Source organism: Lytechinus pictus, chromosome 18 (genome assembly GCF_037042905.1).
Source record: "Lytechinus pictus isolate F3 Inbred chromosome 18, Lp3.0, whole genome shotgun sequence".
NCBI lineage: Eukaryota > Metazoa > Echinodermata > Echinoidea > Temnopleuroida > Toxopneustidae > Lytechinus > Lytechinus pictus.
The window spans coordinates 21,589,606-21,695,155 of NC_087262.1; the positions used below are offsets into that span (position 1 = coordinate 21,589,606).

General features: G+C 34.0%; 2 protein-coding genes across 8 annotated transcripts; one reads left to right on the forward strand and one right to left on the reverse strand.

The window, feature by feature from the left end:
* Positions 1-45,448: 45,448 nt before the first annotated feature.
* LOC129282120 (protocadherin-15-like) lies at positions 45,449-92,271 on the forward strand. 7 transcript variants are annotated; one of them, XR_010296457.1, is made up of 34 exons: positions 45,449-45,526; positions 46,430-46,540; positions 47,610-47,720; positions 48,800-48,943; positions 50,109-50,211; positions 52,386-52,498; positions 52,695-52,892; positions 53,551-53,697; positions 54,446-54,485; positions 55,181-55,338; positions 55,910-56,112; positions 56,581-56,710; positions 57,310-57,395; positions 57,703-57,913; positions 58,078-58,389; positions 59,875-60,093; positions 61,555-61,674; positions 62,958-63,083; positions 63,817-63,923; positions 64,500-64,612; positions 65,376-65,549; positions 66,090-66,247; positions 66,733-66,945; positions 67,359-67,597; positions 68,429-68,653; positions 69,378-69,470; positions 71,549-71,584; positions 75,774-75,812; positions 76,336-76,395; positions 77,983-78,043; positions 82,149-82,249; positions 82,753-82,987; positions 84,654-84,712; positions 85,836-85,925. XR_010296457.1 is itself a non-coding variant. In XM_064113044.1 (33 exons), the coding sequence occupies exons 2-33, from the start codon at positions 46,433-46,435 to the stop codon at positions 86,409-86,411; spliced, it is 4,959 nt and encodes a 1,652-aa protein (XP_063969114.1). In that variant the 5' UTR covers positions 45,449-45,526; positions 46,430-46,432; the 3' UTR covers positions 86,412-92,271. The 7 variants fall into 7 exon arrangements, 6 of the variants coding, with proteins under 6 accessions (XP_063969114.1, XP_063969116.1, XP_063969117.1 ...); XM_064113044.1 differs by lacking the exon at positions 84,654-84,712 and having other exon boundaries at positions 85,836-92,271; XM_064113046.1 differs by lacking the exons at positions 76,336-76,395; positions 84,654-84,712 and adding an exon at positions 77,182-77,202 and having other exon boundaries at positions 85,836-92,271.
* Positions 92,272-92,600: 329 nt separating this feature from the next.
* On the reverse strand, positions 92,601-103,162 carry LOC129282119 (glyoxylate reductase/hydroxypyruvate reductase-like). The gene is made up of 7 exons (XM_064113050.1): positions 102,919-103,162; positions 100,154-100,357; positions 99,398-99,514; positions 97,296-97,486; positions 95,609-95,744; positions 95,059-95,189; positions 92,601-94,552 (listed from the first exon to the last, which is right to left on the reverse strand). Exons 1-7 carry the CDS (start codon positions 103,131-103,133, stop codon positions 94,431-94,433), a joined length of 1,116 nt encoding a protein of 371 aa, XP_063969120.1. The 5' UTR covers positions 103,134-103,162; the 3' UTR covers positions 92,601-94,430.
* Positions 103,163-105,550: the final 2,388 nt, after the last annotated feature.

Sequence of the window (105,550 nt, forward strand, 5' to 3'; positions counted from 1 at the left end):
TTGCTTTCTTTCCTCTTTTCTATCTCCATTTTCCCTTATCTGTGTGTTCTCTCTCTTTTGTACCATCCCCTCTCTTTCACATTTCTTTTTTCACCTTCTCATATTTGCATCATAACTCTTCTTTTTTATCCTCTCTTCTTCATAGATCTTTACCTCTCAACTCCCTCTCTCACCTTTGTCTCACTTTCATAGTATGATGATTCATTTATGGCATTAAAAAAATCATCAACAGATGTGTTTATTATTTTACCCTTTTTAAATGTTATCTCTTTCTCATCATCATATCCCATGCATAATCATGTCAATGAGTCACACTCAATGAATCTGAAACTATACCAACCACATTGTATATCCATGCTCTCTCACTCTACTGCTCTACCTGTTAACCGGTTTAGAATTGCAAAAAAAAAGGATTTCCATGGCAACAGTGTTTGTCCAGTAGTGTCCTGTATACCATGCTGTCGACCTAGGCGCCTGCCCTGTGTATATGCAAACATATAATTAATGTATGTAGGTTTAAGGCGTGCCACATCAAAATTAGGTATTCTTTATTTCATTGAAAAGCATTCTGATTTTAATCACAAGGAGTATCTGTTTACATAAACAGCAAGGCATATTTGAGTGCGTAAGAGTTGACCTTCTAAAAAGATAATGTTGTTATGATTTTGATATACTTTAGACTGGTGTACTTTATTTCAAGCATGGAAACATGATACTTTTTGTATTTGTGTTAAAAGAATTATATACCTATTATGCACCACTATATTGTAAGTAATTACAGTTTTATTAAATGTTTCTGAAGATTTGTGTATTCATGATTATTTTTTAACCTGTAATAATATAATATACTGTATACTTTCAGTAAAGTGAAAACAGAACTAGAAAATTTCAGCATTATATGTTCTTTGTTGTTAAAAAGTTGAAATATTATATGATAATGTAGAAATTAAAATTTTTAAAGTCTTATTAAATGTTTCTGAAGATTTGTGTATTCATGATTATTTTTTTAACCTGTAATAATATAATATACTGTATACTTTCAGTAAAGTGAAAACAGAACTAGAAAATTTCAGCATTATATTTTCTTTGTTGTTAAAAAGTTGAAATACATGATAACCATGAAATTAAAAATTTAGATTACCCAAACCCTTTACATGATGCTATCTAAAGTGTATTTCTTTTATTTAGGGAAAGGGGTGAAACTAAAAATGATGTCAAATTTTGTATTCAATCAATATCATATTATGTTCAGCATCAAGGATATTGTTGCGTTGTTTTTAATGAAATATTGTATCATTTCACTATGTCTGGTAAATTAGTCCTTCCAAATGGATGGAGGACTGCAATAATTTCAATACATCAGTCCACCCTGATTACCAAGAATCCATTGCAACTGCGATGTTAGAATTAGCAATTAATTTAAAAGCTGCAAAATAGTATGGGCACATCAGGTGAAATTTACAGATCATTAACGGATTGACATTTTAAAAATGCATGAGTAAATGGTATCCCCCTTCCATAGGTATACCCCTCCTCAGTTCATCCACCGTTATCTATAACTATATTGATCAATTTTAGAGGGTAAAGCACTTTCATCTAGCTGACTTTCGGTGAGTGACTTCATCTTGAAAATGATCTGGATCCGGTCTGATTCTACTCTAATCAGATATGTGTCTGCCTGTAATAAAGCCAATGTTCCCAGATAAAACATTTTTAATCACTTTATATCAGTTTAATCATGGGTTGTGGGATGAACAATTCAGAATTTGCAATATGTATCCATGGCGATATTTATTTCCAGTTCAACTAGAAAGTTTTGGTGATGAGGGTCCTACAAATAGGCATATATGTGAAATCAATATTGAAATATATGTGTCTGCCTGTGAAAAAGCCAATGTTTCTGTGTCAAGATGAAAATGATAATAAATTCATGATTATTCAGTTTGAGTTGTGGGATAATCCATTTAGATTTTGCAGTGTGTGTCCATGGCCATATTCATTTCCAATTGAAGTGGTCATTTTTGGTAATAAGGTTTTGGCAAAAAAAATTTGAAATCAAATTACCTTGAAAATATCAATATCTGCATGTGAATAAGCCAATAATCTTATGTTGGATAAAAAAAGATTTTATGATAAAAATTTTCAGTGAAAATATGAGTTGTGATTCTGCAAATTGTTAGCCATGGCCATATGCAAATTCATTCATTTTTGTGCATATAACTAAGTGGAAATCTTGGTGATTAGGGTCTTCCAAAACATGTGAAAATAACACCACCCCCAAAATGCAGATCTTATTCAACAGGTTTTACTAAGGATCTAATATACGGTTTTATATCATTACAAGAGCAGAGCAAGCTAATTCGTTAGATATATCAGAATCATTATTGAGTTCCTTGAGGTGTACATAAGTTGATTGTAATACTTCAGTTGCATAATTTTCCAGGTAGAAGCACTAATTGCAGAATTTGATTCTTACTTTGTGCATTGCAGCTACCATGGCTTCCTCTAATCACCCTTCATGTTGTCCAGGCACACGCCAAAGCATCTTGACATTTTCAAAGTGTCGTCAGGATGTGAGAATATTCAATACATTTATTAGAAGTCACATGAATACAGGTTGCACCATAAACCATAACAGTTTGCCAGAGAATCTTGATTTGACAGACCTTGAGTTGAAATCATATTGTGAGTTTGTGATCATGCAATTCTTAATTAAATCAGTGTTCAGAAGAAATGTCACAATGCTGGTTTTTCAACCGAGATATTTTCAGACCAAATGTTGAGAAACGGGAAAGCAATTTTATCTGATTTGTTACAAGATGTGACTTAATACAAACAAACCAGTTATTTGAATGAATTCAGTTGTGCGCAATCAACAGCATTTCGCTTTGGAATCATGTTTCGACAGACTTTTAGTTGAAATCATGGTCTTTTTCCATACAATGTTTTATTAAATCAGTATTTAAAATATCTGTTTCAAAATGTAACATTGTTGGATTTTCAACCTAGATATTATCAGAATCAGAAGAAATGTATTGATACTGGAAGTCAATTTATTTTATTTATGACAAATTAATATAGGCCTATATATATATATATATATATATATATATATACCTAGATGTTAATTTTACTTTCACTGTTCAAATGCAGCAAAAGTAATTTTGATGCAATATCTATTGGCATGTACTCTTCATTGATTGTAATTTAAGAATGAACATATATGTTGATTTCTTTTATTTGCAGTCATGAAGGTTGTAATTTTAATATCCCAGTGAAATGTATTGTTTTATACAAAAAGTTGTATCTAAACCTTACCTACTGCATGGCTACAATAACCTATTACAAATCATTATATCCAATGATCTGATGTTTTTAGGACAATCAAATGCTGAGTACAGTTCATATACTGATAAGACTGAGAGATCTTTGACTCTAAATGCATTATTTTAGAGTTCCTGCATTTAGAAGCTGTTTCACACACAATCATTAGAAATAAATAATGTACGTGTACCGGTACGGAATTCAAGAAGTGTTATCAGTCATTGTAATTGAAACCCCTCTCCAAATGGGTGTGAATTAAATATCAATCCATCTTCTTGTTTTTGGACGGTCATAAGTCATTATCAACAGGGCTATAGTAAAGCCTATCTCCCAGCTGACCGTATGCTATACATCACACCATAGTTAACCATTTAATTTCCCGAACCTCTTTGTGTCGCATTTTGCCATCGCCCTTTTGAGATTCATTAAAGGCAGGCAAATGGCAGTTCGTGGGGAGGAATTATTCGTGTGTCGGTATAAAACAAATATAGTATGCTTCAATAGCTAGTCTTGGATGATATAGGGAGCTGAAGGGGAAGATGAACATGTAGAGAGATAACTGTAAGTATTGTAAATTGAGTTGAATTATGATATTATTGTTATCTGAATGTGTTGTTTGTAATTGAAGAGTGATTCAGTGGTATTTCATGTGTAGGGATTATTTTCTATGTTTGGATACTTCAAAGATAAAAAAATAATAAATATGGCAGCTTATAAATATTAATTTCATTATAACAAATGAGTTTTTTCAATTTTTTCATGTCTTGGATATATTCACATTCAGGGGACTTCCTTTTAGATATTCTCCTCGTTTTTCAAATTTTCATCAAAATTTACAATTGAAAAAACCAGTGACTTGAGATATAGGCCTACTTAATATTTTATTGCAATAACTGTTACATAGAAATATTATGATCAGGAAACCACAAATATATAATAGTAGTGAAAATGAACAAAGTAGTGTCTGATACTGTAGACTAGTCGATGCAATCCATGCCATGGCTTCTCCCATTGTCAATGGGAGGAGTTCCCATGGCAACGCAAGCTTAGGGCAGATGCCCATCATCTCTTACGGTCAGGGAATATTTAGTTTTCTTTAAAAGACCTTCTTTTGTGGTCATAGCAGTATGGTGGATATATAATTTGTTTGGTCAGTAATTCATAGCTTGAAACAACGATTCGGTAGTCAAGCAATAATTTATGTCAGGAATCTTTAAAAGGACTTCTAACATGTTGCTTTGTGTATGTGATTGGGAATAGCCACCCTTTCTATTCATTTCATTATATATTTAAGTAAATGCTAATATACTTCTTTTGTTAAAATATTTATTTCTTCACAAATTCTAATCATACTTAGGCTCTACTTTGATTAAAAATGTCTAGATATATATTTTAATCTAATTCAGATGCCCTACTGATCCATTGAAAAATAATTGAGCAGGATTTATAAAGTAATTTTTTTTTTATTTATGTTACTTGGTAATCCTAAATTAAATTTCCTTTACAGATTATGAGAACCTTGAAATCTGACCCCAATTTATATTTCAAAGATATATGATCTGTGTAACCATATAGATTATTTTGTCTTTATTCTTGTTAAATTTTGTTATAAAGTAAGACCATAATGCACTTTATGTGACTTATATATTTAATGTTTATTTTTGTATTACCAAGAGACTTGACAAGATTTTCTTTTAAATGCACAGGATGACATTAAATGAAATCTCTGGGTGAATGATTAAACTCAAACACTTTTCACATACCCAACTTTTAAGATGAACTAACACTTTTTTACAACACTGAAAAAACCCGGTTTGAATAAATATGTACCGAAAAACTATCAAAAAATCGTTCAGTAGTTTGGTAAGGCTTCATTGAGTAAAGGGGAAAAAATCCATGTGGCATATAGTGGAAATAAGAGTAATATCTATACAAGCTGGGCTCAGCTTAGCAAATATTTGTTGTTGGAAATCGAAAACCGAAAGTGCTGCTGTTGACGGAAAATGTCACAGGGGATCTAGCAGGCGATGTATAATGCTTTGTGCGATTCAACCGTTCATTGCATGCGAAGCCCTTTGATGTTGTACAGTATTTATTTTTATGAAGATTGTATGGTTCATATGGACACATCTTAGGGACTGTTCTTTATTTTTTGCTGTTGATACTCTTATGCTTTTATTATTCCAGTAGGAGTGATGCAGAGCATTTATATAATTCAGTATTTCGTCACTTTTAAGACTAACAAAAGTATGATCTTACAGTGTAAAAGATTTAGGGAAATCATTTGAAAATCTGTTATTACCTATGTGCTAGCTATACATAAATGTACAAACAATAATCCAATGGGAATCAGAAGTTTGAATTTTTAAACATCAGTTCCTCACGATGATGAAAATTCAACTTTGGGAGAGGAGGAATTCATGTAGGTGGAGGGGGCAGGGTTATCCCATATCTCCCTTATCTTATTCACCCTTGCCATATTTTAAACAAGGTTGACATCATTTACAATTCATATTCATTCCTCAGGAATAGAATGTGTCATTGATTGATTTAACCCAATGTCTGTAGATCAAGAGCATATATGCATTTTCTTACCATAATTGACTACTAAAGGCACCAATTTTTCCTTGGCTGCCATTTTTAATTAAAAGCACAAAAATAAGTGCCTGTATGTCTGGAAGATATGTTACTCATCAAATCACCCTTAGATATTGATTTAAGCTGAGATCACCATCCTTTCTTTACATTTTCATCTCTCCTATCGTCTTTCAGCTTAGACGGAATATATGACCCCGTTCTCATTACCACCCTTAGTGGAAACTAGTTGAACGTGTAATGAGAATTGTCAAAGCAGTCTTGGAAGCGATCTTTTAAACCAGTTCAGAAAACCACCTCGCGATGTAGTGTTCAAGATAGCTTTGCCTCGTCAAACTAATTTTAGCGTGAGGAACAACCAGTCTTGTGGGGGGGGGGGCAGAATCCAACCAAAAATTATTTTGAAAAAGGCCACAAATTATTTACAATATTACCTTATTCTCAAGCATAATTATTTTAATATGGTAGTCTATTTATTTTGCAGTAACTTTTCCCTCTGAAGAGTTTTAAAATGTAAATTCTTTGATAGTCAGACAATTGATAAATTACCTTTTAACATTTTAGGTGTGATGCAACCTCTCAAATAAAGCTTTAGCTTTTTATAAGTTATGTAGATTTTGGCTAATTCTAGATGATTTATTTTGTCTGAAAGGGGTCAGTATAAATGACCCCCAGGGTTCTGAGCCCTTTCAACAACAATAAGTGGTCTTTTTACGCCTCACAAAGACTACAACTAATTCTATGAATGTGTCATTAATTTTCAATGAAAAGGAAAATCAACATGATCCCACTCTATAGAATTGTTAGGATTTGTAAGGTGAGGTTCAGTCTGGTCACTCATTTTCACCCCTTCATTTCATTATTATTTCTTGGGGCAGGGGATTTATTATATCTTGCTATACAGTATAGAAATAAAAGGAAATTATCTAGTCTTATCATTAGATTTATCCACTGAAGTTATGTTGTTTTCATCACGGCCTGGAATATCTCAAACTGGATGAGTCATTTGGTAGTTGAATATATCCTGAAAGGAATTGTTTATGTATCATTTACAATTAATTATATTATCTGCCCCCACCCTAATTAGAACCTTTATCCTTCATTGCTTATATTTTACTGAGGAATAATGAGAAACTGTTTATGATGATTTCGACGATTTATTGCTATTGTGTAATGAGTATCATAATTGAATAGATAACATCCAATTTAAATGCAATGCATTTAAGTACATCATTATTTTAAAAGCTTATAAATTGGTTATTTTCCTTACAAGGCTGTACACCACTGAAAACCACAACATCAATGAAGTTTGATGTAAGAATGTTTTACAAATTTTTGAAGGGAAAATCCTTGTATTACTTTTTTACTTGCACAGTGCACACTCACTTTTAAATTTCAAATTACTTCACCATGGCACCTCGCACTGATACACAGAATGTTTCCATCCCTGGATAGCTTTGAAGCTGCTGAAAGGGATTACTCTTCAAGGTTCAAGGTTGTGAATTTATATGTTATTATTTATATGTTATCTGCAGTAATATCCAATTTCACAATTAAATGTTCAATCCATTTAATAGGTCTTTCAATAGAGTATTCTGATCCTTACCATGAGATAAAAGCCAGACAAAAGGCGGATGACTTTTCTTTTGACACCAATTGCTCTAGGCTCTGAACAAAATGCATCTCCCAAACTCAAAGCTCTATTGATGCTGAGAACCATTTATAATTGTTTTCCAACAAAAGGATGTTTTTATGTACACACCGAGCCGAGTGAGTTACTGCCTTTTCAATGGAGTTTGTATTTACACGCTAACGCTTTCTTTGCTCAATTAAACGCCAACCACTAATGAGAGCCTCTTTTCGGGCCAGACTTTATGTAGGGGATCGTAAGTGAGACAATTCACTGCTTTATGGTTAGGCAGGATGTCTCTGTATTTTCCTGGCTGGAAAACACACAGTGTGATCACAGTGTGTTCACAGTGTGGACTGTGTGAAAATATTATTCACACTGTTAAAATGCTCTAATTCAATAGCGTGAAGTTGTTTTCACACTGTGTACACCTCGACAATGTGACTGTTCACATGGTCGACTATTTGAATATGTGATTCACACTGTTGAAATGCTCACATTGAACAGTGTGTAGGTGATTTGACATTGTGTTCCACACTGTGGCATGCACTGTGGGATATAGTGTTCTTTCCAGTAGGGTTAAATCATCATGGTTCCTTGATTTTTTTTTTGGCTAACATACTGGACAATTAATGCACATATCTGGGAAATTTGCAAAATAATGTTTCATAAAGTAGTGAATTTTAAAAACCTTTCTGCCTTGATTTTACTGGATTCTGGTGGTATTTAATTGATTAATTAATAAACCCTTTGCATTTTGTACAAAATGGACAATTTGGCCCCTGATAGTTAAATACATTACAAAGTGCAGATTTCAGTAATCAGAATCTGACTAAAACCATACAGAAAAACATCAAGTGTTCCCTTTTTTCAATTTCAAAGATTTGAGAGGACAGAAAGTAAAAATCCAGTGCATGTTCAAACTCATTTCCATATGTGCTCAAACTCACAGAAGCTTCTCTGGTAGCATGTCATTTGTATCTGCAATCTGTAATATAATTATTCATTGGTAACTGAATTACAGAAGTATCCTAATAGAGATAACCCAATTCCTGTATCACCTTGTCTAGATTTAGGTGCGAAAGTCAACCGTGGAGATATTTATCTGGTTGTTCATACTTCCAACTGAACTCTAACTGAATTCATAAATGCGTCATTGAAAACTGTGCCGATGCAATCTCTCCATAATTCATAATACATGCAAATACACTGTAAATTTATATTCAAAAGTGTATTTAAAGATAATATGTTTCTCCCTCTCTAGAAGTTGAGTAATCTTTTAATTTCCATACAGAAAAAAAGAAGTATTATGCAGTATGTTCTGGCAAAAAGATGGAATGAGCCTTCTCAAACAAATTAAAGGGGAATGAAACCTTTGGAACAATTAGGCTTGTGTCGGAACAGAAAAATCAAAGAATAAGAACAAAGAAAGTTTGAGAAAAATCTGACAAATAATGAGAAAGTTATGAGCATTTGAATATTGCAATCATTAATGCTATGGAGATCCTCACATTGGCAATGTGACAAGGATGTGTGATGTCACATGTGAACAACTTTCCCTTTGATGGACTATAAAATACCCTCAAAATGTCTCTTTTTGCTTTTTCTTATGGTGATACGAACTCTTTATCCATGATGTATTCCTTAGAAATCTGTATTACATGCCCTCCTACATAAAGAACACATAATCTACTAATAGATGTGATAAAAGAGGCAATTTAAGTGAAATATATACTAAAGTAATGGGGAGAGTTGTTCACAGGTGACATCACACATCTTTGTCACATTGCCAATTTGAGGATCTCCATAGCATTAGTGATCGCAATATTCAAATGCTCATAACTTTCTCATTATTTGTACGATTTTTTTCAAACTTTTGTTGATCTGTTTCTTTGATTTTTCTGTTTTCACACAAGCTATCTTGTTCCAAAGGTTTCATTCTCCTTTAAGCCCATATTCAGAGGTGAATTCAGTTGAAACTTTAAAGGAGAATGAAACTCTTGGAGCAAGTTAACTTTTGTGAAAGCAGAAAAATCAAAGAATAAGATCAACAAAACTTTGAGTAAAATAGGACTAGCAATAAAAGAGTTATGAGCATTTGAATGTCGAGATCACTAATGCTATGGAGATCCTCCCATTGGCAATGCGACCAAGATCTGTGATGTCACGCACGTACAACTCTCCCATTCGGACACTGAAAATATACCCCAAAACATATCTTTTTGCTCATTCTAATCATATGACAAACGATTCATCAATGATATAATGTTGTGAAACCTCTGTACTTGTCATCTCATAAAGAAAACACCTAACCTTGTGATAGACTCTATAAAAGTGAGAATATAAGTGAAATAAGTACTAAAGTAATGAGGGAGTTGTACGTGTGTGATATCACAGATCTTGGTCGCATTGCCGATGGGAGGATCTACATGGCACTAGTGATCTCAATATTCAAATGCTCATAACTTTCTTATTATTCATTCAATCTTCCTCAAACTTTCAACAATATGTTTCTTTGATTTTTCTCTTTGATATGGATTCAGCTAGTTTCAAGGGTTTCATTCTCCTTTAAGATGCAGAAACTAGAACCGTTTTGTATTTTTTTCAACTGTTCTGTACAATGATTGAATATCGTCCAATTATTGCATATAAATTTGTAACTTGTAGGCCTAGCCTATATATTTCCTCTTCGCAAATGAGGAGGAAAGAGTACTGCACCATTACACATTATATTATAGTCATACAATATTGAACACCAATTGAATATTTATGAAAATGAGGTAACTTATTATGAAAATGAATTAATTTAGAAATTTTGTGCAATCATGAAATTTCATGAATTATTGCTTATTGCAGGAGCTATGGGCATTGGTATGTTATGCAGAAGGATTTTATGTAACTATTTGTCGTTAAAAATAAATTGCATTTTTTTCTCTTAAAGTAATTGCTATCATATTGTCAGCACTGTTCAAAATTATTGATTTCACAAAAGCAGAGTAATGCAGATATTTTCGATTGCAAAAGGATGTGATTTTTTTTCTTCTCTTGGAAGGTTGTAGTTATAGTTTTATACATCTTTTTCGATTAATAATAGTTAATGTTTACAAAGTATCCAGTTAAATGCCAAACTCGCACTGTGTTCCTGGCTGAGTTGTTTTCAGAAATGTTAAATTTACTATTTCCATATTACATATTAGCTGTCTCGAGAGTGATGCAAGTGTTTCTATGGAAACAAGTTTAGCTCATATGATATCATGTAGGATATTTTTCGCCTTTTTGATCAAAGAAATCTACAAGGTTTCCTCTTTGTTTGACATTTTTCAAAGCTCAATTGTTTCCATAATCTGCAAACATTTTCTTGGTGTAAATGGGATTTGCAATTATGGAATAGTTGCAGTTCATTTCTAAAAAACAAAATTTAGCTCATGGTTACTCATTTCAGCATTTATTTTTCTTATCTCATACCACGCATCGAAATTTGTTTTAAAGTTAAATTTCTAGTATACGTCACAATCGAATTTGATACCCCTTTTCATATACAAATTACAATATAAAAAATGGGGAGAACTATTTCAAAGGACTTGCCATATATATGATTTAGGAAACCCTTAACTATTTTTATTTGAATCCATTTGATAAGTTTGAATCCTTTCATGTTGTATTGTCAAATTTGGTTTGTTTCATCCCAAAACAAGACATCATATTGATTAGATAACAAATGCTATGAGATCTCGGTGCTTTAAAAAAAAATATTTAAAAATTAATAAATTGCATACATTATAAATATGCATCATCACAGGTATTTACTCAAATACAAAAGTATATATGATCTCACAATATATTTTGCTTTTATAAAATGGACTACTGACATTAAAGAAAATTATAGTCTTCCCCATAGCCCATATCATTTATAACTGCATAAAAACACATCTTTAGCAAGCCACATTGCAATGATATTAATTTCCTATCTCCAGTGCCCCATCATTTAAACAAGTTATTTATTGGTCTTCCATTATGGTATCCCCATTTAGACAGGGCTTAGCAACCAATTGAGTGGAAGGTTTCTATGGCAGTTAAAATAAAGACAAAGTCTTGATGATGATGAGTTATTTATTTGAGAAATGGGAGCTGTATGCTCCATCATTATAGAAGTGAAATGAAGATAAATATACTTGTTACTCAAGTGGAATATAAAGTATGTAGGCCCTATATTATTTTCCACAATATAAAATTATATTTGCTCTAAAGATTGTCATTATTATCCCATTTGTGGATATTAAGAATATATTTAATTTTGATAATACCAAAGAATCACATAATGAAAGGTTATGATCAATATTTTGTTGCGGAATCAACGTATCAAATACCCATAATTATATATAGAGCAGTGTGAATAATAGAGATTATTCTTTGTTCTCTGTTGAAATTGATTAGATTTTTAAAGTGTGAATTTCCCATAGTGTACACTGCATATGTTCTCCGAAGCCCCACCCATTAATTAGCATGAGCCACTGTATATTGATTTTTAACTAAAGCAGTCACCTTTAATTCTATGTTGTCAGCAACAAATGCAGATAAAGCAAAGCCAAAATATGATTAAACATTTAAGTGATAATTAGAAATCTGTTAATACCTGACAGGAAAAGGAAACTATTTTCAATATTTTTCTCCTTCTGCTCATGCAAACCTATTTTGATTTTACCCAATAGTTAATGTGAATGCTCTTGCTAAAGTTCTAGCAAATGCAATCTCATTTTTTTATCAAAGGGGGGGGGGGGCAAATTACCTTTATCCCCAATATAGTTTGTAAGGTGGTATCTGGTTACCCAAATATATTCCATGTCTACAAGTTTTACATATATATTATTGTATGGTTGAAATTTATGAGGAATATGTACCAGCTTCCATTACCTTCTAAAATTGTACCATTATTAGAAAAGAGCAAAATAAGTTGTCGTAAAATATTCCAGCACGTAACAGTGAGTGCAGGTATTGGAAACAGAGCTCTCTCACATCGTACTCATGAACACATAAAGTTTATATCACACAACTTAGCTGTTTTACCTTAATTTCCTGAAGGCACAGTAAGATTTAAGATATTAGTCATTCACAGAATTAGTTAATTGGGTGTGTACATAGTGTCAATCTACGCCTCACAAACAAGGAAACCATTGCAGCAAAGCATATTTCGATTCCATTGTTGATCCCCACCTTCTTTTATTTATCAAGACCTCCCACACAGGTATTGATTAGTTTCAGCTTCATACTTTGAAAACAGATGTTTGAATATGATCGTTATAATTTATGATATCATTTTGCTACTGCTTGTCTATGTTAATTCACATTCTCAGAATATATACATGTACATGTATTGGCCGCCAGGCTAGCTGTACCCTAAAGTGAGGTATATATTCTTCTTCTTTAGCTACACGTACAAAAATATTGGTTTGCTGTGTTATTGTAGATGGGAATGAAACATTTTAGAGGTGTACGCCATTGACTGCTGAATTTGATTTTCTCAAATTAAGATGGTAAATGATATATGTGTACGATTTGCTGCTGATTTGTGGTATTGGCTGTTTCAGAGTTATTATTTTCAGGTCCCTCAGAAAGGATGTATAACTGTTGGTTCTTGGGTTGCTCACATCAGACTAAGCATTCATGTTTATAGTTGGCATAGTCAGGTTTGAAAATCATCTTTTTATGGCTAGCGAAAAAAATCAAATTATGCGAGAGGAGCAGCGAAATTATGCTAAATCGCGAAAAATTATGCCAAACCGTTTTTTTTGACAAGCAAAAAAAAAAAAAAAGGTTAATAACATAAATTTTAGGAGTGGCTAACCAAATTTTTTTTGACAAGCAAAGAAAAAAAAAAAAAAAAAAAAAGGTTATCAACCTAAATTTTAGGAGTGGATGCATGCATGTGAACGATTTCCCCCACTTCTGTCGGTGCTGGGCGCCGTTCATTGGTTAGTAGAAATGTGAAAAATGAAAAACAACATGTGGGGATAAAAAAATGGTTTAAAATTATGCTAAATATGCTATTATTATGCCAGATTCTTTGCTTAAAAAAGTCTAATTATGCCAAAATTATGCCAGCATAATGAATTATGCTGAAAGGGTCGAAATTATGCCAGAAAGCATAATTATGCCAGTTCTGGCAACGTTGTTATGAATCCATAGCATCTGATGAACTTTCAGTATTGTGAACTCTTGTTGTCAGTGAACTCCCTATATAGTTGTGTTTAAAAAAAAATAGGAACAAAACATTTTGGCAAGCCCTAGGGGGTGACCTTCAATTGACACTCGTGAATGTCCTTTAATTTAAAGCTTTATTGTTGTGAAAATAATGACAGAGACAACACAATGTAGTACATAAAACCATTGATATCTTTATGACATAATAGTCCACATATGAAAGTGTATCGAGTGTTGCTGCCCATTTGATGGTTAATGAGAAGTGAACCATGTGACAAATTATAGGCTTAAAACATAAATTTAGTTGTAAATTTCATACCATCTCCTCTCTTGATCTTCAGTTTATATGGAATAATGACTTAATCATATTAAAGTGACTTCATGTGAGATCTGAATATTTATTCATTTATTCGTGTCTGAGAATGAGTCAAACATTTCTTATTTATTTATTTTACTTTTATTTCCATACCGTTCCATCTATTCCTATTTTATTCATTCTTTCAATCAATAAGTCATTGGTTGAATCACAAATAAACTTCAACTGTCCCACCCAAAATAATGTATTTAATTCATTCATTTATTTTAGTATTTCCATTATTGAAAGTCTTTTAGACTTGTCCATCCCGCTCAGACTACTGACAAGCCTGCAAATAATAAGGAAGTTTTAGCTCAAAAGATCCATGTGTGTAGTAGTATAGTTACATCATGAAAGGAATCATTCTAATCCTTTCATCTTTTCTTTGGCAACGTTTGGCAATATCATGCAAACTATTATTACTTAGATTTGTTTGATAAGCTCATCCTGTCATGGTATGTGACAGAATGCTTGAATTGCTTTGTAAAAAATTATCATAGATCAAGGAAACATGTCAAAATGCATCAAAAATGAATATACTTGGGACAAAGGGCATTGAAACTGAAATAAAGTGCTTGAATGGTTAACATGAGCATCTCAAAACCTTTTAAATGTCTTTTTATTACATTTTCCCCATCTGTCCAAATATATATATGCTTGTCTCAACTATGGACGAAACAAATTGAATTCAACTGTCATAACAATTTCTTTTGTTCTTTTGTTCTCTCTATTCATCTCCAGATGATACCATGGTAGTTTAAAGAGAATTTTGGGGAAAAACAACCGACTCGATTGTGAGAAACGTGTGACACGTAACAATGATTGGGCGTGAAAATCTCCCGTGCAGCTGTGTCTGTTCCAGATGCCATGGAGAACGTTTCTCTGTACCTCCCAACCAGAGACCAGATCGGTTCAGGAAGAGGACCGGGGATGGTCTAAGCACAGCGAAGTGTCGCTTTACGAGAACTCTTTTTAGCAAAATGACTACCCAAAGGAGATTACAGGGACTAAATATGCATATATTAGTACTGCTGGCAGTACTATCTTTTATAGGACCCACACCAACACAAGGTAAGAAATCAATTATCAGTTTTAAATGTCTGATAAATAATAATCAATAGAAAGTTTGTGAAAATAATGATATTTCTGTCAGAGATGATTTGTTCCCCAATATGTGTTTTTAAAAAAGATCCATGGAAAAAAATCTGGTAGTATTCTAAGAGTTTTATTTTAGAAATAACAAGAAATTATTGTAATTAAAGTGACAGACAGAGAGAAAGTGATTGAGAGCATGGACCCATGTCAGTATAGGTCCATGGTGAGAGAAAGAGACACACAGGCACAGAAACAGAACAATTCAGGCATGTAATTTAAATTGATTATTGGATACATTGTAAAGAAAGATGAGATCTTGCTAAGATTTTTTTATCATTAGACAGTTTCAAAGAAAGTAAGCAAGAGGTCCAGTGTTAGTGATGTAGATAGGTTTGTTTATCAATACTGATTCTGAGAATAGTTGTGATGATTTTGGGGAGGAGGGAGTGATGTTCCTTGAAAGGAGAAAAAAGAGAAAGAAAAGTGAATAATTTTTTTGAAGTATTATAATAATGAATGACTGTGTAGAAAACAGTATTCCACTTGACCCATGTTCATATACAGCTCAGTCAATATAATAAAAAATATTGCAATATTCTGAGGGGTATATACAATTTATATCAACGATAGTACTGTAAAATAGTTGTATTTGGGTATATGAGCAGGGTAGATCATCATAAGAGAGAATTTCAGGAAGAATAAAAAGAAAATAATGAGAATATGAGAAAAGTATGAATTATGGTATTTTTATGACATTGTTTTGAAAAGTATTGCATTGAATTTGATATCTTTATTAAAAAATAATTCATAACTTGTAATGATAAAGAATGCGACATTGTCAAATTTGGGAATGTCAGAATGAGAGGGGTTTCAGAGGGTGTATGCATCAATCTAGTATCTATATAGGCCTAATATCTGAGGATGAGATTTTTTTCCCTATCACATACTAGTCTGCTGGGCAAACCCTTCACTCGAGTTAAGGGTCTGAATGTGCAGCCTACTCATGCCTTGTGTACTGAAGGCTCTCTCGATTGGAACAGCAAGTTTTGTATGTGCTAGTCTTTGCGTGGAGGCACACTTGTTGATCAAAGTTCCAATCAGGGTCTGTGCCTGCAGACTAATCACATACATGTATGTTTGTGCATGAATCATAATTCATAACGGCTCCATGTGCCATACCCATAGATACGGAATTAGTGTGTAATGATTTTATACTCACCTCGAATCATATCACACCCGTGCACTCAAATAAATCAATACATTCTTTCCATCGCCCAACTGCAGAGAAAGATGTGCATGGGGAGGGGTAACTCAGATTTGGTACCATTGGGAGTGTGCCATTATGGCCACCAACTCATCCATAAAAAAAGGAAAGTGACACTTTGTTTACTGAGTGTAAAGATGAAATTAGTGAAACTTGACAGTTCCCTTCCTTGAAACCATACTCCATTATTACGGGATTTTTTCAACATCAGTTGTTCTTGAGATCTCCCTCCTGACCCATCTTCTCTCTCTCTCCTTTCCTCTTCACTGTTTTTCTCTCTCCCACACACACTCACTCATTCACTTTCAAAGGTTTTATATCATCCATTTTATTCCTCTTGTCTGTTTAGTTTCTCAAATTGAAGATCATGGCTACTCTAAATATAATCATGTCATGAAAACTATTTCTTTTTATATCCTTCTTTGCATCTATTTCCTATCCATTTCTCTTTCTGTTCCTCTCTGACTTTTACCTATCTCCGCCTCGCTTGATCTCTATTTCTGTCTCTCTCTCGTTCTATAACTCTCTGTCCCCTCTCTCACCTTCTTTCTGTCTCTCATTTTATATAACTTTCTAATTTTATATCTTTTTCTTTCTTTCTCCCTTTGTCTCTCTCTCTGCCCCTCTTTCTCTTCTCCTAACTGCCAAAGATTGTTCTCTTTCAATCTTCCCCTTTTTGTCTTACTTTATCGAAGTGTATCTCATCCTGTATCCCTAAATCTTCATCTTCATTTTGTACTTCCTTCATATATACTCATTTTCCTCTAGAATGAGGAATTCATTTTGATCATATTATAGTCCCTATGAATATCAACAGGTCCATTAATTTAGACAAGTCTTAAAAATAGATTTTCGCGAGGAGCTTTTGAAAATAACATGTTTGTTGAAAAAAGCTCACACTGCACACCAGCTTGTGGCATGGTAATGCAGCTTGCTGATAATTATGATGTTGGAAGAACCTCACACGAGACCTGAGCATTATTTATATTACTAATGCAGCAGTTGCCATGGAAATTGGTGTTGTTAAGGTCAGAGCGAAGGTAGAAAACCATGACGAGATATCTCTATCAGATAGCAATCTCACTAAAACCAAAAATATGTTTTCTTCACATGTGATGTTATATCATTTACATATAAGGTGAATTAAAGTAAAATGATAGTTCATGCATTTTTAATATTATGGTCAACAGGTTTGATAAAGGGGAAGTTTCTTTTTTTCAACCTCAGCTTAAATGTTCATCTACGTGCTATGCAAAATATAGGCCTAATTCTGTAGAAAAGCAGGGAATTTCCCTTTAGCTGGGCGTTTTGTATAAATGAAATTGCATTTTACCCGATGTGAATATCAATTACTATGTCAAATATACATCATTCATGCAGCCTGCAGAAATGAATAGGCTATGAATTAAATGAAATTGTTATTTAAATCATTTAATTGTTATTAAATATTGATTATTATAATTATAATACTAAGACAACATTCATATGATGCTTCATGGACACACAAGATGTGGCATCCAAAATGATATTGATTGATGTATCTTTAATATGTGCAACAGGTTTGATAAACAAGTTGTCTCTTTACTCAAGTTCTAAGTCTGCTGAATGCCAATCAGGAATATAATTCTGCGTGAAAACATGACATTTCTCAGAAGCTCTGCAGTTGAATGAAAACAATCACAATTTACCAAATTTGAAATGAGATCACCGCATCCAATATTTTTTTCTCTCATTGACAATGACAAAGAGAGGTTACTGAATACTAAATTTGAAAATGACAATTATGATTGCGCCTCGGAATAGTTTACTAGATAGATCGATGGCGCATAATAAATGCTGTGTTTATAATGAAAGATGATAACAATAATGATGATATTTATGATAGTTATAGTGATATTGATATTGATAGTGATAGTGATAATGTTGATGATATTGAAAGTGATCTTGATGATAGTGATGATGATGATGGTGATAGTGATGATGAGGAGAAGGAGGAAGAGGAGGAGGAAGAGGAGAGTGATACTGATAGTGATAGCAATAATTATGATGGTAATGATTCTAGAGTGATAGTGTTGATGATGATGATGATGATAATGATAGTGGTGATGATGATGATGATGATGATGATGAGGATGATGATGATGATGATAATGATGATGATGATGCTAATGATGATGATAATGAGGATAGTGATATTGGCAGTGATAGTGAATAATGATAATGATAAGAGTCAATGATTCAAATTAAATCCAGAGTACAAATGGTCACTAGCCAGAGCCAAACTGGACATACATGTACATGTATCTTTAGTCCTTGTGTCTTAATAATTGTGTACTGAGCTATAGCATATTTGGAAATGATATGAACATTCATAGTTTATACGAGCAGGGTATTAAAGAATAGACAGGCTGATAATTCATTTGCATAAATGGTACTTAATTCAAATCAAAGCTATTGATTTCTTCTCTTTCACATCTACTGGAAACCACACTCTTATTTTAATACAGACAAGAATGATGTGCATGGGTTCCTCATAATTGCATTCATTTAGATTTTTTTAGATTTATTGATTTATTTCATTTCTTTTCTTTCCATTTTTCACATACAAGTCAAAAATACATAAATACAAATACATAAATACAATTACAAAAATGAACATAAGTAACGACCTTATACATTTGCAAAGATTTGGTAATTATACGAACAAAATACGATACTTATATATCCTCATTTTATAAAACTTAACATTCTTAAAAGCTTGAGTATTCTTGTGTATGTTAAAAAAAAAAAAAGGGGTGAAATGAAAAGAGAGACCAGCTGAGAAGCTAGGCTTGTTGGACGCTGATCTCTCGAATTCGTAAATAATGTAAATAACGTAATATAATGTAAACTTGGTAAATGATCATTCGAAATAAGGGAACATAAATAGTAGGAAAATCGCTGAACATATGGAAGATAAATGCATGGTCATGGTCATGGATGATATAACAAAAAACAAACAAACAAAACAAAACAAAACAAACAGAACAATGGACGGGGGACAAGAAAAACGATAAGGAAAAGACAAATAAGAAAGAGCGAGTAGGGGAAAGGGGTCGGGGGGAGGTGGGATCTGTATGATTATCAAGTAATTGAGGTTTGTTGTGAGTAGGGGGCAAGTAGTGATTTTTTAACCTTAAATTTAAATGTACCTATACTTAAGCTCTCTCTCGTATTTAGGGGAAGGGAATTCCAAAATTTGGGGGCAGTAAATATAAAAGTGTTTTGTGTAAATGCTGTACGAGTCCTTGGCAGATGATACAAATTGATTTGTCTAGTTGGGTAACGGTGAATTTCATTATTTACTCGAAATATGTTGTTAAAAATGGAGGGTAACCCTTGGTTGTTATACTGATACATAAGAATCGCAAGATTCAATCGATAAATATCGTAAATTTTTAGAGTATTGTTTGATTGGAAAAGACCGTCTGTATGATGTCTAAAATCAACCTGATTTATGATCCGCATAGCTTTTTTTTGTAAGAGTAATACTTTATTTAACATATATGTTGCACTATTTCCCCAGGCGAGTATTCCGTAATTCAAGTGGGGTAAAACTAATGTTGAATATAAAGATTTCAGAATGTTAGGGGGGAATACCCATTTGAGCTTATTTATTACACCAACATTTCTAGATATTACCTTACATATATTATTAATGTGATATTTCCATGAAAGTTTGTCATCAATGAATGTTCCTAAAAATTTTGTTGTAGTTGCCTGTTTTATTTGTATGTTATCTATTAGAATTGGATAAGGTAGTTCATTAAATGTGTTGCTAAATAGCATGAAATTAGTTTTCTCTAGATTTAGGGATAATTTGTTGGCCTTAACCCATGTTGACACAAAGTTTAATTCGGAGTTGACTATCTGATAAAGAGTTTCTATGTTTGAGTGTGAAAGAAAAAGATTGGTATCATCTGCATACATAATAAATGAAAATAAGTCCGAGGATCTGTTAAAGTCGTTGATATAAAGTATGAAAAGCAGCGGGCCAAGTATGGAACCCTGAGGGACACCACAATTAATATTTCTCAATTGTGACGCATGATTTTCAATGCTAACATATTGTTGGCGTTCGTGTAAATAATTACGGAACCAGTCTAACACAATACCTCTAATACCATAATGTGACAGTTTATATAAAAGAATTTGGTGATCTATTGTGTCGAACGCTTTAGAAAAATCTAAAAACATTCCTATCGTATGGGAGCCTTTGTCAAAAGAGTTAGCTACTTTGTTGATTAGGGACAAGATAGCATGAGATGTATTATGATGTTTTCTAAAACCAAACTGACAACAAGTTAGAATTTCGTTATTATTCAAAAAGTCAATTGTACGTGAAAAAACTATCTTTTCTAATATTTTTGAAAAAGTTGATAATAATGATATGGGTCTGTAGTTTGATATTAAAAGAGGATCACCTTTTTTAAAAATCGGTATTATCTTGGCTAATTTCATTCTATTTGGAAAAACACCAGTTCTCAAAGACAAATTACAAATATAAGTAAAAGGTTCAATAATACAAGAAATAATATTTTTCGTTATGGCATTATCAAAACCGTCATGTCCACAACTCCGTTTGCTATGTAAATTATTAACTATATCAAGAATTTCACTTTCATCCACCGGGGCAAAAAACATAGAATTTGGGTTAGGATTAGGTAAATATTCATGAAAACTTTTGTTACTGTCTGGTATCTTACTGGCTAAATTTGGGCCAATCTCTACAAAAAAGTTATTAAAATGATCGGAAATTTCTTGTACATTATCAATAATTCTATTATCGATTTTTATCTTAGATACAGCATTTTTCTTTTCATGTTTATTCAATACTTCATTTATAATTTTCCATGTATTTCTTGCATCTCTTTTACATTTCGTGAACTGGCAAGAAAAATAATTCTTTTTTTCTCTTCGTAATAGCCCTGTCAGTGTGTTTTTGTAATTTAAATATCTTGATTTATTATTCACTGTTGGCTTTGCTTTATATTTCAGATAAAGATTATTCTTCCTATTTATACATCTGAGTAAGCTAGTTGTGATCCATGGGGATCTGGGGCTTCTTTTCCTACTACGCTGATTAGATTGTCTTACCGGGAGACATTCATTAAATAAATTAGTCAATTTATCCATAAAATCGTTAAAACAATTATTTACGTCAGTCATATTATAAATATTACCCCAGTCTAGTTCATCAAGTCTTTCTTTGAATGTGTTAATATTGCCCTCAGAAAAAAATCGTGTGTATATTTTAGAAGGTTGTTGAGTCTGCTGTAAAATTTGGAAATTTGCAAATATTGGGAAGTGATCAGTGATATCAGAGATGACCACTCCAGCGTGTGGAAAAGGATGCATATTGGTAAATATGTTGTCTATTAGAGTGGAGGAGTGTTCCGAAATACGAGTTGGTTTAGATATAAGTGGAATAAATGATGACGTAAGGAATGTTCCATAGAACTCCTGAACAAAGGAATCAGAATCATATTTCAGTAGATTAGCATTAAAATCACCCATTAAAAAGCAATCCTTACTCCGTAAAATTGGATTAGAAAGAATGTTTTCGAGATTTAACAAAAAATCATTATGACTGGAATTAGGAGGTCGATATATTATTCCAATTACAATATTTTTTCTACCGACGAATTCAATTTCTACGAAAATTGTTTCTATGGAGTCATTGACATGGTTTAAGACATTTTTTTTAGTATAATTAAAGTCAGTTTTAATGTATAACGCAACGCCACCTCCCTGTCTGTTAGGTCTATTGTTCACTATTAAGTCATAACCTTGTAGGGAATATAATGAGTGTGGTGTATCTGAAAGCCAAGTTTCGGTTAAGCCGATCACAGAACAATTTAGATTAAGCCTATGGTCAAGAAGGTTACGTAGGCACTCGAAATTGCTATTCATACTCCTAATGTTAGTGTGGAACATTGAAAATACAGTCTTATCTAGATTTGAAAAGTGAGAAACAAGTTGATTTTCAGTGTAGTAAGAGGAAGGGTTAACCTGTTCTTGCTCATTTTCATCAAAAGGGGCTACAAAATCCAAATTATTTGAGTTGAGAGTAGAGATCATATTATTAACAAAATCACTGTCGCGATCGTTAGAGTGGGAATGCATTAATGATTGAAAGACATTCAAGAAATCGTCATTAGTTAGGTCAGTACCAGGGGTGACATTATTTGCCATAAAGGGTAATCATTGGCCACCTAAGGGGAAAAGGATATAATAGCTGTGGGGGCTGGGAGAAAGCTTGTCAGTACGACTAAACGTATAAACAAATTAGATAAAGCAAATACAAGCATACAACGAGTAATGACTTGAAAGGGGGAAAAACAAACAAACAAACAAAAGATCAACAAACAAACAGAAGATAATTCAAATAAACTCAAACGAGTCTCAGAAAATAAAGAATATAAGACAAAGCCGTGACCATGCATCAATCAGCGAGCAGTTGAGAAAGGATTAAATTAGAGAATGATAGAATACACCAGTTTTGTTTTTCAAGGGGAAACTATACGGTGTGTCAAAGTATATATACTCACTACGTGCGGGTGAAGGGACACCAGACAATCAAATCAAATTTAGAGACCAAAGTAAGAATAAACGGGGGGGGGGGGGGGGGACAAAAACAGAGAGAAAAAGCGAAGATATGCATGGGGGGGGGGGGCAAACTAACAAAGCATTGATATCAACTGTTTTACTTTTCAGCTCCTAGAATATATATTAACAGAAGAGATCAAATAGAACAAAAGAGATTTAAAAGGAAAAATACCGTTTAGCTCTTTTGGGTAATGTGCAATTAAATTCTTTTCGAGTAAAGATCGTTCAACCATGTCAACTCTATAGCTGGAACGATTTCATTCACAACACTTTGGCGGGAAAAAAACACATTACCAGACATGATTGTCAAGATAAATGTGTAACCCTTTTTCTTTACGAAGCATTAACATTTGAGTCTTATTGTAAGAAAACACTATAATCATTGACCTTATTTATATTGTTACAACACAGAAATCATTTTGGCGGGGAAAAACAATCATTAACGAGTTAGATCTTTGAATTGCCGTGTTAATTATCAATGCAACACTGGCTTGAAATTTGTATGGAAAAATAACGATGGGCTTTTTAGGGTAATGAGCAGTTTAACTCTTTTCGAGTAAAGATCGTTCAACTCTATAGCTGGAACGATTTCATTCACAACATTTTGGCGGGAAAAAAAAAAGCAATACCAGACATATCATTGATATCATTCAATATCATTGAAGGCTTCATCATATCACTGTGGTCAGTTATTGATTATTCATGATGGTCAGCGGCCAGAGTGAATGTAGTTGGTCACCTATGATATAATGCCTAGGGCTATTTTTCTGTGAAGAAAAAATAGTGATTGAAAGAGTTATTGATGATAATGAGGTGCTTTATGATTTGATATTTGTTGTGATCGCTTTAACTGTCTGGACTCTGTAGTCCTTGGGTGGGGTTCCAAGAAACCTGAAATCAAGCCCAAGTCAGTTTCATAGATATGTCAAACTAAATCATTAGTTTGCCATTGACTTTGATTTTGCAAGTGATTAAAGGTCTATTACTTATTAAATTAAGTATAAACTGATTGGCTAATGATCTATCAATTGCAAATATCAATTTGAAATTTTCAGATGGAATTTAAACTTTAAATTTGTAATTGATTGCAAAAATCTAACTCTTACTGCATCCTCTGATTATAACCCCAGTCCCTGAAATATATTTCCTGACCAGTGAATGCAGTCTGATTGCATTTTGACTATTATAGGAGACTTGGGATTAATTTTTGGGAGCAATAACAAATTTCAGGTCCCAAATTAATCATAAGTCTTGTAAGTACTTGCCACTCTATTGTAAAAAAAGTATTAATTTATTGGTTATAGTTGAAATTGAGCAATCAATAGCAAATTCATAAAATCACTGTGTATGTGTAACTCAAAGCCCAGAAAAATATTTTCTTACCACTAGATCGAGTCTGACTATGTAGGAGACATGGGAATTGATTATTGGGACCTCGTTAATGTAGGAGCCAAGCACATTAAGGTTACATTAAAATTTGAAGTGGTTCTAATGGAATGTGAAGCATCTAATCAATACCACCATTAAAGGGGTATTTTGACCAGTGAAAGGTCAATAGATTGTATGCAAGGTCAGTTAAGTGGTCACTGCGAGTGGTCACTCCACAGGTAAGATCAGTGAAGTGGTTACAAGGTTCAATCACCTGATATTTGTTTCAACGTTGGATGCGGATCCCAGCCTAGCACTATATTCTTACTTGAATATCAAGTACATGATACTGAATTATTACTTATCTTTAATATACTTACCAGTTCTTAAAAATAACTTCTGATTCATACTTAAACATTTGATAGTAATATATTTATGTATTTTTAAACTTTACCTACCTATAAACAAAATTCATATTCATTTAGATACTAAATCACTTGCATACTTAATCATTTATTGAATCTATTAGTCTCCTTTGTTTATATCAGTTTATCAGCTTTCTGTAGCTTGCTCCCAAGTCGGTCAGTTCACTGACCTTGATGATTCACAACATTTATATTGCGCCATATTTCTGTTGATAGAAAGATAGATAGATCTATAGATGAAAGAGACAACGGATGGATCAATAGATAGGTACATGTATTAATGTAAAATTAAAAGAGATTTGCATAATGACTAATTTGATCTATTGTCTGTCTAGTGTAAATATAATTAGAATTAATTAAGAACTGCATCTCTCAGACCATCATGGGATGCAAAGGGAAATTTTATGAATGTTGAGGGGGTGTGCTGATCTCTAGTAAGACACCATTCTCACTACCGTCTTAAAAATTGTTTACTGGAAACTAGTTTAACGTGTAATGAGTCGAAACGGTCTTGGAAGCAATCTTCCAAACCGCTTCAGAAAACCACCTTGCAATGTAGTTTTAAAGATTGCTTTGCGTCTTTAAACTGGTTTTAGCTTAAGTGAGGACACAATCGTTCTTCGGGAAGCGGTTTTTGCACATTTCGAGCGCACTACTCCACACACTGTATGTGGAATGTCTTCGCTGCGGTTCTAATTTGGCGCGAAACATTTCACCCCACTGAGAGTGTTCCCATAGCAACAAAACCGCTTTACGTGAAGTGGTTTTGAAAACCACTTTCTGGTGGTCAAATGGGAACGCTATTAAAGCGATCTTCCAAACTGGTTTCCTGAACCGGTTTCCAGTAAACCAGTTTTAGAAAGTATAATTAAAATGGTGTCTTATTGTCAGTCAGAACTAAGGCCCTATTATACGAAATGACATTTCAAATTATTGGTATATAATGTTGACATTTTGCAGTATCAACTTCCTTGTTGATAAGACTAAGGTAAAAAGGTCATTAATTATTTTTTATTATATGGCGCCCATAGATGAGTCTGCTCCCATGCATGATACACACTTTACCATCCCCAATAGCACAAAAACACTGCTATAAAACCTAAACTATAAACTGCAGGCGTTCATGGTTAAGGAAATTGCTGACATGCATAACATGGAAAGCCACCTCAACTCATATAGTTAATTAATTGTCTGTATCAGGAAGAGCTATTCATTTGAAAGGGGTTGAACTGAATTTTGTATTTTCAGAGAAAATGCATTTTTAAAGATCAATGTTATATAGTTGTATGTGATAAAGTGAAGAAAAGTGGGGGAGGGAGTGATGTCTCGAAATGGGATTGACATCTTTTAATTGATTATCTGGATATATATGAGTACAAGAAAGTAATTTTGTTACTCTAATAAGGTACATGAGTCATGTGGTTTGGGTTACTACTTCTACATCTTATGTAGATAGTGTGATCAAGTGTGGTCCCTTGTCTTAAGATTTTAGAGATTCAATTATATTATAAATTATTAATGGATTTGGTCAATGGTTTTCTTTTTTTACAATCATAATAGTATAGCTTTTCATATTATGGCTTCCTGGTTCACGCAACACTAATGTTTCAGCTTTCTAATGGATATATTTATGAGTTTGGTCGATGGTTTCCTTTTAAAACCCGATCAAGGCAATGTTGCTTTCCATGTTATGTCTTTCTAGTTAGGGTAACATTAATGTAAAATCCATTGTATTGATATGTTACAGCTTTCTAATTGGTTACATTAATGAGTTTAGGCAAGGTATTGTTTTACCCTAAGAGATAAGCTTCACATGTTGCGGCTTTCTGGCGAGGGCGGCATTAATGTTATATCCATTTTTTGATATGTTTTGGCTGGATGATGGCTACATTAATGAGTTTAGTCTATGTTTACTCTAACAAATCAATATGATGACACCAGATGGATATGATACTTTGGCTGAGAAAAGAGAACATGTATATGTTCAGATCAATCTTTTGGGGTTTAATTGATTTAGTCACACAGAAATAATTTGGAACCGGTCTAAAATATCACTAATGTTTCATCTCTGGGGAGTGAAAAGTTTGGAGGCAGACTAGGCTGTAGGCAGAATATAATTTGGGAGCAGCAACACATACGCATGTATACAGTGAGAGAGAAATAGAAAGATGAAGAGGGAGAGATGAAGGGAAGGAGGGGAAATAAGGGAAAGAGAAGAGAGAGTGAGGGACAGAGTAGAGATGGACAGAGGAAAAGAGATCAAGATAAAAAGATAGATGGAATATAGATAAGGAGAGATGCATTTATAACAGGGATTAATATACCAATCTTGTCATGCAAACCACTATTAATTGAAATATACAAGCTTATCAACAGAATATCTGATATGGAAAATTATGATGCAAATATTTAGTAAAGGCAAGAGAGATCTGCATGTAATAATGATTAATTATTTTGGTGTGCTTCAAATTTTATATGTGTTTTTTTTAATAGATTATTCCTTTATGAAAATTAGATTCATTTTTAAACAGTTTTATCATTTTCAATTTCATCGAATAAGAAAAATATATCATAATAGTTAAGGAATTGGACACTCTGAATTGGCTTGGAAGACCCGGTATCCTTTTCTGCTCCCATTTCTTGTTTTGTCCAACTCTGTTAACTGACCCCCAATCTGTCTGTCATTTTCACTCAATTCCCAGTCTTCATTTTGTTCTTGTCATCTGATTCAATTTACTTGCTCTAAAACCATTATATGACAGAGTCAAAAGTCAATGATATAAAACCCTCACTGTGGTGTTATTAAGTAAACAGTAATTGAATTCATTGTGTTCTAACAATAGAGGGAGATAAACAAATATTACACAAAAATATAATGGCAAATAAAACTGACAGTCTCTGGGTCAATAACACTTGGAGGAAGACTGATCTGTATTGTGGCATTAAGCTAATCATCCTACTTTGTAAAGGTGTGTTTTATAGTTTCGATAACAAGTGAGACTTGCTTTTAATCACAAATTATCAAACCATCTCAAGATTTCCTTTCAAGTATAGATTTATCTTATTGTAAACATACAGAAGACTCCATCAACTGATATTTCTGTAAGAATATCACTATCATCATCATTATCTCCATGATAATTAACATTAATTGTTATTGAAAAAATGTATTAATTCCATGTTCAAAATGTAATTATATCAATTATTATCAATTATAAATCATACTTAACTGATCTTAACCCCCCCCCCATAAAAGAAGATAATGCAGGTTTATTTACATCAGAAATGAAGTATCGATTGACTATCTATATTAAGGAAATACAGACTTGCATAATTATGGACATTTCTAATTAAACACTTCATTTCGACATCTCATTACAGTGTATCTTTGCACTCATGCATAAAACAGTGTATGAACCTTCCATCCACCTATGTATGTATCATCATGTTTACATGTAGTACCAACCAATATTATCGTGACGACACTTGTAGTATTTAATAATTAAAAAACATACATGTACATGATGTATACCAATAGTATTAATAACATTGTTTGTGCTGTATCTGTAAGCAGAAAGTGTAGTTTGAATGATGGTTGTGAGCAGATCACAACTTGAATTTTAATGATTTTCATATGATAAGTTACTAGGATTTTTTAATACATAATTTACAATATTTCTATGATATTAAATGCACATGACAACTCATTAACACTGAAGCATTGCATTATATAGGTGATTAACTATTAGCGTGTTAGCAAGAAAGGTGTTTGTAAAAACACCATTCTTCCTAATTACAAACACAAAATAAATACTAACCTGATGGTTTTCCTTTGCCATCATTATTAATTCTTTCATTGAATGTCATAACAATTCAGTACTTTGTTTGGTATTCCAAAATAATTTGTGAATGATTTTGATGGGTATTATCCATGAATTCTATTTAAAGCATAAAGAATGGTTGAGTGTTTAGTGTATTTGTCATCAGTCTATGAAATCATTCAATCTTGTAATGAAGCGTGTAATTAGACTGAATTATGCTGAAAAGAAACCACATATGGAGGAAATACTATGTTATTTACAGCGGGTGAATGACCAAGTATGTTGTGTAATGTTGGAGATATGAGGTATTTCTGGATGTGCAATTAATGGTATGCAGGGTTATTTATTTTTTAAAGAAATAAGTTCAGCATTTCAATGTGTCAGTAACATATTTTGATTTTGATCTTTAAAAAAAATTTAATTTCCACATTTCAATAACTAAAGTATGATATAATAATTTTTGTTCAAAATAACATTTGAATGAGCAGGCATTTTTCATCATGATAAAAATGCATAGTATTATTCTAATTCAAATAGAACTTATATATTATACTTTGGAAAAAAAATCATTTTTTAAATCATTGAAACATGTATATGAACTGGAAAAATATCCATGTAGGCCTATATCTAATCAATAGAAATGTGGGAGACAGCCATAAAGAGCTTGAATTTGATGGAGGTCTCGAAATGTAAGGGGAGATAAAACCTGATTACAGTGCAATAATACACATACTCATTAACATGTAATAAAAGAGTCACAAGTTACTAATTATAGTTAAAACAAAAATGAAAACTGGGTTGCATTTTGTGAATAAATTACTCAGTGAAAATCACTGACTAGATCTATGTTTCCTGAAATACTCCACCGATCTATAGAGTTTCATCCTGAAATTATGAAGTTATATTAAGAAATGTAAAAGATATAAATATGAAAGTGATTTTGAAATAATAAGAATTAGGTGCCTTTTGGTGGTGAGATAGCTAATTTCATTTGGTTTGAAGCAAATTGAGATTTAAAAAAATACCTTGGAGACTCTGTACAGAGCTTTTGTGTACAAAGTCAGTCTTCAGCTTTGGTTGATTAGTATCACACCAATGGCTCCAAACAGACCATTGATATGTCATTGGAGGTAACATAATAATTGCTCTTGTTGGTTGGGAAGTGGTTTCGGCGGTGTGACTGTGGCGTTTCTGTTTGTTTCTGTTTCTGTTTATGGTAATTCCCGTAGGATCTCGGTAGGACAGCATTTTGCTGGTAAACGCCAAGCTGGTATATAACCAATTACCTCGGAAACATTTTACATCTAGGTTAATCAGTCATAGAGGCTGACCTTATAGACAGATATTTCTCTTATTAAAGTGGAGACAATGGCAGAGTGGGGATACAAACTCACAACCTTGCAATTATAAGTCCATACTCTAACCACTGGACCACACGACCCGCGTTACATTTTTAATTCGACTTTTCATTATAGGATTCAATTTCATAAAGACTTGTGATAATAACAAATGAACAGTTTCTTTAACAAATTTACTGTTAGCCAATCAGATTTAAGAATTTCAGTAGCTTTTAACTGCTACTGCAAATTCGTAATTATAACACGTGTTAATGAACAGGCTCCTGTACATGTTCAATATCCCTCTGACTGAGCATTATGGCCTCGTAATGTAAAATGACATTCAGACTCTGCAATGCCTGCAGCTATAATGATGTGGTACTCATTAAATATTGATTTATCCTCTTACTTTTATAGCGATCAGGTGGTTTTCATCAATGCAGCATACCAATCTTTAATTTATTGATCCTAGTCTATTGTCATAGCCGTCCAGCCTTCCTCGGTGGATGAAATATTGATCCAATGATCTTAAAGAACGAGACTTTAATATAAATACCCTACATGAATTTATGGCTATTGGACCACATGGAGGCATTGGATCATGGGATCGAAAAAAGGATTTTTAGAGAAGGCATAAATGGTAGATTTTTTTTCTGAAACAACTAGAAAAGGAATGAGAGTGAAATAGCACCCCTCCCACTCTTAGAAGAAAATGGTTCTTAGATGCTTGTCCTGTATTTTTTAAACCTTCAAAGGTTCTCTAAAAGATTCTGACTTTAGAATTACCATAAATAGCCATTTTTAGAATCTTTTTTGTTTCTTTATAAAAACCAAAGGTTCTTGAGCATATAAAGAGCCTTTTTGGGAGCCCTTTTTCTTGAGGGTTCCAAATACAGGACAAAAGGGTTCCAGTCACACTTTTTAAGAGTGCAAAATGTCTAAAATAGTCTAAGGAATTTGCTAAATAGCCATTATTACCACTAGATGCTAAACATATAAGGCAATTTGGAATGAATGGAAGCATGCAGGAAAAGTAGCCCATGCATACAAATATATTGATTTTCTGCTAGGATTCTTTATTATTTAGGTTTCAGGAAAAGTATGTCAATTTTAAGGGTAATAAGGGTTTTGGGGGAAAGGGAGTGATATGAATAAAAAGTAAGTTAGGGGAGGGATAAAATGAGAAAGAAATAATTAGATATATTTCATTCATATATTGATAAAGAAAAGATTACAATATTTGCAATCATGAAAATGATAAAGGGCATATACATTTCCATTTGGTTTGACACAATAAAGCTTATTCCTGTTTATTATATCTCTCTTCTTTTAATGATAGTTCTATTGTACATTGATTAGGCAGAAATATTAAATCATTTTAATTTTTGTACTATTGATTCATTCAATGGTGAAAATATAGATACTGTATTAATGGTTTAAGCTTGTATATTGCCTGTAGTTTACTTTAGCCCACCAATGACCAATGAGCAAATAAACAAACAATACATGTATGTTTCTACTTATAAACATTGACTAATTTTCAATGTTCAACAAACTGAAAATGGCAGCATGTTTTCCATTGATATTGCAAGAACATTCTAACAAGATGGTTACAATACAAGTGAATTTCAATACCCTGAACATGCAATAAAAATAATATCAAAACAAACTTAAGATATTGTAAAATATATATACATATATATATATACATTATATTAAAGATTTTTTATCTAAAATAAAATGTGTACCAAATCCTGTATCAACGTCTGCTTAAATATTCATATTCCTTAAATCATTAAACTTGTTCCAGTCAGAGTTATTTTAAGATATCACTGGTACATGCATGTTCATCTGTCTATGGGGCCATTGTGATGTGGATAGACCCAGTGGATGACTTAAGTGCCACTTAAGTATGAAGTACTGTGATTCATCAAAGTAGACCTTGAAGTGCAGAGACATGTCAGAAACTGATTGATTTTACATTTGACTTCAGGATTTAAAGCTGGTCTGGAGGAGAGATTCTGTGGACACAAAAAAGTGGAAATGAGGAAGAGAAAAAATATTCGAGAGAAATATATTTTGAAGACAATGTGATAGACAAAAGTAAAAAAATTGGCAAGAAGAAGGAGATATATTGAAAACGAGATAAAGGGGGGACTGAGAGAAGAGGAAGAGAGGGGGACATTTAAAATAAAATTCTTTGAGAATTAAAGGTAAATCTTTTGGATTCGAATAGAATCATGAACATGATTGGTCCCTAACGGCTATCTGGATTTATTTTGAATTCATTAGAGTAGTTCTTTGGTCTTCAAAATATGGTTGAACGAAACAACACTTTTTTTTATATGACAGACCTTCCAATTGTAAATATCTCAACAAATTTGGTTATTATGCTCTTTGCAGTTCTTGCTTTGATAGTTCTTTAATTAATTTCTCTGGACAGTATATAATCTATGGTGGGAAAGAACTCTCTCGAGGAACTTATCCCTGTCATCACAAAGTTTATTAATCTCTCTTTGTCATCCGGCATTGTTCCTGAAGCTCTGAAAACATCACTTCTACTTCCTCTCCTCAAAAAGTCGAGTCTTGATCCAAATAATCTCGGCAACTACAGGCCCATCGCGAATCTGCCCTACATTGGTAAGGTCTTGGAGAGGGTTGTGACTTCGCAGTTAAAGGATCACCTTGAAGGATTTGGCATGCTTCCAGTCAATCAGTCAGCTTATCGGAATCACCATTCTACAGAGACTGCCCTGGTGAAAGTTTTCAATGATCTTCTCCTGGCTGTTGATAGGGGCGAGGAGGCAGTGCTCGTTCTGCTTGATTACACCGCTGCATTCGACACCATCGACCACGAACTGTTACTGTATCGCCTGCAAAATGACTTTGGTATAACTGGGACTGTCCTTGATTGGCTCCGTTCTTACCTCCACAATCGAAGTCAACAAGTTACCATCAACGGCACACTATCGGCGAGATTCCCCTTGGTCTGCGGCGTTCCGCAGGGTTCAGTGATTGGCCCGCTCCTCTTCATCTTGTACACAAGTCCTCTGTCAAGATTCATTGACTCTCACCGGGACATTCGACATGCCATGTATGCTGATGATACACAAATTTACATCACTTTGAAACCCACTGGTAAACATGAAGCTGCACAGAAGCTCAATAGTTGCTTAGAGGACATCAAAGCCTGGTCACATGATAACAAACTCTGTCTTAACGAAAGCAAGTCTGAAATGATCCACATCTCCTCCAAATTTAGAAACACAGAGTCCTTCCCAATGCTCTCAACCACAAGTAGCACTAGCGATAGTATTTTGATGTGTAATGAGTTGGTAAGGGATCTTGGGGTGACAATTGACAAGAATCTCACATTTCAACAGCATGTTAAAAATATTTGTAAGTCTGCCTCCTTTGGTATTTTTAAGATTGGAAAAATGAGGAGGCTACTCGACCAACCCACAACTGCTAAACTTACCCATGCTTTTGTATCTTCCCACATTGATTACTGCAATTCTGCTCTTTCTGGTATCCCACTGTCACATTTACGCCCACTTCAAAGAATTCAAAATAGTGCTGCAAGGCTTGTTACTCTTTCAAGAAAATCTGAACATGTTACACCTATTCTGAAATCACTTCATTGGCTTCCAATACGCCAACGCATCATTTTCAAAGTTCTTCTCATGACGTATAAAATAATCAATGGCCTAGCTCCTGAATACCTCTCTAATCTCATTTCTCTCCGCTCTTCTAGCTCACTCAGACCACTTCGTTCTTCAACAACCTTGCAGCTTACTTTAGGACCACGTACAAATACCAGTTATGGGGATCGAGCCTTTTCCGTTTTCGCTCCAATCCAGTGGAATAAATTACCATCTTACATCCATAATGCCAACTCCCTTGATCAATTTAAGACCTTGCTAAATACCCACCTTTTTAATGTATAGGTATCAGTTGTGGGTTGGTCTATATTGAGGTGCACATCTTAGTTGCATTTGTTTGTTTAAAATTTTGCTTTGAATATATCAAGGTTTTTTTTTTTTTTTTTTTTTTCTTTTTTTTTTTCCTGGTAATTTAGTTGACAGGCAGAAAACTGAGCGCTTAGAAACACCTGTATTAAGCGCCCTACAAATGTTATAATTATTATTATTATTATTACCCATCTTCATTGATACCACCAAGCACCATCTCTGTACCAGTGTGCAATGCCTGATAACATTGCATTGCTTGAACCCCTTTGGTTTTACCATCAGTTTCATGATACTCTTTGTGTGTATTCCAACACCAATGCAATATTTACCTAGTGTATTTTGTTAACTGCTCATTTGAATATTGATCACGCATTGCATTATGGGTGGATCAATATTATCCAATCACAGCTGCTTCTATGAGCCTGTGTTGTTGTGAATGATATTACGTTGTGTGTTATCTCATGGGCATTAGGAGAGATGAGTTTTTATCAATACATGAACAGATATTAACCCATTGCTGACTGGAATCAGGTGATCCATACACCAAGTAGATTGGTTTTAATTATAGACACAAAACTGAGAGAAACAAATTATATCAGTAAAAGTTTGGCAAGAACCTTTCAAAGAATAACTTAGTTATTATTTTTTAAAGTAACACCACTATGCTAGCAGCTTTCCAACATGTCAAGTGATGAAAATTCCATAAAATGCCCTTTTCTAATGAAAAATAAAGAATGATTTTTACCTGTTATCATTTACATGTATGCTTCTATTATGAGGGATATAATGATGAGAAAAATATTTTCAAAACTCCTGAACCATTCATAATACTTGCCAAAAGGGAATATACAGATTTCATATTATTTGCCATATGGGGGAGTTGCCCTCCTGTAATAGACTGTTAGAAATTCACGAAATTACTCTTTTATTTTTTGATGGATCTAAAGTCGAACCATCAGTAATAAGGTAATATCTCAATCATCTGCTTTTATTGAGAACTTGATGTCAAAATGAAATAATTATTTAGTTGGAGGCCTGCAGGCATTATAATTTAATTTTCACTCTTTTGAATATTACCTACAGTGTGATTGTTTTTCCTATTTATTCTAGATTTATGTAGGTATAGAAATATAATTGATTGCATAAACTCCTTATATAAATGTTGGCATATGTGTTTTGTGTTAATGAGAAATAGCATATAATCAAAATATTTGATTTATCTTTATTCAATTTTATTCCCTTTTCTTTCCTTTCCTCCTTTTTGCCATGGACTCCAATAGCTATAGGTGAGTATAGGTTTTCATTTGGCTTTTTATTATGTGGATTTTTTATTTATTTTATATGTTTGATATTCTAACATATTTCGTAGAAGTACGTCAACAATTTATTTTTATAGAAATTTCTAGATCTTCATTGTAAATTATCATATTTTTTTAACACCATTGTCTAAATTGAGAATAAAGTTATGTTTACACTTTGCCAAACTTCACACATATAAATGTAAAAAATTGATTTCTAAATGACCATCAACTTTTGTTATAATTTGTGGACTCCCTGAAACAACCTAATTTGAATCATGTCATCTTATATATTTCATCAAATTGTTAAGATTATTCACTGAAAAATTGTTTTCAGTTTAATATTGATATGGTCATTGTAAGTTATAGTGGGAGTGGAAATTGCTGTAGGCCTAACCGTGTTTTTGGTCATATCAAATAGTAAATATTCTATGTGAACTCATTCTCTATTTTTACGAGTGCTTGTTTGAATATCAATTGTGTAAATTGTTTAATGTTCTTATTTCGTTCTATAACCTACAGTTTATATGTAGTATGCTCTGTATATTTTATTGTAATAACCAATTATTATGTTGGTTTTGTTGATATTGTGTTCTAACAGATCGTCAAAAGAGGCAAACACTTCCTGGGCCTGGTAAGATTGAATAATCATTAATTTATAAAGTGTTAATATTTTTAAAATGATGCACCAGTGCTAAAAAAACAGATGTTAATTAAACATTAGGAAACTTAGGAAAATACTGGAGAAGTGTTGAAACTGCACCAGTTTGGCTTTGGGCTAAAACTACAAAGGTGTTTACACTACACCAGTCAGTGTTAAAGGAACATTGGTTTGATTGTTCAACACGTTCATAGTAAAACGTTGTTTAAAATTTTGTACATCACTCTTCTGTATGAACCTTGCAGTAGTTGTTCAACAGATAAAACAACCATGCTTAAATTTATTGAAAAAAAAAGTATTAAAAATTAAACTTTGTTGTTTAAGATTTTAAACACTTGTTTAAACTGTTTAAACATAGGTTTATAGAGTAAACAGCATTGTATAGAAAAAAAATCAACAGCATTTTTACTGTGTAGATATAGGGCTGGTGTTGGATTATCACTTGCAGTTTTGCATTGAGGCAGACAGTCAGACTGCAGGTCCCAAGAAAGTGGCTTCTTTCATCCAAGTGATATTCATGACTTGAGATGTTTTGCATATTTAATGAGCTTGATGCGGACCAAAATACCTCTTTTCATTCGGTCATTGCTGCTCTAATTGTGCATCGAATTTCATGAATTTGGTACCATTGTAAAGAAGAAGAATCATTCTTTCAGGTCATGTGTTTGGATTTATTCAAAGATTTTGTAATATAGGTTAAATTTTTGATCTAAAATATGCTACAAAATAAATATTTTCACCTGACAAAAGCTGCTATTTTCACAGTTTATTTTTGTTTGAGCCCAAATGATTTTTATATCATGATAAAGCTGAATATGTATGCTTTGAAATGATATAGGTTTCAAAATAAGAATAGGTTTAATCGGGTCAAGATCACACTTTTCATTTGCCAAGTACATAAAGCAGTTTGAAAACAAGAATACTGCACTCTGATTGGTCAAAGAGACCACACAATGGCAAATTCCAACGGTCCCAGTGCCTGGGTTCGTGGGAAGGACACACTTCCCATGTGGTAATCTCCTCAAATACCCCGCGCCTGTTGTTCTGTGAACCTTATCCAGCCAATCAGAACTCTGGATTTCATGCAAGTACAACATTTCAGATATCTCGTCTTGTACCTTGGTGGGAAAAGTGTGATCTTGACCCGATTAAAAGGTGCCGCATATCAAGAGTGGCATTGTGAGAAAGTACAGAAGTTCAGCTTTATGGTGATATAGATACCTTTGAGGCTCAAAATAAAAAGTTTTGCACAATTTGCAAAAGAAAACAGAGGAAGAAAATTCAGTTTTGAGGCACATTTTCAGGCCAGAAATTTACTTATTTAACAAAATATTGTATACAAAATAAATGACCAATATGAAAGAGTAACATTTACTCTATCTGATGGTGCAATAATATCTCATTTAACTTGAGGTTAAAACAGGTAAATTCTTAGAGAAAGAAAATCTCACGAATCACGAGATTTTGCAAGGAGGAGGATTCAGCCACGAGATGATTTGGATGAATCTGGCCTTTTTGCTCATTAGCATAGGGACCTGCGGTCTGACTGCAGATAAATTGAACCTCTTGATTCTATGTGAGTTTAGGCTATAGCAAGTAGATAAATGTGTTGAGATTCAATAAGGTTGGATTAATTCATTCTGAATTAATACATTCTGAACAATTTTTTCAACACCATCTTAATCATGCTTTTGTTCATCTTTTTTGTGTATGAATTGATTACCCAACTCCAAGAAATACATTAAAAAGCATCTGTATTCAATTTTTATTCCAGCAGAATTGCTGAAGATTTTTTCTTCATCCTGAGGAATGCAAGAAAACAATAGAACAGAAAAATTGTAGGAATAATAATTATGCATGCAGGAGTGGATAAATAAATCATTGCCAACACGTGTGTATAGGAGAGCCAACACCTAGTTTTTTTTTCTGTCAATGCATGATAGACACTGCAAAAAACAAAAATGCACCTGCAAATAATGCCATTTTGAAATGTATTACCTTGGAAAACACTCAATTTTGACAATTTGAATATAGTTGAAGCTTCATAAAAGTTTAATTGGTCCATTTATCTTACGACAAAATATAAGGTTTGATTTGTATTATGATAATGATAATAAGCCGGTCACATATTGTCCAGTAACTTTGCATTCATGTGATGTTTGTCTTATGTTTCACTGACATTGTTAAAGTAAGTCGAGGAATGTATATTTGCAAAGAAAGAAATGTGTTTGCACTCCATCATGAAATTAAATTTCCATGAAAATATCCACATATTAGGAAGTGAAAAGAAAACTGTTTTTATTCTAATGAGGCATGCAGTTGTGGAGTGTGATATCACTTCACAAAGTCCCTCACCCATATTTTTTGAGAGGATTCATTGTGATTAAAATAACCTATGATTTGAAAAAAAATTAAACCAGTTAAAAAAGTGTAATATATTCCTATATCCACTTGTAAAGAAGACATAACCATTCCTTTAAAGGAAAATCACTTGTTACATGATTTTTATACGAGGGAGCATTTGAATTTCAGTTTTCAAATTCTGATTAAAAAAGGAAATTCATTCAAGTTACTCACGTTACTCTTTGTTTAATAGTGACTATGGGCTTGATTAGAACTTAACCATTGTCTTTGTTGTTAGTTATCAAAGTAATTTTAAGTAACACTTCCATTAAATTGGGTGATTTTACAAAATAGTTATGTTATATTCACTTATTCTCACTGTCTTTGATATTGTGTTGTGTATGATATTACAGTCAAACCATTGAAAGATACTCCAGGGACGTATCCATTGCATAAAACATTTGCCATAAAAAACTCTGGCAAACAAAATTATGCCATTGGAACTTATACATTAAAAAACTCTTGCAAAAATTTTGCCAGAATTTTTTATGGCAAAAGTTTTATGCAGCGGGCCCCAGGTGGGTGTTTTTTAAAGCTGTTCATAATTAGTTACCAGTGACTTTAGAGCCACTGGTGCACCACATTTTTATTGGTGTGGATTCAGCACTTAAGAAATGATCACCAGTCATTCTGAAAAGTCGCTTGTAACTTACAAACAGCTTTATGAAACGCCAACCACACTGAAGAAAGCTATTGTGTTATTTTAAATGACATTGGTCGGTTGGTTTAGAGATGATTTCTTTGGTGGGACTGTAATGTTATGACTTTTGAATTGGCAATTCCCTTAAATCAGTTGGTTTTAGAATGGTGTTGGTTTTAGAATGGTTATTGTTAAGCATTGAATACACTAATTGTCTATTTTGTCATCAATGTGTTTAATTTTGATGTTTGTGTCTGTATTTGCATTCCCTTGTCTCCACCTGTTCGTCGTTCAATCAGCCACTGGTAAGTTCCGACAAATGTTGTTTTTGCCAAATAATTCCTCATCCATCATTTTTTTTCTTCTTCGCTTTTACCAGCTACTCCTTCTTTTTCTGTGATAATACATTTGACAAACATTATGGTTGTGTATTCTTGAACTTCACAAAGATCCTCAATGAAGTAATATAGCTTGTACAGTAATTTTTCCTGTTTTGTGGCCTGTAAGTTTACATCTCATGTCTCTATGAGATGTTGAACACTTAGTAGTCTCTTGAAAAGACCCCTTGCAGCTATACACTACTTCTAACAACCCAGCCTACTTGCCAATATTATACCTTGTCCTTTTATAGATACTGTGATTATTTGAGGATGCTTTTTCTTTGTTTGTAATCCTGTGTTGTATCTCTCTGTGTTTGTTCAGCTTTTTAAATCACTCTACATTCACCACTGTATGTATTTCTGCATGTTATTTCCAAAAATTGTCTGCCTTTATATATGCTGTTCACCTTATGCTTCGAAATTCCAGGAATAATTGGGCATTATAAAGATTCTAATACTTCTTGGATTTCTTAAAGTGATTGGTTAACATTGGTTTGACTTTAAAAAAATCTGAGCTAGAAGGTCACACTTGTCACCTGTGTCTGTGATATGTTACAAAAATGAAGCCCAGAAAAAATTGCGTTCGAAAATAATTATTTAGTGCTTCAAAAATTGAAATATAAAGTGACCGAAAACACCATCTTAATTTCATCCCATACACTTATGTGTACTATTTAGGCGTCTATAAGACGCCTATTTACAAAATCGGGGTTTGCCTTGTAGTTTTAGCTTTTCATTCTCAATAATGGTTGTTTTCAGGGTTTATAAGTTCTAATACATGCACTTGTACACACGTTTCCTCTTGATTTGAATTTTTTAAATCGGCTTCTCACAAAGTTAAACAATACCTTTAAATATCAATCATCTCTCAGGCTGTATTTCTTTAAATCACACTGTAATTGCTTCATGCATTTTTTCACCAAATACTGTTTCCTTAACAATGTAGCATATCACACAAATGTTCTCAATAAACTCAGACTAATATACAGGAATCACTGATTGAAACTACATGAACATAAATATAAAGTACTGTAACAGTTGAATTTACTAATATTGGTTTCTTATAGCTGATTTACACTATTTCTTTCATACATCATGATTTATGGTGGCAGCGGTGGGATTTAATCAAGACCAATCATCATTAAAAAAAATCTTTTTCAATTTAGACCATAACATACTCTTATGGTAATAGGTGCATAGTAGGGAATGGTTCCAGAGCTACTCACTTGATTGACAAAACTATACTTCATTTAACAATTATGATTCTCAATGTTCGATTGCCCAGTAAGGAGTCCCCAAGGCTCTATACTGGGCCCGCTTCATTTCCTTCATTTCGCCAGAGGCGTTCCACTTGTTTAGATTAAACACGTGGATAGTTTTTGATATTCATAATTGTCAAATGCAATTCTAATGTACTACATAAATCAAAACTTAGCACTCCTTAATACAATAAATCGATTTCATATAGTAAAGACTACCATCAATACAATACTTGTCAGTCAACCCTTTATGCCTTTAAATCCACTGATCCTCAAATATGGAATTCCCTCCCTTCCAATGTAATTTCTAGCACGAATGTTACTACATTTAAAACCAAACTCAAAAGTTCTCTTATAATTATGTATGCCAAATAATCACATAATAATTCATTTTCAAACCTTTTCCTTACCCCCCTCTTCTCTGAAGGCTTACCATCTTATTTCTTATGTATTGTTTATATTTATCATTGTTCCTTTATTAACTTTAATATACTTTTATATATTATGTATTGGGTGTCCCACTCATGAAGCTTCTGCTTTTGGGACGCCCTACGCACTTGAACTATAAATAATTCAATTTAGCTCCTGATGGGCTTAAAATTTAGATCTCTCAAGTGTGTTCAGATAAAAGTGACTGCTCATGTCTACAAGCTGAACTGTTACCATGATAATGCATTTTATAATCTGGAGATTATTTGGCTTAATTGGGGTGTTTTTGTTACAGATATGGTACACATGAGGTGGTGTTGCACCATCCTGAGTTTGCTCAATCTCGAGATTTTAGCCCGATCGGCCCTCTTCGCGATTAATCTCGAGATTCAAGAAACCCCGTCTCCACCATCGCAAGAAGAGCGATTCCTGCTTGAGCGAGGCATCAATGCATTATGGTCTGATGCCGTTAATAAATAATCCCGAGTGCATCTGCACCTACGAATTAGCGCGATAATTCGTAAAATAGCACACTATTTTGCAAATAATCCCAAGTTGACTTGGGATTGCAATCTCCAGATTAATCCTACGAGCTAGCACGATAATTGCGTCTCCATTGCAAATAATCTCGAGATTGTTCAGATCGGGATAATTTGTCGGATCAGAAATAGCGCGCTAATTTGAAAACTCGGGACGGTGCAGACGGCCCTATTGATGCAAAACATAAGAAATCTATTGGTTATTTTGATTTTATATATAAGCTTTCTAGATATAACAGTTGCTTAATGGTAATTTTGATTTCAATATTATTATTGTTTAGTTATTAATATATATTGGAAATCAACCATTGGAATTGGAACAGGTGGTTCTATGCCTCAGTAATTTACTTATTCTGTCCCTGGCATTCCAATGATTGATATTTCTTATCTTGTATTGTTTCTACTAAAATGTATTGTTCTTTGTAATTTTTATTGCCAAATAAATAATAATAATAAAGATCAGCTGATGCGCTTTGATTGTGTGATATTTTATTTTCCTTTTTTATTCTAGATTGCTGGAGAAATGATGATATTCCTGATACGGTAATCGATTTAACAGTTCGTGAATCAGCTATTCCTGGTAATTATGATTATTGCAATGATCATGATATCAGTAATGATATATTGATCTTGTTTTTCACAATCATGTTTTGAGCTAATGTTTTTGCCTGAAGATGAGACCTGGATTGAGCAACTTTAGCATAAGAATATACCCTGCTTGATACTCATTTTATTATATCACTTAGTCTATGGACACACTGGTCTCAAACTGCCTCAGACAAAAATAGTGCGGGGGGGGGGGGGATAATCCAGTTGCAAATGAATTTGGTGGATATGGTGAAACCATTGCCATGTTCATAAAAATGGTCAATGTTTATCGTCAAGACAGTAGGCCTATTTTTTGTACGATCGATAATTGGAATAAATTCAATTGAATCAGATGAGGGTAATGGTGATGATAACTTCATTCATGGATAGTAATTATAATTACCATTATCATAAAAAAGCCCAATGATTGTGATTATTTAGGAGATAGTAGTAATGTTGATGGGAATTTCAATGTTCTTTATTTTTTCCACATCCTTTTTGCAGGGACAGTCATAGGTGTTTTACCAATCACTGGGACCACTGGGAATTCAGGAACTATTACTTTAACTGTTGTTCAAGACGATGACAGAGTTTCCGTCAACGTGCTCACCAAGCAAATTATTCTTATCCAGAGCGTTGATGCAGATGTAGATGTAGGTTGAAATTTGATTTGTTTTTATTAAACATTATAAAGATAAATGCCAGTTGTGGTAACAATCTCACAATGAGTTTGGACAGAATCCAATAAATGACCACCCAATTGTTGGTATATATAAATTAAAAAAAAATATGTGCCAAATGACTCTGGAAGAAAATGTGTAATTGCTGAGAAATAAGCAAAATATGCACAGAATTCCATCAAATGTCAGGTATTTTTCCAAGCACTGAATATTAATACACTGTACCACATATGCCTTTTTGTATTAGTGATCATCAGAATTATAGGTTTTCAGCTAAGATTTCATGATTTCGCATCCAAAGATAAGTTTATTTCAATGTACCAGATCTAGAGATCTATGATATGTTGATAATTAACCTTGATTTTAAAGGCTTTCTCATGAAATCATTGTTTGCTGCAACTACTTTCTTTTACCTTTAATTCCCCCAAATATCATTGCCCTTTCTGAGTAATCCTGACATGTTCTCTTCTTATGCAGATTTGTTCATATATTTTGGGTGTATTTATATGATTATGTTATTTTATTCAATTTTATGGATAATTTCATGTTAACTTCATTTATTTCTATTTCATGTTGTCAATGTCATGCTTAAGAATAGTTTCTTCATGTAGCCGATAACATGAATTTTATATTGCCGTATTAAAATAAATAAACAGAACAGCAACAAAATATTATAGTGGATTGAATTTGTCTAGAATGTAGTTTGTTAGTTCTTACCAAATGGGTATGGATAAATGTATTGCTTAACCACATGCCAGGGCATCATAACATCAAAAGAAGACTTGATAGAAAAGGTCATTGTTTATAGAGCTTTTGTAATATCTACATATTGCCACAAGATGGAGGAGAGTCTCTGAACCTGAAAGTTTTGTTTATTCTAGGAAACCATATTTCATTTTTGATCATTTTAAAAGCATATATATTCTCATTATGATTGTGGAATTATTGAATAGTTTTGCTGTTGCAGAATAATTTTATTGAAGCCATAGGTTTTAATCATAATCTAGAGATACATGAATATGTTTGGTGACTGACTTGTAAATAAAGAAGATAAGTTGATATCTAATTAGTTTTGATTTTAAGTGTCATGGCTTCTCATGGATGAAAATGTCGGATAAAAATTATGAGTAATTTCAAATTTGACAAAATTTATTCTCCTAACTTTTCTTCCCTATTGCAGAGTCTGAGTGAGAAATTCATTACATTACAGATAGAATGTCAGACTACTTCAAGTCTAGTAAGTTACTTCATATTCTCTATTCATTAAAAAAATAACTCTACTTGTTGAGAGCATAAACAAAAGTCTAGTAAGCTTTTGCTCTTTTTATCTTTCAGCAGTTTTTCAAAAGTATCAAATGATGTGTGAGAACATATGGAAATAAAACTCCCACCATATTCCTGCAAAAGGATAGATGTTATTTGTCAATACACATTTTTCATAACTTGGATTTAAAGATAAATTCCAGTTTTGGTAACGATCTCAAAATGACTTTTTACAGAATCTAATAAAATGACCACCCAAGTGTCTGTTTGTATGAATAAAAAATATGTGCCAAAGCATTCTGGAAGAAATTGTGTAATTGCTGAGAAATAAGCAAAATAAGCGCGGATTCTGTCACTTCCGTCGGGTCTTTATTTCAGCAATAATAATACACTGTCCCGCGTGTGCCTATCTGTGTTGGCGATCTTCAGTGTGAACATTTTTCAGCGTAGATTTCAAGATTTCACAAAGTTCAGTTTATGTAACTGTACCAGATCTAGATCCTCGATGATATACTGACATTTAAGCCTGGTTTTACAGACTTTCTCATGAAATCTGTGTTTACTGCAACTACTGGCATTTCTCTTTAAGTTTAAGTTTAACTTCAGCATTTTGGAGTATTCAAAGAAAACAGAGGATGCTGCCCAATGAGAGATACAATCTGAATAAATTTTGGCAGAATAATACAAATAATGCACAGAACTGAGTGTCTGAGTGGAAATGCAGTGAAGCGAGGTTTCTTTAGATAGGTACTGCACTGTGCACGAGATGTCAGGCCATGTGTGGACCACCAGAAGAAACCATTCTTTCACCGCATTTACATTTACACCCAACAGAGCCAGTGCATTATTTGTTTTATGAAATAGCGACACAGAAACACAAATTCTAAAGAGGTTTCACAGTATTTTTTTGCGATTTCCTTTGTTGTGTTAACAACGAATTGCGCGTATCGAAATTTGTGAATTTTTTATGTGCAACTTTTTTTGCACTGATGATGATGTTGATGATCCACAGCATTTATATTGCACCATATTTCTGTTAAAAATATTCATAGCGCAGGCTCATCTAATTAAGTTAATTATTACACTGGAGTACATTGCACAAAAATGTTAATGTTATATGCTCTTATTAAGCAATTGCATTGCTTGAAATTATATCTATCTATATCTATATATATATCTTGTAATTATTTATTCTATGCATTCATAAATCCTTATTTTTCCTTCCCTCTTTTTCTTTCTCTCACAAATCAATTGTTTAGCTAACCCCAACATGGATTGTTAATATCATAGTGGATGACGTTAATGACAATACACCATTTTTCATTGGAGCACCTTACACAGTAAATGTACCAGAGGTAGGATGAATGTCTGTGCTAAATGCTCTTCTAATTGTTCCTCTAAACCTTGTAGTCTTCGTTCATTTTTCTTCTTTCTCTCCTTTTTTTCTTCTCTCTAATGTTATAATTACCAATAGTGGTGGTTATGATGTTAATGGTGGTGATGGTAGTGGTGGTCATGGTGATGATGGTGGTGGTGATGATGGTGATGATGATGATGATGTAATGATCATAACATGTGTAAATATTATGTGATATTGTAACATGTCAATATTGTTGGTAAATGTGCTTATTTGAAATTTGTATTTGAAAACTAAAATAAATTGATTTTCTTCTCTTTCAGACATTATGAAGCAAATGGAATTTCTGAATCAGAATTTACTAGGAGGAGATATTGTAATCTTTATATGTAGATATAGATATTGTTTGGAATTATATCACTAAAAAATATTTGTCTTTGTATGGTAAATGGTAATGAGAAGGGGTGACGAGTATCAAAAGAAATGAAAAAGGAAAAAAAATTAATAGAGAGTGATGGAAGTGGATGGTGTAGTTTTCAAGTACAGACTCAAATTTGACACTGCAAGAAATTATACCATGTCTAGAGTGTAGACTAGATCAAAACTCTGTCTGTGCCAACCATAGTACAGTACACAGTACAGTCATAGTCTCTTACTTCAGACTCTGCATTATGCACTATGTGAAACCAAAGCGTCTGTGTCTGCAGACAAGTGGTTGGGGAGCTGGGGGCAGGGTATAGAGATAAAGCATGCATTTATTTATCATCAAATTCCTTAAATTCAAATTCCCATTATCTTTCAGATATCTTGTTATTGAATGAAAATTTACATTGTTGAATGGTTCTCTTTCTCATAAAATCCACTTAATGTATTTAGAATGAATTATGATTCCTTTCTCCAGGGCATGTACAACAACGAGGTAATCTTTGATGGTATAGAAGGTGATGATAATGATGGTAACACAGTCAACGGCCAGATAGACTTTGATGTTCTTTTTTATCCAGCTGATCCGGTAATTTGCTTGCTCTAGCTTATGTGCCATCTTTGCTATTTAGGGGTCATTCATTTTAGAACATGATACATATGAAAGTGGACTGGTTGTATAAAAACTTTGCATTCAATGTTACCAAAGAAGAAAAAGAATTAGTCCTCCCACCAAACAAGTTTTTTAATATCTATAACATTTGGTCCTCTTTAGCATTTCATTAAAATCACTACAAATCTTTTGATTTTATCAAGTGTTGATCTATGTTAGAAGGCATTACCAATGATGGCATTTTATAAAGCTGTTATGAAGTTACAGTATGCCTGACATATAAAGTGCATATTCAGAACCAAATGTTCTGAAATACCTTTTAGGAGAGTATATTATGATTGCTTTTCATATAATCATGTCTTACAAAAGGGCAAAAATAAACTTGAAAATAATTCACTGGTGATCCTTCCTTTTGGTAAATGATAAACTCATAATACTTGTATTACTGCTACTACTACCACTACAACTGCTACTACTGCTACTGCTGCTGCTGCTGCTGCTGCTGCTGCTGCTGCTACTACTACTACTACTACTATTACTACTACTACTACTACTACTACTACTACTACTACTACTACTACTACTACTACTACTACTATTACTACTACTACTACTACTACTACTATTACTACTACTACTACTATTACTACTACTACTACTACTACTACTACTACTACTACTACTACTACTACTAGTACTTCTACTTTTCTACTACTACTACTACTACTACTACTACTACTATTACTGCTACCAGTATAGTTATTAGTAGGGGATTAGTACTTCTACTAGGCTTCATAATAATAATAATAGTAACAATTACTACTACTAATAATGATAATAAATGACATATAATTTTCATCCTTGTGTTAAATGATATACCCTAAATTATCACTGGTGATTTAGCTCTCTATCGAGGGTTATCACAGTCACCAAACCTTGTGTCTTTCTTATGACCTTTGTCTTCACCTGCTAGAATAATACCATTCGTATAAGCTAACATTCATCGTATATGTGTTTCTTTATCTCTACATTATATTCCATGCAGTTGTCAGAGGTGTATTTTGACATACCGAATACTGGAAAAGGGGAGGTGACTTTTGATGGGATATTGGACTTTGAGGAAAAGCAGCAGTGGGTCGTTCTTATCGAAGTCAGAGTGAGTTATGTTAATTCATGATAATTATAGTACTACTCATATGTTCAGGGAATAAAATTACAAGGGTGCTCGGGGCGAAATGCCCTACAAAGCCCTGGAAAACTAAAAAAGAGCCCCTGAAATTCACATTGGGTCCAATGTAAACTTTAATACAATGTGGCAAATTTGGTCTGGTGAGCACATAAGTAGCCACAGAATTTTTTTTCCCCTGGATATGTTTATAGCACTGTTTATACTTTTAAAAAATGCACAAGGTACTTTATGAAGACAGAGAGGGAAGAAGAAAGAGAGAGAGATACAGAGAGAGAGAGACAGAGAACTGTCATGGAAATGCTAATGACATTAAAACAATACATGTGAAAGTTGCTCTTTCTCCTTAAAAAAATTACACAGTTTGCTTTTTTGAGACCCTGTGGAATCAGGGACCTCTCATGTCACTGGTGGAATCAAGATACACACAGTTGGTCCGGCATGAGCAAAAGCCCTTCTCCATTATTTTTTTGGAAAGTGCAATGAAGAAAGCCAGAATTTGAGGATCTATTGACTCCTGTGGGTTAAAAAGCATCAGAGAGTTATTTTAATCAGGGGCAGTGATAATCGTGATAAACCAAAAAGAAGGTATTTGTATTAATACTGTCTGTATGAACAACTCAGAGGGCATAGCCATATTTTCATTTATGTGAACACATCCATATTTTTTTTACCTCATATTTTTCATTGCTATATGAAAGATTTAGCTGCTATATCTGTTGATGGTGTAACACTATAAATCATGTCATATAGATCACTTAATAGTTGTAGATCATCTCTTTGTATATGAATCCTGCACAGTTGAACCCAGAGGGCATTTCATCAACATTAAACAGCTTGTCAGATCTGACAATTTTCCATGATTTTGACTGGTAGAGAAGCACCATTCCTATGGTAACTGCTGGATGAAACATATTTTTGGGGATAAAATGTCAGGAAAGTCCTTTCATCAAATGCTCCCAGGTCCTCCAAAATAGTGGGTTGAACTGCTTTATATGGTTGACAATACATTTATTTGCAATGGTAAAGTCAACGACTTATCTTTTCAGGATCGAGGCACGCCTTCATTAACTAACACAACAACGCTAACTGTAAACGTGTTGAATGTTGATGACCAAGCTCCAGTGTTTGTAGGATGTAACGCTACCAGATGCCCAGACATGGAATACACCTCATCAATACTGGAGAAAACAGTGAGATTTATAAATTAAATTTATTTTAAAGGAAACACCCATTTTATACAAAGGTTAAATGTTTGGTGGCCAGGGGCCCGTAACATAAAGCTTAGCAATCATCGAAGAATAATATCTTTACGATTGATAGTATTACCTGCAATGTACATTTAATTTTGAAAATCAAGCGTACAATCAATCACTAACTTATGTGTTACAGACCCCTGGAGTTATTATCAGGTACTCTATTCAAAGTAGTAGCCATGATTATTCCACATACTAGAATTTACCCTTATTTAAGGGGTGTTTTAACTACATTTTCAGTCTTTTTCACCCCTCTTTGCATGAATTTGGTAAAAATAGGCCATGTAAAAAATAATTGTGTTTTTTTATTCCAAATATACTTTTGCTAAACCAATTTCAAGGTCAGGCTTTTGAAGTGAAAATGCAAAATAGCAAATTAGGACCAGGGAGAGAAATGCTTACATCTGTTCATTCTATAGTACAAGTTCAAAGAAACTTTTTTTTTTAGTTGAGCCCATGATTTTTTTTTTGAAACACATAACAGGGAAGGGAGAGAGTGAGGAGGGGGCAGACAAGAGGGGGAATGGGTGGGAGTCAGATGATGTTGATGGACTGAAATGGCTTGATTGAATTGGTTAAAATCCCACCGCTGCCACCAGTTTGTTTGAGACACAACAGAATAGAACCTTCCCACCTTTGGTGGTAACTGACATATTTGTCAATGAGGAGATATCTGACTAGCGCAGGATTACTCTATCAGAACTTTACAAGAATTAAACAGATTACCAACGAAAGAGAGAAAATGGGTCATGTTTTACATGATGATCAATAAGATCAGCCTATATGCTATGATAATATCACCTCATAGTAAGATTTGTTTTCTTTTCAAATCAAATTACAAAGAATCTCAATTCATTATTATAACAGTTAACAACAAAACAGACGTGATGATAACTCAATTTGCAGATGTGTATGTTTTCTCTCTATTTCTGAGAACATCAAAATATAGATAGCTGTTATGAAAGCCATGAAGCATAAGTTGCACAGATACAATGACAAATATTCTGAAAAATTAATATTGGATACAAAGTATCAATGTTGGGGCTTACTTTGATCATTGCTGATTCCATCTTTAAATCAATTCTATTAATTCTCCCTACAGTCAAGAGCAACACCATTAGAGTTCTTTCCAAACCAAATCATGGTTGTCAATAGTTCTGGAGGAACAGTGGATCCCCAATCTGTAACATTCTCCTTCACAGCAGGTAGGTACTTTAGCCGGCAAAGTACCATTTAGCCTACACCTCTTGTCTATATTCCATTTGGTCTCATCGCACATGGTCTAACCATATTTCATCTGCAACCAGTCTCCACCTTAACATGTGGGCTCATCGTGGTCTAGTGGTTCTGAATCTCGTCCTTCAAACAGAGGGTCATGGGTTCGAATCCTAGCCATGGCATGCTTTCCTTCAGCAAGAAATTTATCTTAACTGTAGTGCACTCGACCCAGGTGAGGTGAATGGGATCCCGGCAGGATTAATTTTTTGCATGCTTGAGCTAAAGCGGGGGTAATAATAGCAGCGCTTTATATCCTCAGGCAAAAAATGCTTTATAAATCCATCTATTATTATTATTATTAAACATCTTTCCCATTTACTATTTTGTCTAATTTAAAGTTTGGCTTTAGCCATTTATATCCACTTGGTCTAACACCACTTAGTCTGTATGGTTAGAGGAACTGTTTATATCAAGTTTTCATTTGACAAAGTGCATAATGATAAGAAGATGAAGTGGAAATTAGACCATCTGGAAATTAAAGGAGAATGAAACTCTTGGAGTAAGTTAGCTTTTGTGAAAGCAGAAAAATCCAAGAATAAGATCAACAAAACTTTGAGTAAAATAGGACTAGCAATAAAAGAGTTATGAGCATTTGAATGTCGAGATCACTAATGCTATGGAGATCCTCCCATTGGCAATGCGACCAAGATCTGTGATGTCACACACGTACAACTCTCCCATTCGGACACTGAAAATATACCCCAAAACATCTCTTTTTGCTCATTCTAATCATATGACAAACGATTCATCAATGATATAATGTTGTGAAACCTCTGTACTTGTCATCTCATAAAGAAAACACCTAACCTTGTGATAGACTCTATAAAAATGAGAATATAAGTGAAATAAGTACTAAAGTAATGAGGGAGTTGTACGTGTGTGATATCACAGATCTTGGTCGCATTGCCGATGGGAGGATCTACATGGCACTAGTGATCTCAATATTCAAATGCTCATAACTTTCTTATTATTCATTCAATCTTCCTCAAACTTTCAACAATATGTTTCTTTGATTTTTCTCTTTGATATGGATTCAGCTAGTTTCAAGGGTTTCATTCTCCTTTAAACTAAATGATAATTAGACTAAGTGGTATTAGACCAAGTCTTATGTAAACCAAATGACAATTGATGTAATTGATAATAGACCAATGAGTTTAGTGTATTTGGTATCTTAAAAATATGCCACAACTGCTTGTAGACCAATTAAAATATAGACCGAAATTCACACAGATTCAATTGTATCATGGTACAAAACCATGCTCTATGCAGATTCTGAATATTATCGCTCTTTATTCAAGCATGAATGTAGTTTCCTTTGCCAAAAACATGCATTTTGAATTGGACTTTTCTTAGTATTTGAGATGAAATTTAAGCATAATCATGTAGATAAAACCTGCATAGTGGATGTTCTTATACCATGGTGCTGTTGAAACTAACTTTGCGAATTCAGGTTGTAATTTAGAGGTGTAATATATTTCTTAGGTTCGGTGTTAGTATTATTCTTTGTGATAAGTTTTGGATAAGGTTAAGGTTGGAACATTGAGATTTATGTTATTTTGTCAGTTCAGGAAGTGACTTAGGCTTTTTATAGATGTGATCATTTATGTCTGGTGACCAATTTTTCTTGTCATCTAATAAAAGATGTGACTGGGCTCAAATGTTGTGCCTGTTGTCAATTTGTAACTTCTATATGGATTGGACTGAAGGTCCATGCCTTAAGACCGAATAAGATTAGTTTTAGAGTTAGGTGTAGCATGAAGTTAAATCTTTGATTTTATGATTTGGTTTAATGTAGTGTAGTGGATTAGGAGAAGAATGAAGTTACTTTTAAAAAATTGATGGTTAGTCTGAGTACATAATGGTATGAGATAAACATATTATTTTCTTACAAAGATTTATTGTGGAGTTATAAGTTACATATTTCAAAATCTGTTTGTAAAACTAACCACCTCTTTCTTTATGAATTAAATAAATGAAATGTTAATTAGTGATTCCATAGGCTATACTCCAATTTCAACAAAATATGGCTTTTATGATAGCACCTCATATGCATATTATGCTCTTTACGTTGATATATAAATATATATTTTTTATATCTTAGGAGAACCTTCTACATATTCATCTTTCTTTTCTATCAACCCATCTACTGGTGATGTAATGCTTCTCCAGCAGGTTCGCCGAACAGAGTATGCTGTCTTTGTCATGAATGTCACAGTAAGTCCACATTTCATTGGCATTATTGTATAACTTCCCAGAAAGAACACTTCCCTATTCCCTTTCCTTAGTCCTTCTACGACTCCCCACATGGTGTACCGTAAAACTCTTCCACGATTAATAGCAATATTGTGCATTAATTAAAGAAAGATTAGTATTATTATTATTAATACTTCGTGTTCGTGTTAACCTCTAGGCTACCAAAGGTGTAAGCAGCATTACTGCCACAGTGAGGATAGAGATTATACCAATCAATGAGGCCCCGCCATACTTTCAGAGTCAGACTCTGATTGGTTATATTTCTGAGAATGTCGTACTGGGAACTCAGGTAACCAGCGACAGGGACGGAACTGTGCCTCTGCTCATCCAAGCTTTTGATCCAGATCTGGACCAGGTATTATAGTTGTTTAGTTATGTAATGTTACAGGCGTATCCCAACACAAGCCCCTGCTTTCTGGGTTTACGCCTTCTTCCGAACACATAATTTATGTACTGCATTCATTTTCATTTGTTTTGTACTGTATTGTTGATTTGTACACCTTATACAAAAATATATTAATTGAAAGAAAAATAAATGTTTATTTGAATTGAATTCAAATATTCAAGACAAGATATTGACCCTTTGAATGTAATTCGGAAAGTTTTAAACGAATAGCATTTCTCCTTTAAATAGGTGTCTTTTTAATATATATATATATATATATATATATATATATATATATAGCGATGACTGTGAATTCATATAAGAATGAGGATGTAAAACTAAAAATAGGTTAGTAGAAACACAAATTTGCTCTTTATAGAGAGTTTTGAATGAAATGAGCTGCCGTTTTGAGATGGATTTAGAAAAGCATTTTAGTTGTATTGGTTACGTGTTGAGAAGATAAAGACAACAGGACTCTAAAAAGAGCATGGGTTCTGTAATGGCTGGATGTCATAAGAAGAAGAAGATAAACACCAAAGATGTTTTGATAAAAATTGGTGAAGAGAGAATGATAGAAAGTTGTGCTGGATGAATAAATGTAAATCTTTTTAATGTTTTTTTAAATCAGGATGAAGATTCCACTCTTAACTACCTGCTGAGCGACAACTCCATTTTTACCACAAACCTTGCCCCAGGAAATGGAGTGTATCTTGCATACAGCGGTCTACCTGATACTGATCTGGATGCGGAAACACAAGACAGCCACAATGTCTCTGTAAGTATATGGTGAAAACTTTGGTTGAAACTTCAGTTTAGTGCCCTAGCTAGCACCGATGAATGTTACATTCATTATCAATTCTTGAGTACATACTTGCTAGAGACCTTTGATTGATACCAATTGTAATTATAAACTGTAGGGTCTGTGGTGCAGGGCATGGATATAATATATGATGCATGACAAGAATGAAATATTCATGATTATTGCATCATTTTTCTTGTGTTTATTTTTGATTGATAAAGAATTCATTGCTTCCAATTTTCAACAATACAAACATTTTACAGAGTAAGGCGAAATATGAGAAATCATAGTGAATGAAGTGATACACTCGGAGTCCTGGAAAGCATGCTTGTTTATAAAGGTTCCATTCAAACAATGGATAAGTGACATATAAAAACAAAATTAGAAGTATCTTTAAAAAATATATGTACAAATCAATCATATCAATTATCAATTGTATCCTTTATTACATTCATTGTCATATTATTCTTGTTATTATTGACATTGTTTGTATCATCATACCATTATTACCATCTATATTGTTTTCATATACATCATTATAATTGCTGTTAAAAGTTATTATCATTTATATCGATCTTTATTATCATTTTACTTCCATTAATATTGATATTCTTTACTTTAATTGCTATCATAACTTGCTTTCATTACCTTTATTACCCAACATGATTGTGTCATAAATGTAATTATTTACAATATTTTCAAATACTTGTTTGCTTTTGTTCAGATCGTAGCAAGGCCAAGCAACGAATCTGGGCAATTTGATTGTAAGTTTGTTCCTTCCAAACGCTTCACCTTCACCTGCAAAATGTTCATTAATCTTTAAAAAAATTTAAATTGACCATCCAAATACTTTACAATGTATTTTTACTTTCCAAATACTTCACATTTTTTTCCAAATACTACAGGTTTATCTTTAGATAACTATATTCTTAACTTCAAAATACTACACATTTTCCTTCCTAATGATATACATTTTCCTTTTACATAGTACATACTTAATCTTTTGAAAAGTCTACTTTTGCACATTTACCTTTCAAATACTCAATGTTTATCTTCCAAATACTCCACATTTCCTTCCAAATTATACATGTTTACCTTCAAAATGCCACACAGATTTCCCATTCTTAACTTTCAGTATACCACCTTTACCTTCCTAATACTCCAAGTGCTAAATACAACAAATATGTTATCATTCATCTCTATAACTTGTGCTTTGCTTATGTAATGATTGTTACAGAAAAAAGGGTAATAATATTTGAACTTTATCCTCTGGAAAAAAGCGTTATATAAATCCTGCTATTATTGAGCTATTATTAGTATTATTATTACTATCATCATTAGAATTTTTTCTGAAAATGATTTGTGATATCATTTCACTATTTGTTACTTATATATTCCAAATCACTACAGATGTATCGTTTTTAAAAGAACAAAAATTCTTTGTTGATTTATATCACAGCTTCTCAACAGCTTCCGACCCTGTTAGTCACAGTACTGGTCAAGGATCTGAACGAAGACCCACCACAATTTCACCGAAACGAGTTCTATAATTCCCAGACTGATAGATATACTGTCAATCTCAAGGACAATGCTGTGGTCAATACTGAAGTCATCTCAGTAAGTCATTCTCTACATTCATGTCTGTAAGTTATGCACAACTATGCATGACTTGCGATGTTTCTTTGGTGCTAAATCAGATTAATTGATTTCAAGTCCCATCAGCTACCGTTGAAGTTAAGTCTTTGGACATAAAGTTCTTATATTTAACAAGTGTCGGACTGAAAAATTCAATGTTCTTAAAAGATTGATTGCATTTATAGGGAATACACTCCCATCGTGTTAAAACGGGATAAATCATGGTAAAGGAACAAAAGTTTACCTTTTTTATTTTTAAATTAAAAATCTTTTTAATTATCACATGGAATGGCGAATTTAAAGGAAAACTTGCCAGACAGAGGTAATATCAATGAATATGATGATAATCCTTAATTCTTTCTTTTTTGAAATGTTGCTGATGCAGATGACATGAATACTTCATAAGACTCAATTTCCCTTTATAGCACATTTACACATTTAAGCAAACAGAAAAGTATATTTGCAAATGTTATATAAATAGTGTAGTTGAGTACAATATTTTGTTAGCATGTGAACTATTATTTGACCAAATGTAATTATTTCTCATCATTAGATTCCGGTCATTGATCCCGATGCAACATCCCTGCCACCAATCGTCGATCATGAATTTGTCTCCTCACAAGCAAGCTCATTGTTCTCGGTGGTAATGGAGGGGAATAATGTTGTGATCCGACTGATCTCTGCTGGGTCTTTGATTGCAGACAGAGAGTACATCATCCGGCTTCATGCCACGGACAGGCAGGATGCAAATAAACGGTGAGGAAGGGGCAGAATGAGGAATGGTGATGTTTCGGAGGAATATTTTAATAATCATGGTGTGAAAAATTACATTTGATATTGTTGTTGGTGATGATAATTGTGTGGATGGACTTGCATGCATCGTATGATGAGGATAATGATAAAGGTGATGGTGATGATGAGGAAAATGGGAGAGAATGAGGAAATGAAGGAGAAGAAGAATAAGAAAGAGGAGGAGTAGAAATAAGACAAGAAGAAGGAGGAGGAGAAGAATAGGGGGAGGAGGTGGGGAAGGGAAGAAGAAGAAGAAGTAGGAGCTGGAGGAGGAAGAGGAGGAAAATAAGAGGTTTAAGGTGATTGCCATGATGATTGTAATGATACTTTGCATGGCAAATGATGAATTCAATTGTCTTTGCACATTGAAACTTGAGGATAATATGAGTGATATCAGTCATTTTTTCACCCTTTATTTATTTTCTCCAACAGATCTAGTGTATCCATTTATATCAACATCATCTTAGGAGTAAATAATAGACCACCAGAGTTTAGTCAAACAACATACTCAACCAGTGCTAACGAAAATCTACCTTATAATGCTCTCGTCGCTACAATTCAAGTAAGATATTTAATGTGTTTCTTTGCGTAATTGGGCAAAGTTGAACTCCCGAAATACTGTTCTTTTCAGTTCGTAAAGTCTTGGAATGAATTTGATATCTTTTGCAGTGTATTTCTTGATTTCAATAGTTTTCAATTGAGGTGTGTAAGGTAGTGCTTGTGACTCTTGTTTAAGTGTTTGACTTTAATGTTTATTCCAAACTGGAAGGTATCAAGTATGCTTAACAAAAGGTAATTAATGGACTGACCTAGCATCACACCTGGCCCATTGCATAACCTATTGAAAGTACTTTTTATTTTTTGGAAGCCCCCAGTTATGGCTGCCATAAGTTATAGTGCTCTGAAGTCAGAATTTTTAATCAAGTTACTTGATGTTTTCAATGCCGATTCCTCATCTTGGGGTTTTCTTTTCTTCTACTTCTTCTCCTCCACCTTCCTCTCTTCCTCTTCTATTTCTTCTTGTTATTCTCCAAATTTATTCCATTGTGTCAATTTGTTCTTCCCTTTTTTTTTCTTCCTCTCGATCTTGTTTTTTGTGTTCTTGTTATTGTTGTTGTTCTTTTTTGTTCTTCTAATTATTATTTTTTCTTTCTACCTAAGGCTTCTGATCCTGATGGAGAGTTGATAACATACAGCATCACATCAGGGAACATCAACAATGCATTCATGACGACTAGTGATGCTAGGTATGTTTATCATACATTTAAATGTTGATAGCAATTATAATTAACATAGTTTACATTGTGATGATGGTGGTTATGATGAAGTTGGTGGTAGCGTTGGTGATGATGATGATGCTGATGATGATGATGATGATGATGAGGATGAGGATGATGATGATGATGATAGCTATGTTTATCAAGCATTTTAAAATGATTTAGATGGTGGTGATGATGATAATATAATGATGACAATTACAGTGATGATAAAGATAATGATAATAATGATGACAGTGATGATGAGCTAGTTAAAGAATTCATTCTTTATTTACAGCAATGGAGAAATTCGGGTCCAGGGCTCCCTAGATCGAGAAGTCCTTGATTCCTATTCACTCATCTTTGAAGCTTCTGATGGGAATTTGACAGCTTCTGTCAATGTCCTCATCACCATCAATGATGTCAACGACGAACCGCCTGTCTTTGTTGGCCTGGATACGTTCTTGATCGTTGAAGGCGTCAGCAATGAATTAGTTGGACAAATAATGGTGAGTATGACTCCTAGCTTTCACACTAAGCTTTCACACTAAGCAGATTACCCGCATTCACCCAGGTGCATCTGTGTGGTATATACAGTATGAAAGTCCCAAGTATGAAATAAAGAGTACTTAACCTGTTTTCATAAGCAATGACTGTTCATTTGAATTTATAGGCCACTGACGCAGATCAAGCTGGCACGGCCAACTCTGCCATCCGATTCTACTTTGTTCCCGACGTGCCTCAGTTCCGCATCGAGCCCACAACGGGCCGCATCTTCACGATAATGGCTCTAGACCGGGAGCAACAGGATGTTTACATGGTGACTGTTGTAGCCACTGATACGACTTCTGATCCCCTCGAAGCCAGCATTCCGATCACGATCATCGTACAGGATACCAATGATAACCGGCCAATTTTTGAGACTGATGAATACATCATTGAGGTGCCAGAGGAGTCTCTTCTGCAAGGATTTTATGCAATTCAGGTACATTAAATTACATTACTACATGTTTCTATAGTGGTGCATTAAAATTGCATACTTTGTTTGGTTTATTATTTCCAATTGGTCTAATGTATATTCATCTAGTTACCAACTGGTCTACTATCATTTGGTCTATCATCAATTCGTCCATTATCCACATGGTCTAATTGCCATTTTGTCCACTCACTATTTTGTCTAATAACCACTTGGTCCAATAGCCATTTAGTCCATAAACCATTTGGTCTAATTGGATAAGTGTTAATTGGGCGAAATGAATGAAAAGAAAATGGTTATTAGACGAAGTGGTTACTAGTATTAGATGAAATGGTCGTAGATGAACTGGTGATTAGACAAAGTGATTATTGGACCAAATGGTTGTTAGACGAATTGTTGATGGATGGAATGGCAATAGAGTTGGCAATAGACAAATCGGCAATTTACCCTTTAATTGTTCTGCATGGTTTGCCTGTGCTGTATCAGAACATATTGCATGATGTGCCAAAATCTGACAAACTCCCTGTAGTTTTACATGCAAAACTTGCTGTGCAATGAGTGCCATATTGTTAGGAAGTGGAAATTTAACCATCAACTAAACAATGGTTAGACAGAGAGGCCCGTATTCTGAAGTCGGGTTTAACTTAAACTCAGGTTTAAAGTTGTGGTTTAAGTATGGATAGCCAATTGTAACATAAATCACTACAGTAGAGATACCATATTTCAGCTCATTTGGCTCTCAAATCATTCATAATTATCTAGGAAGTATAAAAAGATGATTTTCTTCACCATCGATGAATCAGGAAAGAGCACAGCAAGCATAAGAAACATACAACTGAATAAAAATTTTGACACTTTGGCTTCCCATAATTTCAGCGCAGAGTTAGACCATGGTCTAAGTTAAACCTGACTTCAGAATACGGGCCAGTGAGTATTAGAACAAGTGATAGTAGGTCCAAACAGTAATTAGACCAGCGCAATAGTACACTAAGTGTATTTAGCCTTGATGTTACATGATCTGAGAATTAGACCCTATCTGCTTATTGTCCAAATGGATACAAACCCCCATATCTGGAAACACCTACAATCATCACCCCAATGCTTGTCAGAATGTACCCAGTCTTTGAAAAATTCTTAATACTGCTCAAACTGTTTTTCAATTAAGTAACAAATCAAAGAAGGGCTTTTGATTAACTGGAGAAAACCACAACCCAACCAACAGGTGTACAAATACAAAACAATGATATCCATTTAATTCACCCAATCCTAACTTGGGGGATCAATATGGACATAGTAGTTCTTACTTTCACTCCATCTTTTAACAATTCACACTGTATCACATACCTTGTAATCTTATATAACTACATTCTTCAAATTTGCTTGATATCCAAAGTGTACCAATCACTCTGCTAATAAATTTATGCTGATGAGGTTTGATTACCTCAAAACAGGTTCCATTTATTAAGATATTATCTTTATTTTTGCCTTATATAGGCTTTGGATAGGGACAGTGATGCCCCTCTTCTCTATGAAATCACCCTCGGGGACACCAACATCTTCAGCATAGATCCTGTGACTGGAAACCTCTCCCTCATTATCCCTCTGGACTTTGAGAATGGTGCTAGGTCATTCTTTCTGCAGGTGACCGTCACAGACGTCGATGTCAATGGTGAAAATTTGACCGATGCCACCAACGTTACAATTTTAGTTACGGTGAGTTTATGGATTATACAGATGCCTCTAATATTTCCAAGTGATATGTTTTTTGTTTGTTTGTATATCATTCTTTTGATTGTAGCAATGGGATGTAAAATCACTATGATGAAGTCACATGACCTTTTTGAGATACATAATCATCACACAGATAAAGAATCTCTCTTTCTCTCTGGAAGGAGTTTGAGTTTTTGTCTCACCTGCATAGCAGAGTGAGACTATAGGCGCCGCTTTTCCGACGGCGGCGGCGGCGGCGACGGCGGCGTCAACACCAAATCTTAACCTGAGGTTAAGTTTTTGAAATGACAGCATAACTTAGAAAGTATATGGACCTAGTTCATGAAACTTGGCCATAAGGTTAATCAAGTATTACTGAACATCCTGCCTGAGTTTCATGTCACATGACCAAGGTCAAAGGTCATTTAGGGTCAATGAACTTAGACCATGTTGGGGGAATCAACATCAAAATCTTAACCTAAGGTTAAGTTTTTGAAATGTCATCATAACTTAGAAAATATATGGACCTAGTTCATGAAACTTATACATAAGGTTAATCAAGTATCACTGAACATCCTGCATGAGTTTCACGTCACATGACCAAGGTCAAAGGTCATTTAGGGTCAATGAACTTTGGCCGAATTGGGGGTATCTGTTGAATTACCATCATAACTTTGAAAGTTTATGGATCTGATTCATGAAACTTGGACATAATAGTAATCAAGTATTAATGAACATCCTGTGCAAGTTTCAGGTCACATGATCAAGGTCAAAGGTCATTTAGGGTCAATGAACTTTGGCCAAATTGGGGTATTTGTTGAATTACAGCCATAAATTTGAAAGTGTGTTGGTCTAGTTCATAAAACTTGGACATAATAGTAATCAAGTATCACTGAACATCCTGTGCGAGTTTCAGGTCACATGATCAAGGTCAAAGGTCATGTAAGGTCAAAGAACTTTGGCCACGTTGGGGGTATTTGTTGAATTGCCATCATATCTCTATAAGTGTATTGGTCTAGTTCATAAAACGTGGAAATAAGAGTAACCAAGTATCACTGAACATCTTGTGCGAGTTATAGTAGTTTTCAAAATCAGCACTGCTGCTATATTGAATCGCGTGATGCAGGTGAGACGGCCAGAGGCATTCCACTTGTTACTTTATATCATGGCAAAATGTATTTATCGTTTTGCCAAATAAATGAATGTACATCAAGTAGTTGCGTTAAATATTTATGGGAAGGTCAGTGAAGTAGGGCCTTGATCATTATATATTTGCCTCCAAGCGAATGTAGTCAGATGAATATTTATATTATGATATGAAATTTAAATCTATATACATTTAGATTGAAATTCAAATATAATATGATTTTCAGTGAGTACAATCCAAGTAAATCTCAAATTTTATGAAATTTGGAATGAAGGATGTTTATTAAGAAGTTTATGACCTTTGATCTTTATGTGTAGGATGTGAACGACAATGTTCCGGAGTTTGAACAGCCTCGTTATGATGTCATTGCTCTACGAGAGTACCAAATAGGAGATATAGTTCTTGCAAACATTACTGTCGTAGACGAAGATCTTGAAGTAAGTCTTAATCTCAACTCAGTTTTATGATTATTCTGTAACTGAATGTATTGTAAGGTGCCTTGACATAATTTTGGTTTACATCACTCTTTCTAGAAAATTTCTGGAAAATAGGCTAAAGGCACTATGATAAAATGACTGGAATTCACTTTTACAACAAACAGAAACTTGGTATTGACAACCTGTATCAGTCTAATTTTGTTGCATAATTTGTGGAGATGAAACTGATGGTGATGCTGCTGATGATGAAGGTGATGATGAAATTGATAATAATAGTGCAGATTTGTAGAGAGCATCGTTCAAAGACACTCATGACACTAGCTCAGCAACAATGCTCTTTTATATAAACAAATAAAAATATGAACAAACTACAAATTTACTTAAATCCTGAAAATTACACTATAATGATATGGTGATGCTGTTTATAAGGATGATTTATTGATGATTTTGATGATTATGATGCTGCTGATGAAAATAATATAGATGATGACGATGAAAATGATGATTATGATGACGTGATAGTGATTGTGATGATGGCGATGATGATGATGATAATGATAATTGATGATGGCAATGATGATTATGATGATGATGACAGTGATAATGATTATGATGATGGTGATGATGATAATGATGACGGTGATATTGATTATGATGATGGCAATGATGATGATAATGATGACGGTGATATTGATTATGATGATGGTGATGATGATAATGATGACAGTGATAGTGATTATGATGATGGTGATGATGATAATGATGACGGTGATATTGATTATGATGATGGCAATGATGATGATAATGATGACAGTGATAGTGATTATGATGATGGTGATGATGATAATGATGACGGTGATATTGAATATGATGATGGTGATGATGATAATGATGACAGTGATAGTGATTATGATGATGGTGATGATGATAATGATGACGGTGATATTGATTATGATGATGGTGATGATGATAATGATGACGGTGATATTGATTATGATGATGGCGATGATGATGATGGTGATAGTGATGACGGAGATAGTGATTATGATGATGGCGATGATGATGATGATAATGATGATCTAGTAATTATAATGGCGATGATGATGATAGTGCTGCTGATATTGGTGGTGATGGAGATGGTGATGATGATATTGATGGTGATGATAGTTTTAATGATAATTATTGGTGGTGATAATGAAAATAAATATTATATTGATGATTATGATAATAGTACAAAGAATGGTTTACATTGTTTTTCATTGTTTAATTTTACCTCTCTGCAGAATACACCTAATTCACAGTTAACCTTCCGACTTGAACCACCATCACAGTTATTTGAATTCATAGACCCAACCCAAGGAAATCTTTACGTCACAGGTGATATTAGCAATACATCAATGTGGCATAATGTAAGTCATGTGAACATTATTTTGTCTATTCAGCTATAATACTTCATGTATCACTGTAATCCAGCTTAATAATAATAATAAATAATATCTCCATTTATATAGCGCAGTTACTATGTGCATATACTCAACTGCGCTTTGATACTTGGTATCATATTATTACCCCGGCTGTAACTGAGCCGCCATATTGATAGGCGCTAAAGCGTTCAAGGAATAAATCCTACTGGGTACCCATTCACCTCACCTGGGTCGAGTGCTTATTAGGTATATCTAATGGCAAGTGATTGAACATTTTCTATATGCCTCAAATTTAGATTTTTGCAATTAGTTTGATTTTAATGTATCCCAAGTCTTCATTGTGAGATGGGCCCAGTTTATTCAGTGTCCAATGCTAAGCTTGTTTTCTTATAACTTTTGTTTTCATATTGGATTTTTTTCCAGTTTAAATATTGTGACATGTTCTTTTGTTATTCTCAATTCCATGCTTGTATTGTACAAAAGAACCAACTTATCTTTACATTTGGGATTATCATTATGTTTATTATCATTATAATCATATTCTTATTGCTATCATTATCAATATAATAATTGATGATTATTGATATTGTTATTATTATCATTGTTGTAATTGTTGTTGTTGCTATTAACAATAGTAGTAGAAGAACATAACATTGTAACATAATGATTACTATAAATTATTATTATATTTTTTGTTTTAATATATATTCTATTTTAGTTGACAATAGTAGTCAGTGATGGTGGTGATCCAGCCAACATAGCAACAGTTCCTCTCTCAATCCTTCTCAGAGTAGAAAAACCTATATTTCCACAAAATGTCATTATGTAAGTATATTGTATCATCTTTTTTTCATTTTGCAATGCACAACATTTTATCTAATCTATAAAAGGAAATAATGATCATCTTTTATATCACATTGGAACAATAAAAATAATCATCTTCTTTTATATCACATTTGAAAAAAGTTAGAAAGTAAAAAAGGGGCCTAAGCTTTCGATCCTAGCAGAATCTTCGTCGGAGGCAAAAAAAAAAAAATGAAAAAAGTCTCTATACTTTCGTAATATACATATAATATTACCCCAATCATTGGAGTATGGCTTGCCCAAATATGACGTACATGTATGCACAATCTCAACTCCATGGGGAGTATTCCAGTGATGAGTCAGCTGGCTACCCAGTTAACACCTGGGTGGAGAGCGGCAAAGTGTGAATTGATGCCTTGCCCAAAGGATAAGTTCTAAATCAAGTTAGAGAGTAAAGTTGTTCATATATGTCTATGCAAAAATGTAATGTGAAGTAAATGAAAAGAGATAAGATACAGATATAGTATAGAAAAATTCATAAGAAATATCTTGTAGGTTTGTAATCAGTTGTTTTGTCATATTACGTTCATTGTACAGTGTGGATGATGTGATGGAGGAAGAGGAACCTGGTGCTCTAGTGGCTGTCATCGAAGCCCAGGCCAATGTTGGAGATGTCATTGTATACTCCATAGTCAACTCAACTGACCCTAGTAAGTCATTAGGACATTTTTGTCACGTGCCTTGGACCTGTCTAATCTGCTGCTTCTGTTGTGACTGAAAGACAAATTATGGTGGATTAATGAGTAACAGTACTCAAATTCCAAACCATGATTAAATACAAGGTTTTAAAGTATTCCAGGCATGCATGGATCCAAAGGGGCCAATCTTGCAATGGCAACTTGTCCAAAACTTTTTTAGGGGGAAATGCTCCCCATGAATGGTTATAACCCTTTTTTTTTTTGGGGGGGGGGGTTGACAAAATATGTGGAAGAAAAAGACCCCCCTAGATCCTGGATCCACACAGCTGGATTGTTCTGATGGTCAATGGAACCAAGAGATTCCTGCATAAAGTCTATGGGAATTCAAGAATCCAGTAGCCAAAGTTCAACTCATGCAATGCTTCAACAAACATGTCTAAATAATCAAAATGTTTTGACTACAGGCGTCCAGCAAAACGATAAATGCTTTTTTGGAGTCTGCATAAAATGTAACTCGAATAAGTCAACATCAGCATTAGATTTCATAAGCAATTGATGTATAAGAAATTTTATGCATGTGTTTATATTTGGGTTTTCAGGTACCCTCATGCTAAATGTATAACTGATAATTTGATAGAGTGGCATTTTTGGTATTTCAAAAACATGGCTATGAATTTATTGTTATGCTTCGGTTACCAGTTTTTATTACCATTGATGTTCTCATACTTCTTCACAAGTCATGTTCTCACCTTCGTCCTATTAAATTCCTCTTAAGGTGCCTTCACAATGAATGCAAGTAACAATGTGGCTACGATCTACACCGCCAAGACTCTGGACCGTGAGCAGGTGAACAACTATTCTATCAAGGTCCAGGCCGACATACAGGGGGCTGAGCCTGATGAAAACACCCTACCAGAGGAGACTAACAGGAGACGGAAGCGCCAAGCAGGTAGGAAGTTACATGTAATCATGAATGCTCAAGCACCTGATCAGGGTAGGAGGGCTAAATTTAGCGAGGTAGTAGTATGTAGCACTTCAAAAAAGTGTACTAAGGGTGATATAAATGTTGCATGTTATTATTATTAGTAGTAATATTATTACTATTATTACATAGCCACAAAAGAATATATTCTCCGTGCATGTGAATTCCCCCTCCCCCTTAGTTTGGAAATTAAATTGATAAATTAAGACTACATGAAAGTGATGCCTCCTCCTTCTCTTAAAAGTTGATGAAATGATTTAGCTTCCGAAAATTGCACAGGAAGACAAATTATTTTTTCCTTCCTTTTAATTCAGCTTTTCATGCATTCACAATATTTTTGTTTGTTTTCAGAGTAGCTGTGAATGAGTCCTTATATGCATTATGCAATTTTCTTAACATTTTGTTTTCATCATTTTTTAACACATCTTGATTAGTACATATGAAGATTTATATACTGATTAGTATAAGTGTTTTGATCTTAGGCTTTTCATTTCTTTGATGTCACAGAGAACTCTGAAGTAGCGGAGCCTTCAGAACCGAACGTTGTCTATATCTATGTCAATGTTGCTGACATCAATGATAACGGACCTTACTTTCCAAAGACAAATTATTATGCTGGAGTCTCTACTGTAGCCAGGGTTGGGACACAAGTCATTCAAGTCGAGGTAAAAACAATGCATAGTAAACATCAGGGGAGTTATCAAACGAAACAGTGATTTTCACTGACAAATTTGTTCTCAACCAATCAGATGCTAAGTATTTCAGTAGCTTGAGAAAATCACTATTTCATGAAATGCCCCCCTTTGTGAGACTTTGAAATTCACAATATTTCACATTACAACATAACATATATGCTTTTCCTTTTCACCATAGTGATAAAGGAAATATCATTTTAGAGTTTCTGAAGTTTTCCATGATGATCTTATGATACTTGTTACATTAATAAAAAAAGACAATATATTTCAAATCTATTTGGAAAATTCCACATGTGAAAAGCAAAACCACCTTGTGTTTGATGACTTAATTTACAATTCATCACATGATTATCTTTTCTCCAATTTGACAGCAAGATTTTTAATATGTGAAGTATAATCTCCATGACAACATAAGTTCATGGAAAAATAAATCAATTCAATTTGTGTTCTAATAGGCCTTTGATGATGATGAGGGAGAGTATGCTATATCCAATCATTCCATCGTTCCTACGGAGGCAGGAAAGTGGTTGTTCAGGATAGACCAAAGAACGGGCATGATCGTTACCAACCAGAGCCTTGAGGGAGAAGCCGCTGGGGGCCAATTTGAATACGCTGTCACTGCAGATGATCCAAGCAATAGCTTCCAAACAAATTCGACGATGCTCAAGGTATGACGTTCATGCAATGTGGTTTGATTTTTTTTCATACTTAGTCATGGCTTAGATTTAGATTTATATTTATGCTAGGAAGATTAGTGGATCTTGTTAGTACCACATTTTGATATGGAAGTCAAATACACCCCTACCTGACATTCGTAACTAATTCTCATGGTGCAATATTTGGTCGAGATGGAGAACTGAGATAATCAAGTTTCATTAAGTTTGCTCTCTTTTTTCCTAGTTTTGCCTCCGAACTATTGATTATAATATTGTAATGTAGATATCCCAATATTATACCTTTATGTTTTATACGTTTATTGTAATCAAGATGAATTTACATAATTATATTGGTCACAGCCACACTAAAATAAGAAAGATAAAACCTAAGCATGGTGAATCATATCTCTTATCCTATTGTTTAGATATCTTTGATCGACAACTCTCATCGTGCCATCTTGGCTGGTGATATCGATCCAGATGTCATGAGAGAGAACCAAAACGCTCTTAGTGAAATCCTATCAGACGTCCTCAATGCAGACGTGACCATCGAGTATGTGAGCCCAAGAGAAGTTGAGAACAGTCTGGACACAACGGGATCAGACGTTCTCTTCTATGCTTTGGATGCTGAAGGGAACCCCATACTTGGAAAGAACATGGTTGAGTAAGTATACGTGACCTTTGATGGAGGAGTTAATAGAATGCATATGTAGGAAATTTACTTTGTTGGTGTCCTGCTTATATGTGTTTTTTAATGATGCACCATTTATGTATAATTATTTTCAATACGTATGTCTTTCATTCATGTATTTTTTAATATAGTAATTTAATGCATGCTGTTAATTTGTAAATCCCAGTACAAATTATCTCATGGATGTAATAATTTGAATTGATTTATAAGACTTTGTTGGTTAAAATTCCGAGCCACTGTTGCTTGTTTCTTATCAAGAATTCCTCACCTTGCTTTTTCCTTATCCATTATTTCCGGCAAAACAATGGATGATTAGGAAGCAAATGTGTTATCCTTTACTCGATGAAATATTCTAAAATACTAATGGACACAATTTCTGTCAATCTGTCATACAGAATTGTATGATAGATTGTCAAGCAAGTTACGAAAAGTAAAGTGCAAAGTTTCTAATTTAAGAAATTAAAAAATTGAGTTTTTGAAACTGGTACCCTATTTCATAAGGTTTTTTTTTGGATAGAGTGTTGAAATATTATGCCAATATTTGCTCTCACCATTCAAATGGCAGGATAGTTGCTTGATTAAAAGAAGAGCTTGTAGCTTAACCGTATTCAGTTTTTTGAAACTTAGGTTTATGATTGCAAAGTTTGATATATGGGTATGTAGGATAAGACATTGTAGTGATGATGAAATTTGCAGTAAATGTGATATTTAACTAGAACTACAAGATGGTACAAGTTGCTGATCCATTCTTAAATTATCATTTTTCAGAGATCATATCAATTTTTGTGTTCCTATTTTTTTTAGAATCTTGCGTTCTCAAAATACCTCACTCAACGAGCGTTATTCCTCCATCGTGGGTAATAAGACCATTACTGATATCAGGACGCCCACCGGTACAATCACAGGCCCTGGTGTCTTCCCTGGCTCTAGTGGACCTACGGTGGAAGCCATTGCTCTTATATGCCTCGCTTGTGTGCTGTTTGTCTGTGTGGTCATTGCCATAGGGGTGGTCATCATATCGTGGAAGAAGTAAGTTGAGAATAGTAATAAGGAATATAAGGAGTGTGGTGGGAAAGTAGAAGGAAGGATATGTAATATAAGGAGGAGAAATAAGGTATTGTAGTTTGGTTTTGATAGAGGTGGTGATGAAGGTGGTAAAGATGGTCATAATGATGATGATGGTGATGATGATGATGGTGATGATGGTGATGATGATGATGATGATGATGATGATGATGATGATGATGATGATGATGATGGTGATGATGATGGTGATGAAGATGATGATGATGATGATGATGGTGATGATGGTGATGATGGTGATGATGATGATGATGATGATGATGATGATGATGATGGTGATGAAGATGATGATGATGAATATGATGATGATAATGGTGATGATGGTGTTAGTGATGGTGATGATAATATCAATTATTTTGCTGATGTTGTGGTTAAGATGATGATTTTTATGATGATGATGATAATGGTGATAAGATAATAATAATAATATGATGATGATAATGGTCATCAGATGATCAGAAAATTATGATGATGATGATCATATTATGAAGATGTTACTGATGCTGCTGCTGCTGATGATAATGATACCACTAATAATGATGGTAATTAGGATAATAATTGTTAAGTAACTAAAGTTAGATTTTACAAACTCCATGAATATATTTTCACACAATAATTTCAGCATGTCATTCATATAAAACAAAACCGCATTATGTCCTCTTCATTCTAGACGAGAAATGGAGAAGGAGAAAGCAGGTCGAATGTATCTCCCAGCAATGTATAACACCTTCAATCCATATGGAAATGGGGACGACTTGGAAATGTAAGTTGATTTTTTTTCCCGTTTTATCTCATCTTTTAAAAAACCTCTGTAATGTTGGATACAGAGTACTAAGATTGACTTGAATGATTTGTATCAAACTGTGTCTAAATAGCATGACTCACAGGTTTATAGTTATATACATTTAGTACAGAATTTTACAAGAACACAGAAAATTCTCATGAATCTTTTTCTAGTTTCCCTGCCATATGAAGTTAATAATGTTGATTTTGGCAGAAAATGCCCTTCCATTTCAATAAATTATGTTTTCAACCAATTAATATACATATTTTATGTTACTCTCATGGAATCATACTGTTCCTATACATTGACACAGAGAACATAATTAGAATTGAATGATGTTATCAAAGTAGAACCACCTGTTTTTGTGTTTTTTTATGTTGAGTATCCATGATGGCATCATGCTTGGTTGAAGGGGTTCATCTACAAAATTTGATTAGCATAATCAAGTTGGAAATTATAATTGAATAAAATGTGTACAAGAAAATGATTAGGGTAATCATTTAAAAATAAAAACGTATTAATTAATGATCTTATTAATCTATATAACTTTCTTTATAAGCATTTTGAAGGAAATTCATTTTCTTGAGTAGTGTTTATTTGTAGCACATCAAAACAGACACAATTTGTCTATCTTTTGATATTTCTATGCACATTCTTTACCTTATGCTGCTCATCTTCTTTGAGATCAATAAACTGAGTTTTTTGTATGACTTTCTGCAGCTATCCTAGCACTTCTGCTTTAATGTGTATATATATATATTTTTTTTTTTACAATTCTTGTAAGCATATTCTTTTCATTTTATATAATCATCGTTATAATGACTTGAATATGATTTTGTAGAAATCTGCAGGCAATCTTAGAAGAAATTAATACTTTTGCCTGATGTTAAAAATGTATTTATTAGATAAACTGGAATCTAATTAAACTACTCAAATGAAATAAAATAAGATTTAGTGACCAGTTCTAGTAGTTATGTCAATTAGTATTGATTGTGGCCTTGCAGCAATAATGTATTTCATATTTCAACCTCTGTCAAACGAAATTATTAAATCATTAGAAGTGATTACAACATCTTAAGTGACTGATATCCCTTTTCCAAAGATCATGCAGTTAAATCTACTTACTTGTCTATGTATTTACCTCTTACGAATGTCTATTTGAAGAAATCTATATTAGGTTTTTCAATTCTTTATTCATTCAAATTCACTTAGAAAAAAAGTATACGTACAATGCAAAAAATTAGAAGTGCATAAAAATACAAAATATCATCATATTGTAAATAAACAAAACATTGCCAAAATCATCGCACGAATGAGAACTTGAGGAAAAGGAAAATTCGAGTTTGGGTATATGCATTACTATGCAAATCAGTAAGCTTTGGTAGGTGTTTCTTTCATTTACTTCTAGATAATTGTTACCAATTCTGTTGATATCCCTTTTTGTTTTGAACTCAACCATTCCATTTGAGTCTTAGGGTAATTTTGGGGTCATCTATATTTAAGGGACTAGTTGTTCCCTATTTTGCGAATTGGACCATTCCATTAGAGGTGCTTGTAAAGTCATTTGTGTATACTGTTGGAAGGGACCTTTACTGATGAAGTATCTCACTGCCATCTGCTATATTTACTAGTGTTGCTTGCTTATACTCAGAGCATAGTGTCCCGATAAATTGAAATTGAGTCCCTACGTATACATTGGCATCCTCACTTGTGATATTCGTATGTGTGATAAATTAGACCATTCCATGAGAGTTATAGGGTAATTCTAGGTTTTTTTTTATATCGAATGGACTAATTGCGTATCCTCTGCTTGCTGCACATTGATCACTTCTTCTGCTTGATTCATACTCAGGGAAAAGTGTCCTGATAAAGTGAAATTTTGTCCCCCACTTCTCTTCATTGGAATCAACTCTGTTAATATTAATGTGTGATAGATTTGATCATTCCATAAGAGTTGTAGGATGGTTCTAGAGTAGTTTATATTGGAGGGACTGGTTGAGTATCTTATTTTGCTTTCTGCATATCTTCACTTCTTCTGCTTGCTTGATGATACTCAGGGCCCAGTGTCCTGATAAAGCCTTTCTGCCTTCCACGTAAGTCTCTCTGTCACTAATAAAGTCTGTTTATTTTCCCATCACCTTGTGTTTTGTTAAAATTGTTGCACACATCTACACATCTGTTGATCAATATGAAGCCTTAATTGTGAATGAAGTATTGCGTTATTTCATTTCTTATTTATGTATACCTGTTCACAACCAATTCATTATTGATGACTTGTCGTTGTTGCTTTTTCTGATCATGTGTCATTTTTCTGTTCATTCCTTTTGGCACTGAAATCTAGAATTTTCATATAATAAATTATATATTCTTATATGTATGTGTAAATATTGTTAATATATAATGAACAGCTGCAGGTTTGGATAATTTCTTTTAAGTATTTTCTTTTACTTCTCCTGGATCCTTAATCTAAAGTAAATGAAAACTTAGAGGATTATAATTACACAACAAGATATGGGGACCGTTTCATAAAGGACTTGCATCTGTTGTAACTTTGCCATTATGGTAACTACCATGGAAACCTTGATTCTGATTGGCTGCTGAGCCCTGTTACCATAGCAGTTGTCATTATGGCAAAGTTACAACAGTTGCAAGTCCTTTATGAAACGGGCCCATGATCTTAAAAATAAGTAATTCTGAATGGGCCTGTCTCTGTAGTAGATTGTGTATTCAACTTTTCAACTTCATAAATTCACACATTTCCAGTTTTTTATTTGGCTATCTTAATTGTACTCATTCTAAGTTTTATTTCCCATCCCCCACATGCCCTTACTATTTTCTATTTAACGGGGATCCTCTAAGATCATTGAAAGAGACATAATCCTGTATATTGTAGTGCAGTTTATTGTTTTATCATTCATTTGCATTATTGTCCCAGGAACCACTTGGAATTGACCATCAGTTGATCTTTTTGAAACAGATAAAAAGATCATTGTTATTTTTTATGCTGTTTATTCTTATCACTTCCATTGTTATGCTCATTTTCTTTTGGTCATTTTTTTTCTGCATGCAAGTGTATGCCTATATATCATTTATACTGTGCTGTCAGTCGGTATACACTATTTTGTGATATTTATGTATTTTAATCTGTGAAAGATTGTGTGGATGAAGCAATGATCTTTGATATTCATATAAATTCTTCTTAGATTATGCATTTTTTTGTGTATGTGATACACGCATGTATATCAGCCCGAAGTCACAAAAGGGATTTTAATTTTGTGATCTGAATACATGTACATGGGTTTGATTTATTTAGCAAATGCATGTATATTGAGAAAAGGTCTAATGTCGATTGTGTGTATTATCACAGTGCACTAAATTCACACATGTTTCTATGGGTAGGGCATCGATGAGCCTACATTTTTTAATTGACTTGATTTACTTTAACTGTGGAGTCTGACCTTAGTAACAAACAGAAATAAGCAAATTTCAAAATTAGCTTTTCAAAAGTGTGCATTCATTTTTGTCTTGCCTGCATATAGATCTAGTTCATAAAACTTGGACATAGGGGTATTGGTGCATCACTGCAGATCCTGCCTGAGTTTCAGTTCACATGACCAAGGTCAAAGGTCATTTAGGGTCAACAAACTTTGACCATGTTGGGGGTATTTGTGGAATTGTCATAACTTTAGAATTTATAGTTCTAGTTGCTGAAACTTGGACATAAGAGCAATCATGAATTCCTAAATATCCTGTGTGAGTTTCAGGTCACATGACCAAAGTCAAATGTCATTTAGGGTCAACAAACTTTGGTAATGTTGGGGGTATTTGTGGAATTGTCATCATAACTTTAAAAGTTTATGGATCTCGTTTATGAAACTTGGACATAAGAGCAACCATGTATCCCTGAACATCCTCTGCGCATTTCCAGTCACATGGCAAAAGTCAAAGGCCATTTAAGGTCAATGATTTTCGGCAGTGTTGGGGGTATTTGTTGAATTGGCATCATACCTTAGAAACTTTATGGATCTAGTTCATGAAACATAGACATAAGGGTAATCAAGTATGAATGATTGTTTTGCAAAAGTATTGAGTCACATGATCAAGGTCAAAGGTCATTTGGGTCAATGGACATCGTATTCTATTATCATATTAATGTTTTCTTTTCTGAATTATTTTTCAATAGTTTTCAAAGTCAGTAGAGCTCCTATATCAATACGCGTAATGCAGGCGAGACTGCCAGAGGCGTTCCACTTGTTTAACTTTTTTCCAGTGCTTGAAATTTACAAAATCAATGAAATATGCATAAAATATTATTCAAAACACAGATTTAAAACCACCTTTGTGAATTCAGACTATACTATATGTTGTAGCTGCACAGATCTATGTTTCTTCTATTATTGTATCTTGTCTTTGTGCAACCATTGTAAGATATATTTAACAATATCATGTCAATGTATACTTTGTACACAAATATGAATGTTTATATTCTTGAGCATTTTTTACCTTTTGGCCAATATTCAATTGCTTCTGCAAATCAGCAAAGTTTGATATTCAATGCATGTTTATGTTTTGAATGTAGTTTTATAAAATTTATCAGAATATAATATTGAAATGGAACACTTCTTCATGAATTTTGTGCCAGAATCACATTAAGTAGAATAATAAAGAGCGCAATTCTTTATCTTCTTTTTTTTTATTCAGATAATATATTCTTACATCATCTTCCATTGTGAATTTCAAGATTCTCGTCTAGTCACATCATATGTTAAACCCTTCTTAAATCAATTAAACTGTATGTAATGAAACATGAAGTTATTCATTACAATTTGATTTATGCTTTTTTACTATTTCTGATATAATGAGTTTGTCCATCAATTGATTCATTCATTTATCAAATATTTCATTCATTTCCTTATTTATTCATTTATTCATCTATTTACTCACATATTCTCTTAATCATTTATCCATTCATTAATTCATTCATTCATTCATTCACTCATTCATTCACTCACTCATTCATTCATTCACTCATTCATTCATTCACTCATTCATTCATTCGCTCATTCATTCATTCATTCACTCATTCATTCACTCATTCATTCATTCGCTCATTCATTCATTCACTCATTCATTCACTCATTCATTCATTCATTCACTCATTCATTCATTCACTCATTCATTCATTCACTCATTCATTCGTTCACTCATTCATTCATTCACTCATTCATTCATTCACTCATTCATTCATTCATTCATTCATTCATTCATTCACTCATTCACTCATTCATTCATTCACTCATTCACTCATTCATTCATTCACTCATTCACTCACTCATTAATTCATTCACTCATTCATTCATTCACTCATTCACTCATTCACTCATTCATTCATTCACTCATTCACTCATTCATTCATTCATTCATTCATTCATTCATTCATTCACTCATTCACTCATTCATTCATTCACTCATTCACTCACTCATTAATTCATTCACTCATTCATTCATTCCTTATTCATTAATTCATTCACTCATTCATTCACTCACTCATTCATTCATTCATTCACTCACTCATTCATTCATTCATTCACTCATTCATTCATTCACTCATTCATTCATTCGCTCATTCATTCATTCACTCATTCATTCACTCATTCATTCATTCGCTCATTCATTCATTCGCTCATTCATTCATTCATTCATTCACTCATTCATTCATTCACTCATTCATTCATTCACTCATTCATTCATTCACTCATTCATTCGTTCACTCATTCATTCATTCACTCATTCATTCATTCACTCATTCACTCATTCATTCATTCACTCATTCATTCATTCACTCATTCACTCATTCATTCATTCACTCATTCACTCATTCATTCATTCACTCACTCATTAATTCATTCACTCATTCATTCATTCACTCATTCACTCATTCATTCATTCACTCATTCACTCATTCATTCATTCATTCATTCATTCATTCATTCATTCATTCATTCACTCATTCACTCATTCATTCATTCACTCATTCACTCACTCATTAATTCACTCATTCATTAATTCCTTATTCATTAATTCATTCACTCATTCATTCACTCACTCATTCATTCATTCATTCACTCATTCATTCATTCACTCATTCATTCAGTTAGTAATTCATGTAAAAAAAAAAAAAATCTGCTTACAGCTGCATCCACAGAGACCTGCCTGGGAACATATTTTCTTAATAATTTTTTTCATATAAAACATAAAATGAATTTTGTATAATTTTCACAGATCTAATCCTGTATATTATGATGATCAGTCAATTCAAGCGTGAGTAGGCATTTATTAATATATTTTCCAAATTGTTAATGATATGTTTTATATCTTTTCATTTGATGTACTTTTCATCCATTAATGTGTGGAATTGAAATCATTTTCACCTTCAGTGTTTTACTACTAACATGAACATCTCTTCCAAAAGGTTTTAACTTTTCCTTTTCTTTCTTTCATTTATGGGATATGAATTAATTTAGATGGTTTAAGCTATTCTCATTTCATTATTAAACTTATCATAAATCATTTATTCATTAATATTCATCCATTAATAATGTGATTATTCAAAGGTAATTGGCATTTAACATTAATAAGCAAAACTTATAAAACTGATCATGGAAGATTTTAGGTCAAAGTGACAATCAACTTTTATGGGAATTACTGTACTGACACATGCAAATAGCAGTTTGAAATTATAATGGTACACTGTTAGAATAAGTTACAAACAATACATGTGATTATAACTTGAGTTTATTAAAAAGAAATAAAGAAAATTGTATTATTTATCATATTACCAAAGTGAGAAACCAGGAGGAGGACGATTCAAAAAGCAAAAGAATTCCAAGGGTTCAAAGAAAAGGTTTGTTTGAACGAAAATAGTAGAAGCCTGGAGATATTCCCAATTGCATTCAGTAGCGTGACACTACCTAATTATGCATTGCTTGACCCAAAGCTCAGAACCCAAGTTAAGAAACAAAAAAATACATACCTCTAATATGTAATATTCTGCTAAGCATTAGTATAGTGGTTGCAATATGGAGAATGGGTAAAAGGGAAGACCCGTATTAGATACCATAGAAAATGCATGATTGAATGAAGTACTAGCATTAAGGGTAGTGTTATCTAAATGTATTTCTTTCAATGTATGCACGATTTTTTCTCCTGGTATTTAGAGAGAATCTGTCCCTTCTATATAATAATAATAATAAGCATGCTGTGTAATATACCTTCTGCTTCTCATATGACTATGGTAGATAGTTTATGATGTATGTTTTTTGTATCATCTTTCCCACTTATCAATCTTTCTGCATTTTTGCAAATCTATATAAATGCATGCCTATAAATCATTTGTGAAATATCATTGCTCCCACATTATTTCTGAAATCAATGATTGCTTGTGTACGTTCCTTTCCCCAATAAATGTTTGTGTTTCCATTGTTTTCTCAATTTTTGCACTCAAATGGATCTTTGTAAATGAATTGTAAGCATTGATTTTCCAGATGAGATGGTTGATAAAAGGAGGCAGTGATTATCTGTTTTTACAGCATTTTTCAATTCCTTAAAACTTCTAAAATGTTATGAAATGGAATTATTGTGCTCTTTCTAAACAAGATATTTGCTTTCTTTGATCCTTTCTGGTTTGCAGCGGTGATGATATGTTTCCAAAGTAAGTGCAATATTCAAACAAATTACCAAAAATATACTCTATGCTAGCAATACATATTCTGCATCTATAATTGCTGCTGAGAGTCGTTTTGTAATTATTTATCCTATATCACTATTGTATTAAATAATTAGAAGCACTACTTTACTTTGATAATAGAATCCAAGTTGTCCAAATGCAGGTATTAAAAATGGTAATGCAGAGGTATATCAAGAAATTTTGAAGTTTTTTGACAATGCTAATTGTCATAGGTGGAAAACATAGTTTACACTTATCAGCCGAATTTTGATTTAATATTTTATCATAGTTTATTATGTAATTATACTAAGTAATATTTTAATTTAATAGGCTGTGTAGCATGTGCATGAATTGCCCTTTCATCCTGTTCTATCCCCATTTGTTCTCAATCATTGTATTGCAGTGAAGTTCTGATCATCATATATTATGTGTACATATGTGGATCTATAAAACATAGTGATTATATGGCATTTATATATTGTTTCATTTATGGTTAATGATAAATATGATTGATTTTAAGGGAGGGCTGTGTTAGTTCATTTATTGAAATATTATGAGAAATGGCAAGGTATGTTGAAATTTTTCTTGTTTACCATGCCCTAGAAAGTAAATCATGACCATAATATTGGAGTTCAAAATGTATGAAGAATTTCTTAATTGATTCATATATCAATCTTTACTTGTGTTGTATGATTGATGATGTAAGTATTTGTACATAGAGAATGACAATTGCTTAGAACATTTTATGTCATTTCTTAATTTTAGTGGTACTCCCAGCTTTCTAGCGAGCGATCAGCTTGATGGGCAGTTTGATGGGGAAACACAGGTATGTTTAGTTTGGAGGAAGTACTTTACAATCTACTCTGATTTTTTTTTAAATTTATGTCTCTTTTTTGTTTACGTTTTTGCTTCTTATACTAAAATGATAGAAAAAAAAAGGATTGAAATAGTAGTTTGGTGGTCACTTGTTTGTAAATAGATGTGTGGTCGATGAGTGTGTAAGGTAACAGGTGGATGGGGGATGTTAGTGGGTGAGTAGTTAGTTATTGGTTAGTGCATTTATTGTTTGGTGACAGAGGTAATATAACACGTGTGTGTGTGTGTGGTTTGGGAGGGTGATGTGGGTGGATTGGTGGGTTTGTGAGTTGGTAGGATAGTAAGTGGTGGTTGAGTGCACGAGTGGGGTTCTATGACAGTTGGTGGGTTACCATGATGTGGGTGTGTGGGGATGGTGGTGGGTTAATCTGATGTGTATGTGTTTTGGAGGGGGTTTGATTGGATGGATAGGTTGGTGGAGAGGCTGGATAGTAAGTGGTCAGGTGATCGAGTTTGTGAGTGTGTTTATTTGACAGGTGGTGTGTTTAAGCGATTTGTTGGTGGGGGAGGGGTGCGTTGGTAAGTTGGCAGGATAGTAAGTTGTGAGGTGATTGTGTGTGTTTATTTGACAGTTGGTTGGTTAACCTGATGTGGTTGTGTGGGTTGGGAGGGTGTGGGTGGATGGATAGGCTGGAGAGGCTGGATAGTAAGTGGTCAGGTGATCGAGTTTGTGAGTGTGTTTATTTGACAGGTGGTGTGTTTAAGCGATTTGTTGGTGGGGGAGGGGTGCGTTGGTAAGTTGGCAGGATAGTAAGTTGTGAGGTGATTGTGTGTGTTTATTTGACAGTTGGTTGGTTAACCTGATGTGGTTGTGTGGGTTGGGAGGGTGTGGGTGGATGGATAGGCTGGATGGGCTGGATAGTAAGTGGTCAGGTGAGTTTGTGAGTGTTTATTTGATGGTTGATGGGGGTAAGCTGATGTGGGTTGGTAGTGTGGGTGGATGGATGGGATGATTACTAGGTAGGATAAGTGGTTAGGTGAGTTTGTGAGTGGGTTTATTTGACAGGTGGTGTGTTTAACTGATGTGTTTGTGGGGGAGGGGTGTGGGTGGATGGGGGTGGGTTGGGTATTTGGCAGGATAATAAGTTGTGAGGTGATTGTGTGAGTGGTTTATTTGAAGGTTGGTTAACCTGATGTGGTTGTGTAGGTTAGGAGGGTGGATCATAGTTTCGATCATCGAAACAGAGGGGGTGTGGGTGGATGGATGGGTTGGTGGATAGGCTGGACAGTAAGTGGTCAGGTGAGTTTGTGTGTTTATTTGATGTGGTAACCTGATGTGGGTGTGTAGTGTGGGTGGATGGGTGGGATGATTACTAGGTAGGATAAGTGGTTAGGTGAGTTTGTGAGTGGGTTTATTTGACAGGTGGTGTGTTTAACCGATGTGTTTGTGGGGGAGGGGTGTGGGTGGATGGGGGTGGGTTGGGTAGTTGGCAGGATAGTAAGTTGTGAGGTGATTGTGTGAGTGGGTTTATTTGACAGTTGGTTGGTTAACCTGATGTGGTTGTGTGGGTTGGGAGGGGGTGTGGGTGGCTGGATGGATGGGTTGGTGGAAAGGCTGGATAGTAAGTGGTCAGGTGATTGAGTTTGTGAGTGTGTTTATTTGATGGTTGGTGGGGTAACCTGATGTGGGTGTGTAGTGTGGGTGAATGGGTGAGATGATGGCTAGTGAGGATTAGTAGTTAGGTGAGTTTGTGAGTGGGTTTATTTGACAGGTGGTGTGTTTAATTGATGTGTTTGTGGAGGAGGGGTGTGTTGGTGGATGGGGGTGGGGGTATTTGGCAGGATAGTAAGTTGTGTGAGTGGGTTTATTCGACGGTTGGTTAACCTGATGTGGTTGTGTGGGTTGGGAGGGGGTGTGGGTGGCTGGATGGATGGGTTGGTGGATAGGCTGGATAGTAAGTGGTCAGGTGAGTTTGTGAGTGTATTTATTTGACCGGTGGTGGGTTAACTTGATGTGGGTGTGTAGTGTGGGTGGATGGGTGGGATGATTACTAGGTAGGATAAGTAGTTAGGTGAGTTTATGAGTGGGTTTATTTTATTCTTGGTGGGTTGACCTAATGTGGGATTGTGGTTTGGGTGGTGTGGTTTGGGTAGTTGGCATAAGTAAGTAGTGTAGTGAGTTTATGTGTGGGTTTATTTGCTATTGTTGAATAAACCCGATGTGAGTTAGTTGGTAGGATGGTGTGGGTGGATGGATTGGTTGGGTAGTGGGCTGGATAGTAAGTTATGAGGTGAGTTTGTGAGTGGGTTTAATTGACAGTTGTTGGGTTGATCCGATGTGGGTGTGTGGTATGGGTGGATGGGGGTGGGTTGGGTAGTTGGTCGGATAGGAAGAGGTGAGGTGAATTTGTGCATTATTTTATTTCACAGTTGGTAAGAGGGATGGTGAGTACATGTCTGAGTTGATAGGTTAGTTATCTGGATTGTGTGTCTGTGGATTGGATGTGTTGTTTTACAAGTAGCATGGTTGGTTAGCTGGGAGGGGGAGAGGTTGGATAAGTAATTGATTAGTTGAGTTGGATTTGTGGATCATTGGGTGGATTATGTGTTGGGTTGAAATTGATGGACTGAGTTATAAAAACTGTTTTTAATGAACAAACGATCTGTCCAAAATTTATGATATTATCAAATTAAGGATATCCATTGGTCGATTTGTGTTTTGGGTAATGTTCTATGTATGATTTTTAAATTTATTGACCTAAATTTATGTAAATGATAAGATATAATAGACAAAGGCTATGAATCCATACTGGTGTTACTCGATTTCTCTTCAGCGTTTGACACGATCAGACATGATATGTTGCTGAAAAGACTGAAGGACAGGTTTGGAATATGTGGTCTTGCTTACAGTTGGTTTGAATCCTATCTAAAAAACAGACAACAGAAAGTTGTTATAGATGGTTACGAGTCTTCAGTCCATGTATCTGATATAGGTGTGCCCCATGGTTCGGTAGTCGGCCCTATGTTATTTACTATGTTTTCGTCTCCGTTGGGAGATGTAATAAAGGCCAATCAAATGTCAGGGATGTGTTATGCTGACGACACACAGATATATGTATCTTTCAAACCATGTGATTTTCAGAGGGCAATATCCCAGGTTGAGTGTTGTGTAAAAGAGATAAAGCAATGGTCAATTCTAAATGGTCTCAAACTAAATGACGAGAAAACAGAGGTTTTACACATAACATCTCGATTTCGTAGAAGATTACAACTTCCCCTGATTAAGATAAATGATGTTTCTATTGTTCCTAGTGTCTCAGCCAGAAATCTGGGTGTTACGTTTGATCAGCATATGGCATTGGACAAATTTGTCTCGGCAAAGTGTAAATCTGCCTCGTTTGCCCTATATAAACTTGGAAAGATTCGTTCTTGTTTGGACTCTAAAACAACAAAGAAACTTGTTCAGGCTCTCGTGACATGTCACTTAGATTATTGTAATAGTTTGCTTTGTAACATGGCTGATACTCAGCTATCTAAGCTCCAAGTAATACAGAACTCTGCTGCAAGATTGATAACCCGAACTAAGAAGTATTCTCACATAACCCCTGTCCTGAAACAGTTACACTGGCTTCCGATCAAATCACGTATAAACTTTAAGCTACTGTTAATTACCTATCAATGTCTTAATTCCTTGGCCCCAGAATATCTCAGTGAGAAATTAATAAGATATGTCCCTTCACGTAATCTGATATCTTCACAGAGATATCTGCTGAAGTGTCCAGTTGTTCAGACCAAGTTCTATGGGGAGAGGTCATTTTGTCATGCGGCCCCTAAACTTTGGAATACGATCCCTTCTTCCATTAAGGAGGCATCTACATGCTCTGCATTCAAAAGTCGCCTTAAAACTTATTTGTTTAAGCGGTTCTATGATTGAGACAGTCTACATAATAGCTTTGATCCTCTCTCTTCTTTGTCTATTTTTCTATTAAGCGCATAGAGACGCCCATGGGTAGTGATATGCGCTATATAAGCAACGTCGTATTATTATTATTATTATTACTGTAATTATTCTTATTTTTGAACATCCAAACTTAATTTGTTTCTCTTCTCTTTAGGAACGTACTCTTGAGTTTGGGCCTGAAGATGAGGAAGCCCAAGCTGTAGCCGACAGCATCCTAGCTGGAACCAGTACTATGCCTGAAGATAACCTCATGAGGTAGATTCACTTTAATCTTAAGTTCAGTGTTAATGTTACACTCTTTTTTGTGTGGTGTCAAATTTGGCTCAGTAAGGCAACAGTTCGTCAGAGTTCAAGTGACACAGTTCCCACATTGGTATGACTCAGAATAATGTAGCATCAGCTGAAAATTCCATGGTGTAGAAGCACAATTGAAAATGTCTTCCCTAGCTCCACCTAATCTTACACTACCAATATGGGCCATATTACATTAATAGCACAACACCTACTGAGATTCAATCTTTGACCAGTTTGAGCTTGATGCAGTGTTAATTCCAAAAATTGACTTGACATCATTACCAAACTTGAATTCAACTTCTGTTTAGTAATATAGGGACCTTCTTATGGATAAAATCAATTTTAAGAATCTATATATAGACCATTAAGGTTCCTTCAAATTGATTTTTTTCTCACTAAGTTTAGGCAGATTTACTTATCTTATATCTTGTACCATACATGGATCTCCCATTTTCCTGTTCTAGATCTGTGACAGCCACTCTACCCGGCAGTGCTGATCTTGAATCCTCCCCATCCTACAGCAACCAAGGAACCCTCCCGGCCTACTCCAGGACTGATGAACTACCTTCTACCTTCTTCACCCCCGGGACCGGGTACACGAACCACGCCCTCTCCGTCGATGATGAACCAGACCTCAAGAGGGAGCTCTCATCCTCTCCGTACATGACCAAGTCTAATCCCCTCATGGGAAGGGATGAGGTAGGCCAAGTTCTTGTCTATTCAATCCTAATGTAGACCTTCCTAGAGTAGTAAAGTGTAGTTTAGTATTATTATTGCCTAGTCTAGTCTAACCTATTTTGTACCCTAACCTCAATCTCACCCAAAAGGTCCATCTATTCTTCCCTTTTTCTCTTACTTTTTCATTGTTTCTCTCACTAATTTCTTCCTTTGTTTTCGATAGAAAAACAATAATTTCATTCAATTTGAAAGAAAATGTGTTTATTGATGAGGGCATGCAATTCAAATCTACTTTGAGTATGGGGTAGATATTAAAGGTGTAATAGTTCTGACAAACACTTCCAGAAGTTAAAATGCTAGATAATCTGATTTCATTTGTGACACATTGGAATGATAATGTTGATCAAATATCATGGATTGTTTAGAATTTATTTTTCGTTTTAATCTTCTTCTTTAACTATAAAATTTTTTCAGATTGTCTGTGTTTTTTTAATCTGATAATATGTAAGAGATCATACATGTATATATAATCAGCAAATTAGTAATTAACTCTACTGAAATAAGTTGAGGTTGTCTATATATATATGTATCCCTTTCTTCTTGTATATCTTGCATTTTTTTCAGCTTTATATCTTTGGCTTATGTACGTGCAACATTAATATAATTCTGTGTATTATCATAATTCACTCATGCCTTATTGTGTTGGATCAAGATCTTAAATGTGTGCATTCTTTGGATTTACAGTATATTGTGTATTGGAGTTAGTTGGGTGCTGTAATTTAACAATCAACCAGTGAATTCAGAAACAGAGTTTAGTCATTGATAGTGAAATAAAGTACCCTTTGAATATTACTATTTAATTATTACATATATTATAATATGTATAGAAGCACTGTGAAAAAATATATGTGCAGTGTATTTGTAAATGGCCGGGTAAAATAAAGGCTTAAATAGTCTTATATAGTCTTATATAGACTGAAAAGCCTCTAAACCTAACCCCCCCAAAAAAAAAAATATGTATTACATGGATAATAACCATGTTGTGACTTTGTAATTGGTATGTACAGAGCTCTGTTATAATGATCCATGTTTTTTTCTGGTTCTTTGGGCATTTGCCTCAGATCTAATCTTGTCTATTTTTTCTTTTCTCTTATTTTCCCATCCTTCCCTAATACCATCCTGCATTTTCATTCACATACACAAATTATTGTTTCTCCATACAATTCTTCTTTAATCTATTTCTCTCTCTTGTATTCTGAATATTTGATTCGATCTGAATTTACATAATGCAACTTTGACATTTCTGCTAAATGATTTAACATAATTAATCTCCTTTCAATCATGTAATTTACATCTATTCTGCTTGCATATACATTGTCATTTCTTACTCATTCTAAATATTTTTTTACTAAATCTTTATCATTGATAAACTCTCCTAATGAAAATGTTCTTAACTTATATTTCATATTTTCTTATACTGTAAATATTTCAATTTCACATTTACTTTGCCCAATGACCTTTGACATTTCATATTTTCACATCTTTTTTCATTTCATCATCATCACTAATAAAAATATGCTAAATTTGCTTAAATTTGAATCATACCAAAAAATTAATTTTACACACATACCCACCCTCTAACCTTTGACCTTTCATCGTCATTCTCTGGGGGTCATTCACGTGTCAGCTGATCTAGGTCAACTACCTCCCATCATCTTGATCTTTTAGCTTCAACTTTCTGTTCTTGTAAGTTTTCTGCACTTTCATGTACTACTACACCATGTCTCAATAAAAAGCTACAGTCGTATTTTAGATCCATTTGGGAATGTGGTTTTGTTAATTCTGGCAATGTTCACCTGTGTTTTTTTTTTTGGAGGGGTTACAGAAATAATCGTTACCCATTCTTGAGTTCTCCATTATTTGGAAGTTATAAACTATTATCTATGAGTAAAATATATATGAAAAACAAAAAAGTATTCGAAAAAAAATTTATTACTGAAGCGTGAATTACAGCATATCTTTTCCAACAACTGAGAAAAAAAATATGAATCACAATGCCTTCAGACAGAAACGATTTAAGGTAATACATTTTTTTCAATAGTAGGCAATTTTAAGTCAGATATTTATGAAGACAACAATATTTGGGAAAGATAATATTCTCCTTATCGCAACTTACTTTATTGAAATATGAGGTGACCAAGTATCATGAAAAGAACCAAATTGCAGAGTACAAATCCGGCAATTTTAATGTCATATATTGAGACTCATTTCTTGTATCTCTTTTGCAATCCATTTCCAATTTCAATTTCACTACTATAACTATGACTCATATTTGTATCTTTAAGTCAGATCTTTTTTACTTTAAACTAACACTTGTGAATTTACTCAAGTATCTATATTTTTCAGTTTTACTAATTTAAATTTATTTTTCCTATAAATTTCAGCACTTACATTTTCTGCAGTGATCTTTGATCCTTCATTCCATAAAATTTAAGAATTATAGAAAAAGGGATTGATATAGACTATACTAGTTGTGTTTGCACTGGCTGTGTTCTACCATATGTAACTGATTTGTGTGAAGTTACAATTGTTTCACATGCACTCAAGTTATGACATGTGTTTTTGTGCAATACATTTGTAATCAGTTCATCAATTAAATAGGTTGCTTTTCAAATGGTAAATAATGTTTGGGATTATGAAAGATAAAACAAAAAGAAAGCACTTAAAGATATTGTTCTGATCCATCAGACAGTATATGAGAGCAGAACATAATTTTTATTTATGATGAAAATATTTTGAAGAACCTACAGCACAAGGCTGTTCAATGTATCCCATGAATTTCATTTTCTTTTATTTTTCATTTAACTAGGACAAGTCCTACACGCAATCTGAGGCCTCATCTAACCCATCTAAGTCAACCTCCCCTTCGGGAAGCTTTGACCCTCGCAAGCCATACCCTAGCAGTCTCGCTGATTCCTACACCAACAACATCCACCTCGTACGAATGGGACGGGCAGACTCCCGACCAGGCTCCATCGACAGTGGACACCAGTCTCTAGATCGCAGGGCCAAGACGGGTAGTACATCCGGGACTCCCATAAAAGTGCCCCCTCCGGTTGCCCCAAAGATCGCCCATCCAAGTGCCTTCGGGAACATCCCTCCAAACAGCGATGAGGAGAATGTCAGTGATGAGATCTTGAACGGAATACAAGATGACCTTTCCATCCCGCCCGTCCCAGCGTCTGAGATCTCCTCCTACTCCTACACTAACTCGCCATCCAGTACACCCCCGAACCCCAAGAGGGCCGCACCCATGCTTGCTCCACATGGTGTGAATCCTGCGGACATCGATGTGTCAGGGATTTCCGGGACGAGCGGATCCCAAGAGAATGATCTTTCGTCTGAGCATTGGGAAGCCAGTGATGTCATGACAACAATTTTATAAAAAAGCCAAATTTTCCAGTTATTACCTGTCAAACATGCTGCAAGTTTATAGGAGAAGTGCTCTTTTAACAGAATTCTTGGAATGCAGCGAATTCTAAAAATATAATCTTAATACATTCTATAAAACTTAAGATATCTTTATTAGCCAAAACGGAGGCCCTGATGATAAAGGATATTGGTCAGGACTTGTGAATAGCTCTTTCGAATATTCACGATTGGAAATCCAAAGTTGCAAATATTTGCACCACTGTTCGCAAATATTGTTATATATGAAATATCAGCACAATTTCATGATTGGCATCCTGATTGCCAACATTGGCACTCAATACACTCAAAATATATTACAACTCTGCATATTTTGTGGTGAATATTGATGCAGGGTCATCAACAATTATACTTATTTTTGCAATGTTGCAAATAATCATATAATATGTTTGTGAACTATGGTTAAGCCTTTCCTCATTCACATCCAACCTTCAGGAGTACTTGATTCATAAGGAACGGCCAGAGGGATAATCTATATTTTATGGTGTGCTGGGAAAATAAAGGTTTTAATCATATGCTAAGTATAATTATACCTTCTCTAATAAAGAGAAACTAGTAGATAAGTTTATGTTTAAAGCAGTAATATTTTTGCTCTGTGTATTATCATTCGCTTGAGTATACTGCTGAGATGTTGTACATATGATATAACAGCTAGTGGTATACTATAAACAAGGTTATGAACCATCCATTTTTCATATTTACCCTTCCAGATGTAAATTAAAAGTAGACATTTCCTATGAAGAATACTTACAATCAAGTTTGCATTGCAATGCAAACTTGATTGTAAGTATGTACACATTTTAGTGCCATTCATTTTAGTGCAATAAGGATCTTTTTATAGTAAGTGACTATTTGAAATAGAAGAATGAGAGAAAGTAAATGTAAATTTTGGCCATGTTTGTGTATATAATCATTTTGACAAATATTGTATAATGTGTATAAAATATCACCCCCTCCATTGGTGTTTCATGCATGGATCATTAGTATTGTGTAAAAAATATAAACATAACTTATACATGAAACAAGTATCATATTTTATATTGAAGTGTGCTACCCATTCATTTCAATAATAACAGATATATTAACATATCTTAATATATCATTTTATTATAATCCTATTACTCACTCTGGAATATGAATATTTCAATCCAAACAACTTTGTAACATTATCCGCCCATTTATTTACTCACTTTCTAATGTAAGTTCTTGCCTCACTCAAAATTCAGCATATTTTGCAAACGGTGTTCTATCAACTTATTTATTCTTTATTTTACTGTTATTTTTTACTTTGTGGCTCTAAGTGAAAAAGCCAGCTTTAAGGGAAATTTGCTGCACTAGATTTTAAAAATTAAGTTTTATATCTGTGATGGTGTGGGGGCTGTCCTCCTGGAATTTTGACTTTTTTTAGAGTAGGGAGAGTGTGAAAGTGGCATCTTGTACCCCTCCCACCCCCCCTCCCCGGACCAGAAAATATCACAAAATCGTTTAGGATGCTGTATACCCTTCATGCTACAAGAAGAAACATAGAAGGAACTTTTTATACTTGTTAGGTGTAAATGTCTTTCACAAGTATTTACCAAAGTACTGATGTTTGTGATACATGCCTTATTGTACTAGCACTGTCTACTTCATCGGCTGTGAGTGAAAATGTAAATATATTTGTAAATTATTCATTCATTGGTGAAAAAATATGTTCACTCTCTAATATAACTATTTTTGCCATTTTTGACTGTCTTTTATTTGCAATACTGGGATAGATAAGGTATTTTGGGGAATGGTTTTCAGAGTATTTTTGCATACAACATTGGTGGAATATATTTTTTAAGGTGATCAATATATGGTTGTGAAATACACAGACATTCCACATGTAGAGTATGATTTCAATTCATTATGTAGTATAAGAAGATTCTTCAAAAGCTGTTGGTCATATTGTTGCCTATTGAAAAGCATAATCTTAATTTCTGTAGCAAACGGAGTAAAATTAATCAAGTAAATGTTGAATATAATCATAATTGATATATAAATTCTCACACAAGTACTGTAGGTTTGTATTTGCTCCCATTCCTTCTTTGTGTTAGGTCTTTTAATGAATAATCTAATATTAACCTGTTGGAGAATGCCTGCATATACTGTGGAAAAGTGTGTTCTAGCATCGTAATTAAGCCAATCTCCAATAGGAAAAAATACAAATCTGGTGATGGGCACACGTAAGTGATCATACTTCTAAAATCTTGACAAACAATATTACCATTTTGTTGAAACATGTAACAGTAATTATTTTTTGTGTGATTGTTTTCTAAATTTTGATTTGTTCCTATTTATAAATATAAAAATTTTGATTTTTGTTTCAATCAGTGGAATTATACATCATCACCCCACAGCATCTATGTATATATATTTTTTATTTGTTTACTAGTAATCTCTTTTTATCCAGTAGCGCAACCTGTTGACTACTATACAGAATTCAGTAGTTAACAGGATAAAATAAGATAAACATGATTGTAAGATTATTAAATAAGGTAATAATTATATTATGAGTTTTCAAATAAAACGTGCAACAATGGTGTTTTTTTTAGTTATCATTTGCAGGTTATCTTCATTTTTTGTAGACAATAACACTGTGTGTATAATCAGATAACTGTTCTCTATTGTGTGTACTTAATTCTTGCGTTGTTAACATGTATTCTGATGAAAATGATACATTAGCAAATGTACATGAATGTTATTATTTTCATCAGCATTAAAACTACAGCATAGGTGTTCAAATCTAATTAATATGAAAGGAGATATGACATTTCTGTTAAACATGTACTAATTTTATTGGATATTATTAAATGTCATGCTAATTAGTAGTCCATATATCCTATCTGTTCTGTGGGTGGAAATATGTAATTTGAATACTTCTCACTCCCTGTCCATTACTTGTTAACTACATATCATATGTAAATAATATTGTATGTTATTTTTATATATTGGAATTGCCACAATATGAATTCATACATCTCTCTACGTAGAAAAATATTTCAATGTTGGTGGATGTAGTACTCTGTTCATGAAATATATATATATGAACATTTTTATCGCATAATGAGGGAAATTTCACTTAGTGAAAATGAAAACAAATGAATGTGAAATAACCCCACAAAATTTGAGGAAAAATCCTTCATTTTGGCAGAGTATGTTAATCGCTGTTGGCAAAAAAAAAAAGAATTTCTGTCTGTAAGCCATGTACATGTAGTTATATGATATTTTGTATGCAGGAGGAGAGTACTATACATTTTTCAAAAATTGCACAAGGGGAAATCTTATATTTATAAAGACTTGTCTGCCTAAGTTATCACAAACGTTTCACTGTCGTTGCACCACCTTGTGCCTTGATTCTATTAATATCCCATGTTGACACAAATTACGGTAATCATAGAATTGCACTTACATGTATAAGTCTTTGCAAATTTTTGACAAGATGAGCTCACCGCACTTTTATAATTCTCATTGTGATACCATTTGAAAGAAATTTAAATATATTTAGATATGAAAAATAATAACATAAAATCAGCTTATTATTTCAATTCTAGTTACCTTGTGAGTTGATATTGAAAACTGGAACTGTCCTGGAATTAATACTTCCATACAAAACAAATGTTGAATCAGCTTCAGTTTTGTTTACATTTGAATTCTTTTCTATATTAATTCCAACTTTTTAATATTGAAAAAACACTTTGACCAAAGCACTTAGTCATCTCAGTGTGAAATTCAAGATCTAAGCTATATATTTTAATGAAATCTATGATTGGGTGAATTTTTTTTAGACAAGCAATACAAAATTTTTTTTAATTTTTATTTTCTGAAGTTTTGAATAAGTCCTAGACTTTATATCATACTACACTTTTGATATTACTACAGTTTGAGGCATTTTGCAGAAAAGACTGATTTTACCTCCAATCTTTAATACACCATCTTATTTTGCTGATCCTATTCATGTTTTATTACTTATATCAAATATAATTATGACTTTCAAAATGGGATTATAGGCATGAATGTCAGAAGATACTGTTTTTTATTTAATCAGATGAATTGACAATTTGGAGGGTACATTTCATTTCCCGTCACTAATGGGTCATACAGTATAACTGAAAATATATCTGTGAATGTGCCTGACATATTTAAATAGTTATATAAGAATTGTAGATTTATTAATTGATGTAATATGTTTTTAGAATGATATTCACCAACGAATGTAGAGGGCAGCAATTTTTTTAATTGACTTGTATATTAAGTTGTTTACCACATGTAGTTTATCTCTGTCAATGTTCCTATTCCTTCTGCTTACTCTCTCCCTCTCTCTTTCTATAATTCATCTTTCTTTCCTTTACTCCTTCATCCTATTTATCTTTCTGTCTTTCTCTATTCTCTTTTGCTAAATCTATCTCCCTCCTTTTCCTATATCTTCTCCAAGTATGTTTCACTTTTGTTACCATCAATATCATCAGACCAAGCTAACTCTTATTTGATAAAGGATGCATCCAGAACACACAAAAATATAGTTATTATTATGGTATCTGTTAATGAAAATAGGATATATGGTGGCTTAATCTTTGCTAAAATCTTCTTTACTTTTTACATTTGAAACAAAAATTTCTCCCACTTTATAACCAATGTACATTTGAATAGTAAATACATTCTCAGAGAGTTTAATAGAATTTTTTTTTTAAATGAATGATTTCTTGACAAAATGGGGAAAATAATTATGTCGTTATTAGGAAATATTAACTGTTAAACTTGACAAGAGTCATATATGTTTTAAAAGAAATTCTGCACCCATCAATTTGTTGGTGTATGCCAAAAAAGATCTGATTTTATACATCACTTGTTCAAAAATGACATTTTGTTCTACTTCTTTAGGGGCATTAGAGGACATCTTTTATTCTATGTAGAATTGGATGATAGAAGAGGGAAACATTCAACTCTGCTTTGAGCTTATTAAATATTTCTGAAATTCATATGGTATATAAATTGAATTAACACTTTTGTCATTATGTATATTATCTTTTTTTTACACAACTCATGTTACTGTAAGTACACTATTATGTATGAATATGATGCCCTCGAATTATTTGCATATCTCAATCTAAACTCTTTATGGCAAATTGCCTATATTTTACGATTGCAGATGGCAAAATCTACTTTTAAGTTGTCATTTTGCTCATTTGATTTTTGTTTCTCATGCAATATTTGAATTTTGAATGGAGAGACATCATATATGTGTATGCATTACATGTACATCAGTGGCGGATCCAGGGGAGGGGGGTACATCCGGCCCATACCACCCCTTTTGAGAGCCATAATCAAAATTTGCAATGTAAATATACCGTGTGCCCCCCCTTGCTTGTCAAATTTTCCATGGACGAAATGACCTTCAATTTTAGGTGAAAACCTAAAATGTGCCCCCCCCCCTTTAGAATATCCTGGATCCGCCCCTGATACAGTCCATAGTTCTTTTTCGTTTTTGCTTGTATTATAAAAGAAATATAGATTGCCATCAATTTATATATACGATGTACAGGGTTTAGAAAGTGGAGAGTGCAATTTAATAAATTAAAAAAACACCAGATTCATAAAGCTGCGTTTGTATTCTTTCGATGTCAGTTCTAGTGTAAACGGAACCTGCATATAAGTTACACCTAAATCACAATGACATCCCTTCTTGATTTAGAGGTTTTGAGGAAGTAACTCAACAACTATGTCTCTACACTTATTGTCTAACTTGTGATTCAGTGGCAGTGTCGTATCCGAGGCCGTCTCAACCAAGACCAAGGCCAATGAAAAAACATCATTTTTTTTACCTGTCAAATCCAATTGACGCTTTTTGTGATCGATATATATAGAGCTTTCAGTTGTTCCCTGGTATTTGAGCCATGTATTTTCCAGATTTTTTATTTCATTTTTGTGGAAAATCATGTAGATAAGAAGTACCACGGTAAGCAAATTAGCAAAACCGGATAAGGTTGAGGGCAAGACATCAGGCTTCAAGACCGAGGATGCGATATCCAGCCTCGAGCCATACAACACTGTTCGGTGGGTACTTGGAGTTAATATTTGCCTTATGGTAGGTAGCACACACAATACACCTGATAACAAAAAGAAATTATTTTGATAAAGATGTTTATTACATACATTTCACATGCCTCAATTTACAATTGGCACTCAAAGCATAACTGCAGTATATAAATACAGCCTTAAACCATCAGTTTACATCTAGCTCCTATGGAAAACTCTGAATGCCCATCTTTCATTAACTTAACTTAAGAAATACTAGTATGTGAAAACCATCTGTATGGATCCACTTACAGTACACATTTTTTTTCAAATTTGCGAGCAAAAACCCTGATTTTTTTTCTTTAATTGAATGAAAGGAGAAATTTTGCTGGGCAAGTGGTGCCCTTAGTAATCAAACTTTGGCAGCTATGAAAATCACATTTCAAAATCCACCAAGTAATGTTCATGAGTAAAACAATGAAGTGAGTACAAGAGTTAACAAAAATATGTAATTTGGAGCTATTCAAATTTATCTTGAATATTAAATTACCCTTGGAGATAATGCATTGCCAAATGCATACTGTTAAATCTACTTTTCTTCTAAAATGTGTAATTATTAGAGCTGAAATGACATTGAAAATCAATTTAGCGACCTTAAAATCTTGTCACATGATTTTTAATTTTGGTCACTCTTTACAAGTATGCAAAATTTTTATGGAGTAAGCTTTTTTAAAATTTTATACACTTAAGATCAAATTCTAACCTCAAATAACCTTTGATCTTGGTCTATCCATTATAATATTCTATCTGAGATATGGCAATTTGTATCTTATTTAGCAGCACCAGAAATGAATACTGATATGGAATACAAGAAAAGGAATATGATGGCTGTCTATAAAGACAAATTATATGACACTATGTGTCTACTAGGTGCTACTTTGTTAAAAAAAAATATAGTCAATTTTGGGATATGATCCCAGCAAACAAAACAGACAGAAAACTGACATTTCAAATGACCTCAAAAACAAATAAATAGAGCAGACATTTCATCACAAATGAGGTCATTTCAGACCTGAAAAGACAGCTTCATTAAGTGGTATAGATCTCTCTTCCATAATGGGTTTCCAGCTTAACAGACTTAATTGACTTTGAATATCAAAGAATGGATACTTTAGTACACATGGGTTAAATATGAGATATTCATACAGTACTAGTGACAATAGTGAGGTATCTTCATCATCTCCAAGGTCAGCAATAAATAATTTTCAGCTGCACTATTTCTATAACCTGGTTGTACACAGATTCTTGCATACACATTGTAAAAATACTTCCATGACAAAATTTCTTGGTAAGAACTAACTCCAAACTACAGGGGTGTTTCAGTTAAATAATCTGGGGTTTCCATTTAGTTCCAACATACCTTTATACAAATTAAAGAAGTTCAGTTCTACTCAAAAGTTTGATATGTAGTAAATGTCTGAAACTGATAAGGAAATATTGATTATACTGCATCTAAAAAACCAGTGTATGCTGTAAGGTCCAAAATGGACTGAATTCTGCTCATAGTTTGGGACTGTTACAAAACATTTGAATGAAAATTTTCGGCTGTTTAAAATAATTTCTTCAAATGATTTTCAAGGCATCAGAAGAGTAATTTATGTCCATTTACATTTTTTGCTTTACTATATCCTCATTAATAACATGGAAGTCCAATATGATCTTTTCCCCCATTTGTTTTCCCTTGACTTACATTAATCCTCAAGGACTACAATGCGAGGGTCATATTTGAAACAAAGCATTATAACAAAGGACACCCGAAAACAAAGCCATTGTGGAGCACCAGAAGTGTGTTATTTTACAGTCAAGAATACTAGATAAGAATCTGCTATCATCATTCTCTTTGGATTGGTAGTATAATGGACAGATCCCTAGACCTGGGTTACAATGTAACTTCTTCAGGCATCTCTTCACTCATGAGACCTGCTAACAAGTTTCTTGAAGTAAGTATGGACATGGCTATTCTTGTCTCCTCAGCAGCACTGCCGATGTGGGGGAAAACAACTGGAAAGCAAGGGGAAAAATTGATTTTAAATCCTAAAGCAGTGATGGAAAGAATTGTTTTGGCATTTAGAAAAGAAAATGATTTTAATAGGATACATAACTCTCACCATTTCCAACACATGACATGCATGGAGGGTACAGCATTTGAACTTTCATCCTTCCATAATTGAAAGAACATTGCATTCTATGATTTAGGAGATGTGAATCAAGAATGACATCTTATTTTTGAGGGGAGAGGTAAGAATATTAACAAACTGGACATTTCTACAAATAAAAAACAATTGGTTTACAACTGCTGGAAAATGGCACGTGTTGCAACTTATTGGCTCACCATTTCTCTTAATTCCTTTTCCAAAGGTAGATTGGCTGAGAAGTCAAACCATTGTCCCTTTTAAGTTACATTTCAAAATCAATATTGACTTGCATTCCTGCAAAAACTTTAAAAGAATGTGCTAACTCTCACACATAACTACGTGATTGTGGATATAACTTGATGGAATACTTACCACAGTTATCTAGTTTGAGGAGAGGATGGTCAGTGGGTAAAGGTTCAGGTGTGGTCACATCCAGACCAGCTGCTCTGATCTGACCAGTGCTCAAGGCCTCGTAAAGGTCATCTTGATTTACTACAGCTCCTCTGAAAATAAGGAGAGCAACATAAGAGGACAAAAAAGAAAAATAGAATTAGGTGTTATTTATTTGAACTGACCAGTTGTCAATAGGGCTATGCAATAGATGAATGATAAAAATAAAAATGAAATCATACAGCTTCAATTAACACAGAAATGCATGACATTGTATCCATGATCAAGCCAACATGTTCTGAATTCACAGACAAGAAAAAAAGTTTATCTGTAAAGCTGTTGATGTCTGCCCATACCCAAACAGTGTTAATTGAGATGTTAGATAATGCCTCAGCGTACAGGAACGCAAATTCATATAATACAAGTTTACAGAGCTTAACATTCCATAACTTCAACACATACCCAAACACAAATATATGCATACTATGATTCTTCACCATATTTGCAAATTACCAGAGGAAAAAAAACTCACCTGCTTATATTGACAAAGATGGCATTGGAGCTCATCATCTCAAAGACTTGTTTGTTAAAGAGACCTTTGGTTTGAGCATTGAGAGAGCAACTGACCACCACGAAACCAGATTCTTTGACAAGTGTCTCAAAGGGAACTAATGAAGACAAAATAGAGAGAAAATCAGTTATCAAGAAATACATGTACATCACCGAGAGATAATTCAAGAAGGTAATATTCAGGACAATGACCTTATGCTGCAGTTTGGCCCAATAAATTTTTAAGTAGAATTGTAAGTTTTTATACATGAGAAATAATAAAAATCTTAACACTCTAAATATATTTTCTTATTGTACATCTAAATTGTTTTAAAGCCTTCACCTAATTGGTATCATTGTCATTTTGGTTAGATTCCCATTTAAGGGCAGTAGTATGTTCTGCTTACAATTTGTTAAAAAGGATTTTAAAAAAAGTTTAACTGAAAATTGCTGGTATTTTTCTGTACAACAGAGAAGTGCTGGTATAGTAAGAGTATGTTACAAGAGATCCACATTGTGCAACTTGAATGTGTTAAGTATTCTGACAAGGCCGTTACAAAACATTAACGTATTCCTATTTTGACAACCGTTTGACAACTGTAGACTTTCATATAGGTAGATTGAGAGTGACATCAACAGAAAATTATCTTTCAGAGTCAAGAAAGAGGGAACATTATTCATTTTCTTTAGTCTCCAACTAAATCAAAATAATTTCAAGGAAATATGGAAAACGGAATGGGCATTTAATAGAAATAAAGATGTGAAATATCAGCAACTTTTGAGGAAGGCTTTTTTTTTTTCTTTCTTATACCCCCATCGGTTAACCCTAACTGCTCTTTACTAAAAGCATTTTAACATTTTTAAAAATGAACCCAATTTCTCAAGCCTATCTTTGACATTGTTAAAGAAAATCAATATAGTGGTATGTGTACTCTCTTGAAAATCAAAGCATTCCGATTTTTCCTCTGACGAAACACAGAACCCAGTCAGTAAACCCATTTTTATATTCATTTCTTGCCTATGGTTCTGCATTTCTGCTCAATCAAATATTGTGAAAAAAGCTATCCAAGAAAAAGTTTCCACAAGCACGCCTGCAGGCAAAATAAATTTCTTAATATTCTGTGCACATCTTCATTTAATTGCCACTATGAATCCAATTGTACGATAGAATTATCAAAGTCAGATTGAATCACTAAGTTGGTCATACTTCCAAAGTTTGATATACAATACAGGTATGGCTTCTGATTCTTCTTTATATACCACTGCCAGACCTGCCAACCTCTGGGAATAAAAAATTGTATTCTGTGATAAAAACAAATTGTATTTCATAATAAAATTTGTAGCGCGCACACTCATCTCTCAAGCTGCATGCAAGCTAAAATGCGCACTGCTCTTGCAGGTGAAAAAAAAACATTGAAAAATGTGTATATCTCACCCTGGATTTAACAAACGAAAAAAAAAACCAAGTTACCAAAAATTACATTGATCCAATAACCATATTTGTGTAAGTTTTATGAAATAGAGATAAATAGAGATGATTTTTCTCAATATTTTGTACACAAAATCGTATTTTTAAAAGAAAAATCATACTGTCGTATTTTGGTTGCAAAAACGTACTAAATATACCAAAAATGTACTGGTTGACAGCTCTGCACTGCCCTTCGACCTACCAAATTCAGCTGGCAGACTATCTGCTTCAGGTTTCTTGGTGTTTCCAGAGTAGAGGAATCTCTTGACCCCAAATGGCTTGAGACGTTGGGCGATGGCCATACCTATCCGCCCTAGTCCAACTAGACCCACTGTACTGTTAAGAAGACCTGGTCCTGTTAGCCACATCGGCTTCCAAGTGCCCCAACCTCCGCTACAATCAGTAGGAAGAAGAAATGATTAAAAAATAATTAGCAAACATGCTAAGATTCAAGAATTGGGCAAATCAGTAGGAAGAAATAATTAACACTTAAGTGCCTATATAGGCAGCCCAGCTAAAGCTGGGGTAATAATAACATTATCAATATCATGTAAAGCAGGGCCCGCGGGTAAAACATTTTTTGGAACTCAAGAAGTAACCCTGGGTAAATATGATGTCATTATTAGCATTATTATTAGTAATCTCCCTTATGAGAGGTTTTTACCAATGTCAAGGTGCGGCAATTCTATGGTAAGTGCTACTAAAGTGAATGGTATTCATAATTCTGTAATCATACTTTCTTTGATCAACTAAATAGTACTGAGTGTCTCACTTATATTTTCTCACAAAAAGTAGCAATGCATACAGAGCATACCTTAGACAACTACTTATGTTTTGAATTTGTATTGGAATTCACTCTGTAAAACAGCCCACAGTGCTCTGTAACAGAAGACATCAACTGTTCATTAAAGTGTAACAGTAAGTCTATGGCTAACCATTTACAAAAATATATTAAAAAAACCCCTTATCATTATGAATATTAAGCTAGGTATCTGTTTGTTGGGCTAATTGCTAAACTCCATGAAAATACTCAAGTCACATAGTAAACTGACTGTGAGAAGCGAGTCCTTCAGCAAATGACTGACATAATTTGCCTGAAAATACAAATGTCAACAACAGACAAATTCAAAAGAGGTACATGGACAAATACTGGCAAAACAAGCACTTCCATAACTCACTATGCAAAACTCATGAAGCAGTTATTTTCAGTAAGAATTACCTTAGTTATAACCTTACAAACCAGGAATTACAGGTTTGCACCTCCATCAAGGGCTAATAACAAAATCTTCAAAGGTTCACAAGGAATGACATCATATCAGCAGATACTCCAATAGCCTATCGGCTCCAAGAATACTGACAATCCCATAGTAAAAAGTTCAGAAAAGGTAAAACTAAAAAAGTCCATATAATTGGTGATTCGAGAACTCTTTACACTGAAACCTATCACCTCTCAAAATGAAATTGCATTGCGATACGATCCATCTCCGGTACCGACATTGAAGATGTATCTTACATAGCAACAAGACTAACAAATGAATGTGAAGTGGAGGACGTTATTTCAAATCAGAACAAACAACACAAATTTATGCAAAATATGAACATATGCTATTCCTCTTAAATATTTTATTGATTCACTCAAAATTTTACTTCTCACAAAGAAATGTAATAGCGCCCCATTTAATTTCATTTCTTTGATTAGTAGCTTTTAAGAGTGCATAGCATATAAGGATTGTAGTTTATATTTTCCCTTGAGATAGATCTAACATTTACAGGATTGAAATGGAAAACGGTCTCTGTCCCGATTGTTTTTATCCTGTGTGGTCTGAAATGCTAGATCACCGGTGGTTTGGGGGCTCTGCGTGCACGCGTCCCTAGAATGAGGGAGTCACTTACGCACGGCTGTGCGCAAGTACGGAGTCTCGCTCGCGCTTCCTCTCGCCGGCCGCCATCACTTTGGAAGTCGGATCTACAACGAGGACTTGTTTCTACCAGAATACATCTCATTCACAAAGTACCAGTGCTAATGATTGTTTCATCATTATACTTCACACCAATATCTTCACTAACATACTTCACATAGTTCTACATCTACATTTGGCTGCTTTTTGCTGTATTCTTTTTGGCTGGCCAGTCAGCAACGGTAACTTAGCTTCACCGAGCTAGGTGAGTATTATTTCTCCCACCCCGTCCCGTTCCCCTCCATGGAATTTATCCCTTTGAATTTCACACCTGTATGAATGTATTTGAATATATAAATCTTGTACTAGATGATGACAATGTCATACCCCCTGATCTGATACTTACTTTTTGACATTGGCGATGCCTTCAGAGAGTCTCCTTGATGTTGTTAATAGAAGACCTACAGTAAGCTCAGCTGTAGCATCAGTTAGAATACCTGGCGTGTAACCTATACGGATCCCTCTGAAAGATTATCAGAAAATGCAATTTTAAAACACACGTTAATATCCAAGAGACTTTATATGAAATATAATCCCAGTCAAATAATTTTTTTCACCAGACATGTTCCCCAACTTAAAAGCTAATAGTTGCAGAGAAAAGGGGATTGCAATACTTGCAAGTTAATGTAAATATTGCAACCAACTCTAAAACCTAAATGAGATCTATATAAACAGAGAAAGAAATACAGGAAGAGAATTAGAGAAGTATAGGAAAAGAAGTAGAAGACAGAGATATAGAAAGAGAAAGTAAAAGGATGAGTAAGAGAAGAGAAAATAAAGAGAACAAAAATGAGAGAGCAGGAGAACAAAGGAGAAATGAAGAAAACAAGAAAAGCAACAACGTTCTCCCTCCAAAAAATATCAATTCAAATGAATCAATAAAAGAATAAATAAATAGAATCAAATAAATTTAATTCATAAATAAATGAGAACAAAATATCAAAATAAATCATATTACAAATAAAAAGATCATTTCAAAAATTGCAATCAAAGTATAAATACAGTAGCACTTTCCTACCAAAATCTCATGCATTGCTAGTTTTGTAACCTGGTATCACTCATAAATTATATTACAAAGTAACAGATCTATTGTTTCACCCACCTCTTCCTGCATTCATCAACGTTGATGTGATCATAACCTACAGACAAGGTGCTGATGACTTTCAAGCTCGGCCCTGCAGCATCCATCACCTCGGCAGTGATACGATCTGATAGAAGACAATAGAGACCGCTGATGCCTGGTACATTCTGGAGCAGTACATCCTGAGGGACAGCATCGTCAGAGTCCCAAATTGATACCTCACATCTGTAAAGATAGAAACGGGACAGGTATTAAGACCACAATCAAGTAGAGAAACGGTATAAAGAAGTTAACAAGAGTGGATTAAAAAAGGAAACATAAATGTCGTCTTTGCCTAACCAAACATGGTTTGACAATGATTGTCTCTTTTCTTCTAAGGTCTTTGGGCCAACACTGCACTCGGCCCAACCATTGCAAAATAATTTTCCTTGACAAAAGCGAAGATCTAGATTTATTTATTTATTCATGCATGTTCACAATGTACAATGTAAAAGAATACACAGATAATATATAAATATATGAAACACAAGTAAATAATTAACATACAAAGGTGTTGCAACATAAGCTAAAAGCTTGATTGGTTGAAGCACCTTTAAACTGGTTTTGCATCCAAGAAAACAAAATAAAAATGTAAGAATAAGGGAGAGGAAAGAAAGAGAAGAATGTAAAAGTGAAAGACTGCTGAGATATAACAATTAAGTTTCAAATTGTTATGAATATATGGTATAGTAATTCAACAGAGTTAAATTCTTAATCTTCAATTACGAAGAAAAGAAAGAGAGAAAACAAAACTACTTACATGTATACGTTACTAGCACTTTACAGATACTGTAATTTTGAAAGGAGATTGTGCTTTACAGCCAATTTAAAAGAATGTGAGGTTTTCAAGTTTCGAATATTATGTGGAAGGGAATTCCAAACGTCTGAACCATGGTGTCTGATTGATTTATGAGCTAATGCGGTGCGGGGATTAACCAAATGTATGTTCGATGACTGTCGCGTGCTATATGAATGGACAGTGCTGTTAGGCTGAAACATTAAAGAAAATGAGTCAGGCAGCATATTGGCATTAAAACGAAACATAAATAAGGCAGTTTGCCTTCAAGCACTTCAGCTTTACAAATAAGGGATTTGTATGGTCTCTGTAACCAGACCCAGTACATATGCGAACTGCTTTCTTTTGCAGGAGAAATATATTGGTAGTTGACACTTTAGATGTAGCCCAAAGAACATTGCAATATGAAATATGTGGGAGTACAAGAGTATTGTATATCATCAATAATATCCTATCATTAACAAATGTTTTTACCCTATATATAATACACCAATATTTCTAGAAATTTTGGTAATATGAGTGACATGATCACTCCAGTCTAGATTCTGATTAACATACACACCTAGAAACTGTGTACACTGCCTTTGTTCTATTTCAACTCCATCTACTTTAATGCTTATTTGTTTGTTACCAGTAGATTTCCTCCCCTGAAAATGAACAAAATTAGTTTTTCCTAAATTCAGGGATAACAGGTTACTCCTGAACCATAATGTCAGCTTCGGAAGTTCTGAATTCAGTTTGTGCTCTAGTACATTTAAATCACGATGTGAAATGAAAACATTAGTATCATCTGCAAAGCAATTGTAATGCAAAGCAGCTGAAACATCACAAATATCATTAATGTAAATGAGAAATAGAAGTGGGCCTAGAATAGACCCCTGTGGGACACATGTTAAAGAAGAAACATCCGAGTCAGTACCCTTGTAATGAGTATATTGTCTTCTAAGAGATAAATTACTTAAAAACCATTGTAGAATCGAGTGATCAAGTGTATCAAAAGCTTTGCTGAAATCCATGAATACACCAACAACATGCTCGCGAGATGCTAAGGCAGTTGAAACACGATCATAAAACTTTAATAGTGCAAGGTCAGTGGAATTGGATCGTCTAAATCCATATTGTTCAGAATTCAAATACTTATGATCATCCAGAAATTTATAAAGCCTGTTATAGACAATTCTCTCTAAAAATTTGGATAAACTGGGTAGTATTGAGATTGGTCTATAATTAGATACGGTCGCTGTATTATCTTTTTTGTGAATTGGAACCACTTTGGCAAGTTTGAAACTAGGAGTAGAGGGAAATACTCCTGTTGACAAAGATAGGTAACAGATGTGTACCACCGGGGTTATAATTGAACCGATAATCTGCTTTAACAAGGGCGTGCTTAATTCATCATAACCACAAGAGTTACTATTCTTAAGAGTACGCTCTATATTTATACTGCCATAACACTTCAGAAAATTTCATTTTTGGTTTAATAACAAAATATTTGGTCTAGTGAGCATCGTAGCAATTTGCGAAGATAGGCCTAATTCATTTTCAATAATCATTGTGTCAAAATAATATTACTCATATTTTCATCTGCCAGAGGGAAAACATGGGAACATTTTAAATTTTTTTGGGGGGATCGATCATGTGCATCGATACAAATGCTTCCTAATCCGAGCTACATGTACATGTAGGTACATCAGACCTGATGGCGGTGTGATGTAAGACTGACAGCTGCCATATTCCAAGCAGCACTGCACTAACCACCAGTCGATCACCATGTTCACTGGGATTGAGTGGGAACACAATCATACGCTCCGCCGCGGCCGCGGTGGAGCTCCGAACTAAATTCGCACAGAACCACTGCTACACCACTACCAATACCACTTCCACGGCCACAGTACTGCCAGTGTGTTAATCAGTACACGTGCAAGGAAGCCTATCGTATGATTATACTCACTCTTTTGATAGTAAATCAAGGCCTTCTTGGGGGATTTTCCGAGTTACGTAGACTCGAGGTTTTCCTTCAGCATTCATATTGACTGTTTTTGCTATGGACCTTCTAAACACAGCGGAATCGACTCCTGAAAACCGGCAACTTCTCGCACCCCAACAATGCCTGTAAATTCCCCGCACAACGGCTGTAGTTCGTACTCGTACAGCTGCAAATTGCATGGTGTACTGACAGTACAGGGAATGAATTTTGCGCGGCGCCGCGAGCTAGCTGGAATACTAGTAAGTGGTGGACCTTTTTACCACGTGACTAAAAGATACACCTGTCACTTTTTTTTTAATAGTGTGCGCCATCAAAAAGACACAAATGCAAATAAGAGTTCATAAATTTACTTCGAGTCCGGGATTTGTGTTTGCTTTATATTGTCTTACATTTCCAAGTCTTGCCTGTTTTATTCACTCGTCTTCCTCTTCTTATTTTTCCTAGTGTTTTCCTCATAATCATATATCTTTCCCAATCTTTTTCTTTTGTTTCTTTCTTTTACCCCCTTTTGCTTTCTTTTTTTGCTCCGCCAATGGGGGGGGGGGGGGGGGTCGAGTCATCAGCCCCCTGGATCCGCTTATGCATTATAAAAAGCTACTTATAGGCCTATGCTAACTTATGATTCAAGTCATGACAATAATACCAATACCAATATGGTAAAAGTTTCTGAACAGCTATCACTAACAAGCGTGAGCTTATATATATTATAGTCCTATATGACAGGAAAACAGGAAATGAGGACACTTGTAATCACAAAGGAAACAAAATTGATCGATCTGAAAATGCATAGGAGTAGCTATGCTACATCTTATTTTTTTTCATAATTTTGACCTGAAAAAAAATTACCCCCAAATTATAGGACACATATTCTTTAAATTGGGGAATTGGCCCCTCCAACTTCCAAACACAGGAACAGAATGTAAAAAAAATCAGATTGTTTATTGGACTCCGTTGTACATCCAGGTTTAAATTTAAACACTAAAACAGATTGATGGGGTCCCGTCTACTTTTTATTTCATATACCATTTTATCCTCTCTCGATTGTTTTTTAGTAGTTTATTATGTTACCTTGGTTCTGTATTTTCATGTTGTCGTTAAATGATGTTTGTATTACTGCAGAGCCAGGGCGCCGTTGTAAAGCAGTTTTCACAACTGAATAGGAAAACCCTGCCGTATGAAATAAATAAAACAAAATGAATAAGCAAGGTATCAAAAGCACTTTTTTGTAAATGGGCCTCTAACATAATAATAATGATTAACATAATTTTGTATAGCACAGGCACTTATCACGAAACATGTCTCTAAGTGCTTGGGAACTGAACTGTTAGAAAGAGAGACGGAATTTCCGTCAGCAAAAAAAGTAGTACATGTATAGTTTACAGTGTAAAGACAGCGGCGTAACAGGGGTCGGTGGCCAGGGGGGGCAAGAGCCCAAAATTTCCCGGTCATATCATGGTATGAACAGGCGTAATGGTGTAATGAGGTGACTATTTTGAGAAGGCCAGATATTGCGTATCGGGCAGAATTTATCTTTAAAAACAGTCGCGAGCGAGCGAAGCGAGCGAGCAAAAATTTTGACATTTTTAATACAAAAATCCGATTTTGTGATAGATTTTGACATGATATCCAGAAAGCAATATATTTCACTCTTCTCTCTTTAGATATTTGTTTTGTGGTCTGTACGATACGCCACTGTGAACAGGATTCTTTGTGGCGTGAAGAGTAAAAAAAGAAGAAAAAAACAGGGGAGCAGTATAGCACATGTGCTAAAAATCTGCTTTATATAAGTCCCGAGCGAACGAAGCGAGCGAGAAAAAAAATCACCTTTTCATGAGAATCTAACTTTGAGCTATTTTTTGACATTATATTCAGTAAATAAAATCATATCCTACACTTTTCCTTTGCTTTTCTTTCCTCCTTTTTTAAAATTCTTGTTTGTAGAACTTTTTGGGGCCATGGCCCAACCCTTCCATACGCAGTGCTGTGCGGTTGGGGTCCGGGCGGACCCCCCGAAACTTTTTGGCATCAAAGCCATTTAAACCTCGCAGATTGCCGCTATTTTAATCAAATCGCGGTCATATACAGAATATAGCTTTTCCACAACACATTTATTCAACCCGGTTGCATAATGAACCAAATATTTTTAAAGGGCAAAACATAGCAATGTGGGAAAATTTGTATAAACAAGTCGCCAGCATGCAAAGCGAACTGGAAAAAAAATTGCCAATTAAAATTAAATTCTAATTATGTGATAGCTTTTTCCATGATATTCAGCAAATAACGCATTTCATTGTTTCCATTCATTTCATGATATACGTTGTCTCCTACAATTTCTTTTATTTTCTCTTGGGTGTGGAACCAAGACCCCCACCCCCCCCCCGCGCCTGTATGCCAGTGATTGATTGTGATTGAACGGGGGGCGTTATAGAGCCATTTGAAGGTTATAAATGAAGAGCCCCTACTGCGTGGGGTCTGGGGCAAAGCCCCGGTAGCTTATTTGCATAAAATTTAGCAAGCTTATAGCACAATGTTGTATGCAGTCCATCTTTTTTCCCGCTCTTTAATTTCAACCATCGGCAGCCCGGTCGTGTTGTTA

What these genes read in the sequence shown, in the direction of transcription:
- LOC129282119 (XM_064113050.1), bottom strand. Translation starts at nt 103,133, where the DNA reads ATGCAATTTGCAGCTGTACGAGTACGAACTACAGCCGTTGTGCGGGGA. An exon ending in GGCATCGCCAATGTCAAAAA is followed by an intron (nt 97,487 to 99,397) that starts GTAAGTATCAGA and finishes TACTGATTGTAG; the next exon opens with CGGAGGTTGGGGCACTTGGA. An exon ending in TAGTCTGCCAGCTGAATTTG is followed by an intron (nt 95,745 to 97,295) that starts GTAGGTCGAAGG and finishes TGTCTTCATTAG; the next exon opens with TTCCCTTTGAGACACTTGTC.
- LOC129282120 (XM_064113044.1), top strand. Translation starts at nt 46,433, where the DNA reads ATGTACAACAACGAGGTAATCTTTGATGGTATAGAAGGTGATGATAAT. An exon ending in TCGTTCTTATCGAAGTCAGA is followed by an intron (nt 47,721 to 48,799) that starts GTGAGTTATGTT and finishes TTATCTTTTCAG; the next exon opens with GATCGAGGCACGCCTTCATT. An exon ending in AACATTCTCCTTCACAGCAG is followed by an intron (nt 50,212 to 52,385) that starts GTAGGTACTTTA and finishes TTTATATCTTAG; the next exon opens with GAGAACCTTCTACATATTCA.